Here is a 137644-nt window from a genome sequence, read left to right as displayed (position 1 = left end):
GCGGGACGCTCAGTGGGCAACGCACATTCACCTCTGCCCCTCGAGTGCTGGGATTACGATGTGAACCGTCAACTGCCGTAGCCCACACACCTTAGGTACCTTTAGGACTTTCTGTTGCTATTAGTAACAGCGTTGTTTGGAGCATCTTCAGGGAGATGTCCCTACACAGATTGGGGAGTGACACTGTCTTTTTGTTTTGAGGCAGTTCCTTATTTAGTCCAGGCTGGTCTCAAAGTCACTATGAAGTTGAGAATAACCTTGAACTCCTGATTCTCCTGCCTCTAGGGAGGGCTGGAGAGATGGCTCAGTGGTTAAGAGCACTGAGGACCTGGGTTCAATACCCAGCAAAACGCAACTGTTTGCAACTCCGTTTGCAAGGGATCTGACAACCTTACACAGACATGCATGGAGGCAGGACACAAATGCACGTAATTAACTACTTGATTTATTAATTAGTTGAGCAGCGTACTTGGCAGTCAAGGTGTTAGCACTACCCAGCACCCTAGGGATAGGTGTGAGTAGAAGCAAGGACACAGAGAGCAGGGTCCCTCACCCAGCTGCACCATCACATCATGACATCATTCAGAAACTAGAAAGGACACAGTCATGCCTGCTGAGTCAGCACGGCCACTAAAGGAGGTGCGATTGGACCCAGAGCAACCAAGTAGCTAGGCAGGGCTGGAATGGGGGTAGCTGGATCTTCCCCCTCGGGATCTCCCCGCTGGGTGGCAGCACACACATCTGCCCTGCAGGTCCCATGGCTTCAGGAAGTCTCGAGCTGCCCACCCCCACCCCCACCCCGGGCTCAGAGAGAGGGTAGAAGCCAAGAAAAGCAGACAAGTGCCTCCCTGCTCCGTTCTGCACCCCAATAAGGTTTCTCTGTGTAGCCCTGGCTGTCCTGGATTGGACCTCACTCTGTAGCCCAGGCTGGGCTCAAACTCTAGAGATCTGCCTGTCTCTGCCTCCCGTGTACTGGGATTAAAGGTGTGTGCCACCGGGCCTGGCTTGTGGAGTCACAGTCCCTGCGTGCCAGCTGTCGGTCAGCCTGCAGTACTGAGCGAGCCAGCCTGCTTTCACCTTGAGTGGCTTGGGAGGGCCTGGGTGGATCGTATACTGGCTCCAGTGACTCACCACGGGCCAGGGTTGGTCAAATGAGAGACTGGGGGAGGGGCCTGTGGTCTGAGACCTGAGCGTCAAGTCTGTTTGCTATGTGCTGAGGCTGGTGGAACCAGAGGAGGGCCCATCAGGCATGGCGTGCATGCAGGGTTGTCGGAAACTGTTAATAGCTTTGGGGACCAAAATAACATTTAGGGGCTTCTGGGCAGATTTGACTGTAAAGTATGTTTCTTTTCTTTCTTAGCCGTCTTATAAAATAAATCACAAAAGCCTCCCAGATACAAGCTGTACATAAGTACCATAAATTATCAGAAGGCAAATATTCCGGCAACCGCTCCCCGAAGCCGGAAGCACGGCCCGCAGCAGGCCTGGGAATTTCGGTATTAGATGCGGTGTGGTTCTCCAACGCTAAACCCGGCTTCCGGAAAGGAAAGTTCTGAATCGCAGAGGCAGATTTATGCCTTCTTCTTCTTCTTCTTCTTCTTCTTCTTCTTTTTTTTTTTTTTTTATGCTTTCTGAGCCAAGGTCTTACTGTGTAGTCCAGACAGATCTAGGACTTAAGTGATCTTCCTTCCTCAGCCTCCGCACGCACGCACGCGCGCGTGCACACACACACACACGCATGCACACACACGCATGCGCACACGCACTTGCACGCGCGCGCGCGCACACACACACACACACACACACACACACACACACACACACACACACACACACACACACACACGAGGGCATTAGCTGTGCCCACTGTACCGCTCCCCGGCTTACTCTTTTGGGACTGAAGTTCAGTGAAGAGTTCAGTGAAGAGTTCTCACTGAACCTCTAGGCATTTGCAGCCATGCCTGCCTTTTTAGGTGGGTTCTTGGGATTTGAATCCAAGTCCTCAGGCTTGCCTTCCAACTGCTCTTACCCACAGAGTTATCTTCGAAGCCTCAGAGCTCTGTGTTTTTAAATAGGAGGCAGTGAACATACAGTGTGTCTGCCTGTGAGCGTAGGAAACGAGGTTGTCCTCCATCTCCTAAAACAAATGAAGAAATGTGAGTGATTCCCTAGGGAGCAGACCTCATGGCTCTGGCAGCAAGGGATCAACACTGCCTGAGAGACTGCAACTCTCTGTATGTTCTCTAACCGTGGGCCACGCTATAGCCCAAAGGTCAGTCAGCTCCTGGAGACTCCCCGCTCTGGGCAGATGCCTGGTGGCCCCTGCCAAAGTATGCATCTGTCTCAGAGCAACGCCTGATGTGTAGGAAGTTGGGAAGACTGCATCCTACAAAGACTCCTCTTCCTGGCCTGGCCACCATCCTTGCTGATGCAAACTCTGTCTGAGGCTGCCTCAGGCACCCTTACCCACCAATCAAGATTTCTAGGCTCAGGTCAGACTCCAGAGAGCATGGGTTTCTTTCCTTTCTATGCCGTGGCCTTTGTGCCCATAGTGCAACTGACCCACTTCTTCGTAGAGAAATGGAAAATCACCCTGTCGGATGAGAGGAGATGAAGCAAATGCTTGAACGTTCAGACATAGCTCTCCTGAGGGAGGGCGGTGAGAAACACTGGCCTCGTCTCTTCCCAGCATTTGGGGGGAGAGGGGACTTCCAAAATACCAGAGGATGAGGGGTAAGTGCAAAGCAGTCTGTCTTCTAGAGAGGGATGAGTCATGCAGAACACGTGAATCTCTGCAAATGTATTCTTATTGAGTGTCATTTTACATGTGCACCTTAGATCTCTCCCTGCCCCCCACCTTCTTCTCCCTCCCTGTGAAATCAAAAACACCAGCTGAAAACCCACTGCTTCCCTCCCGTCTGCTCCCCTCCCTGTCAAACCTGCTGTGGCAGGAGGCGGTGGCAGCGGATAGCCAGGCCCGGTGCTCTGACTCAGGCCTCCTTCACGGTTGCCTGCTTTCTGCAAAACAAACTCAGAAGCTGATGAATGGGTTTTCGGGGCATGTATGCATCCAAGGAGGCGAGACATATGTGCACAGGTGCACATTAGGCTTGTGGACTGGAAGACCCCACTATGTAAGTCTCCGGGCTCTGGCTACAGTGATGTACTTTCAAAAGGGCACTAGGCTGGTGTGGAAGCAAAGACAGTCACTAAAAAGCATCATGTAGGAGCCACACCACACTTCCTGGGCCCAGATAAGGAGACTAAGAAGGACCAGTTGCCCAGGGCCCTGACTGTCCTTTCTCTGTCGCTGCATTGAACAGGATGATTTTGTGATGCTGTAATTGTCAGCTTTTAAGGCTGGGCAGACAGGATCGATTTTCTTTCTTTTAGCAGGGAGAAGGGTTTTTTGGAAGCTACCCAAAAGGCAACCATAGTTACCGTAGGAGCGTGGCAAGCATGAGACGGAGGTAGTTATTATCCAAGCCTGACAAAGAGGGAAACTACGTGGGTTGACTTTTGCATCAAGCCACAAATATCAATCCCAAGGGCTCCCAGAGGAGTGTGGATGCAGGGCAAGATGCACCTGATACAGCTCAGGGTATGCCTGTCAGACTGCCAGGCATCTCACAGGAACCAGAGACCTGGCATCAGCCCTCAAGCAAAGACAGGTCAGGAGCCGGCGTCCCGGCAGGACATCCATTTACTGGATTGTCTTGGGATTCATGCAGGAGAACAGTCTCAGATTTCCTGCCATTCCTGCAGCCCCTCTGAGCCAGATGGGCCCAGGGGTGAAAGGACCAGTTTCATTTCACCCAATCCCTTGGTTGATGACCATCTTCCTCCTGGGTAGAAATTATTTTCTCCTGGTGTTTTCTCTCGTTGGTTGTGGTGCTAAGGATCAAACCCAGTGTTAAGCGCACACTTTACCAACAGAGCCATATACCGATCCCCCCACCCTTCCCTCAGAGAGCTAGCTTTGAGCACGTGTCAGCTCCTCAATTTGTTTGGTTGCCAAAAGAAGTGAAAGACATGGAAGAGAGGTTAGGGTGTGGAAGGCAGCTGCTCAAACAGGACAGGAGCTATACGGAATGCTCTGCCTTAAGGATCCCAAGAGATGGGCGGCAGATCCAACTGTTGGCTGACTCAGAAATATCCTGGTAACAGTCCCAGGCATGAACATCAAAACTAAGCAGGCATAAATCTACACAAAGGAGCTGCAGGCACCCATTCACATTTGCCTTGTCTGATGACCAAGGCTGAGCCACATGGGTCCCTATGCAATGGAAAAACACCAACAAAGGGCCAGCAGAAAGATAGCAGAGCTGTCCTCAAGCCCCGGAAGTCACACATCTCCCTGAATGAACTAGATGCTGGGTTCAGATAACCCCGTTGTGACAGCTGCGTGATGCTGGACCGGAACTCAGTGGACTTAGAACAAAGAACTAACGGTTTGAGATAAGATACAGAGAGCAGAAGTGGATACAAAGTAACGAGAACCAGAGGAGGCAAAGCCACTCTCCATGCCAAGACAGCAAAGAGCAGAATTGACTGAATGCAGAATCACCTGTCTGTAATCCCAGCATTTGGGAGACTGAGGCAGGAGGATTAGGGGCTCAAACCCCTTCCTTCTTGGCTACATAAGGAATTCAAGGCTAATCTGGGCTACAGGTGACCCCCGTCTCCTAAAAGGATGAAAAAAGGAAAAAAAAAAATGAAGGTGGAGGGGATTGTTCTCTGGAAGTAAAGTGCTTGCCATGAAAACAGGAAGTCCTGAATTCAGATCCCCAGAACCCACATAAAAAGCCTTGGGAGCAGGAAGTTAGGGGGCCCGGGAGACAGGTGGATGGCTGATGCTCATTGGCTAAGAGATGAGTTCTAGGATCACGGAAATAACTTCTCAAAAAGGGGTGTGGTAGAGAGAAATTGACACCTAATGTCAAATTCTGGAAGGACACACACACACACACACACACACACACACACACACCAAGAAAAAAAAAGAAAAGAAAGGGGCTGGAAATGATCACAAAATAGGAAGAGGACAGACATTTTTTGTTTACAATATATTTTTATATTCCTAAAAGTTATTAAAAGTTCCAAAAGCTCTTGTGTAGGTAAACACAGATATTTTATAATTTACGTTTTATTATTTTATGTGTGTGGTGGCTTGCTTGCATGTGTGGATACCATATGTATACATTGCCCAAAGGCTCCAGAAGAGGTTATCAGATCCCCTGGAATTAGAGTTACAGCCCATTCAGAGTCACCCTGAGGGCTGAGATTTAAACCTGGATCCTGCACATCCAGTCCCACAAGATACAGAGGAAGCCCAACTCCCAGGTGCTCTAATACACCCAAGATCACAGTCGCGGAGGCCACAACAACTGCCCCAACACCTGGAGTATCTGGGACCCCTGGGATCCAAGGACGAAGGAACCCCCACCAAGCCAGGGGCACAGATTCCTTCCGGTTTGAACCTGCACCGGAAGCGGACCTGGGGTGCTGGCTCTGCATCCACTCTTACAATAACCAGAGGGAGCATGACTCTCAGTTGTGATCACAGGATCACAGGATCACGGGATCACGGGATCACAGGATCACAGGATCACAGGATCACAGAGGAAGTTCGGTTTCCAGGAGATCAGACACACCCAGGAGCACCGGAGCTCTGACACACTCAAGATCACAACATCTTTCCCAACAACCAGAGTAAGTAGGACTCCCACAGTAACTAGGGAAACACAAACCACCTCCAAGCCAGAGGCACAGGTTCCTTCCAGCTTGCACCCGTGCCTGGAGCAAACACAGGACTCTGACTCCCTGTTGGCTCCTGCAACACTCAGAGAAAACTTGACTCCCAGGAGCTCTGACATAACAGAATCTCACGAGCTTGGTCACACCAGGATTTCAGGAGCCCAGAGGTGGCTTGACACCCAGCTCTGACAGCCCCAGGATCTCAGGATCATAGGGTCCCAGAATCACAGGATCACAGACAGCTGGACTCCGAGGAGTTCTGACACAACCAGGATCACATGAGGGACAGGCTCCAGTCAGAGACAGCAAAGGCAGGTAGCACAAGAGATAACGAGATGGTGAGAGGCAAGCACAAGAACGTAAGCAACAGAAACCAAGGCTACTTGGCATCATCAGAACCCAGTTCTCCCACCACAGCAAGATTCACATTGAAAAAAAAGCAAGGGCTGGAGAGATGGCTCAGTGGTTAAAGCACCCGACTGCTCTTCCAGAGGTCATGAGTTCAATTCCCAGCAACCACATGGTGGCTCACAACCATCTGTAAAGAGATCCGATGCCCTCTTCTGGTGTATCTGAAGAAAGCTACAGTGTACTTATATATAATAAATAAAAAAATCTTTAAAAAAAAAAAGAAAAAAAGCAAGATTCAGATATAAAATCACATTTCATGATGATGATAGAGGACTTTAGGAAAGACGTAAATAACTCCATTAAAGAAATACAGGACAGGGAGGGAGAGCTGGACCTTCGGAGAGGCAGACACGCCTGGGAGACCAGAGGAGACTGCACTCTGTGCACATCCAGACGCCAGAGGAGAACACCAAACGCCATCTGGAACCCTGGTGCACGGAGGCTCCCGGAAAGAGCGGCGCAGATCTTCCCGGTTGCTACCGCCGCGGAGAGGACTTGGGCAGTACCCCGAGAACAAACTTGAGCCTTGGAACCACAGGTAGGACCAACTTTTCCCCTGCGAGAAACCTGCCTGGTGAACTCAAGACACAGGCCCATAGAAACAGCTGAAGACCTGTAGAGAGGAAAAACTACACGCCCGAAAGCAGAACACTCTGTCCCCATAACTGGCTGAAAGAAAACAGGAAAACAGGTCTACAGCACTCCTGACACACAGGCTTATAGGACAGTCTAGCCACTGTCAGAAATAGCAGAACAAAGTAACACTAGAGATAATCTGATGGCGAGAGGCAAGCGCAGGAACCCAAGCAACAGAAACCAAGACTACATGGCATCATCGGAGCCCAATTCTCCCACCAAAATAAACATGGAATATCCAAACACACCAGAAAAGCAAGATCTAGTTTCAAAATCGTATTTGATCATGATGCTGGAGGACTTCAAGAAAGACGTGGAGAACTCCCTTAGAGAACAAGTAGAAGCCTACAGAGAGGAATCGCAAAAATGCCTGAAAGAATTCCAGGAAAACATAAATAAACAAGTAGAAACCCATAGAGAGGAGACACAAAAATCCCTGAAAGAATTCCAGGAAAACACAATCAAACAGTTGAAGGAATTAAAAATGGAAATAGAAGCAATCAAGAAAGAACACATGGAAACAACCCTGGACATAGAAAATCAAAAGAAAAGACAAGGAGCTGTAGATACAAGCTTCACCAACAGAATACAAGAGATGGAAGAGAGAATCTCGGGAGCAGAAGATTCCATAGAAATCATTGACTCAACTGTCAAAGATAATGTAAAGCGGAAAAAGCTACTGGTCCAAAACATACAGGAAATCCAGGACTCAATGAGAAGATCAAACCTAAGGATAATAGGTATAGAAGAGAGTGAAGACTCCCAGCTCAAAGGACCAGTAAATATCTTCAACAAAATCATAGAAGAAAACTTCCCTAACCTAAAAAAAGAGATACCCATAGGCATACAAGAAGCCTACAGAACTCCAAATAGATTGGACCAGAAAAGAAACTCCTCCCGTCACATAATTGTCAAAACACCAAACACACAAAATAAAGAAAGAATATTAAAAGCAGTAAGGGAAAAAGGTCAAGTAACATATAAAGGCAGACCTATCAGAATCACACCAGACTTTTCGCCAGAAACTATGAAGGCCAGAAGATCCTGGACAGATGTCATACAGACCCTAAGAGAACACAAATGCCAGCCCAGGTTACTGTATCCTGCAAAACTCTCAATTAACATAGATGGAGAAACCAAGATATTCCATGACAAAACCAAATTTACACAATATCTTTCTACAAATCCAGCACTACAAAGGATAATAAAGGGTAAAGCCCAACATAAGGAGGCAAGCTATACCCTAGAAGAAGCAAGAAACTAATCGTCTTGGCAACAAAACAAAGAGAAGAAAAGCACACAAACATAACCTCACATCCAAATATGAATATAACAGGAAGCAATAATCACTATTCCTTAATATCTCTCAACATCAATGGCCTCAACTCCCCAATAAAAAGACATAGATTAACAAATTGGATACGCAATGAGGACCCTGCATTCTGCTGCCTACAGGAAACACACCTCAGAGACAAAGACAGACACTACCTCAGAGTGAAAGGCTGGAAAACAACTTTCCAAGCAAATGGTCAGAAGAAGCAAGCTGGAGTAGCCATTCTAATATCAAATAAAATCAATTTTCAATTAAAAGTCATCAAAAAAGATAAGGAAGGACACTTCATATTCATCAAAGGAAAAATCCACCAAGATGAACTCTCAATCCTCATCTTCGGTTGGTTTATATACAAGTGCGCAATTTCTAGGCTTGAAAGTAAAATGATGCTATCTGGTGCTGGATAGAGGAGCCTTATTTTTTATTATGGCAGCTTGCTATTTTTGTAACATGGTGATTTGGTTGAACACAATAAAGTACAGTAGTAACTGATCTCCCCTTCTTCCTGGATGAGTGAGCAGATGATTAAATGTTGATGTCAGCATCCTTGAGCATATTCAGATGAGCTCCTGCTTCTGTTGAAAATGATGCTGTGTTTGATTGTGGTCCGAAGCTTTGAAGCACTACTTGGCATCTCCTTCCTTGGAGGTCTCACTGTTTAAACATAACAGATTTGATAGCTTGTTGGTAAGGTGAGGTCCAGCTTGTCTCCACTAGGTCATCTTCATGTGAATCCGGTGGTTATACGGTTTTGTTCTAGGGATATTTCATTTTTTTAATAACGGTTTTAGCTGACATTCATGGAGAGAATGAATCCTTAGAAGTGTGCCACTAGTGAAAGGAAATCCTGTCTAGAGTATGTTTCTTTACAAAGCTATGTCACACCATCCTTTGGGCCCTCTGCTGGAAAAGTAGAATCAAATCTCAAATAATGCCTTTTAAATTGTATCCTCTAGTATTATAGATGTAGGACAGTACTGTATCATACCTCTGTGGATATAAAATAGCTTGTACCTGCTTTATGATATGTAGTAGTGACCGTGCTTTATCAGAGCTGTTTTTAATGATGTTGCTCAGAATGTTTTCTTCCCAGATGATGATTGAGAAGCTAATTTAAAAAAAAAAATGGTGCCAGGTACCACAAGAGTAACAGAACTGTGCTGTTTTCTTGGGTTTTGTTTTTTTACTTTTTTTTTTTTTTTAATGGAGTGTGCTGGATGTCTCTACAGTTTTGTTCAGATGACTGCAGAACCTGGAAAAGCTGTTGCTACTGTTGATGCATAACACACTGCTATTATTGGTCTTTTTATATAAATATAAATATATATATACAGATATATAATTTGAATCTTTGGAAACTTTAGCTGTGCTGTCAACTATGGAAAAAAGTATCCCCGTTTACTGTGTTGAGTTGGCACTGTACAGAAATTAACAGCCATATTGGTCTAGAAATGTTGAACTTAAGTTTTTTCCATTTGTACAGGGGTAACACTGTATTAAATATGTAAGGTCTTATCTACGTGGGTTTGATTACAAAAACTAATAAAGTATTCTCTAAATTAAAAAAAAAAAGAAATACAGGACAACACAGGTAAACAAGTAGAACCCCTTAAAGAGGAAACACAAAAATCCCTTAAAGAGTTACAAGAAGGGGTTGGGGACTTAGCTCAGTGGTAGAGCACTTGCCTAGCAAGCGCAAGGCCCTGGGTTCGGTCCCCAGCTCCGAAAAAAAGAAAAGAAAAGAAAAAAAAAAGAGTTACAAGAAAACAAAGCCAAACAGGTGAAAGAATTGAACAAAACCATGCAGGATCTAAAAATGGAAATAGAAACAATAAAGAAATCACAAAGGGAGACAACACTGGAGATAGATAACCTAGGAAAGAGATCAGGAGTCATAGATGCACGCATCACCGACAGAATACAAGAGATAGAAGAGAGAATGTCAGGTGCAGAAGATTCCATAGAAAACTTTGACACAACAGTCAAAGAAAATGCAAAATGCAAAAAGCTCCTAACCCAAAACATTCAGGAAATCCAGGACACAATGAGAAGACCAAACATAAAGATAATAGGTATAGAAGAGAGTGCAAATTCCCAACTTAAATATCTTGAACAAAATTATAGATGAAAACGTCCCTAACCTAAAGAAAGAGAAGTCTATGAACATATAAGAAGCCTACAGAACTCCAAATAGATTGGACCAGAAAAGAAACTCCTTCCATCACATAATAATCAAAACACCAAATGCACAAAACAAAGAAAGAATATTAAAAGTAGTAAGGGAAAAAGGTCAAGTAACATATAAAGGCAGACCTAACAAAATTACACCAGACTTCTCACCAGAGACTATGAAAGCTGGAAGAACCTGGACAGATGTCATACAGACCCTAAGAGAACACAAATGCCAGCCCAGGCTACTGTATCCAGCAAAACTCTCAATTAACATAGATGGAGAAACCAAGATATTCCATGACAAAACCAAATTTACACAATACCTTTCCACAAATCTAGTCCTACAAAGGATAATAGATGGAAAACTCCAACACAAGGAGGGAAATTACACTCTAGAAAAAGCAAGAAAGTAATCTTCTTTTAACAAACCCAAAAAAGATAGTCACAAAAACATAATTCTACCTCTAACAACAAAAATAATAGGAAGCAACAAACACTTTTCCTTAATATCTCTTAACGTCAATGGACTCAATTCCCTAATTAAAAGACATAGACTAACAAACTGGGTAGGTAAACAGTACCCAGCATTTTGCTGCATACAGGAAACACATCTCAGTGACAAAGATAGATACTGCCTCAGAGTAAAAGGCTGGAAAAAAACTTTCCAAGCAAATGGTCCCAAGAAATAAGCTGGTGTAGCCATTTTAATATCAAATAAAATCAACTTTCAACCAAAAGTTACTAAAAAAAAGTTAAGGAAGGACACTTCATGCACGCCAAGGGGAAAAAAAATCTACCAAGATGAACTCTCAATTCTGCATATCAATGCTCCAAATGCAAGAGCACCTACATTCATAAAAGAAACCTTACTAAAGCTCAAAGCGCACATTGCACCTCACAAAATAATAGTGGAGACTTCAACACCACACTGTCATCAATGGACAGATCATGGAAATAGAAACTAAACAGAGACACAGTGAAACTAACAGAAGTTCTGAACCAAATGGATTTAACAGATATCTATAGAATATTTCATCCTAAACCAAAAGAATATACCTTCTTCTCAGCACCTCATGGTACCTTCTCCAAAATTGACCATATAATTGGTCACACAACCAGCCTCAAAAGATAAAAGAAGATTGAAATAATCTCCTGCATCTTATTAGATCACCACGGACTAAGGCCGGTCTTCAATAACAACAAAAACAACAGAAAGCCCACATACACATGGAAGCTGAATAATGCTCTACTCAGTGATAATTTGGTCAAGGAAGAAATAAAGAAGGAAATTAAAGACTTTTTAGAATTTGATGAAAATGAAGGTACAACATACCCAAACTTATGGGACACAATGAAAGCTGTGCTAAGAGGAAAACTCATAGCTCTAAGTGCCTCCAAAAAGGAACTGGAGAGAGCATATACTAGCAGCTTGACAGCACACCTAAAAGCTCTAGAACAAAAAGAAGCAAATACACCCAGGAGGAGTAGAAGGCAGGAAATAATCAAACTCAGGGGTGATATCAATCAAGTAGAAACAAAGAGAACTATATAATCAACAAAATCAGGAGCTGGTACTTTGAAAAACTCAACAAGATAGATAAATCCTTAGCAAGACAAACCAGAGGGCACAGAGACAGTATACAAATTAACAAAATCAGAAATGAAAAGGGAGACATAACAACAGAAACAGAGGAAATTAAAAAAATTATCAGATCCTGCTACAAAAGCCTATACTCAACAAAACTGGAAAATTTGGAGGAAATGGACAATTTTCTAGACAGATATCAGAAGTTAAATCAGGATCAGATAGACCATCTAAATAGCCCCATAACCCCTAAAGAAATAGAAGCAGTCATTAAAAGTCTCCCAAGCAAAAAAAATCCCAAGACCAGATGGGTTTAGTGCAGAATTTTATTAGACTTTTTTTTTTTTTTTTTTTTTTTTTTTTTGGAGCTGGGGACCGAACCCAGGGCCTTGTGCTTGCTAGGCAAGTGCTCTACCACTGAGATAAATCCCCAACCCCTATTAGACTTTCAAAGAAGACCTAATACCAATACTCTTCAAACTATAAACAAAATAGAAACAGAAGGAACACTACCCAATTTGTTTTATGAAGCCACAATTACGCTTATTCCTAAATCACACAAAGACCCAACAAAGAAGGAGAACTTCAGACCCATTTTCCTTATGAATACTGATGCAAAAATGCTCAATAAAATTCTTGAAAACTGAATCCAAGAACACATTAAAACAATCATCCATCATGATCAAGTAGGCTTCATCCCAGGGATGCAGGGATGATTCAATATACAGAAATCCACCAACATAATCCACTATATAAACAAACTCAAAGAAAAAAACCATATGATCATCTCATTAGCTGCTGAAAAAGCATTTAACAAAATTCAAACATCCCTTCACAGTAAGAGTCTTGGAAAGATCAGGAGGAATTCAACCCATACCTAAACATAATAAAAGCAATATACAGCAAACCAGTAGCCAACATCAAACTAAATGGAGAGAAACTTGAAGCAATCCCACTAAAATCAGGGACTAGACAAGGCTGCCCACTCTCTCCCTGATTATTCAATATAGTACTCAAAGTCTTAGCCAGAGCAATTTGACAACAAAAGGAGGTTAAAGGGATACAAATTGGAAAGGAAGAAGTCAAAATATCACTATTTGCAGATGATATGATAGTATATTTAAGCAAACCCAAAAATTCCACCAGAGAACTCCTTTCAGCTGATAAACACCTTCAGCAAAGTGGCTGGATATAAAATTAACTCAAACAAATCAGTAGCCTTCCACTACACAACAGGCGGAGAAAGAAATTAGGGAAATGACACCCTTCACAGTAGTCACAAATAGCATTAAATACCTCGGTACAAGTCTGACTAAGCAAGTAAAAGATCTGTATGACAAGAACTTCAAGTCTCTGAAGAAAGAAATAGAAGAAGATCTCAGAAGATGGAAAGACTCCCATGCTCACAGATTGGCAGGATTAATATTATAATATCTTGCAGAAAGCAATCTACAAATTCAATGCAATCCCATCAAAATTCCAACTCAATTCTTCATAGAGTTAGGAAGAACAATTTTCAAATTCATTTGGAATAACAAAAAAAAATCAAAAACCCCAAAAACAAAACAAACAAACAAAAACGAAACAAAACAAAACAAAAAACAGGATAGCGAAAACTATTCTCAACAATAAGAGAACTTCTGGGGGAATCGTCATCCCTGACCTCAAGCCACATTACAGAGCAATAGTGATAAAAACTGTGTGGTATCCAGCAGAGGAATGGATACAGAAAAGATGGTACATTTACACAATGGAATACTACTCAGCTATCAAAAACAATGACTTCATGAAATTCTTAGGCAAATGGATGGAACTAGAAAATATCCTGAGTGAGCTAACCCAGACACAAAAAAAAAAAAAAAAAAAAAAAAAACCACACATGGTATGCACTTACTGATAAGTGGATATTATCCTCAAAGCTCAGAATACCCAAGATACAATTCACAAACCACATGAAGCTCAAGAAGAAGAAAGACCAAAATATAGATGTTTCAGTCCTTCTTAGAAGGGGAAACAAAATACTCACAGGCGGAAATACGGAGACAAAGTGCGGAGTAGAGAGACTGAAGGGAAGGTCATCTATAGACTGCCTCACCTGGGGATCCATCCCATATACAGCCACCAAACCCAGACACTATTAGGGATGCCAAAAAGTGCATGCTGACAGGAGCCTGATATGCTGTCTCCTAAGAGGCTCTGCCAGAGCCTGACAAATACAGAGCCAGATGCTCATAGCCAACCATTGGACTGAGCACAGGACCCCAGTGGAGGAGTTAGAGAAAGGGCTGAAGGAGTTGAAGGGGTTTGCAACCTCATGAGTAGAACAACAATCTCAACCAAGCAGACCCACCAGAGCTCCCAGGAACTAAACCACCAATCAAAAAGTACACATGGAGAGACCCAGGACTCCTGCCGCATATGTAGCAGAGGATGGCCTTGTAGGACATTGATGGGAGGAGAGGCCCTTGGTCCTGTGAAGGCTCGATGCCCCAGATGCCCCAGTGTAGGGGAATATTAGGAAGGGGAGGCAGGAGGGAGTGGGTGGGTGGGTGAGCACCCTCATTGAAGTAGTGGGCGGGGGATGGGATAGGGGGTTTCCGGAGGGGAAACCAGGAATGGGGATGACATTTGAACTGTAAATAAAAAATTATGCAATAAAAGAGAAGAAAAAATGTTTAATAGAATTTAAAAAACAAAACAAAACCTAGATCCTATGGAAGAGCAGCCCGTACTCTTAACTGGTGGGATAACTCTCCAGTCCTAAAGGTCTTTACAATTCTGTTCTTTTTTTTTTTTTCCTGGAGCTGAGGACCGAACCCAGGGCCTTGCGCTTGCTAGGTAAGCACTCTACACTGAGCTAAATCCCCAACCCCCCCTTTTTAAAAAAAAAAAAGATTTATTTATTATGTATAAGTACACTGTAACTCTCTTCGGGTACACCAGAAGAGGGCATCAGATCCCATTACAGATGGTTACGAGCTACCATGTGGTTGCTGGGATTTGAACTCAGGACCTCTGGAAGAGCAGTCAGTGCTCTTATCCACTGAGCCATCTCTCCAGCCCCAAATGAAAAGACTTTTACTTTGCAAATATTTTTAATGGAATGGAGCTGGATTCTCATAACTGCTTGTGAATTCAAGGTGTTGTGTATGTGTTTTTAAAAATGTATCTTATTTGTGTGCATGAATCTTTCTCTGTCTCTCTCTGTCTCGTGTGTGTGTGTGTGTGTGTGTGTGTGTGTGTGTGTTGGAAAGAGAGAGAGAGAGAGAGAGTGTGTGTGTGTGTGTAGTTGCAGGTGGTTGTGAACCATCAATAGGTATAGGGAACCCACCCTGGGTCATCTGCGGGAGGACTAAGTGTTCTTGGCTGTTGATCTGACCTCCATCTCTCCGGCTCCATGTGTTATTTTCATGATGTACATGTTGAAAATCTGAGCTCAGCCTGGTATGTTATGGGAAAGGTAAGAGGATTGGTGTGTGTGTGTGTGCGTGCGTTTCAATTTCTTTTTTGTTGTCCTTTTCAACAGGGTTTCATTAAGTAGATCAGGCAGCCCTTGGAATCATAGACATTTACTTGCCTCCGCCTTCTGAGTGCCACTAAGCCTGGCTAGTAAGAGGATTTTAATAATTTCCCGAAATCTTGTGCCTAGTTCTTTGGTAGTAAGTCAAACTCACAATTACTAGTAGCCTTTTCTTTTCTTTTTTAAACATTTTTTTGGATTATTTGGAAAAAATTCCCATAATGCACCCTGACCACACTACTTCCCAGTCCTCCCAGGATCTCTCTCTCTCTCTGTCTCTCTCTCCCTCCCTTCCTCCCTTCTTCCCTCCCTCCTCCAAAACAAAGAAGAAAAGAAAAAAAAAATGCCAAGTGCAATTCCTGTCCCCCATATACTCACCAGAGCAGGTCAAACTCCCAGTGGTCTGCCCCTTTAAGAAAGCTGAGTCCTTCTCTACCCCACTCCTTCCAGAAGCCCTCAGCAGGGAAGAGGTACACTCCAGCATCTCTACCACAGCCTGGTTTTTGTGGGGTTTTTTAGATTCATTTATTTTATGTGCATATGTGTCTTGCTTTATGTATGTCTGTGTGGGGATTCCAGGTATCCTAGAACTGGAGTTACTGGAATTGAACCCAGATCCTCCGGAATTACAGCCAATGCTCTTAACCACTGAGCCATCTCTCCCTGACTCACCGAATAGCATCACTTTTTTTTTTCTTTCCTGAGACAGGTCTCAGTGTAGCCCTGGCTGTCCTAGAACTCGATCTGTAGATCAGGCTGGTGGTGAACTCAGAGACTTGCCTGCCTCTGCCTCCCCAGTGCTGGGATTAAAGGCGCAGGCCAACACTTCTCGGCTCTTTATCGACACTTTTAAGATTTCACTGGCTTTCAACTTTCAACGGCTTCCTGTTCAGACTGTTTCTTTTGGGGTGGCCCGTGGGGGTAGGAGAGAGAAGTGGTCACAGAAGCCGTCTTTCTAAGTCTCTCATTCTCAAATGTGAGTCTGCACTCATCGATACCACTGCAGAAGAAGCTTCCTTGCCCTTCACAGTCAGCAGCAGCAAGGATCATGGACACCCACGTGGTTTCTGGCTACGGCATGGGCCACGGACATAAGCGTGGCTCTAGGTGGCAGCACAGAGCACGGACAGTTCCATGACCTTCCGTGGTAACAAGGACCATGGACATTAACATGCCTTCACCCCACCTCCCACCCCAGTGGCAGCACAGCCCATGGACACCAACATGGCTCCAGGCAGCAGCTCAGACCTCAGACATCCACTTGGCCTTTGGTGGCGACTCTGGCAAGTGACAATTTCTTTTTTTTTTTCCCGGAGCTGGGGACTGAACCCAGGGCCTTGCGCTTCCTAGGCAAGCGCTCTACCACTGAGCTAAATCCCCAACCCCCTCTATCCCCACTTTTTTTTTTTTCCTTTTTCTTTTTTTCGGAGCAGGGGACCAAACCCAGGGCCTTGTGTTTGCTAGGCAAGCGCTCCACCAGTGAGCTAAATCCCTAACCCCTATCCCCACTTTTTTAAAAAGGTAACCCAAGGTGACCTCAAATGACCCTGACCTTCTGAACCCCCAGCCTCTGCCTCCAGAATGCTGAGATTACAGCAAGGCATGGGCAGAGACGCCATCCTGCGGGACAAATTCCCGTTTCTTTCTACCACTCGGTTGACACGCCCCTCCACCGTCCCTGTCCCTGTCCGATATCCCGGAAGCCTTACACTGATATGCAAAGTGACAGCAGGTCTCGGACCAAGGATGAGATCACAGGCCCAAAGGTCAGGAGAATGGTCATTAACTGCATTGTTCATCCACCACAAGGAAAAACTACTGGGCAACCGGTCAAACACGTTTTTCCAAACTCACCTTATGTGTTTGAACGCCTGAGTTTTACCAACACAGCACATGCTGGCGGCTGTCTTCCTTGATTATCAGACTCACTTTGCTCATTTATTAAAAAAAAAAAAAAAAATTGAACTGTTTTCTTTTAGAGACAAGTCTCGCTTGCTCTTATGCAGTGAGACCTCGCACTGGGTGGCCTTAACCCAATGGAACCCACCTGCCTCTGCCTCCCAAGGGTTGGGATTAAAGGTGGGCGCACATAAAAATATTATAAACCATCCAGTGGTCTGTTTGGTTCTGGGGAAAGAACCCAGTTCCGCATGCACACAGCTGAGTTCTACCTCCAAGCTAAGCCCCAAAGCGATACAGTCGACTTGCACTGAGCCCCCCTCCCCCCTTTCAGTAGTTCCCGTAACTTTGACTTAGCGCTGAAGGGAAGAAAGCCCTTTAGAAACCACCTAGCCCATCACATCCAGAGTTTGGGACAAAGCATTTATTGTTCCTGGAGAAAAGGCAGCTTAGCTGTAACTACGGAAGGGCTTAGCACCCCCTGCAGCGAGACCTGGCTTCCTCAGGGACCACCGCCCTGTCTTGAAAACAAAACCACACCCACTGAATATCCAAGTTCATTTAAAGAATCTGAAGAGGTTCCTCGGTCCTCAAAAGCGGATGTCCAGGAAGGTATTTCTCCAGGGTCCGCACACAGGCTGGGTGGGAGTGGGGGTGGAGGGATACGGAGCTTGTCAGTGCCGTCCATTGGTTGTTGGTTTGCAAGATATGAAAGGTGCAGATTGGAGAGGTGGTGGAGAGCAGCTGAGGCCTGACGCTGTGGCAAGGTGGGCTACCTGCATTTCAGGGATCTGGCTCAGGCCTACCCACATGTGGCTAGGGTGGGCCCTCAGCCTGTACGAGGCCCTAGGTTTGACCTCCAGCATGGCCAGGAGGGAAAGCAGATGCAGCAGGCACGGGGTAGATGACTGTCTCATTTCACAACCAGAAAGCCCCAAGGCCTGCGGTAGAAACACCTGTAGTTCAGGCTGATTGCACAAGACCTTCCCCAGCAAACGGCAAACTGTCCTGCAGATCCCTTAAACAGGGCTTCAGAGCCCAGGCTTTCCCCTCAGAAGTGAGTGGCCTCATTTTGGGGATGGGTGTCCACCATTCAGGGGAGCAGTGGCAAATTCACTGGAGGTCTGACTTACAGGAGAGGACCCCAGAGTCCATGGAAGTTCAGAAAGACAGTCCCCTGAATATACTGTGTCCCCATCTTGGGCAAGTTCCTCCGAGCTGGTATCAGGTCTCTCCACAGAACTGCTTTGACAAGCGGTCACAGGCTTTTTACAACATGGAACATGTTGTATATTCTGGTGGCCCAAATCCAGTGAGCTGCGGGCCTCTGCAGACATCACTGACTTAAGATAATGCCTAAGTAAGGAAGGAAGCGCAGCCAAATGGAGAAGGGCGGTTAAAAAGAGGATGGGGTGATTTGTGGATAGATTGACAAAGTTATCTGCCACATGCTTCGGCCTACGGTGACTTAAGCGACCCGTCTTTCCTCAGTGCCCAGAACAAACAAGAACTGAGGAAGTGATCTGGTTCCGCGGATCACATTACGGAACCTCCGAGGGCAGGGTTACTGTACTTGTCCAGGACAGCCTTCACACCCTATCTCACCTCACCCGACCCGTCTTCCACAAGGAGGGGACATGTTTTCTTTGGGCAGCCACTCCTGCGGCCTGTCCACGTGTGACGTCCAGGGCAGGAACAGAGGGAACGGATCAGTGTGAAGAGCAACCCCGGAAGAAGTGGTCCTGTTCTGAGGTGTGCAGAACTGAAAAGCGTCTCGTGACTAATCAATTAGGACCCCTTGTGTCTTTTTGTGCAGGTCCCCACCTATGAGAAGGCACCCGATAGTCTGTGCAAATCTGTTGCCTTCCTGGAGAGACAGCTTTTGGACACACTAGCTCAGGCTCCTGGAATTCACTATTTAGCACAAGCCGACACTGAAGTCAAAGCAATCCCCCTGTCTCAGACTTTTTTTTTTTTTTTTTTTTTTTTTGGTTCTTTTTTTCGGAGCTGGGGACCGAACCCAGGGCCTTGCGCTTCCTAGGTAAGCGCTCTACCACTGAGCTAAATCCCCAGCCCCCTGTCTCAGACTTTTAAATGCTAGGATTGTAAATACATGTCAGCAATCTTGCTTAAGGTGGGTTTTGTTGTCTGGTTGGTTGGTTTGGTTTTTTTTTTTTTGCTTTTCTGAGACAAGGTTTCTCTGCAGAAGACGTTTGGAACTCGGAGATCCTCCTGGCCGTGGGATTAAAGGCGTGAGCCACTACTGTCTGGACTTAAGGTGGTTAGGTTTTTTGCTGTTGCCCTTCTGTTTTGTTTTAGATTTTTATTTTTTGGGTATGAGTGTTCTGCCTGTATGTACGCATGTGTACTTGATATGTGCCTGGCGCCCACGGATGGCCTGGAACTGTGGATTATGAGTTGCCATGTGGATGCTGAGACCTGCAGGCAAGTCCCTGGGTGGTGAGTTAAGTGCTCTTAACTGCCGAGTGGCTCTGCAGTCACTGTCTCAAGGCTCAGAATTCCCAAGTCACTTTAAAAGGGCATGTTTTATATAACTGAATAAATTCAACAGATGTAGGGGGTGGACAGAAATGACAATGGGTTAAAAAAAGGAGGCTCAGTGCTTAAGTGTCCATGCCTGTCTGCCGGACTGGGATTCAATTCCCAGCACCCATGCTGGGTGGCTCCCAACCACTTAGAATTCCAGCTCCGGGCGATCTGATAACTCTCTTCTGGTTTCCATGGACACGTGCATATATTTGCACCAACATATAAAAAAAAAAACAAAACCAACCCCCCCCCCAAAACCTCCAAACATAAATAAAAATAAAACTTACTAAATAAATGAATAAATTAATGAAATGAATAAGGTGGTAGGATTTCATCTCCCTTAGAAAGGGGGAAAGGACCAAGTAGCTGGATTTGGGTTCTGTAACATTTATACCAGAGGAAACGGAGAAAGGCAGCCATCTGACAGATTTTCCAGGAGCTTGATCGAGCGACATCACTCTATACAGGCCTCCTTAGTGTGACTGGAGCACGGACCCTTCACTTTTTGGAGGGAGTAGAATGTCACAGCCAGAGCCAGTCTGGTTCCTGGTCTTGAAGTCCCTGTCCATTCCTGAGGCAGCAGGAACAAGTGGGGCACTTTCCACGTGGGGAGGGACCTGGAAGCTTGGGATAAGGCCCTTTACAGACACGGAGTTTGTCACTAGCCTGCACAGGCCCTCTGCCTCGTTGACTTTAGGATCAGCTCAATTCCCATTCTTAGCTTTGGTGTCATGACTGTAGAACACTGGGAAGGGCATAGTCAAGTGTGGTTCAGGATGCCCCCCATACCAGCTCTTGGAGGAACCTTAAAGATCCCTGTTTCCTAACTTTGAGCACCCATCTTGCATTTGATATCTACTAGTGGCTTAGAAACACCCTCCTTTCTGGAAAGTTAAAACTAATAAGATGGGGATGGTGGAATTCTGTAAACTTCATTTTAAAAAAGAATACCATGAAGTCCTATGAAGAAACCACTTTTCCTCTGTAACCCTCAAAATACCTATTTTTATTTTCTCCTGGGGAGGCCATTGTAGCTTTCTGGTACCCAAAAGAGCCATTGGGGAAGTGAGGCAGGAGCTGCCCCAGGACCATGGGCTGGTGCAGTCTTCCGCTGTGTTCTGGGAGCAGCCTCCCATCCCCATCTCCATCTGGGCTTCTGCTGGGCCCAGTGGAAAACAGCTCAAAGGAAGTACAGCCTCTCTCCCCCAGGAGAGCTTGAGGGAAGACTGGCTAGGAGGGAACTGTGTTCTCCCTGTGTAAGGAGGGGCCATTTTGTCCCTCCCCCACCAATATAACCACAGGTGGGAAGGGACTCAGAAAAAAAGACCCACATCTCATGTTCTTCTTTGAAGGTAACCCCATCCCGTCCTGTGTGTGAGGACAGACAAATGCCCCGAAGCCAATGGTCTGATAGGATGTGTTTATATTTACATGGTACATTTCAAAGCAATGGCTACATTGGTCATACATATTAGAAACCATAAAAAAAGTTAAGAACTAAAATGTACATCATACACTTGTATATATATATTTTTTTACAGAGGTAAAAAGGCTTATTATAAAAAAAAATCAATACAACAGGGGTTTTAGTGTACAGGTAAATGAATTTTGCTTCAGGCACTTTAATTTGTTAATGTGAGCGAATAGCTTGGGATAAGAGTCAGGGAAACTTCTCAACAGGAAACCTTTTGGTTAGGTTTTGTTACCACGGATATAAAAATAAAATCTGAATAATTTCTCTCAAATGATTGACGTCAGTATGGCAAAGCTGACTGGGAAAATACTACACACCGTTCAGCTGCAGTGTGGCAATTAAACGTATTTACATAAATGTCCCCATGGCTATCTTTGTGCCCTTAACCGCTGCCTTCACGAACCAAAAGACGATGATGCACGGAGTAAGATCCACTAGCATAACTCTTAGGAGGGTGGGAACCAGCAAGGGAAGAGGGAAGCACAAACGAGGACAGAGGCGACACTGCAAGGCGCGGGACACTGCGAGGTGCCGGATACGGCAGAGCGGCGCGCGACACCGCGGGGCGCCGGACAGGGATGCGCCCGACACCACAGGGCGACAGACAGGGATGCGCATTCTTATCGAAATAAATAGGGGCACTTGAACAGAGGTCTGAGGAAACAGATTAGTGTTGTGCTTTGTAGAGAGGTGAGAGGGCCCAAGGAGAGTCCCTCAGGCTGGGACAGTCTCTCCACAGCACTGGAGGCTGGCTGGAGGCAGTCTAGAGTCTCCTAGCATGGAGACCCCTCTCTCCACATGGCGGAGATGGCAGCCCCCTGCACCTTTCCTACGACAGCCCCAACCAGTCATCCCAACAAAGAAAAACACCTCCCAACGAACGCAGAAGCATGCTGATTCTATCTACACCGATGATCCGTCTGAAGAAACACGGCAGGCTGTCAGGCGAGCAGAAAACATTGCCAGGAAGGTATGCATGGCTAGCATTTTCCCAGAGTGATTGACAGACTGGAAAAATAAGGGGGAGAGGGCGGTTTAGGGATTAAAGGGGACTGAGTCGGCCCTCCACCGTTAATCACTATAGGAAGAACGGCCAGTGGTGACAAGCCTGTCCCCTACAGTCCCCATGAAATTTAGATTGTACCATGCTAGGTATAGGTAACCACTTTTGCTTGTCTTTTTTCAGTAAGAGTTGGCTATTCCTTTATATATATATATATATACCCCCCCCCCCGAATAAGAAGCCTTTTGTATGGCTCGGCGACAGGCATAATCAGTTGGTGACCTACCCTTATCTGTGCACCCCAAGTGGCAAATGTGGGTGTGGAGTGGTGGAAGAAAAGACACTTAGGCATTGAAAGGGTTTTTTTCTTTACATATGGCCTTGTTTGTTTGTTTTTCAAGTATAAATAAAGAATTGAGCCTCAAACTAAAAAACAAAAGCCTCCAAAACAAAAACATTCACCTAAAAAAAAAGAGCAAGCCACCGCTCTTTGAATCGATGGTATTTAAAAATGCCCCCCCCCTGAATAATGTAAAACAGTGTAGGGGGCTGGGAATGGCTACGGTTCTATCCACAACTGTAGTGTTTTCCAACTGGAACTTGTTCACAGGACACTGGTTTTTAATTGAGTAAACCGATTTGGTTTGTAAAATAACGAATAAAAGTTATCTCGCTGATGTGTTACTAGGATTTTAGAAGTGGCGATGGGATTCTAAAAAAGTCCTATTTTACGGGGTAAACTGGGCAGGCTCATAGAAACCCAAATCCCCTTGCAAGCCCTGGTCCAAGAGGATGCAAAGCAATTTGAGGGATTTGTTCTTGATTCTCACAAGTTAATCTGGAGTTAAGGCTCAAAAAAGTCATTTAAAAGGTGACTGTTTTGAATCAGTGAATGGGTTCGTGTGGGGGGAGGGGAGGGGAAGAGATGATGGCGGATTAAGGGCCCCCCACCCCCCCACCCCCCCCCGGGCATCACGGGAGATTTGGCTTTAGGACTTAAAGTATTATTGTTTTATGGTACAGACTTGTTATCTAGCTCATCTCCTCGAATAACAACATCCTGGGTGATGGCTTCATCATTCGGTCACATCTCTGAGGGACCTATGATAGTTAGCGACAGGCAAGCCCAATGGGGAGAAAAGAAAGAGAAAAAAAAAAGGTCACGGGGCAGGGGTGGGTGGGTGGGGGGAAATCAATAAACCCCTCCAAGACAGCAGAACCAGAAAGGTAGGGAGGAGGGGGTTGGAAACCAACACTCAGGAAAGACAGCATGATTATAGGCTGGAAAAATACACGAGTCTATGCCGAAGGCTCCTTTCCTCAGAACACTGCAACACGGGGGGGTGGGGGGTGGGGTGGGGTGGCAGCTACCCCGGGTTTGGAATGATGTCACCAAGGGACCAGAGCCTGGCCTCCTCTGATTGGCCTTGCCTTTTGGAGTTGGAAGGGAGCCAGGGAGAAGATGGGGGCGGGGTGGGTGGGTGGGTGGGGCTGTACGCAGGAGACGAGATGCCTGTGGCTGTGGTTGGAGAAGGGGAGAGGAAGGAAACCGAGTCACGCAGCGGCTTTGTGCTTCCCACCACAGCACCTGCACATCACTCCACAGTGGTGGCAGGCCCGGAGGGGCAGGTAACAGCACATACAAGGAGCCAAGAAAGACAAGGCAATTAGTGCCATCCACCGGAGGCAAAACTTCTCGTCGCTTGTGTCGCACGAACAAGGGTCAGTGTAGTCTCCCTCGGGGTCGGACATGCAGTGGTACAGCATGCTGTCCGCGCACCACATACAGCTCACCCGGCGAATGCACGTTCTCACGGCGTCGGGCGCGTCTTGGCAGTGGCCCCTTCTGTTCTCTTCGTGGTTGAACATGTCCCTGCAGTACACGCACCGCGACCGTTCGCCGTTCTCCTTCCGCCGACGGGACTTGGCCCTGGGCGGCTGTGTCTTGATCACATTGCCTTTGGGATCCTCGCCGAAGCCAAAGTCCGAAGAATCAACGTAGGGATACGTATATTCGTGTTTGGGGACTTCACCCTTGGCGAAGCGCACGTAGGAGTCTGCGTCTTCGGTGCTGTCCAAGTATTTGCCGCGGACTGGCGCGTGCCGGTAATCTTCGTAACCCGTCATCCAGATCTTCTCTCGGGGGTTGATGCGTACTATCTCTTCATCATCTTCCGGAAAGGTGACCTGGGGGTAGGACCGCGGCAAACGCTGTTCAGGGAAAAAAAAAAAAAACCAGACAGTGTTACAGCCCAGGGCGCCACTGACAGCCGCCGGCTGCCAAAGACAGCCGCAAAGAAAGATCCCTGGACTCTCCCGTCAGCGCGTTTTCGCAAGAGACCGAAACCAAAATCAACTTGCCAGATCTACTTGCTTGCCTAAGCTAGGAGCCTCCAGTCCGAGTGACCGCGTACATAGGATGGTCGGCCCGCCTTGCGAGCACTTTTGAGCCTGGCTGGTAATTCTTACCCAGCAGCATAGAGCCCTGGAGTCAATCAGTCCTCAGAAACCCCTAAATCCCACACGGAGACCACGGCCAGGACACGGGAGGTGGAGCGAGCAAGGTCATCTTCTGCTACACAGTGAGTTCTCTGCCAGCCTGGGAGACAGGAGAGCCCCGTCTCAAAGCGGAGTACAGTTTGGTAAGTCAACCCTTTCTACCCGAAGAGGAAAAACAGTCGTTACTTCGAATCCCCACCTCCTGTCTCTCAGGTCAGCTGCTCCCAGATGCTGTGCGGATCTCTAAAAGCGGCCGGCAGTTCTGTACTCGTTTTTATATTGTGTGTACTCACCGTGCAAATGACAGTTGCTTATTTATTTAGGCGCGGTCTCACTGTGTAACCCGGCTGTCTTAAACCCCAGAGATCACTCTCTTCTTAAGTGCTGGGATTATGGGGTTGGGGATTTAGCTCAGTGGTAGAGCGCTTGCCTAGCAAGAGCAAGGCCCCGGGTTCGGTCCCCAGCTCCGAAGCAATCTCTGGTGCTTAAAAACAAAATCAGAGCCACGTGTGGCTTTGATCCTAGCACTTGGGAGGTAGAAGCAGGCAGATCTCTGTGAGTTCTAGGACAGCTGGGGCTACATAGTGAGACCTCATCTCGGCTTATTTATTTTGTGGGTGTGCATTCCCCAGCACACATGTAGAGGTCAGAGAGCCACTCTACGGTCTCTTGTTCTACCCTTTATGCGGGTTCTGGGGAATCAAACTCAGGTCTCTAGGCTTATTACTCGGCAAGCGCCTTTGCCGTAAGGGATGCCTCCCGGCCCCTTTACAAAAGAAAAATATTTTTAAAGTGAACTTTTTTTTTTCCGGAGCTGAGGACCGAACCCAGGCAAGCACTCTACCACTGAGCTAAATCCCCAACCCTGAAAAATATTTTTAAAAGAAAACAGCATTCGGGGCTGGGGATTTAGCTCAGTGGTAGAGCACTTACCTAGGAAGCGCAAGGCCCTGGGTTCGGTCCCCAGCTCCGAAAAAAAGAACCAAAAAAAAAAAAAAAAAAAAAAAGAAAAAAAGAAAACAGCATTTGAGGTTCACTAGTTTGCACTGATATTGCAATCTGATTGGAAAACAAAACAAAACAAAAAAAAGCTGCACAAATGCAAAAAAAAGATAAAAAGTTTCCAGATACTGATCAGATTTGACTCCTCCAAGCTTCCTTGATGGTTGATCTCAAAGGTCAGTTTGGTGAGAATCACCAGAGAGATAGATAGCCCTATATGGGTTTATCTTGATTAGGGAGAGAGATACACCACACCCACTATGGGCAGTACAATTCCCTAGGCAGGAACTCGGGACTGTATAGAAAGGTGAAGGTGACCTGAGTACAACTATTCCTTAGACTGTAGATACAAAATGACCTGGCGCCTTAAGCCTGCTGGCTTTTTCCACCACAATTGGCTCCCTTTCTTTCTTGCTGTTTTTAAAAAAGGTATTTGTATCACACAGCAATATCCTCCAAGTGCTGGGATTGCAGGTCTGTGCTACCACACCTAGTTTTTTTTTTTTTTTTTTTTTTTTTGGTTCTTTTTTTCGGAGCTGGGGACCGAACCCAGGGCCTTGCGCTTCCTAGGTAAGTGCTCTACCACTGAGCTAAATCCCCAGCCCCCACACCTAGTTTTAAAATGAGTATTTTGTTGCTGAATTTTTTTTTTGTTTGTTTTTTGGTTCTTTTTTTTTTGGAGCTGGGGACCGAACCCAGGGCCTTGCGCTTCCTAGGCAAGCGCTCTACCACTGAGCTAAATCCCCAACCCCTGAATTTTTGTTTGTTAAGACAGAGCCTCTCACTTTTAGTTCAACCTGGCTTGGAGCTCATCATGTAGCCCAGGCTGGCCTACCTTAGCCTCCCAAAGTCAGGATTAAAGGAATATGCCACCATGACCAGCTAATAAAAGCACATTTTAATGTCAAAATACTAGAAAGCACATAGTAAAACCATCTGAAAACAACAACAACAACAGCACAAAACAAAATCTCCCTGCCCAGTGCTTGCTTCTTTTCATTTCAAATTAGCCTAGAGGTTATGTAACCCACACAGGCACCAATCCATACCCCTGATTTATTTGGGAATTTGTTCTGCAAAAACAGCCACTCAGTAAATATTTGTTGAATTATTGAATTCAGACCACAGCTACATCTCCCTGAGCAAGACTGGTTCTGGAGCACACATGCCAGGGGTGCAAGCAGGAGTGCAACATTCTTTAGCTTTGACTGGGGCCCTGTACTTTCGCAGCTAGGAGGCCCCTGGGAGGGAGGAACACAGAGGAAGCCTAGCAGAATTCTTGCCTAGGATCTCCTTTCCCCTGGGCACCCCACAGGTCAAGTTCTCACTGATAAACAACAGGCGCTTGCACCCTGCCTCATGGGGTGATTTGGATTAAGCCAGGCAGAGCGCACACAGGGTGAGGCAAGGTGTGTGAGGCTAAGCTGCTAGAACCAGTGCCATGGGGAAGGGGAAAGGAGGCGGGCAGAAGTGACTTGGGCTGGGGAGAAGGGAGAAGGCCAGGGCAGAGGCGTCCTTGTGTTTCCAGAGGAATGAAGGGTCCTGCTCACCTGGTCGGGGTGGTAAAGATCCATGGGGTACGGGTCAAGGGTATAAATCCTCCGGTGCTCGCACGATGTGGGGGAGGAGATTGTCCTTGTATTCGGCTCCCTCTTCTGCGAGGAATTAGAAGAACTGTCTGTGGCAGTCTGGAGAGAAGCAAATAAAGAAACGGTTTGTGAAAAAAACCAAAACCTAACAAGCCCTGCTGAGTAGATAAAATACCTGGAGCATGAGATACCACTTCTTAGAACCTACAGCCCGAGAAATGAGTACCAAATCTTGTCCTTTGACCTCATTTGCCATAGCACACACGAGCACACACGCAATGAAAACTCACACCCACCCCACACACGTTCTAACACGCTAGTACTAATCTGAACACTATTTCCTGGCTGAGACATCTTTCTGGACCTCACGAACCCTGTAATTTATGCATTTATTTTTGAGACAGGGTCTGGTTGCATAGCTCTGGCCGGCCCGGAACTCATTACATAGCCCAGACTTGCCTCTGCCTCGCCAGTGCTGGATTAAAGGTGTGTGCTCGGGGCTGGAGAACTACTAGCCCAGGGGTTGAGCACATTTGCTGTTTTTGCGGAAGACCCAGGGTCTCATCACCCATATCAACACAGCTTCTACTGCCTATTACTCCAATTCTGGGGGGATCTGATGTTCTCTTCTGGCCTCCATGGGCCTAGCTTATTTCATTTTTAATAATGTGCATGTGAGTGTAGGTGCCCACAGAGGCCAGCAGAGGGCACTGGGTCCCTTGGAGCTTATAGGTGGGCAGTTCTGAGGCAGCAGCCTTAGCTGGTGCTGGGGCGGGGGAGAAGGGGGGAGGAGGAGGAGGAGGAGGAGGAGGAGGAGGAGGAGGAAGAAGAGGAGGAGGAGGAGGAAGAGGATGAGCTTTTAACCTTTGAGCCATCTCTCTCTGCCTCTGTTCCCCTTCCCTCCCTCTCCCTATGCTGGCTTGGTTTTCTGACCTTACATCTCAAGTGCTGGGATTATAGACTATGAACCAACACTCCTGGTTTTCCAACCCTGAGTTCATCTTAGACATGAGAATGACCAGTCTGTCTCAACCTGAGGTAGTTAGCCCAATGGTTGGAGAGGCCCAGCAGCAAGGCCTTGGAAAGACAAGACGGTTTTTCTAAGATGTCAAATGGTACTGGGCCAGGGGAGAAGGCTAGATACTTGACCACTCTGGTGTGACCCAGCAGGGCCAATCCATTTGTGACCTTGGCTTCTAGACATCATGATGAAGAGATATATATTAAACGGAAATAAAAGCCCACTCCCAACTTCCTCCTGGAGACAGCAGGGTTTGTCTATGCAGCCCTGGCTGTCCTTGATCCTCAGGAATTGGCCTTTTCCTGGTGAGGACTAAAAATGTAATGGGTCATTCTTGTGGGATCTTGGAAGCTAAAAATTTTGAGAAACATGGACAACAGAGTCCTGGTCCTTGGGGGTTTCAGAGGGTAGCAAAGACACTATCTAGACTTGGGAGAGGGGGTATTACTCTCATCCTTTGGCTAAAAATACATGTGTGCCGATCATCTGGGGCTCAAGAATCAACAGTGATCAACAAGAGATCAACACCACTGAGGTGAACCTGTGCCTGCCTGGAACAATGGGATGCTGGTCAAGCTGAGAGTCCCTACAACTATTTCTTAGCTGGGTGCTGGTGGTGCACTCCTTTAATCCCAGCGCTCGGGAGGCAGAGGTAGACAGCAGATCTCCGTTGAGTTCAAGGCTAGCCTGGTCTTCAGAGCGAGTGCCCACAGAGCTGGTCCACGGGAGGCAGGCTGTATTCTGTACTTGGGAGCACGACTTGGCAAACCGTACGTGAGCACTGTCTAGGTAGTACCGGGCTCAAGGCGTGAGGCTGTCACGTAGAGTAACTGAGGCAAGCATCGGAGAGGCCGCTGGTGAAAGTGGGGCCTCAGGTGCTTTGGAGACCCCAGGATACTCAATTCCAGGAGAGAAGCAGGTATCAGTGGAGCCAACATAAGACAAGCCGGCTGGCTGCTGACCGCAGAGCTGGAGAAGTGGAGCCCGTTGGAGCCAGCAGACCACAGAGGACTAAGTTCCTGAAGCTGGATGCAGGATTTTCCACTTATACCGCCAGTTTTTATTTATTTTTAACCTAATCATTTTTAATGCCCTGGTTCTTCCCTTTTGGAATACGTCTGAAACTTATTCTTAGTTTTACAGGATCCCAAAGCTAAGAGAATCTAGATTTAAGGCTGTATTTTATTTTATATTGTGATCCTAAACGCAAGAAGATCTTGAGACAAGGTTACAGTTTAGACAGGTTTCTGTGTCAGGTTGACGCGGGTGGAGGGCACTGGTTAGCTTTAACTGTCAATGTTATAGGCCAGCCACCTGAAAAAGAAGTCCCCATTTGAGGGACTGCCCAGAACAGACTGGCCTGTGGTCATCAATGTTGGGGATTGTTAACTGGCAGAGGAGGGCTCAACCCACTGGGGGCAATCTAGTTCCCCGGGCCTGTGAGCGTGTAAGCAAGCCAGCAGACGGTATTTCGGTATTTCTCCGTGGTTTCTGCTTCCAATTCTTGCTTGCACTCCCCTGATTTCCCTCAGTGATGGGCTGTGATCTGGAAGCTCGAGCCAAGTAAAAATCTTTGCGTCCTCTCAACTGCTTTTTGCTCATGGTATTTACCACAGCAGTAGGAAGGAAGGAAACTAGGGCAGAGGCAAGGCAAGAGACGACGAAGGCACAAATTACTTCCGGTCTAGTCTATCAGACCACAGACCTTGCCAAGTGGCAATGTGACAAGGACATGCACCTCGGAACAGGGTCACCTAGCACACCCCATGGCTGTCAGAGTGAAGGGAAAGTACCCTAGAAAGCACGCATGGACACACATGAGTGGGAAGACCCTTACGAATTCCAAGTGACTTGTGCTACCGTCAACTTCAAGACCTGACTGTCCATCAAGGCTGTCCCTAATCCGCCTTGCTCTTGGGTAGGTTTCAGTGAACTAACAGAGGCTCTGTATCCAAGAAGCTAGAAGCGGAGTTCTAATTACTTGTGCCTGGGACCCGAGGCTCTTGAGAGAGGCAGCTTTATTAATAAGTTTCCCAGCCAACCAACAGAGACAGCGGGATTAGGGTCAATTCATTAATGTCCCTGGCTGGGGACTGGGCACAGCCCTAGTCACCTACACATGTAACTTCAGAAACAACCTTACCTCTGCACATCACTGACACAGTGTCAATACCCATTTGGTAATAAAGATGTCTAATTAAGACACGTAGAGCCTACAAAAGACATAAAACAACGGGAAGTGTATGCCTCACATGAGGCGCTGACCAGCAGAAACACAACACAGTGGAAGGATCTGTTAAGGGTAGTAGGGTCAGGGCTGGAGGGATGACTCAGTGGTTAGAGCACCGTCTGCTCTTCCAGAGGTCCTGAGTTCAATTCCCAGCAACCACATGGTGGCTCACAACCATCTGTAAAGAGATCTGATGCCCTCGTCTGGTGTATCTGAAGACAGTTACAGTGGACTTATATATAATAAATGAATAAATCTTAAAAAAAAAAAAGGGTAGTAGGGTTTTTTCTGCTCAGGTAGACTATGTTGGTGTGATGCTCTCTCTGCGAATTAGTAGGTGTGATGGTTGAATTAGTAGGTGTGATGGTTTTATATATGCTTGGGCCAAGGAGTGGCACTAGGAGGAGGTGTGGCCTTGTGGGAGTAGGTGTGTCACTGTGGGCATAGACTTTAAGACCCTCATCCTAGCTGCCTGGGAGCCAGTCTTCTCCTAGCAGCCTTCAGATGAAGATGTAGAACTCTCAGCTCCTCCTGCACCATGCCTGCCTGGATTCTGCCATGTTCCCTCCTTGATGATAATGGACTGAACCTCTGAACCTATAAGCCAGCCCCAATTAAATGTCCTTTATAAGACTTGCCCTGGTCATGGTGTCTGTTCACAGCAGTAAAACCCTCACTAAGACAGTAGGTATAAGATCTTAGTCAGGGTGGCCTGTTTACTCCCCACAGTTTTCACATCTGTAAAATGAGGCTAAAATCTTTGAGGTTACTTTTTAAGAAATGAAACAAGGTGTAAAATGTCTGGATTAGCTACTTCTTTACTGCTGTGACAGGACGTCAGGACCAGGTATCATAGAAAACGAACACTTGAGAGCTCACATCTCGAACTGGAAAGCAGGAAAACAGAGAAACTCTGAGCGGCTCTCAAGACCTCGAAGCCTGTTTCCAGGGACATGCTTCCTCACCAAAGCCACACCGCCTAAGACTTACAAACTTCTCAGCTGCTGGGGACCAAGTATTTAAAAGCCCAAGACTTATGGGGGAACGTCAATATCAAACCAGTCCACTCCACTGCCTCTCCCCCATAACTCATGGCCATATCATAATATAAAAATGCACTTAGTCCAACTCCCAAGGTTCCACAGCCTCCCTCAGCACTACTGTCTTCCAAGCTCTTACTGGGATGGCCCAAAAGCTCTGCTTCGAGCATCCAACCAACTTGTCCAGCCCACAGTCCCAAAGTCTTCCACATTCCTCCCAGACACTGCACGGTCAGGCCCGTGTGCTGACTCCTGTATCAGCTACCGTCCTACAGCTCTGGTAAAACACCATGACCAACGGAACGTACAAAACCTCTCAGATTTCCTCCCATCACCCAGCTCTTCTTCTCTGGCCCCAACCCCTTTGTCTCTGAGCCCTGATCTGCAGAGGTCCAAGGAGGAAGTCAGCTGGAGAGCAAACCCGGTAAGTGTGTTCCTGCAGCTCAAGTGTTGGTAGCCCAAGCTCACACAGGCTTCCTGGAGAATGGCCAGGCTGCCACAAAAGTGACTTTGGCAGAACCGGCTGAATACAAGTCTCCCAGCTGGGAAGTGGCATGGCTAAAGAAAGAAGTCAGGCCCTCAAGCAAGCCTGTGATTTCTCCACCAGGGAGCTGTTGTCTTCAATCCTTTATAGAGTTCATAAAGGTGCTCCATGCCATAGCTGCATCCTTGAAGAGAACTGAGTCCCATAAGTTACCTCTGATTCCTGCCATCTGCAAGTGCACATAGACACAGACAGACAGACAGACACACACTGTAAACACCCCCCCCCCCCCCCCCGCCTCAAGAATTAGCACAACAGACAGAGCAGCAGCTAGCCAAGCGTTTCTGGTGAGGCCTCTGGCAGGAAAGACTCGGACAAGCACAGGTTTGAACACAGGCTTGAAATAGAGGGGAGGCTGGGGGGTGGGGCAGACAACCACGTTGCCAAGGTCAACACTATGTACAAGCAGGTATCCTCCTGCAGGAAAGACAACCTGGTTTCTCATTCCGAGACTCGAATAAGACACGTTGGTTCCAAGGACAACCACGACAGTTGGGGAAAGTGTTCCGGCAAAGTCAAGCCAATGCTTTGTGAGCCCACGAGGTCATATGACCATTCCACGGGGCAGCTAGGTGTACGCTCCTTTGTCTAGATCTATTCTACGTAGGTTGACTGTTCTCTGTTACTAAAACAGAGCACAGGAGGCTGGCTGCTTCGTATAGCATTCTTTAACTCATGGTTCAAAAAATCATAGAGCCGCACTGGGTAGGCTCTGGTGAGGGCCCCACCTTCGAAGACTATGACGGTAGAGACCCAACATGGTCTCACAAGAGTAGCATCAATCTCTTCTGAGGGCAGCTTCCTACCAGGCCCTACTTCCACCAACTCAACGCCGCCACACTGGGGGCTGACTAAGCAGTAACATGTGAACCCTTGGATGGTTGGGGGGCATTCTAATGGTGTCTTCAGTATGCAAGTTAAGCAATGTATGCCGTTAAGTACCCACAGTGTCCATAGCATCCTGTGCTCCCCATGTCCCAAGGAATGCTGAGAACTAAGGAAACCTCTGGCCCCGGTGGCAGAGACAGAAAACGGGAATGCTTAAACTCTTCAGTTATAACTCTGAGGGTTTCCCAAACACACATGGTCGCCTCTGAAAAAAAAAAAATCGAGAATCAGAAGAAGGGGATGCTTAGCGGTATTTACACCCTTTCTGATAAGAATTCCACTTGTCTTCCAAAAAAAAGTCTCAGAGCGCTGCACCCACCCAGGGAGCGGCTGGCTACTGGGACTGTAAAACACTGCTTGTCTCCTTGGCTCACACTTCAGATGCCATTGCTGTCTTGGGACAGAATGTGTAGTTACAGGGGGCTCGGCAGCGAATGGGAAATCTGGTACGCCAGACCCTACCGCCCTCCCGTCTTTCCACAGTCCAAGGCCTCGGAATGGAGACGGACCTGTTATAAATAGGCCCGTGTTTGCAAAGAGGCAAGCGACCCCATAAACAGGGTCTGCACGGAATGCAATCTGTTAAGGGCGCCTTGCTCCAGAGTCAGTCTTTCCCCCAGAGCAGCGTGTGAATCCCCTGCAGCTTAAAGGACAAGCGGGATTCTGGCATCTGTCACCCTTCCCTCTCCAGCCTTGCCTCTGCCTATAAATCACTTTTGGCAGGTAGGTGGGAAGCAGCTGCAAATTACAGAGTTTGCTCTAGAGCACAGGAAACCACCTTTAACCTGCCTGCTGTCGTCCATCTCCCCAAACGTGACAAAAGAACAGATGTAAGCAACCTGCCAACTGCTGAGAGGATTTGCTCCAAGCTCTGGGGGAAGCCTGTGTAGAGCCATATCCACCAGTAGCACCAAGGAAGGACCACCACGTTCATTTCCTGTCAGCGCCACATGCAATGCTCACACTCCTGCCTCGGCCTCTGTACCCAGAGCTCCCTAGACCAGACCCCTTTCCAGAATCCTGTGTAGATGTCCGTGACGTCCTCTTCAGGCACGGGTCATAGTGAGGAGTTTTCTGAGGCCTTGTCTTATATGTAGACTGGACTACCTTCCTCGGTCTGCGCTCTGCCCATTCTTAGGCTTCTTGTGGGTCAAGCTCAATTCTGTACACCCTGCTGTTGGCTGTGACCACTGGTGCCTTCCCTTACACACCTGTACAGTCCCCAAAGCAGTGTCTTCCCCACTGATGGCCACAGAGCAATAAATACAGAGAATCGAATATAATCAACTACTCCCAGTATTTGAAAACGTGAAGTTAAAACAGACAAAAAAAAAAAAAAAAAAAAAAAAAAAAAACCCAGCTTACAAAAGGGGAGTCTTGGGGCAACTGGGTAATTATAGGAGACATCAGACGCCATCATGAAACCTCAGTGCTGTCATTGTGTGGTGTAGATGAGGCCTTATTACATTTAAACACCATCACTCAACTTTATTTTCTGTTTTATTTTAGGTTTATGAACAACACTGATACAGGCACCGAGATTCCCTATATATTCTCTGCTTCACCTATTAGCAGTGTCACCCACCAGACTGCGTTGTTAAAAATCAGCGAACTGTCCAGGTGTGCTGACGCCCTCAACTCACCCCAGCACCAGGAGGCAGAGCAGAGGCAGGTGGATCTCTACCAGTCCAAGGCCAGCCTAGACTACAAAGCAAGTTTCAGGTTGGCCAGGGGTACACAGTCAAACCCTTTCTCAAAGCAAACAAACGAATCAAAAGAACAAGACAAAATCCCAACTACAAAGTCAGTGAACTACGCCAGCATGTTATCCCCTGGATCTCGGTTTTCCTTACGGCCCAGTGTGGCTGTTACATATTTTGTGGGTTTGGAAAGCTGTATAATGACTACGACCAGAATAAATTGGTCACACTATTATCTACCTCTGTGGATGTTTTTTTTTTTTTGTTTGTTTGTTTTGGAGCTGGGGACCGAACCCAGGGCCTTGCGCTCTACCACTGAGCTAAATCCCCAACCCCGATGTTTTTTATTATTATTATTTTTTTCCCTTTTTTTTTCGGAGCTGGGGACCGAACCCAGGGCCTTGTGTTTGCTAGGCAAGTGCTCTACCACTGAGCTAAATCCCCAACCCCTATTATTATTTTTTAAAGGGGGATGTGTGATAAAGAAGGGCTGGAGGGATGGCTCAGTGGGCAAGTACGCTCTTCCTGAGGGTGGGAGTCTGGTTCCCAGCATCCACATCGGTGGCTGCCAACCATTGTAACTATAGCTCCAAGAGATAGGATTCCCCTCTTCTGGCATCCAAGGGCACCCAGACACATGCAGTGTCCGTGCGCATGCACACACATATACAGACAAACATACAAACGTAAAAACCAACCGAGCAGTAAGAGTATAGGAGAATTTACATTGAACTGGATCAGTAAAACATTTCTCTGTGTGTACATGGGCCCTTGTATAGGTGCGTGTTGGCACTCTTATGGTGACTACTCAATGCTGGTCTGTGAGACAGTCTGCCAACGGAGTGCTTGTCATGCAGGCCTAGAGACCGAGGTTCGATCCCTCAGTCCCCACCTAAAGGTGGTGGGAGAGAACAGACTACACACAGAACCCTGTGGTACCCAGGCCTACCTTCACAGCACGCACAGAGAGTAACACGATAACAAAAAAAATTAAGGAGTAATATACTGATATAATATACTGAGTGATACACGACACCGGTTAGAGACTGACTGTACCTAGGAGCATACAGCTCAGGCTAACCTCTGGCTGTGCTGTGAAGCATTATTTTCATTATATTAATGAGATGGGACGATCCATCTGACCTAATGGCAGCATCACTCCCAGGCTGGGGTCCTTGACTAAACAGAGCATGAAGTCAGCCAAGCCATGGCTCTCTGCCTGTTTCTCAATGGCGGATGCCACGTGACCCGTCTCAAGCCCCTGCCGCAGTGACTTTCCCTGCTATGATGGCCTGTAACTAACCATGACCTGTGAGCACTGGACGAAGAGCTGTGCACGCACAGGTACGACGCCACTCTTTACCACTCACTGCTCCAAGCCCAGTAGACGAGCAAACAACCGTCTTCGGAAGCAGAGGAGTTCCGTGGAGAAGGAAGTGGAGCGATCATTTTGTCCCAGTTTCATTCATTAACCAAAGCGCTATCTATACGCTAACCTGACACTGTGCCTTCCCCATCAGCATGCTGACTCTCTCGCTAGTGCTTCGCGTGCCTCCCCTGCCCTCTTTGGTTTTCCTTTCAGCAGCAGAACTGTCCTGGGCAAACCAGAGGAGATGCCCTGCCCTGTGAGGGCCAGGAGCCCTTAGACCGACACTGATGGGCTGCACGGTGGGCCGCGTCACTGCAAGTGTGAGCGAGGGTGTCAAGACCAGAACGTGAAAAGCTGGGACGACAGAGTTGTCTCTAATAACAGCCACGCAGCAAACGCCACACTGGAAGTGTGCTCGACGGGCAACTTCTCCAAGAGCCATCACCTAACGAGAACCAAAGGGCGAAGGATACTCACTGTAAAAACGTCATCGTCTCCGAGCTCAGCTTCGTTATGGATCGTGGAAGAGGAGGTTGTTGAACCTGAAAAGACGAGAACGCAGTGAAATCAGTCAAGCTGTGGAAACCTGACCTCAGTCGTTTAAAAAGCACTAAGTGTGGTGGTTGGTTTTCCTGTTCTGGAAGCTATGCATGTTAGGCAGGGTCTCTACCCCAGTCACACCCACAGCCTTTAAAAGATGGCGGTACCAGCGATTGACCCCAGAGCGTCATGTACTCCAGAGGCTCCCTACCACCGAACTGTCCCCAGACTTACTTTTCAGTCCATTCACCACGACATATAATCCATGGGAGCTCAATGCTCTAACTCATTCCTCTTGGCTCCAGCCAAGAATGAGTTACACTAACTTTGCCTGCTCCGGTTCCCGTTATCCTAGCGTTTACACAGAGGCTGAAGAAGCACAATGGAGGAACTGAGGAGAGCCTTCCCACTCTGCTGAAGCCAGGCGACCGGACGAAGGTCCCAGCAGCAGAGTAGGGGAAAGGCTACAGACCTCTCACTTAGACCTGCTAAGCCCAGGAGAAGCTGGGCCTTGCTTCCTTGATAAGGAAGTTTCTACTGATAAGGACATCCTGACCGACTAGCTCATGCCGGTTCTGAATTCAGGCACTGCACTGTCTCTGGCCACACTGTGGGAGCCGGGTTATGCTCCCAGCCACCCGGCTTTGCTTTTCCAGGTCAAAATTAAGGTTTCTGCTACAAAATGCAGCTAATCACACAGAGCCTGCACCTCCAGGCACAAACAGACCTTTCTACCTTTAGCAGATTGACCGCGTTGTCTCTGCATAGCTCCTAATGGTTAAAAACAGGCTGAATTATCATTTCATGATACAGTGTTCACTATTTTCTTAAAGCTTGTGTGTGTATGTGTGCATCTATGTTTGTGCACTAACTGTGTGTTTGGTGTCCCTGAGGCTGGAAGATGATCCCCCAAAACTGGAGTAAGAGATGGTCATGAACCAACGGTGCTGGGAATCAAACCCAGGTCCTCTGGAAGAACAGCGAGTGCTTTTAACCACTGAGCCATCTCTCCAGCCCTGTTTCCCTGATCATCGAATCACCATTAGAAATTCAGTAACAAGGTGCTTTCCCTCTTAAAAATCTTTCTCCTGTATGAAATAATGCATTACTGTTAGTAATGGCTGGAGGCTGTTGTTAAGTAAGTATATTTTAAAAGCACTTTCTGTTTTACTTTTCTTCTATTTTATTTATTGTTAGCATGATTGTGACGACAGGTGTGACTGACTGTGCCACAGTGCCTGCGTGTGGAGGTCAGAGGACAAGTTAGGGAGTCCCTGCTCTCCCTCCCTCCTCTGCAGACTCCAGGGATGATTCAGTTGTGAGACTCACACATCCTGCTTTGACCAGGAGAGTCGTCTCTTGGTTTCACGTTATGCTTTCCTATTCCGGTTTTGAGACAGGGTGTCTCTACGTAGTCCTGGCTCCTGGCTGCCCCAGAACCTTACTTTGTAACTCAGAGATCTTCCTGTCTCCGCCCACTGAGTGCTGGGATTACAGATGTGTGCCCTAGCACCCAGCGCTTTATCCAATTTTAAAATTTAAATATTAATTTGAAATAGTACAAGAATCCTACTGTTCTTATTATTTTTGGTTGTGAGCCTGGTCTTTAATGGCCGAACCATCTCTCCAGCCCGAATCCTATTGGTCTTAAAAATAAAGAAAAAAGAATCCTATCACTTATTGTTCGTGTACAAGTAATTCTTGCTATGTAAACCCACGTATTCAAACCACAGGCATGGCTTAAATTTCTTTTAAAAATTAAAAAAAAAGGCACATGTATGGGTGTTTTAGGTTGGGTACCATGTGTGCACTACCTGTGGAGGCCAGAAAAAGGGCATTGAATCCCTCGGAACTTGGGTTACTGGTGGTCATTAGCCAACTTTTGGGAACTGGGAGTGCTAGAAACCTAAGCCACGGCTCTTAGCCACTGAGCCATCCGTCCAGCTCCTGCTTACGATCTGTTAGTGGAGCCTTTCATGTTATAGATCAGCCACTTAAACCGAACAGGAAATATCTCAAAGGCAGCTAGAGCCCCGTGTTCCACTGAAGAGGTGAAATGGATGAAGGCCACCCACGGGGACACTCAGAGGTGCCTGCTTGCTTATGGTTCAGGACGCAGTTCGGCCAGCTAGGCCATTCAAGCTGAACACCCCATCCCACAACTGCTCACTCTGGGCGTCTGCAAAGTTTTTGTCATCCAATGGCCCCAACCCCTGCCACAAACAAGTCAAAAATATAAGATGTCAGACTGTTGAGTGAAAAGTAGTCTGGACCGTTTCCACAGCCCCACTAAGTGGTGGCAAACCCAGTACCTTCTATAAGGTCTTCGATGGCTTTTCTCACGCCCCTGTCAAAGGCTCGTGCATCCGCAGGGCTTTGGAAAGTAAGTCCAAACTTCCTATTATCAACCTTCCAATGGTGAAACGTCGGATTGGCTTTGGTGTAGACCAAGTCCTTTCTGACATAGCATTCCAATACAACCTAAAGGATTGAAACACAGGCTGGTTACTTATGCGACAGCCGTTAACGGTGCCTGCTGTAAACCCGATCGAGAACCATCGCTGATGGCAACTGACCCTGGCCTCCACGTGTGTACTTTTCCACCTGGAATGACCCGCTGACCCACTGACCCACTGACACCTGCTGCTCACTGTCTGACTGTCTCCCCACACCACTCCTCTTCTTCCTGCCCCCCCCGCAGTGTTGGGAGGCCTGTGCTAATGTCTGTCTTCCCTCCTGGTCCCAGTGGGTGTCTGCCCCTGTGTCAGTGAACACAAGTGGGGAATGAGTTCATCTCTCCTGACTTTCTCCTATTTGGCAACGCCAACCAGTCTGCACATTCTCGCTGGCTCAGAACTCTCGGCTATCCTCACCTCCTGTTTCTCCGTTCAGTAGTCACCATGCCCATTTCCTGTGTCCTCCAATGTGTGTAGTCCCTGCAGCTCTCCTCTGGTGGTGTTATTACCAACAGCGCAATTCCATGTTCCTAACAACTGAGTCTAAGGAATGGCTTCTGATCTTTGTATTAAACCCAATACTGTTTACCTAGGGTGGGAACTACAGCAATGTCAGCAACGAGAAGAGGGACGTGGTGTAAAAACACTAAGGAAGAAAAAAATCAATAGCTCACACTCCCTCCCCGGGACATACCCTACCCAGTTCTTCTCCCCACACTGACAATCACTCAGCGCTCGGTTTAATATTCTCTAATAGTGTCTTGTGGTTTAATCTTGATCGCGTAATTAGATGGCAAGATATGCCCATCTAATTCAGAGCTCTTGCTTGACAGGCACCAGAGCTGATGTCATTTCATAGAAGAGAAGCCTTGCAGTCGGGCAAATATCAACTTCATGTTCTCATTAGAAACGGTCTCAAACCGTATTCATTCCCATAGCTCTATTACAAACACCAAAGCGATTTTGCTGGGTTTTAAGCCTTGGGATCTTGTTTTGTGAAGCTCTGTCATTAACACACGTGGAACTTGTTAATCTATGCCAGGTGAAGGGCAAGAGTAAAGGCTTATGTAAATTAGGATAAATCTAGATTAAAGAACAGTGCAAATTTCACTCTGTACTAATAACGCTACTCAAACTGGCTTATCAACAGCAGCAATGAGTTTAATTTTATAACGCAGTATTGAAAGGGGACAGCCCCTCAAAATTCTTATTTTAACTGCTGATCACGGTCATTTTCCCCTAAGAATATCGCAGGGACTAAATGCCAGCCCAGCCTCATTCCACACTGGGCAAGTCCAAGTAATCCAGGGTTTAATTAACAAATGCCATCCATTTTAGGAACTAAACGAATGCTTCCATTCAAAGTCTCAATCTATTATCATTACTATTTTACCTTATGGTTTTGCCAATAGAGAGACTCAGTTTTTTTTCCCATATTTTCAGAGTGAAAAAAAAAAATTAGTTGTTTGGTTATCACTGTCTCTGTCTCTCTCGTCCAGACTAGCTTTGAACCCTCCATGTAGTTGAACATGGCTTTCCAAATCCCCCTGCGTGCTGGGATTCCAGCTTGTGTCACACTGTGCCTGGTTCATGCCACGCACATGCTGGAACCCACAGCTCCCGGCTGAGCCCCTGCCCCAGCCTTAGAATTGGATAATGTCTATGGATGCCAGAGACCTCAGCCTTCTGTTTCTCCCATCCCTTACCCAGCATCTCCTCAAACCTGTCACCTACCTCGCCAGTCTCTTGTGCCTGCTTTAGTCACATACACACAGAAGTTTGTATTTTAGTTTAGCCATTCCTATAAAGTGCTTCCTTCTGCAACTTGTCTTCTGTCTTTCCTAAAAGTGTGCCTTATCCAGCTCCCCGCATCCACGTGGTGGCTCATAACTCCAATTTCTAATGGACTTGACACCCTCTTCTAACCTCCTTGGTTACCAGGGCACACACGCAAATGGCAGAACACTCATAAACAGAAAATACTTTTTAAAAGGTCATGTCTCAGGGTGTGTGTGTGTGTGTGTGTGTGTGTGTGTGTATGTGTTTGTATCTATGCAGCTCAATGCAAAAGCGTACACTTAATATGCCTAAGGCCCTATATTTGAGTTCTAGCACCAAAAAATGAGAGGAAAAACCAAACAAAGAACCTAGACATTTTAGAGATAGGGGGTTCAATGATGGTATGGAGTCGGGCGCAAGACGTTCACTCCAGCGAAGGATTAAATAGCAGGCTTTCAAGGAAGGGAGCATAAAAAAGGTGTGGGCTGAGGGCATAGCTTAGCTGAAGGATGCCTTGCTACCGTCCCACAAGCCCCGGGTCCTCAGCATCAAATAAAGTGGGCATGGCAGTGCAAGCTCGTACTCTTGGGGGATGGAAACAGAAAAATCAAACATTCAAGGTCACTCTCACCTAAGAGGTCAGGCCGCCGGGCCTACCTGAGCCCCTGTCTTTTTTTAGTGCAGTGTCTCCTTAATCCCAGTACTTGGAAGGTAGAGGGAAGTGGGTCAACCAAGTGTTTGAGGTCAGCCTGGCTAGGCAGGGCTGCAAATTTTTAGTTTACATATAATTTCTCTGGGCAACCTGATTTTCTCTACTACCACAAATCCTATGACTAATTAACTTGTTAGCATATCTATGTAGAAGCCACATCAGTTAAACGGGCTCGCAGGCTCCGATGCATAACTAAAACACGCACAGTACCTCGGAGCCCCTCCACATACACTGAAGAAAAAAGAAGAGCACTTCATGCACACCCCAGCTGGGTGAAACTAAGTTTCCATCCAGAGCTTAGCCACAGTCCCTTCACCTCGCTCTCCCCGCCTCTTAAAGGGGCTTCCTTCAACAACCCACTCCCCTTCAGAGCTGCCGCAGAGGCTCACTGCCTTATAGAAGCTGGGAGACCAAGGAGAGGCCACTGTCTCTGCAAATGGTGTGGGGCAGGAATCAGGGCGAAACACAAAGTGGGGGGTTAGGAAGAAGAAGGACAAGCAGGGGGTGGGGCGGGGGGGTACAGGCGTTCGACTCAGGTACACAGGGCACGGAAGCAGAGTCACACACTTACAAGGGAACAGGGAGAGGGGCTGGAGAGATGGAGAAATCTGAAGGTGGGTCAAAAGGTGGGAAGAAGGCATTCCTCAGAAACAGAGGCTGATCCACAGTTCCATTGGAGGTGACAGAGTGTGGCCCATGTGGCTGCCACTTAGGAAGCAGTGCACTACATAAGGTGGAGACAATCTCACAATCTCTCTTCCTCCCTCCCCTTTCTCTCTCTCTCTCTCTCTCTCTCTCTCTCTCTCTCTCTCTCTCTCTCTCTCTCTCTCAGCTGTACGAATATAGCCCCTTGGATAAAAAGGTGGATTTATACTTACTATGTCTAAGTCATTGGGAAGACACGAGTTCACAAATGCAGTTTTAAAAGGAAGGGGCTTGGTTAGACAGTCTCAACAGCTGTTTTGAAACTGGGTGTGTTGTGTAGTGGTTAAGGATTAGTCAATCCTTCAAATGCAAGAAATGAACAAATAAATTTTTGGCTCAAAAAAAAATTAAAAAAAAATTAAAAAAAAAAAAAGAAAGAAACTGGGTATGGTGGCACCTGTCTGTAACCCCAGAATCTGGGAGGCACAGACAGGAGGATTAGAAATCCAAGGTCATCCTTAGCTGCCAAGCCAGTTTGGGCTACAGGAGAGGCTACCTCAAAAAGCCAGAAATGAGAACTATTCTAAGATGACATTTTCTACAGCAAGCCAGAGGAATATCAGGAAAAACGGCTCTAAGGATACAGGACCCTTCACGAAAAGACAGCCTGCTAACTCAGACTACAAAGGAGGAGGCAAGAGAAACAATTCCTACTGAAATTCTGTAGGAGAGGAATACCAGCAAAAGTGCAAAAGCCAAGACACAAATTATTAAAATGTATCAACGGTTAGTATGTTGGTAAAAATGAATACCTTTATAATACCACACATACCAAGAGTGAAGTGCTAATAGATAAATATGCAAGAGACACTGACAGATAATTCAGTCATAATGAAAAGAACCAAACCACTTATTGATGTGTGTGCACTTGTGTATGTGTACATGCATGCGTCTGTGTGTGTGTGTTTCACGCATGTGTCATTAAACACATGTGGAGGTTGGAGGACAATCTACAAGAATCTATTCTCCTCTACGGTGTGGGTGCCGGGGACTGAACTCAGGCCATGAGGCTTGGTGGCCTGTTACAATTTTTTTTTAACAAGCAGGAAACCATATAAGGCCACAAGTAATCAAACGAGGTCACTGTCATTCTACCAAACTGATAGAGATTTAACATATATTACCTCAGAATGTTAAAGGAAAATCTCACACACTAGTAGCATCCCATATACCAAAGGTTGTGAAAAGCAGGCTCAATGATTTCTTAAAAGACACGGAATGTTCTTAAAAAAAAAAAAAAACACGTGGTTAGATGTGTCTGCGTAGTACCACGGGGCCACTAAGGAGAAGAGCAGAACGCCACTCGAGTGTGAGCGACATGGGAAGGTTCTTAACGTAAATGACTGTGAGGGAAACCTGGAGCGCTTGACAAACCGATAAACAGTGTGGGGATGAAACAACGCACAGGAGTGCAGTGTGCCTCTCTCTGTCTTGGTTTTGGCACCTGCAATGCTGTAACAACATGGTCCCCAAGAACAAGAAACCTTTCCGTGAGTGTCACCTAACTAAAGGGACAGCACTGTACTCACGGGTACGTGTCAGGCACACGGCTGTTACTCCACTTTAAAAAAATAAATCGATTGACTGATGAGGGTGGTGGTGGTTTGTTGGGACAGGGTCTTACTCTATAGTCCTGACGGGTCTAGAGTTTGCCGTGTAAATCAGGCTGGGATGGCCTTGAACTTAGGGCTCTGCCTGCTTCAGCCTCCCACGCACTGGTATTAAAGGTGTGCACCACCGTACCTGGCCACTTCTTTATAGTGCGGTCGCGCTGCCTATACTGAGAGCATTCTTAGAAACAAACCAAGTGAGAAGTGTCATTTCAGCTACTGGATTCGTGATATTCACAAACCCCTCTGTCTTATCTGTTTGGTAATCTTCTTTAATCCTAAGAAGTGGCTGGGAAAAAAAAAAAGAGACCGATCTATACACACTTCACACATTCCAGGGTCTCAAATGTGACAGCAACAGAGAGTGGAGCCATCTGCATTTCCTCTGGAAGAGCCTCTATCACCGATCACATTTTCAGACACTGTACATTTCTCAACATACACTTCCAGAGTCAGGGGGAAGTAATTATGTTTAGAGTAATCAATCTCAAGGAGGCTTAGGACCGGGGACACGCAGTGCTCTACAGAGAAAGTGCTTGCCCACCACGTGAAGGCTCTGGGTTCAATCCTGAGCAAGCGAGTAAAGCAAGAAGGGGAGCTAGGCTAACTCGCACTGGGGGAGCAGTTAGGGTTAAAGTGCACGTTCAGCATGCGTGAAATCCTAGGTTTGAGCTCTGGTAATTCCCCTACTCCCACCCCCCAAAGAAGAATAAACTGGACTTGGATGGTTTTCCTTTCTCCTTATCATAAACCTACACAACATAATCCAAGACTCTCTGGTACTCGCCCTTGCTGTCTGTAAGAATCGCTTCCCCCCTGCACTTGTCTACAAGCACGCACAATTACTTATGGAAGTGTCCTGCTACTGACTCTTATAATCCTTTACCAGAGACACTTCACTAATTGCTTCTGACATGACAGTTGTACCTGTCTGTGTCACGTACGTGTGCTTTGTGAGTGGAGGCCAGAGGGAGACATCAGATACCCTGCTTTGTCACCCTTCACCTTATTCACTGGACCTGGAGCTAAGACTGGGTTCGTTAAGCCCTGCTGATCCTGTCTCCCAGAGTGCTGGTGTTAAAAGGCCGTGGGTACTGGGATCCGACTCAGTTCGTCAGGTTTGCACGTCAAACACTCTCACAGCACTGGGCCATCTCCCCAGCCCTAGCTCTGGTATCTTTCATACAAACATTTATTTAGAAAGAGCCAATGTAAGGTGATACTCTCGCACACGTTATCTTCTACCCTGACTCTACAGTTTGTCATTACATGACTTGTAATAATACCGAACATACTTTTGCTTTAAATAAATACCCGTTATAACCTTGATTAATCAAAGATGCAGGCAAATGGTCAAATGGTCAAATACCCTTGTCCACAGGCACTCTGTATGGTACGTGGTTAACAGACTGGACTGGGAAGGGAAGGAAGGCCATATTAAAAATATCAAGGGGAAATGGGCTGAAACCTATGTACAGAAATCGGCCGTCGCTATTTTAACTGCCACGATGTGTGTCTGTCATTACCAGTTTGTCTTTCTGTCGTTCGCCATGGATGAGAAAGCCGCTCCGTCCGTTGCCTTCAGGGTGCATGACCTTACACACCCCGACGCGACTGATCCCGCCTCCTTCCTGTGGGAACCATCCCCCGCTGGAGTCATCTCTGGTCATAACCACAGCCTTGACACGCACAATATAGCTGTCACTAAAACGACAACAAGAGAGGGCATGACAACGGTCTAGTAGCTGTAGAATGTGCATCCTTCCCAGGGCAAGACAGCCACCAGCTAACACTTCTCTTGACTTGTCTGCAGAAATATGCCTCACAATAACCCAGGATGGGGGCCCCACCTTGACATTTAGGAAAACCATGTAACACAGTATCAAAGTCCATCTTTTTCCCTTTTTTTTTTTTTTTCTGGAGCTGGGGACCGAACCCAGGGCCTTGCGCTTCCTAGGCAAGCGCTCTACCACTGAGCTAAATCCCCAACCCAAAGTCCATATTTTAAAAGATGCCCACTAATTAACACATTTTTTACTTGTGAATCTTTGAAGATGCACACAGGGATAATATTATTCTCCAGTTTCTGAGTGTTAAGCAGTAACTGATGAATAAGTTAATCTCTAGAATTTGACCCCGGATTTGGAAAGCCAAGCCTATTACCTAAAAGGATGTTACCACTTAAATCGTTTTAAACTTAGTTTACAGTAGGTGGACCGACTTTAGCATTTTAGGAAGCTAAGAATCTTAGCAAACAAAATCCACTTGTGAATCGCCAAGTCCCCATGCACCACTTCCACGGGTGGGAAAGGCTTCAACTCAACTCTACCCACCTGTGGCCTTTGCTTCTGCTCCCCCTTTCCCGTCTCTATGGATGATTTGCCCCAAGCTCTAATCTACCATTGCCAAAAAAAATCCTCTCCCCTCCCCAAGACCGACCTTCTTTTCATTCTTGGTTGGTTTAAGACAAGAGTAATTACATACTCAATTGATGTTTTCCTTCCTTTTTTTGGAGCTGGGGACTGAACCCAGGGCCTTGCGCTTCCTAGGCAAGCGCTCTACCACTGAGCTAAATCCCCAGCCCCGTTTTCCTTCTTTTTAAAAAAAAAGATTTTATTTATTTTATGTATGTGAGCACACTGTAGCTGTCTTCAGACACACCAGAAGAGGGCATCAGATCCCATTACAGTGGTTGTGAGCCACCATGTGGGTGCTGGATATTGACCTCTGGTTGGCTGGGAGAGCAGTCAGTGCTCTTAACTGTTGGGCCATCTCTCCAGCCCAAGGTTTTCCTTCTTTGCATGTAATTCTTTTTTTCCCCATAAGAAACATTCCCATCTTCTGTATGTCAGGCGCTGTATGCGAGAGTTGAAAAAGCAAGAATGGGGAGCGCCCTTTAATGTTTCCCACCTCAGCTCTCAGGGACAGGCTTCACAATGAGAAGCCCTGCATGTCTGTTTCAACTCACCCATCCCAAAGGTAGCGTCACCCAGACTTTTTGTGATCTGCTACTGTGACGTCACTGCTTTCCCACACCCAGGCAACATCTGCTCCCTCACGCAAGTTCTGTTTGCTTTCTTCCTCTAGACTCAGTGGAAGGTGCCCTTGTGGCCGCTCTCTCGGGTAAACACATTGCTGCCCTGATCTGAGACGTGGGCATGAACCACTGGAGCGGACACCTGCTTTCTTCAGTTCCTTCTTTTATTCTGGAGTCGAGGCCTTGCCCTGTAGCCTAGCCTGGCTTTGAACTTGAGATCCTTCTGCCTCAGTCTCAGAGTGGTGGTGATATTACAGGCACGTTACTAAACTTTACCAGTCAGGCGAAACGGTGCCAACATTCTGCATGCATCCTATTAACATTTCAATGCCCCTGAGGATTTTGCTGACACCTCAGCACGGAGGGTTCTGGGACTTTTCCAATGTCTTTGCACCCACCATAGCTGTCCATGCCCAGGGTACCAAGTCAACCCCTGGGCTTACCACCAATATGGACACTACCCACAAACCTCATTATTCCCTTTCTTTTAGTCTCATGAAACTAAAGTTGGTCTCAAACTTACTTCATAAATGAGGCTCGTTCTCTTGACCCCATGCCCCCTCCCCTCAGTTCTGGTATCTGATCCAGGTCCTACTCTCTGGCCAGCACTTCCTGGTCTCACAGTTCCGTCCTCCAGGCTCTAGCACTCTCCTTTCCTCTAGGACCAGGAGTCTACTGCTCCCTATGTCCTCCCCACCTGTTTTCACTCCTCTCTACCCCACTCTCCCCCTCTACTGCTCTACACAGTCACAGGACTTATGCTAAGCCCCCATGGGCACTGCTACATTTACCCTCTCTCCAAGAAGACTTCAGCTAGTCTCCTGCCTCTAAGGTGATGCATGCGCGATAGTTTTGTTGAGAAAAGCCAACAGTTGGTTGAGACCTGCCCCCGCCCATCACGCCCATCCCCGCCCACCATCACGCCTTCCTGTCACACAGGCTGACCCATTCTCCATTCCTCCGCCTCAGTCAACAACACCCACCCTCACATTTCTAGCTGGCCTACCTACCAAGATCTAGACCAGTGACAACAGTGGATGAGGACATATCTCTCTCCGCTTAGAGGTCTAAGTCATCGCTAGCAACACGTGTCAGGTGAAACTCTTCCTTCCCAGGGTCTTCCCACCCTTGGGGGTCTCCCTTCATGGTCTCTATGCTGACCCCACCTTGCCCTGAGGCTACTATACTGGTACCACAACTGGCATCTTCTGTTCATAGCTGTCTAGTTTCCCCGAGAACGGAGGAGAGGATAATCTGATTGCTTCCTGTGCCCTAGCAGCCCAAATCTTACCTCCCGAACGCCACTCCCATCCCGATGGTTTCCTGGCTGGCCCTGCACCTTTCTCTGCACACAGCAATCAGGCACACTGTATTGTACAACGTCTTCCATTAGAGTTCTTTCCTGACATCTTCTGTAAGTGGCACCCTGGCCCCAGTCTCAAACTGCTGGCTCTGTTCCCTGTTTGCCTGTGAGGATAAGACTCAGTAGGGCCCCTCATTGGCCACTTCCGTTCAGCACGACAGAGCCTACGATGGTATCTAGCCTATCGATAGGTCGTAGGATCAATGGACTGAAACCGTCACATGAATAGGCTTTTAAACATTGAAGCTAACAAAGTCTCTGTATCAATACCCACAGCAGCTTAACTGAGACACGAGAATAGGCTTTTATCCAGGGTGGCGTTGGGAATTGAACGCAAAGCTCTTGTGCATGCCAGGCAACTGCATGAGCTGGAGCCCATTTTTCTAAAATTCTACGTAAATTTTGTGTTTAATTACATTTATTTATGTGTATGCCCCTGTGCACGTGTAACAGTCAGAGGACAATTTGTGGGAATTGGTTCTCTCCTTCCACCAGGTGAGTCCCAGGGATTAAACTCAGGTCAGGATTGGTGGCAAGCCCCTCTATCCTCTGAGTCACCTCCGTGACCCAGCCAGTCCTTTGTATTGTTTTTAAGACAGGGTCTTACTAGGCTGCCAAGGCTGGGCTTGAACTTGTGATTCTCCAGCCTAAAGGCGATGATGAGGTATCACATCACAGAAACAGGAACCTTCCCAGGTAATTGGCCTGCACAGAGTAACAATAGCTAGGATCCTCAAGGCTGGCTGGGGTCACGGGCATGCATTTCCAGTTCTGAAAGGTTGGGACTTCGTTTCCGTTAATTGGTAACCTGAATGAAGTGTCACAGGTTACACATGAAGATGTGCATGCAGATGGCACAAATCACGCCTGTACTTTTATTCTTAGAGTCTGCTCACCTCCAGAGGATGGAGAACACTGGGTATGAGATGGCTCAGCAAGCAGAGACACTTGTCCCCAAGCCAGACATCCTGAGCACCGTCTCCGGGATTCATGTGATGGAGGAGAGAGCAGATGCCCTTAAGTTGTCCTGGTCTCCATACATGTACCATGACACATGCCCCCCAAATGTAGTAGTAGTGATGACAATAAACCTACTGGGTGCTATGTACAACAATGATAATAAACCTACTAGGTGCCGTGTGTTTAGATTTTATGTGTGTGTGTGTGTGTGTGTGTGTGTGTGTGTAAGCAATTTTGGAGAATCCCCACATTTTCTCCCCATATGACATCAATTCCTGAAACAATAAGAATTCCTAGGATTTGTAATTTCCTGTACACACTGTAACTTCGTCAGATTATTCCATGAGGGCATTACGAGCTCAACACCACAGGTAATTGCTGAGGTAGGAACTGAAGCTCTCTACACTATGGTTAAAGGCACACGTTTTACTTCCCGAAGCTCCAGCTGTGCCTCCTTCATCTGAGGGGATAAAGGAGTCATGAAAAGGGTAGAGAGATACATCAAGAGCGTTAGTGCCACATTAAGTATACATTTATTAGAGATTTAAAAAAAAAAAAAGTACCCAGCTCCTTGTTCCCAGGCTGCAGACTGTGTGCTCTGCACTCTCAGGCCTATAGCCTTCCAACTTGATTACTCCTACCAAGTGCCTTCCTTCACGGGAGGGCAGGGAGGTAGGGGCTTAAAAGCAGACATGAGCATGCATGACGTCTGGGTATTCATCTGTAATGTCAGGAGCCAACTACTTCCTATCTGTGGCCCACCAAGGTTCCTTGGCCACCCCACACACTGAGCAGGCTTCTACAGTCAACCAGCTGCTCAAAATCCAACAGTACAGAGGGAACTCCCTGACCTTTCTCCTTCCCTTCTTTGTAAAACTAATTCAACAGTGAGTGGTGAGGGGTTTATTATTCAGGGCTGTGCAATAGGAAGGTAAAGGACAGGTCCACTTAAAAATTCTCTCTCTCTCTCTCTCTCTCTCTCTCTCCCTCCCTCTCTCTCTCCTATTTAAAAAAAATCAAACAAAACAAAACAAAACCTCCCCAAACTAGCAAACTTTGGATGTGGCCCCGACATCAACTGAATGAAGCCCAGGTCAGAATGTGAACTAACCTGAAGAGCCAATGTCATTACCAATAAATGACATTAGGTGACAACCACTTGAGCCAAACTGGCTGGACTGGGGACCTTTTCATTTAAATGTGCTTTCTTCAAGGAAAAGCACTTTTTGGTCCCTAACATGGCTGACTAATTTGTCCTATAACCACTCAAAATCAAAAGGAGGCAGGTAAGATCCTACGGCAGGGTCAGAATGCTGGGACTTCCTTTTCCTTAATGCGTAACCTGAATGAAGGGTCACAGGTTACACATGCAGGTTACACATGAAGATGTATTTGCACGTGCATACAGGTAGACGTAATCGCACGGAAAGTAATTCCAAAACTGCGGTGACATTTTCATTCAACTCGAAGCAGGCCGCATCCCAGAAGTAAACCGAGGAACTGAGGGAAGCTGTGGAGAGCCTCCATGTTCCCCATCTTATGGAGGATGTGTGCTCCTGACTGCCCTGCTCAGCCCTGGCCCACCTCCTCGGCTGCCGAGAACATTTCATTGTGATTTTCATTTTCTTTACAAAAGGAAGGCAGAGTCTACCCTGAAGTAAGGCACGATGAAGGCCACTTGTCAGAGACTCTGTGGCTTGTTTTTGCTGGCAGGCTGACTTTAATACCAAAGGTGTGTCCCTAAACCACAGCACTCCTGCACCCTGAAGAGTAAGTCTGCAGAGGGAAGGCTCTGCCGGCTGCCAGGCACCTGAGGGGACAGCGTAGTGGGTGCAGCCTCAGCAGCAGACAAGGTCATAAAACCCGGGATGGATGGCGCTGCAGGCTCACCTGCAGAGGAAAGGGTTCTGTCTGCCATCTGTGACTCTCTGCCTCCCTCCCCCACCTCCTTCAGGGAGGGAGCCAATTTCATAGCACCATAAATCCTTCCCAGCACACCCCACGGCTGGCGGGCGGCTCTTATCGGATCACATGGCTTCTTTATCTCTCCATCATGCCTAACGTCGGGTTTGCTTCCTTCCAGGCTCTCCACCACTCCACCAGACCTAGAGAGGGATTAGCTAGGTCCCAGGTCCTCTTGCTTGAATTCCTGCTTCCTGAGCTTCTCCTGGAGCTCAGCACACACTCGCTTCATTTTACTCACGCACCCGTGCCCCAGGCCTCTTGGTGCCTACAGGTTTATAAAGGTGCTTAGATTTCACCAAATTGCCCATATATGTGTGTGCTGTGTTCTGCGCCTAGCGAGCTCTGTAAAATCAACCATCGACATGCCATGGCAAGGTCAAACATGTTGAGAAGCCGAAGGTGCTGGTCACAGTCCACTCCTGTCGCTTTTTCAAGCGCTCCTCTTGAGCCACAATTACTTAAAACGTCATAAACGATGACTGCCTTGGTTTAAAAATAAATCATGTATTCTGAACTCGATGGGCTAGAACAGTTACCCGTGTGGTTTTCTGAATGGTAGTTATGGGGTATTCTGCGGCATCCAAGGGAGAGAACATTTGCTCTGCATGCTTAAATGCATAGGAAATAAGGCTTTCGGAGTCATTCCTTTAAGTGGGTACTACATGTCTGGTTGGTAGCTCATTATGGAAAACAGCTTTAACGAAAACCTCCTGTTGGATAGAAGATTTAGTTGCAAAGACACCATTTCTGGCAGGGGGCCCCCGTCTGGGAGGGCAGTTGTCACTCTTCTCTCAGAAGCTGCTGTGAAGCATTCGGGTCCCTTTCTCAACACTAACCCTTTGGCTTCACAAGAAAAATGGTGTTCCGAATGCCGGCAGATCACTTCAGAAAAAGGCTTGCCCGGAGATATTTCTGATCAGTGAGGCCGACCACAAAAAGGAACTCAAGAGTCATCTATGAAATTGCCCTTCCCCGGTGTCTGGGAATAAAAGGTCTGTGCACTTGAGCGGCCCAGTCTTTCAGCTGGGACTCAGTGCCGAGGCACAGAGCCATTCTGAGAAAAAGCAGGCCTCTTGCCCACTTCACTGCGTCCATCCCTCGGTTTCCAACCCCACTCCTGGTAACGGGTGCCTTGCAGAGCTTCTGACTCACCACCGTACGGTTCTACCACAAGGCTGACAGCTTTTATCCTCAGTGTCTTTCTTATTTAATCATACAGGGTAAGTTTTCAGAAATAGAGCCCCCAAATATAAAATGGCATCTAAAATATGGTAACAAATATAAAGCGGAATCTAAAATACCAAGAACTCTGACTTTCACCCAAGCAATTAGGCCAAGAGGTCCTGCTTACACTGTAGGAACCCCACCCCCCTCTGGGGTGCAGAGTTCCATCCTTTTGCTCTGAACTGGCCAAGAGTCTATGACTCTAAACCATTTAATGAAAACATTTAATAAAATCCCATTGTAGCCTTGAACCCATGACCCGGAAGCACTGTTCACATTTTACCCTTGGAAGGTGAGGGCAGTCCGTGTACCTTGATGCAGACACGAAGCTGCCACACACTTCCTGTGACAAGGAGGCAGCGTGAGCAGCCTCTCACACTCACAAAATATTCTAGCGCCCATGGGGCTCCCGCTCTACCCGGTATCAAAGACAGCATACAGTTTGGTAATCGAACCGAATTATGAGTCATTCTTCAGAATGAATCCTAGCAAGTCAAAGTTTGTGAGCGCAGTAGGCCGTTGGGGCTTTAATTTTCCTCCCGAAGTTTCGATACAAAGCCATTGTTAAAAACAGCTACGAACTCCTCTGTTACGGACTAGTAATTCTGAGGAGAAACTTCGTTCGCCCACCCCTTAACACGCAGGGCTACTGAGCATGCTCACACTTTTACCCTTCGCATCATAATAACAAAAGATATATTGCTGTAAGTGTGTTTTCCAATCTGACCTTACATCTCCAGGGCATGGAGAAGCCACAGCTCCAGGGAGGCTGTGTATGCACACATTCTCTTGTGTGGGGCCTACTGCCCTGGTCCTACAGACTTCTGGGGCTGTCCCAAAGTTGGGGTACCAGCCAGTGTGCCACTAACCAGTCTGGTCTGTGGCCCCTAACATCCAGAAGGGACAAAAAGAAGCTGTATGTGAACCCAGGGAGCTTCAGAGATGGAGGCCCTGGGGGGGGGGGGGTGGTGGTGGTGGTGGTGGTGGTGGTGAGTAGACAACCACGGATCCCTGTAAACACCAACTCGGGCTCCTAGTAAGCCTAGACGATCTATGGCACCCGGACAGTTTGAGTTTCCGTGGCTCCCGATAGCCCTTAGTCAGAGTGCCCGTTCCAGGGGTGAACTCGCAAGCACTGAGCATGGAAAATGTAGCTGCAGTGTGAACTCACACTGGGCATTCCTTCACAATGCTAGTCTGGGCTACTTTGTGGCTGCTAACAGAGTCGTGTTCTTACTGTTCAGTGCTGCCTATGACCTGAACATTCTACTCTGTCTTACCCAGTATTCTGTTCTGCCATGTTCCCTCGGACCACAGCGCACCCTGGCCAGCAGAAAAAAAACAACAGTGAAGAACCTGGTCTGGAGGGGAAAGGATTATCAAAAATTCAAAACTACATCTTTCATTGTGTGGTGGTGGCGGCCCATGTGCCTTTAATCCCAGCACTGGAAGCAGAAGCAGGCGGATACTCCGTGGTCAGCCTGGTCTACAGAGAGTTCCAAGACAGACAGACAGGGCTACACAGGAAAAAAAGAATCCTGTTTGGGGAGCGATGGGGGAGGTACCTCTTAAAAAGGCAACTTTAGACGTGTTGTCTAAGGCAGGTGACCTAAAATAAAATACTCTTGGGTCACCCTCAGTGTCAGTGTTACCTGAGCGCTCCCAGAGTAACCAGGGAGTAAAAAGTCCTGTGCAAGTGATTTTTCATGGTTTCTTTCGGTTTCTACTGCTTTCTTTTGGAATGCCGGTATATGCCGCATGCAGTACGCCGGGAAGGGACCCTTCTCTGGAAAATCTGAAGACTGCTTTAATCTATACAGCTGAAGAGCTCATCTCTCCACCCCGGGGCCGCAGGGAGCAGAGACCATGAGTACAGTGACCACGGGCACAGCGCCTCCTCCCCCTCCTGAAACAGCCACGTATTTCCCTCAGCTGCAGGCTGCAGGCTGCAGGCTGCAGGCTGCACCTGTAATTACCGCGGAGTTTGAAACACTGGCTCCAGGAAGTTGAGCTTGTGATCTCTGGCAACAAGAACAGACCCATCCGCTTCACATGCACACGCCAACCATACGTTTAAAAAAAAAAAAAAAAAGTCAAGATTCAATGGAATTCAAGAATTCTTTTAAAAGAGAAATCAAGAATTATTTCTTTTTTTAAAGAAAAGGTTAAAAAGAAAATGAAAAAAAAATTCTCTTTAGTACCAAGCACCAAATAATTCTCCACCCCACCCTAGGTGGGAATGACAGGTACAATGACAAGGTCACATCAGGCTTCTTCCCAGCCAGCACGGTGCTCCCTCCAGGATGCTGCAGTGCTCCCTCCTCCTCACCACCCCTCCCTAACTGTGATTTCCAGGCTACTGGCTGCAGTTACTTCAGGACCACAAAACTCCATGCCTTTGCTGTGCCTGCCATGCTGTTAAATCCACAGTACTATTCACAACCTTCTAAAAATGCTAACCTAGGCATTTCTGGGATACCACATAAACATTTTATTCTAATAGTTTGCTAACATTCAAAACACCAGTTGGAGGTAGCCCAGACGGTTTTGTCCAAAAACCACTAAAACATAATAAGTTTGACATTTATTTAGTTTTTTTTTTTTCAAGAATTTGTCTTATTCTTACAGACTAAGTATGTGACCTAAAGGGGTGAGTTTCGGGGTGACTAATTTGAAAAGAAGTGGGAACTAGAGAGCCCTGGGAGGTCAAAGGGTCAAAACTGAACCAAGGTTTAGGACTCAGCCTTTATTGTCTGTTCTGCACAGCCTGGGGTCAGCGTTCATAATTAACCAAGATCTAAGGATTTCCATCAGAAGACACACTGACCCGCCCTGAGAAAACTCTTCTCTCCTTTTACCTGAAAGCAATCACGCTCTTGGGTTTTTCCCTTCACTCTTGCGCAAACCATTATTCCTGGTCCTGCTTAGACCTCGAGGCCAGTTAACAGAGACACTGACTCGCTGAACAGAAGGGCTCCCACCCCCGTGAAAGTACACCGGCAACAAGACAAAAATCAGTTCTTCAAAACACAAACGGCCAGGGGAGCTGCTCAGAGTTAATCTCCAACCCAGGGCTCTGACCTGCAGCCAGGAGCTTTCTCTGTCTCCTCCTCTTGACTGTTTCTGCCCTCATCATTGGAGAAAGCAAAGGAAGTGGAGTGTCAGCAAGAAACTAGCTGACAGGGGCCAGGGAGTGTGAATTCGAGGTACACACTTCATCAATACTGCCCCTGAACAGCTTGACTACTTCCGCCCAAGACACAGATGTATTCCCTCCCCCTCCCACTCCTCCCACGGTCAAAAGGTCAGGAAATTACTTTACCAAATTCAAAAACCTACAAACTCTTTTACAGGCCAGTCCTTAAGATCTCTCCCAAACAAAAGGTGATAATTTAACCCACAGGAAGGAAGGAGAGCCAAGGGCCCACAAGCCACAGGCAGGGTTTTTTTACGAGCCTCACTTTATATCCTAGACAGATCCACCCATAGGGTGTCCTTTCAGGTGGCGAGAGTTAGTGATTCATTTAGTGCTCTTTCACCCCATTCCGGGTCCCGCCACCTCCTTTACTGCGGAGGGAGAGACAAGCAACAAAGAAATGTGTTCAAGGTATCTGGTCTGCACTGGGGGCCTGAGTCTCCACTCCCCAGCGGACACTGGCTAGAGGCAGGTGGTGGTTATCCAATCATGTGGTGAAGAGGCACCCTTTTTAAAGTTTAGTTAGGCACCCTTTTCAAAGCTAGAAAGAACATGAGGGACTGAGTAGGATTCCTCATTCGGGGAGAAAAGGGACTGTTCAAGGTTACTGACCTGGGGCCAGAGGAAGGGTGGTCCCCCCCATCTGCCCACACTGTTTACAAACAAGGGCTCTGTGCTGTGGGAAAAGTCCCTGGATTGGTGCTGTTGGGATTTTAAGATTTACTGGCTTAGTCAACAACTGTGAAGGAATTTTAAGTGAGGAGGAATTACTAACAGCCCAACTCCGGGTCAAAGCAACAGCTGGAGGGAGGGAGGAGGGTGCGGGGGCCATCTTGGCTGTTCCTCCTGGACAGAGGTCATTCCATTTGGCATTTATTAGTTTAACTAGACCGATCCTGTAACACATCCCCTCCTCACAACTGGGTGTGACACTGATTCCACTACCGAAAACGTATGCAAGACAGGGGGCAGGAGCCAAAGGGCTTTTGAGGTCTCTTTACAATGTCTGGATTTTTTTTTTTTTTTAAATTGGCTTTACAGTCCCTTAGTGTTGCCAAGGGCTTTAGCAAACACATGCTACTGAACATCCTGCAGAAGCAGAAAACTTGTAGTGGTAAAATCCAACAGAATACATTTAATAGAGGAAGACCAGAAGCCACCAAGACCCAGGACCACAACATAGGCTCAGCTCCTTCACTCAGCATGGACTGGCTACCCAATCATAAAATTCCCAGAGCAAGGGAGTCCTACCGGAGTCTTTGAAAAGGAAGAAAATGGGCCTTCAAATGTAGCTTGGTGGCAGGGTGCATGCCTAGAATGTGCACAAACACACACACACACACACACACACACACACACACACACACACACACGCATGCACGCACGTGCAAGCACACAGCACAAAAACATTTTAAAAATGAACTTAATAAACTGCGTGTGGATGAAAGGCTGTAACTAGCATAGGAGTTTTTAACGTGTTTTGCGTGCATGTGTTTGTATGAAGATAATGGAGTTATATACAGTTGTGAGCTGCCATATGGGAGCTGGGAATTGAACCTAGGCTCTCTGGAAGCACTAAGCCATCTATACAGCCAGCCCCACCCTTTTTTAAGATTAATTTTTTTATTCTCTGTACATGAGCTGTCTTCAACCACCACAGAGGAGGGCATCAGATCCTATCACAGATGGTTGTGAGTGGGAATTGAACTCAGGACCTCTGGAAGAGCAGTCAGCGCTCTTAACCATGGCACCATCTCTCTGGCCCTTTTTAAAAAAGGCAGTCTCACTGTATATTCTGGGTTGGCCTAAGACTCCCATAAGTACATCAGGCTAACCTTGAACTCACAGAGGTTGACCTCAAGTCAACGTAATAAAGCCATCACAGTGAGCAATGCTTTGGCATCAAAGGAAAGAATAAAAGGTCTCTAACAGGAGGCCTGCCAACACCCAGCTCCATATGCAAAGGTGTGACAGCAAGGCTAAGGCAGAGCTCCTAGTGTGCCTCCTCCTCTCTCTCTTCTCCCTTTTAAAGATTTGTCTATTCAAATCTACCTGATGGTGTGGCTTGAGGATGTTCAGAGCTCAGGGCTGCCTATGGTTAGCTCTTCCCTTCTACCTGGAGTGCTACAAGGGCAAACTCAGGCCGTGGGCAAGTGACTTAGGAAGAGCCTTCATCTTGGCTCTCTGGGACTGTCACAATTCCCAAGGCACCACAAACAAACCACCTTGCCTCTGGCCATTTCTCCAGTGAGGAGGTCTAGAAAGGAGTTCTGTAAACCTAACAGATTAACTCTAACTGGATGCTCGGTGGGCGCCCCCCCCCCAACTCCTTGTATTTGCATACCATCAATCAACTTTAGCCTTTATTAAAAGGCAATTCCACCTCAAAAGACTTATTTCAAACACATTCTCACTCCAGTATTCGCAATAAACCAAGAGTGGCAATAATCTAAAATTCACTCACCCAGATAAATCCATTCCATTCCGAGATGACTGGTTAGACAATGTAGCAAGGATCACCGTTCAGCTTTAACAAAGAATGGAGCCCACAATGGGATTGATTTTTGAGAAAGCTAAGCGAAAGAATCCAGTCAAAAAAAAGAAAACAAGCTGGGTGGATGCGGTGGCCACGCCCTTAGTCCCAGAACTCAGGAGGCAGAAGCAAGTGGACTCTGTGGAGGCCAGCCTCATCTACAGAGTGAGTTCCAGGGCTACACAGGGAAACCCTGTCTCTTAAAAATAAAATAAAAGGGGTTGGGGATTTAGCTCAGTGGTAGAGCGCTTGTCTAGCAAGCGCAAGGCCCTGGGTTCGATCCTCAGCTCCGGAAAAATAAAATAAATAAAATAATAAAAAGGCCACTGTACCATCTATTGTTTATATTGTTATCTAAAAGCCACAGAAAAAGAAACAGAAAGTAGTATGGTGGTTGTCATGGCTGGGGAAGGGGGGTGGAGGTGGGGGGAGTCAACCACCATGCGTGGAGTTTCGGTTTTGCAGAGTGAGGTCTAGAGATCTTAGAGTGCATAATCGCTGTCCCCATGCTGTACACCAAACAGTCGCTGAACTGGTAAACTCTGGGTGGGAAAAAAAAACTATTTGTGTGTGTGTGTGGGGGGGGGGGGCATGTCACAATGCAGATGTGGAGGTCAAAGGGTAACCACCATGAGTTTGTCCTCAGGCTTGGTGACAAAGCACGGAGCCACACCACTGGCCCTGCAACCTGGTTCCTGCCACAGTGAGGAGGTACCTTGAGAAGCGAGGAGTCAGGTGAACTGGGCTCAGAACGTGTGGGAACGTCTGGGCTGCATGAGGGAACATTCCCAAAGCCGTGAAGGAGTGAACATCACCAACGCCAACTGCTTCCACTGCCAACATCAACCCCACTCTGCTCTTTTTCGTGCAAGGCAGGCCAGACACAACTCAAACCTTTTAAGCATTGGCTTTATTGACAGAAAGTGCCCCACTGTTCTATTCTAAACTCTGAGGCAACATTCAAAAAAAAAAGAAAAAAGACTCATCATGGGTTATGTGTGAGTGGCTGCATGTATGTGTGCATATCACATGCATGTCCCCAAGGGTGTTGGATCCTCAGGAACTGGAGTTACACAAGGTCGTGAGTCGCCACGCGGGTGCTGGGAATCGAACCTGGGTCATCAGCAAAAGCAGGCAGTGCTCTCAGACGCTGAGCCTTCTCCCCAGCCTTGACAACAGTGTTCCCAGTGAACACTGAGCAGCCTACAATGCAATCCACAGATCTCAGGGGTATTTTTATGATTAGACCCTTTTTATTCCTTGATTTCAGTTTTAAAGATGACTAAAAACAATTACAAGAGTTTTCTAACATTTCCATTTCTTTCTCCACGGGAGTTAGCCATGTTTTTAATAGTCCTCAAGGCAGGAAAAGAAAAAGGGACTGGCTTGATCCCCCCTCCCCCTTGGAACATGTTCCTGCCAGGTTTTGCACACGCAGCTCTTTGTGGAGGTGATGAGAACACAGGCCCACCCACGGACACTAACTCTGCTCATCACCCTCCCTGAGCAGCCTCGGTGACACATGCTGTTGTGGGGAATGGAATTCAAGAGCCCCAGTCAGGGGACAGGGCCCTCGGAGCCAGAGCAATGGCAGGCAGGCAACGGAGGAAGCCAGTGTTTATAAATAAGGAAGGGAAGAAAGGAAGGGAGGGAGGGAAGGGAGGGAAGAAGAGAAGAGGGAGGGGAGGAGAGAGAGAGAGAGAGAGATCCCATTCTTTACAATTGCATGATTTAGCACTGAAAACAGTTACCTCTTGATTAGAATCTAAAGATAGCATCTTGCTGAAATTTTCTTCCACAATGACCTCTGAAGACAGCAAGTATAGCTGAGTCCCAGCACCACTTCCAAAAGGAAGGTTGCGCTTATAATCTAAGCCAAAAGCTTTTTCAAAGAGAGCTGAGGTGCCAGCCTCCTTCTAAAGTATTGGTTTTCTCTATGGTTCTCAGGAGCCACAAGGAAATGGTACTTACAGCTCAGCTCCTGTACATGGCTCCTGTAACTGCCCCTACTTTCAACCCCAAGGCAATCTAGATGTTCATGCACCAAACTGCCAGCAAGCTTACACCCAGGAAAAGGACCAGTCCACAGTGCCTAGATAAGAGTGTACTCATTTATACTTCAGTGTGAGGCCTTGTGTCTTCAGAAATCCACACCATGCTTGTCTTTGGCTTCTCTGAGCTACACAGAGAAACCTACAACTTTCAAATAACGACACAAACTTGGAGTGTGTGTTGCAGACGTAGGACAAGTGTGGTGGCCTGACACAGGCGATACACAGGTAAAGCCTCTGGTGGGAACCGGGCGTGTTCTCAGCACACACTCATACATGTGAACAGCAGGAGCAGGCTGCAGACTCCAGAAACAGGGCTCTCGAAAGCACGTGAGTATTTTTAAATGTTGGCAGCTGGTCTATAGTGGTTTTAAATTAGCTTGTTTTTATGAAATAGTTACTGAATTCATATAGCTGTAAGTGTGAATATAATTTTAATAGATCCTAAAAAGAGGAGAGTCTTCCAACCGGCAAAAACCGGGAAGCTGTCTGTTCCACTAAGATACCATGGGCACTATGATCTCTTAGAATAAATGTGCTCCCTGACTACCACCTCCCAAGAAACAGAGTGGGAAGGAACATCTTTTGTCCACAGCCATGTCTGTTGGCTTGGTTCAGAAAACATGGATACCAAAACCACCGTGAAGTAGATTTTGGAGTAAAGCAACCAAAGTTAAAAGGGTTTGAGCCTGGGTCCAAGTGCCTAGCCCATGCCGCTCAAGGGCAGCAAGTTCAATCAATATCCACTGACTACTTCTAAGCTGAAGAAGCAGCAGTGTCTTTGCACTCTTAGAAGAGAAAGAACTCTAAAGACATCAGTCACCCTGGGCCAAGGGCTCACAGTGCTCGACATCAATGGTATCTCCGGTAGCAGCAGCCGAAGTTCATGTGCGAAGCTCAACAGAGATCTGTAAGAACTGGTCCTCACCTGGGCTAGTTCCAATAAGACAAAGAATGGCAAAACAGAATATTTTCATAGAAAACACCAACCAATCAAGAGATCTACTCTTTGAAATACAAGTCTCCTTAGGTAGCCTCGGGTGGCCTGGAACTTGCTATGTAGCCCAGGCTGACCGTGAACTTGAAGACAGACAAGATCATATACTGTAGCCCAGGCTGGCCTGGAATTTACAATAATCTGTCTAACCTCAGTCTCCCGTGTGCTAAAATTATAGGCAAGAGCCACTATGCTTGATGACGTTTGGCAAAGTGAACCCCAAATTGAGTATGGCTTTTACCAAAATTCTGGGGGACCATGTTCACATTTATATAAAAAAGCTACCAAAAACATGTGTTCTAAACAAGTTAACATGCTCGAAGCAACCTTCCTGACCTTGGAACAAAATCTTAATGAGAAAGAAAAGGGCCCTCATTTTGAATCCGAAATATTTTTAATATCAGCAAGTGTTGTTGTTGAATGTGTACTATATATACATATATGCACATATGCACACAAAAATAAACACTACAGATGTGGGCAGGGAATTCTTAGCCAGACCCCCACATACTCCAAACACCATTCTTCCTCATTATCGTCCTTGACCAAAATTAGCAAGTTACGGCCTAACAGGTGGCTCTCATTTATAGAATGTAAAATTAATGAAATTTAAAGGAGGTCTGTCTTGAAAAACAAGCTGGCCGTTCTTTTTTTTTTTTTTTAAGGGGGGGGGAAGCACACTTTAATCTATAATCTACAATCTACAAACTCCTTCCAAAATTTCTGAATGTGCTAAAAGCAATAAATGAAATAAATCTATTTATCAGGAGTTTAAAATTCATACACCTGAAGAAAATTAGGGTATTACTATAGGTTCTATGATAAAACAGGAACAAAGCCTGCCTTGCTCTCTAGTTTGGTAATTCCAGATCTGTTCAATGCCGCCTCTCAACAGCAGGATTTATACCCCAGAGAGGACTGTGTAGTCAACGCCTCATCTTAGGCAATGTATGGGCAACGGTATTATAGGTCCTGACCCAAGTGTGGAGAGACCGTCCAGCAAGGCAGACATAGCACAGATATAAACTAACTACAGCATCTGTCCTGGACAAGAGGGACTTAAAAAGTGTCCTTTAAAAATATGAGGAGACACTGAACAGTCTGTCAGCACACATAGGAATGTTTAATATACTCAAATAAACAAGGCATGTGCCCCCACTAGCTAGGCATTGTTTAAATTTAGTGAGTGAAGAAAAGAGAGAAGGTCAGACAGGCAGTCACAGCCTCCCAATTATGTGGAATGATCCTTCAGGTCATGTGGAAGCTATAATTAAATGTTGCTACCAAATCCTCACTCCCCTTTCTTCTACCTTGGAAAAGTTAATGCACTGATTCAGTACAAGCAAGTCGTGATCAGCAAACATATCCACCCAGGAGAGGAAGAAGGCTTTCTTGCATTAAGCCACATATTAGGGGGTGGGGCAAAAGGTACCGATACCAAAAGACATTCATAATTAGCCTGTTAACACCAGATAATATCCTTCAGCTACCCCCTCTGCTTATTCATTGTTTCAACATTCTAAGCTACCTACAGAGAAGGTCTGTTGTCTTTCTGTTTCAAGTAGCATCTTTAAAACTTATTAATATAAAATGATGGGTTAAAGCCATTTTGATGTGAATCTCTAAGGAGAGGGATGAGTGAAGAAAAACTATCCAACAGAAGATCGGTGGTTACCTGTCTCTGCGTGTGGGTAAACACTCACATGTACACACACACACACACACACACACACACACACACACAAACACACACACACACTCACCCCACCCCCAACACACATACAAAGGTTCCTGAGGATAAATTTTTCTCCCTTAAGAATGTTTCAAGTAAACACTGGGAAGGTTCAACACAAGAGGAATACAAGAAGAAACTGCAATCCCAGTAAATAGTCGGCACGTACCTGCCCGGAGATGCCATTTCCTCTACATTGTGGAGTCCAAGGGCTGCCCATTAGCATCATCGCTACTATAAAGCTTCCGATAAAAATGGATCCTCTCTGGCTGACCTGAGAACCAGCTGGCTGCTGAGAAGTAGTTTCCCCCATATATGATTCAGTCTCCTTGACAAATATACTGCATTGTACCGGATGAGTCATCGGCGGGTTAGAGTCCGCATTTTACAGGCCCGTTGTCATTACTCACCAACAACACCCTGATCCTCAAAAGTAGAAACCGGGAGGCTGACAGCTGACAGATGCCTTGGGTTTTTTTTTTTTTTTAATTAAAATATTGTTTTAAAAAATTCCTGTAAGTTACAACGATCAGTCATTGACAGACATTCAAAATGCACAGGAAGCCAAGCTCATACACGGCTACCTGAGATTCCAGTCTGTAGACTCACAAGTGTGAGCTGTCACCCTGCCAAACCACGTAACTTTGTTCAGATTCATCTCTCTGAAGCATGAGGTTGGGGCTTTGTTGATTCCTGTGTTGCTTTTGTGACCACTGTCACCATTTAATCCAGCCTGGCCTCAAACTCACCATCCTCCTGCATTAGTTTCCCTAATGCTGATATTACAGGTGCATGTGACCATGTCTTGCTTGATTCTCGGGCTATAGGATTACCAATTACAAATTATAAAGACCTATACATAAAAATAATTTTTGGAGGTGGGCATAGTAAAACAGTCCTGTGGTCCTGTAGCCCTTAGGAACTGATACAGGAGGACTAAGAGCTTGAGGCCTGGCTTACACAGTGAGACCTTTTCTCCAAAGGAAATAGATAAACGATCATACAGGGAGCTGAGAATGTGCCTCCATGGGTAAAGTGCAGAAAACCTGGGTTCAGTTCCCCACACTACATAAACCTAGGTGTGGTAGCACATTCTTCAGCACTAGGAAGGTACAGACCGAAGTATCAGGAGTTCAAGGTCAACCATAGCCACAGAGAGCTTGAGGTCAGCTTCGGATGAGACCTTGACTAAAAAAGTACAATTACTGAGATATGTCAGGAGTGATATGAAATGATGTATGAGCTCTGTTATAAATATTTTACTCCTACACACACACACACACACACACACACACACACACACAGAGTAAGTAATATAAGGGCGGGAGGTAAAGAAACAGCCAAACCCGAATAAACTGCTGTATCTGAGACTCTCTCAAGTTATCTTGGACAGTTTGCATGGAATATTTACATGCATGTTTTGTTCAGTCCCCAGGATGTGAACCAGAACAAGGTCCATTTTTTTCTTGGGCATGAAGCTTCCATGCATGGAGAGGAGGGACAGCCTGACAGCCTGACAGCCTGACAGCCTGTGGGTGTGGGAGCTGAGGTGAAGCTCAGGAAGTTTTCCAGCTGGTATGAACCACATGCCCTTAGGTCACTGTGAAGGAAGGCTCCATCAATCCCCGGAATGAATGGCTGTTACTCCTCTCTGGCTGATGAGAGCTTCCTTGTGCTCTGAACCCATGTTCATGAGCTCAGTGGTAACACAACGAGGGAGAGGCGCCATTCCCAGCTTCCCTGTATGGCTTTGGCAATGTTCCCTGAGAACGTATATAAGTCACATCCCTAGTCACTTATGCCAACAAAGCTCTAAGGTGGCAATGTTGGCTCAACTTACTTCATGCTCCAATCATCTGGAGAAGAGAGCTTTTGATCTCATAGCTGAGAAAAAAAAAATCCAGCGGTTTTGTTTGCATGCTAAGCAAAACTAGATGAAACCAACCGTCACTTCAAACACTCTCTGTGTTGATGAACTGTGGAGGCAGGGCAAGCCACTCTAGGAAACAGATGCCCTACTAAGTCCCAGATCCCTCCCTCAAATCCTGAAACTGACAGCCACCTCAGCCAATCACCAACTCCAAGTATCAAAGGGTGTTGCTTAATGGACTGCAAACTGGCCATAAAAGGTTGGACAGTGCCATGCCACACCAAACCTCACTAATCCACAATGATTAGGATGACGTATGGGACCTAAGGACAGCAAGCTTAGCAAAACACTTCCCCACAATTCCTGACTTATATACACTGGCCCTATGCAACAGGCGGTCACATGGAGGTCGACACCTCTCTAGTATAAGGAGTCTATTACAAATTCTAAAGAAATAAACCGATATAGCTCTTTAGGGAGTTTTATAAATTAGGGGCTAGGACTGCAAGCTTAGCTAGAAGAGTGCTTGCTTGGCATACATAAAACACGTATTCCATCCCCAGGAATGTAACACTATTATAATAATATAACATAACACACTTATAATCTCAACACTGGAGAAGGAGGTGAGAAGACCAGAGGTTCAAGATCATCCTCGGTTACATACTGAGGATAGCCTGAGCTATATGAGACACTAGTCTTAGAGGGTAGGGGGTGCAGGCTACTGCCCATTTGAGGATCATAGTTAAACACCTGGAACCCATGTTTAAAAGCCAGGTGCTGCAGTGTGTGCTGCTAACCCCAGGGTAGGGGACCAGGGAAGCAAGCACAGGAACTGCAATACTACAGAGGCTGCCAACTGGCCAGCCGCCCTAGCCCATAGGTGAGCCCCAGGTGAAAGGCCCCATCTCGAAATAATTAAAAATAAGCTGGACAGAGCCAAGGGACACATGGGAGGTTTCTTCTAGCCCCAACATACACACACACTGGCACCTACATGCCCACATGCGCGCACACAGACACCGCGAAAAACTCAAAGAAAAATAAACAAACCCAGCAGTAAATGTGTGTGTCCACAGCAAGAAAAGAACCACAAGGTAAATCAGAACTGTAGACACTGGGACAGGGAAAGGGAGTGTTCATGCCACTGTGGTCACTTTTCTACAAGTATGAAACACTTCAAGATAAAATTAAATACACAAAAGAAAATATATAACTTACTAGAAAAACCATGGGTTTAATAATCACAATAGGGGCCGGAGAGAGGGCTCAGTGGTTAGGAACATTTGCTGCTCTCCCAGAAGACCTGAGTTTCGTTCCCAGCACCCATTTCAGGTAGCACACAACATCCTATAACTTCAGCTACACAGAATACTATGCCCTCTCCTGATCTCCACGGGTAATAATCACACACACACACACACTCAGGGGAGGAGGGGACGAACTAGATTCCTGTTATCTGCGACAATATTATTTGAGCTTGTGTAGCCTTGAATCCCTGGGGTTTACGTGGCCAGAGAACAAATGCATCCCCCTAAGGGTATCCGACACAGAACCTGGACCTTTGGCAACTCCATTCCACACCCTCATCATCCAACTCTGACCTAGCAGCTGTCCATGCTTACCTGTCCATCTAGAGTGGCCCCTGCCACCATCTCAAACAGCCGAGGGCCCTAAACCTGTGAGGAGGACAATGGGTTGGCAGTTGCTGTAGTTTGTATGAGAAATGCTCTCCACTGGTTTGGTTATTTGAGCATTTGGTCCTGGTTGACGGTGCTGTTTGGGGAGGTTATACGAATAGAAATGTGAAGCCAGCTTCTATCCGGATGGATGCCCGTTGCCATGCCTACTTTGAAATCACCCTTGAAACCAGAGCATCATCAACTCTCCTGTAAATTGTCTTTGGTCATGGAATTTTATCACAGCAACCAAAAGTAACTAATACAGAAGTCCGGGTTGGTCAGTGCTGACATTCTGACAAGTGGACTGGCTCTGCAGTGGCCATTTTGAGGTGCAGGAACACGGGTCTATGGAGATCGGCTGGGGTATTTTGGGCCTCTGGGCTCCCATACCTTCATGTTCACTTTCTAGCATGGAAGCCAAACCAGCCAGGAGAAACACAGCAAACTGGCCCTAGTTTCTCTCCTTTCTTTTAAAAATCTATTTTTTATTTCATGTACATTGGTGTTGTGACTGCATATATGTCTGGGTGAGCGTGTCAGATCCCCTGGAACTAGAGTTACAGAGAGCTGGGCACTGCCTTGGAGAAGCTGGGAACTGAACCCAGATCCTCTGGAAGAGCAGCCAGGGCTTTTAACTGCTGAGCCATCTCTCCAGCCCCTGGCCCCTGGTTTCTTCTATTTTTCTAATAGACTTCTTTTTGTTTGTTGTTGTTCTTTTTTTTTTTTTTTTTTTTGAGACAGGGTTTTTCTGTGTGGCTTTGGCTGTCCTAGATCTCAATCTGTAGACCAAGCTGGCCTTGACTTACAGAGATCCTCCTGCCTCTGCCTGCTGAGTGTTTGTGTACTCTGTGTGTGCAGTGCCAGTGGGGCCATAAGAGGGCACCACACCCCTTGGAACTGGAGTTACACTGTGAGCCACTGTGTTGGTGCTGGGGACTTAACCTGAGTTCTTGGCAAGGTGCTTTTAGCCACTGTCACCCCTCTAGCCTCATACAGCCTTAGTTTAAGGCTCTTGCCATGTTTGAATTTGTTGTTTTTGTTTTATCCTTCTTCTTCTTCTAGGCCGTTATATTGTATTCTGTCTTTTAAAAACATATACAAGCCAATGTCAAGATCTGAAAGTCATCATGGGTAGCGAGACACTGTAAGTGATAAATACAAAATGCGCTTGGAACCCAGGTGTCTTGGCTTAAAATCCAGGCTTATTTTGTCTTCTCGGGAGCCTTTTTCCTTACTGTAAAATGTGTTTATATTATGGATAACCTCATGAAGCCATCCCTTTTCAGGTAAAATGTTATGTTTACTTAAAACTTAATTCCTAGCTGAGTGTGGTAGCATGTGCTGTAATCCCAGCACTCTGGAGGCTGGGGCAGGAGGATCAGGAGTTTAAGGTCAGCCTTGGCCAGCCTGGTTACCTCAAAGAGAGGGGGGAACGCAAGGAGGGGGGAGAGAAGGGTGGGAGAACAAAGTAACCAAAAACTAAATAAAATAAAACCTTATTTTCATCTTGGGTATGAAAAACACAAACTCCACAAAATGGTCATTTTATCCTGTAGCTCACAAGTATATGAAACAAAATTTTGCTCAAATGTTTATATATTTAAGGAAAGAACTACATTGGAGAAAATATACATTGGAGGGGGAGGGCTTGGGCATAGTTGGCAATGATCCATTCTTATAGTTACCGCCCCATTAAAACCACAGTGCTTAACAGACGACCTGTATAAAAGGGTTGTGGAAGCAAGCCAGGTGCATTTACCTGAGTTAGGGGACAAACTCAGAATAGGATCAGAAAACAAAAATAGGTTTCTCCTGTCAAAATATGTAGAAGCAGCTGAAGAACTCCGACTTCCTCAGGCAATGCTGTTTTGAATGGGATAAGTGTGCTCGCTTAGCACAGGGTCTGGCTCTTCAGCTCACACTCACAGAGGTGGGCCAGCTGGAGCCACCATATTACCCTGATTATATATTGTGTTCCAGAGGTGGCAAGTTAGAGCTAAGCAGCTATGACAGAAGTAAGTGACCCTCTCACTAAGATCCAGTCTGATGACTTCTGGTGAGTGGCGGCAGCAGCGGGGGTGTGTGTCTGTGTCTGTCAGCAAGACATACAAATAAAAGTTAAAAAAGAAAAAATGCCAGGCAGTGGTATTGCACACCTTTAATCCTTTAGTCAGAGGCAGGAGGATTTCTGAGTTTGAGAACAGCCTGGCCTGCAGAGCAAGCTCCAGGTCAGCCAGGGCTACAGGGAGCAACCCTGTCTCATACCGCCTCCCCCTCCCAAGTGTCTGTCGTTCATTGGTCCCTTATTGCTTAACACTGCAATCTAGGATCAGATACTCAAATGTTATCTATGGTCCTCTGTAACTCATGAGCTATACCGCTCAATGAGAACACCCCACTCTGCCTTCCCGCAGGGTGGAAACTAAAGCCCATTGTCTTGTTTGCTCAGAGAAAGTCCCCTCCCCACTTCAGAGTTTAGTCCGCCAGCTGTAGTGTGCAAGGCCACAGCCATGCCTCCCTCCCCCAAGCACATCTGTGCAGTTTGCAGAAACCACACATGTCCCCGGAGTGTGAAACAAGAGGTGGAAGATGATTGGAAAGGCACCCTCAGGAAACTGAGCAAACAGGAGTGGAGGATGCTTTCTCGGAGGCTGGACAGCCATGTGAAGTATTGATAAAACTGCCAAGGGCCTTAGGAAACTAGGGCTGTACAACACTGTGGCCATAACAGAAAGGGCCCCACAAGGAGGCAGGTGCCAGCCCAGGGAGATGAAAACCATGCCTCCAAAGACGGCCCCAAGACATCCCTAAGACAGCCCTGCATCCACTCACGATACACATTTTCTTTGGCAGGAAAACTTGTTTATTTGGGGAAAAATGAATCCACGGAATTAATGGATACTGCAGGTGAAGGGACCCCTGGGATGAGTCTCTGGGAGGGGAAACTGGAACAAAAGAAGCCATTCTCTTAGGTTCTCTTGAAAACAAAGCCTTGGCCAGCTGCTAGGACACGATGAACTCTGGCGTGTATGAGAATAGCTGTCTTTCTGGTGCTCACGAGCTGCTTTTCCAGCAGGCATGGCAGCTGAAGGAGGTATAGATTTATATGGCTACCTCCCTGAGAGAAGAGTCAGATACGTTAGCACTGTGACGAACAACCCAGGCAAATTCAGTACTCTGTGGTACTGACCTATGACTAACTGGCTCTCTGTGGCTCATCTCAAGAAGAGTTTGGATTAGCCACCATCAGAGGCCTCTGCTGATCAGATGCATAATGGGCTATTACCCTGAACGGTTGTGACTGTTTTCCTTTCATGAGATCCTATGATGTGAAGACCCGAGACAGGACTGTGGGCTCAGCCCAGATATCCCTAAGAAAAGGTGAAAGGAACCCACATGTACCCCATATCCACTCTATGGGGTCACAGCATTTTGCTTACAAATTCGGTTCCTGGGTGGCATGGAGCAGACATAGGCTGCATCGGTACACTGATGCCCTCTACAGAGTCTGTGGCACAGAGCATTACACAGAAGGGCTTTGACAAGTCACTCTGGAAAACCGCAGGAGAAGCCAAGGGCTGGATTAGCAAGGAAAAAGGGAAAAGCCTGAATTCAAAGTGCTGATTCTAGGCTCAGCTTGGGGATCAAATGTCTGAGAGACTCAATTCCCCCTTCAAGCCAAAAGCAGGCATGCAGAGGGCCATTCAGGGCCAAGCCTAAATCCTCCCAGGATCTGGACTCTATATCTAGGGCTGAGATAACAAGTTAAAGGGGTGGGGCAGGCTTAAAGCCTAAAAAGGCATATAGAGGCATCAAGGGGATGAGTATTCCATGTATTTGTTACCTTACAGTGATCTCAAACCACAGGGATCACAAACTGGTGCTGTACTAAATGCCATTCTGATCAGACCAGCCCACCCTGTGCCTTTACTACCTCCAAGCTGTACCTGAAGCTGCTCATGAGTATACAAGTCCAGGAACAGGGCTGGTGAAATGGTTCACTGAGTAAAGGTGCTTGTTGCCAAGTCTTATGACCTGAGTTTGATCCCCAGGATTCACATAGTAGAAGGAGAGAAATGGGGGCTGGGGATTTAGCTCAGTGGTAGAGCGCTTACCTAGGAAGCACAAGGCCCTGGGTTCGGTCCCCAGCTCTGAAAAAAAGAACCAAAAAAAAAAGAAGGAGAGAAATGACTCCTCAAAGCTGTCCTCTGACTCCTACACAAGTTCCCTCCTCTAAAAGGAGGCGGGGGAGTTATGGTGGTGTACACCTTAATTCCAGCACAGAGGAGGCAGATGCAAGCAGCTCTCTGAATTTGAGGCCAGCCTGGTCTACATAGCAAGTTCCAGGCCAGCCAGGGTTACAAGGTATCTCAGAAGAAATGTTTTTTATTTTTGTTTTTTATAAACCCCCTCTTCTGGAGAGAAGTCTACTGCTCTATTTGAGATCAATCACCATAAAATTTTATCCAAGACTTGGGTGGCTTCCTAACAGAATGAACCTTCCATGAGGAAGCCATCTTTGTCAAATGGTTAGACAGATATTTGGCCAGTCTCTTCTGGGAATTCTCAGCAATGCCCCTTATAATTTATCTGTATAAACAACATACAATTCATAGGATTAAAAGGCCTAAAGTTCATTCTATGAGTGGCAGTCAGTATGGTTGAGCTCTGTCACTAGTTAAATTTAACATGAGTAAGATAGAGATAGATAGATAGATAGATAGATAGATAGATAGATAGATAGAATTGGGGGGCATGATATATGTGAGAGTTGTATTCCAACTTTACAAAAACCAATAATCAACAACAATCCTAAATTAAGTGGTGCATACCTGCAAGCCCCAGACCTAGGAGGAATGCCTCCAATTTGAAGGCAGCCCGGACAATACAGTGAGTTTTCTGCCATCCTGGACTAGACAGCCTATTTTTAAAAACCACAACTAGGCTAGTATGATGTGGTAGTCCATGCCTTTAATGCCAGTACTCAAGAGGCAGAAATGAGTGCACAGATCCCTGAGTTCAAACCCCACCCCCACATAAGAATCAAACAGTAGCTGACAAGGTAGCTCAGCAGGTAAAGGCCCTTGCTATCAGGCCTGACCACCTGACTTTGATCCGCAGGACCGACATAGTGGAAGAAGAAAAATAACTCCTTGCAAGAGATCTTCTGACCCTCCACATGTGCCCACTCTCACTCCCTACCTTTAAATAAGTAATAAACAAAGAACCTTGTTGGGGCTGGAGATGATGCTCAGTAGTAGATGGCTGGGATATCACATGTGAGGTTCTATGGCCTTCCAGCAAAAGAATGAAGAGAAGGGGAGGCAGGGGAGAGATGGAGCTCAGTGTGGCAGTCAAGATGGACCTCACTTACAATTAGTTAACTTGCAGATTCAACATACTCAGAAGCGATCAAGAGATATTCAACGGTGGGTGTCTTCCACACCTGCTAATGTGACCTTGGCTTTGTGCAGGAAGGCACAGTGCAAGCTCATCTTCCAGCACAGCTCCTAAATGTCAGTGTGTCGCTGTATCTGTACTCAATGACTGGCATGTCCCAGCACCATGTTAGTATAAGTCCGACTTGTTCAGATTGTGTTCAGTTGCTGCTGCCAGGCTCTAGGAGCCACCAGCAAGGGTGAGTTCTACCCTGTGTACAACTCTGTACAAAAGAGGCTGATGTTGCTGGGAGAATAAGTCTCTCAGTGACACTTATTTAAGGACTGAAGGTGGGCAGGCAGTTAGTTCACCCACTCCCTTCACTTGGCTGCCATTTACAAAGAAATCAGGTTTCATTAACATAAATACCAGGTACTAAGCAAGAAAAGAAGGGAGAATGGATGGCTAATGTGGACTCCACCCACTCAGGCTAAGATCAGGATGCTGGAGCAGGAAGGAAGACATTTCAAGACTTGTAGCAGGGCTTCATGTACTTGAATTTGTCTTCCAGAAAAACATCAGACCAAGGCTTACTCTTTGACTAAGGTTCTTGTTTCTGATGCCCTAAGATCCTTTCTCCCTTTCTTTCTCAGCTCAGGAGGGAGGAAAGCTTCCCTGGATTTCAGGTTTGCTTCCTGTGAGCCCTGCCATTTTGGAATGAAACCAGTGTGAAGGACAAGTTTCAACATTTGAACATTCCAAACTACCAGGCTGGGTCCCATTTTGCTGCCACTCAGAAGCTGGAAACAAACACAAACACACTATCAATTTGGTGGACCGGATGCCAACAGACAGCAGCTAAACAGTCCCCAGGCAAAGGCCACGGCCCTCCGAAAACCTCAGCTAACCACACTCGGCTCAGCTCTGTGCCTTCCTTGTCCCCTACAGTTAGTCTCCAGATGCTGTTGGCTCCTCTTGTGTTTCAGGGTGAGGAAGGGAAAAGTCTGAGGGCTTCATAACAGAACTGAGTATGTATCATCTGTGGCCAGATGAGGCATTATGGGAAGAACAGGAGTCACATTCCATTGGCCAATCATAGCCTCGCTGGGGTCACAGCAGGGCAGATTCTGAGGTGTTTTAGCATGCAATGGTCAGAACCTATAACATAGATTAACTGGGACATAATAAAACCACCAATTTATCTGACAACATAAATACAAATAATTTTAGCTGATTGCTCTCTGATTCATAAATCAAAGTTTAAGAAGGTGCGTTCTATCACAGTCTATAATCTTACCCCTTCTCTCACCCACCAAGACTACAGGAGCCATCTTACAACTTTTTGGTAGGCTGGGATATAGCTTAGTTCGTAGAGCGTCTGGGCAGCAAGCAAGAAGCTATGGGAAGAATCTTCCCCAGCGTGACACAAACCCAGGTATAGTGGCACGAACCTGTGGTCCTAGAACTGAAGTGGAAGGGGAGGGCTTATGAAAATCTACCCCCTTCCCAACATACTTTTCATAGTCTTTCGGACCTTGACTTTTTTTTTTTTTTTTTTTTTTGGTTCTTTTTTTTCGGAGCTGGGGACCGAACCCAGGGCCCTGCACTTCCTAGGCAAGCGCTCTACCACTGAGCTAAATCCCCAACCCCGGGACCTTGACTTTAAGAAGTTGATTTTATTGTTTGTATTGGCCTATCTGTGCACCATGTGAGGGGGTCAGAAGAGGTTGTTGGATCTCCCATAACTGTAGTCACATCGCAGTTGTGACCTACCACCTGTGTGCTGGGAATTGAACCTGGGTCCTCTGGAAAAAATCAATGCTCTTAACCTCTGAGCCATCTATCTAGTTCCTGAACCTTGTTTTTTATCCCTTTGATCTTTCTAAACTAGAACACAAACCACCCACTCGATTTTTTTCACAGCTGCACGCTATTTACTATAAGGATACACCATGACTTTGTTGAGCAATTGTTCATCTTTGTGGAACTGGGGGGCATGAGACCCAGGGTCTTTGTAGGTTCAAGTGAACTGTGAGTGAGCTACAACCCCAGTCCTGCATTATGGAAGAACATTTGCATCTTCCTAACCTTTTTTGCAAGATCAGTCATGAGATGAATAACATTAGAGATGTCTTTAAATATCAAGATGTGTGCTTTCTGCTGCTAACCACCTGACTGGATACGGAAAGAGAAGGAAGAACAACCACCCCCACCTCTCCAGCTGCAAATCCATTCCAACCCAAGACCGAGAGCCCTTGGGGAAGGTCTGATTTGCTGGGTTAGAACGTGTGTCAAAGACGCTCAATAGAACTTTGAGGAAGAAATGAGGGTTCAACCACCGAGTGCCTGTTCTCCATCCCCATCTGTACCCTCTTCCTGCTGACCACCCTCCCCACCTCTCCATCCCATTTGCAGGTATCTTGGCATCCGTCACTTTAAAAAGTTCTCTCTGGAGGTAGTGGAGACATAGTATCTCAGTACCTGGTAGGGAACTTCCGGAGTCTAGGCTTCATAGTAAGACCCTGTCCCACAGCAATGAACAACAGAACAAGTAAACTTTACAAAGAAAAACATTGTAACAAGTCTGGTGCCATTGGCGGTCATAGTTTACCTGGGAACCTGGAGACCCAGCTGGAGGTCAATTCCACAGGATTCACTCCAGGGGAGCAAGGCTGGATTTCCCCTCCACAGGAGCACAGTTTCTGGGGGGAACTTTCAAAGCAAGACTCCTTGACAGAGCCCAGGAGACCATCCCTTCTTAGCTATAGCTTCCCGCAAAGCTGTAAACTGTCTGCAGAATGGACCCCACTGTCGTTCTTTATCTTTTCTCGTGTAGTTTATGCTGGCCTTGAGTCTCTTCCTCCCAAATGTGGGACTACAGGGGTACACTATTATGCCTGGTTTGTGGAGTGCTGGGGGAAATCAAAGGAACCTAGGGATCCCTTCACGTTAGGCAGACACTCTGTTTTTGAGCTACACATCCCCAGTCAAAACCCAGACGTCCTCTGGCATCCTTACAGTATTGGGAACTTACAAAAGGAGCCTGCCTCTAGGCCTAAGCACTGCGGGGACACTACAGTTGGAGGCTCGATGAATCTTCTCCCCAGAATCATGGTTCTCAAGAGCCCTCTGGGTGTCAAATGACCCTTTTACAGGGGTCACATATCAGGTATCCCGCTATCAGATGTTTACATTACAATTCATAACAGTAGCAAACTTACAGTTATGAAGTAGCAACAAAAATAATTTTATGGTGGGGAGTCATCACAACACAAGGAACTGCATTAAAGGGTCACAGCATTAGGAAGGCTGAGAACCACTGAACTAGAAGCTGGCTGGCAAGGGCCCTCCAGAGGGGCTCAAGAAGGCAGGAAAACATCCTGGAAATGTCACTTGGGCCAGATGCCACAGACGACACCCCTTTCCAGAAATGCACGCCCATTATCACCTTGCGTGTACATCATTACAATGTCCTGACCACGGGGTCAAAGTCAAATTATTGAAACAATTTATATTTTGGGGGCCCTAATTAGAAAAAAAAATATTGTGAAGGTGTCTTTAGTCCAAGTGGAGGGAATTGAGCAGATTTTACTTTAGGTCTTCGGAATACGCATGGCCGCATTTACATATGAAATCTGCACTTCCCTTTAGAGTGGTTATCCACTCCCAAGACCACATACTCATTACATAGGTCCAATGGAGTGACACTTCCCTCAATGAGTAGAATTTTTCTCCCACCAACAATACTAGTTCTTAATCTTGGTTACACATGGTGGTAACACGTGATGTTTCTGTTGTTCTTTTCGGTGGTATATTGTTTGGGTACAGCCTGGCTCCTGCCTTTTCAAACTTCCTGGGTACTGCTGATGTACTGCAGTGGTTAGGAATCAGTGCTGTGAGAACCTGTTGGGGCTCAGTAAGAAGCAGAGGTACCTTGAAAGGGCATTGGCGGCTGGACACTGACTGGCCTTCCTGAGATCTGGGTCAGCTCCTCTGAATTACTGAGGCTGGCCAGGAAGGATAAACACTGGAGCTTAGTACAAACTAGGGAGCTGGGGAACTGATTAAAGCCAGAAGTCAGGCCTACTCTACGTCAACATTCCACTGGCCCCACGCCCCTCTTGCTTACACGCGCATTAAGTAGCAATGTGCGTCTGGTCGGGATCAGCCCATGCCCGGACAGATAAGGTCCTGTTTTAACTAGCGGAAGGGCTATAAACATCCAATTCGCTACAGCAGCCTAATAAGAGCCAGCCTCATTCAGGTAGAGAGGCGCCAGCAACTCCCTCGGATCAGCAAGCTTCACATCACAAGGGACCGCGAGTTGCTGCGGGTACTGTATTTTGATGGACAGCTGTGAGCCTCTGCCCACTTTCTTGTGGTTACGTCTAGTGTCGTCCTCAAATGAATGTTTCCCTTTCACAGAGAGGAGTGAGGCCCAGGCGACCCTGGTTAGCTACTATGAGTAGATCGAAAAGTTGTAGAAGCAGATCTAACCAAATTCCAAAGCCACCTGCTCCTTCACAGCCCTATCCTTAGACCCAAATTTCAGGACAGCCTGAACACGGGACGCAGGAAAAACCCAAAGGTTGCTTGGTAACTCCACCCACGCAAGCGAGCCTGAAGGTACAAGCCCTTTTCTAACTTGCTCTCCTGAGTCTCCGTGGAGACAAGCCTTGGTCCTGCGCCCCTGATGAGCCTATCTGTGCTGTTCAGGAACGGTCTAGTCCCAGCATACCAGAGGCTACTTACTGCCTGTCCCACTCCAACTCTAATCTTTATTTCTGAGGTTCTGGGGATCAAACCCAGAGCCTTGTGCATGCCAGGTTCTGAGCCACAACTACGGCCCCTCCAAAGCCTCAGTCTTTGCTCTGCGATGGTTTTTTTTTTAAGACGGAGTCTCCTTATGTTGCCCAGGCTCTCACGCTCATGGGCTAAAGAGATCCTCTCCTTGGGGGGTCGGAGACTGCTCTTGCAGAGGACCATTGTTCAGTTCCCAACATCCATGTCAGGAGATTTACAGCCACCTATAACTCCAGTTCCAGGGGGATCTCCAGCGCCCTCCTCTGGCCTCCACGGATAACCGCACTCATGCGTGTATGCCCTACTTCCCAGACAACATACACATACACATGATTAAAAATAAATCTGTTGGGGGTTGGAGAGATGGTTTAGTGGTTAAGAGCACTGGCTGCTCTTCGGAAGGAGCCAGGGTCAGTCCCCAGCACCCACATGACAGCTCATAACTGTCTATAACTTCAGTTCCAGGGGATCTGACACCAATGCATATGAAATAAAATTAAATAAAGTTATTTTAAAAAAGTGTTCTTTAAGAAAAATAAAATAGGGGAGTTGGGGATTTAGCTCAGTGGTAGAGCGCTTGCCTAGGAAGCACAAGGCCCTGGGTTCGGGCCCTAGCTCCAGAAAAAAAAAAAACCCAAACAAAAAAAGAAAAATAAAATAAAGATGTGAGGCCATGGTGGCACACGGCCTTTAATGTCAGTACTTGGGAAGTAAAGACACGTGAATCTCTGTGAGTTTAAGGCCAGCCTGGTCTACACAGAGTTCCAAGGCAGCCAGGGTTACACAGAGAGTCTGTCTCAAAATAAAAGAACAACAACAACAACAAAACAACAACAAACAACAAAACCCCCTGAAAAAAAACTTTTTAAAATTATTTTAAAAATTCTTCTATAAAGAAATTCCCCAGGATAATGCACTGCCCAGACTCACCCAACTTTGAGACCTAGGTAAAACTGCAAAGCCCTAAAAGTTCTAAAAGGACTCTTGGAGGTGTTTCCAGCCAATGGCTTTAAGATCATGGTGAGAAAGAAACCTTCCCAGGTGAGACCCCCCCCATCATCTCACCCCCACACTGAAAGATAACTTAAACGCACAGGCCCAGGTCCAGGTGCACAGGCACAGGCTCTGATCATGTTTCCTTTAAACAGAAACATGTTCAAACCAAAATGCAACATGTTATCACTGTAATCCATCACAAGGCAAAGAGCATCATTACGAAGGTCAGCTGACAGTTACCTGATGCGCCAAATATAACCTGTCTGCCTTAAACTCCCACAGGTTCCTTAGTCTCCCTGTTTTGAGGGATGGAGAAACTGGGCTATGGAGAGAATGACAGCAACAGACTGAGCCAAGGAGGGCACAAACCACAGCAGTCTGGCTCCAGAGCACATGGCTCATGCTCTAAGCCTCACTGGGTGAGCTGTCTATGCAGCCTCTGCAGCAGCCACGGGGAACCCCAAAAGTCACACCACCCCTCTTCACACAGCCCCAAGCCCTCCATGGGAACCATATGTTACTCCTGTAGCTCATATCTCCAAGTCATGACAACCCAGGTATGGTGGCTCATACTTATAATCCCAGCACTTGGGAGGCAGAGGCGGAGGGATGGCTATGAGTTTGAGGCCAGCCTAAACTTCAGACTGAAACTTTGTCTCAAAAATAAAAAAAAACAAAAACAAAAACAAAAAACAAAGTCAAAGTAGCATGGGAGAGACAGCTCCGCAGTTAGGAGTGTCAGCTGCTCTTCCAAAGGTCCTGAGTTCAATTCCCAGCAACCCACAGTCATCTATGAGTTCTGACGCTCGCTATCTTCTGGCACGCATGTACATGCAGATAGAGTGCTCGGATACATCAAATAAACAAATCTCTTAAGAAAATAAGCTAAATAAACTAGCAAATTGTTCTAAAGGAATAGAAAAATGTATCCTCCACCCTTAGTTCAGATGGCCAAGGAGCCCTGAAGATAATCTTCCTGTGGTAGCCTACTCCAGCCTGTACCAACAGACACTGTGACACAAAACAATTAAAGGTGCCAACGAAATGAGGCTGACCCAAGCTGGACTGGGAGACTCACACTGTCAACTCAACAGCCAAATACAGGACTTGAGTCAGAACTAAACGGCGCCCACCCTTGGGTTCATCATGGGCCAACTCATTTGCGGGTCTACAAATAAGGCAATAACAGTGGCTACTTGGGCATCTGTGAGTTTGTTCTTTGTGCAGTGCTTGTGTACACCAAGCGTTCAACACATGCCTGCTCCCATGTAGCCGAGATTAAAAAATGGTTGAATACAAAGCACACCATGAAGTGGGCAAAAACGCAGTCAGTACTGGGCTACTGTGCCGGCCAGCAAAGCAGGTGTCCCCTCCAGCCCTGCAAACAGCAAGTGTCCAGGTAAACATGTTCTCCTGGTCAACATGGAATTCTTCATTGCAGCGGGGAATTATCTGGGGCTTTAGCCAGCGGCAGAACTTCCTCTTGTTCCTGAAACACCGGCAGACGAGGAGGGTGAGCCCAGTGAGTGGACTTCTGTACTTCCCAAAGCAGGAGTTTCCCAGGCCTCACAACCACCTTGTGTTTCCCCAGCGCATGCTCATCCTTGAGAATACACTTCAAAGGCCACACGTGTGTGCGCACACACCCAAGACACAACAGAAAGTCTAGGGACACACACACACACACACACACACACACACACACACACACGGAGGAAGGGAGGGAGAGAGTACACAACAGAAAGTCTAGGGTCCCACCACACACACACATACAGAGGACACAACAGAAAGTCTAGAGACCCAACACACACACACACACACACACACACACACACACACACACACAGAGGGAGGGAGAGAGTACACAACAGAAAGTCTAGAGACCCAACACACACACACATACACACATACATACACATACAGAGGAAACAACAACAGAAAGTCTAAGGACCCATCACACACACACACACACACACACACACACACACACACACCGCCCCCCCCCAACAGGACACAAAAGAAAGTCTAGAGATCTACCACACACACACAGGACACACATACACACGCACACAGAGGAAACAACAACAGAAAATCTAAGGACCCATCACACACACACACACACACACACACACACACACACACACAAAACACAAACCCTCCCCTCTTCCCACACACAGGACACAACAGAAAGTCTAGAGACCTACCACACATACACACACAGAGGACACGGGGACACACACACACACACACACACACACACAAACACAAACACAAACACAGATGGGGGTGGGGTGGAGCGGGATGGAGACCCACCACACACAAGCTGTTCTGCAACACTGGCATCAGGGTTCAACTGAGCACCGGGTTTCTAGACGACCTGCCTACAGTGAACGGATGGACTGAAGGCAACCAGCCATAAAGTCTGACCCGGGGCAGGAGCACAGGAAGACTGTAGGATCTGAAAAAAGGCTTCCGGGAAGGAGGCTGCCAGCAAGGCTGACTAAGGAAAAAACAAAGTGTGTGTGTGTGTGTGTGTGTGTGTAACTATCAGCCTACAGGAATCGCTGTCCTAGGAAAGTCTTGGGTTAGGGCTCGGTCACCACCCAGCTAGGCTGACAGGGAGACAGCCCAGAGACTATGTACCTGTGGCTGTGCCACAGCAGGTTAACAACACAGAAGTGGAACAAGCCATACGCACAATCTGAAGTTTTTCCGTAGAGTTGCCGTAACTCAATATATCTAAAAGGTATATTTGTTCCCACAGGTAATCCAAATAAAATAATTACTAGTGGGATGCCTAGGCTGATTATAATAAAGCTTCAAAATACTCTATACTCTGCACTGAGACTACCTCTCAGGCCACACTGGCTTGTTTTAAGGGCTCAGAACCCAAATGACTAGTGGCTAGAGAACTGGACAGTGGTCTGGGGACAGTTATTACCAATGGTGTCACCTGGGTCTCTGGCAGGAGGGGTGGTGCCATGGGGTGGTAGCATTTAGAAAATGTGGCTGCCCCAGACCCACTTAAGAAAGGCCACTGGCCTCCCTCCAAGTTCTACAGTGGTACCTGCTGCCATCCACACAGCCAGGTCGCCTCAGCCTCTGTCTGTCTGTAAGACTCAGTCAAGGAAACGTACTTTAAAGTACTCAATGGAATGCCAGCCTGGGATTTCTATGTATAAAAAGCCAAGGAGACTGTCAGGGGCAGGAGGCCCAGGGCCAATGAGCTAAAATGTTAGCGCCTACTGGGCTATTTGTCCCCAGTTCTAGACTTGGCCAAACTTGTGGGTTTCTTTCTGCGCACAACCCTTCTAACTTCCTCTCTGTGAGGGTAGTGGCCCTGCTTACAGCTCAGAGACAGGAGCAGTCCAATAAGGGACACAGCACTCTTGAGAAGAACAAAGCTGTCTCAGCCGGTATTCCCCTGTGGTATTCACTGGGCGCTTGAGCATTCCTCACACTGGGTCCTTTCAAGTTCCTCCTTCCCTATCTCTAGGACTCTAAGAATCTCCCTAAGAAGCCACCTTTAACCTGGGTGGTGGACAGAAACACTTAAGTGGGCTAGAAAGATGGTCCGTCGGGCAAGGGGACTTGCCACCAAGCTCGATGACCTGAGTTCAATCCTCAGGACCCATATGGTATAGAGAACCAACTCTTCACTTTTCCTCTGCATACGTGTCACACACACACACACACACACACACACACACACACACACACACACACACACACCTGTAAACAGACAAACCACAAGCACTGAAGGTCACTCTCCACCTGCCTGGGTCTCCTCTGGCTTGGCTTAAGCCTTCGTCTCTGGGATTCCCAACTAAAAATCTTTCATAGGCTGACATACCAGGATGGGAAAAAAAAATCTCTTATCATTTGGAGAAAATAATTTCGGGCTGGGTGGATAAACACGTACAGGAAATACTTCTATAGAGGTCTTGATCCTCTGAAGATTAATACCCATGAACAGGAGACCAGCCTCAAACTCAGAGGAAATAGGCAAGTTATAAAAACAGGAAGAGCAGGAAGTTTATTTTTGGATGAATATTTGTTCTGGTGACGCTCTCAACACTGACAAGAACCTTGATCTGCAGGTCATCCGCTGCAGCTGAGCGGCTGTGCTCCATGTCTCCACGAGCCGCCCCTCCCGAGAGTTCCGAGTCTTTCTGGAAAGGGCCTTGCCTCACGACTCCTTTCTCCAGCAGCCCCGGAGTCCTGTGGGATCTCTAGCTCAGACAGAACCTTGACCACCCCAGCCCTAGCAAGCCCCTGTCCCTTCCACCCCTATCCCCCTAGCAGACGATCTCCATGAGGCCTGTCGATGAATTGCTACGGTTGGTACCTTCCCAGCGTTGCAGTGTGATGTCCCCAGCTACCCTCAGCAGACTGGCTATTCCCCATTCTCACTACACCATAGAACCTTCCCCGCTTTCCCGCTGCCTATGGAATAAAAACCAGTCTCAATCGTGACAGATATGTCTCTGCACAACCCCACCAGAGTTTGAGCCTCAACACACACACACACACACACACACACACACACACACACACACGGGCCCTCACCCATGGTTCCCTCTTGGTGGGGTCGGGAGCCCTGGTTTACAGCTGCCTTATTAGTTACCTCTCATGCCTCTCACCTCATTAGACTGAGCGCCACAGGGCTCCACTGCTTAGCCATCGCTGTGCCCTCCCTCTCTCCTCCGACTCCCCAAAACCCGCCAGGCACACAGTAAGCTTGTTGTGACTTCTACTGAATGGTCAGGAGGAATTCTGCTCTCCACTTCTCCTACATACACAGTCTCCTCGCCATGACCTTGGCAGATAAACCCATGATGGGGAAAGGAAGAACCTATGTGACATTTTCCTTTGACCTAGGAGGAAAGGCCCCGTCTGCCAGCTGCCAGACACTAGCTGTGACTCTCATGGGTGCACAGGGCAGCACAGCACAGTGGGGGGCGGAGTCTGTGTTTCTCTCTGCCCTTCCCTCACAGTAGCATGCTGACCCCGGAGGAAGAGCTTGAGTTAATGATGGATTATTTCCTTGCCTCAGCCATCAAAAGCAGGAGAGAAGCCTGCAAACGCCAGTGAACTCTCTCGTCTTCTTGGCCATAGGTGAGCTTTGCTGGGAAAATGGTTGTTTTGAGCAGAGGCAGTGAGGGAGGAGGGTTGGGGACAGAGGAGCACCACCTGGCTAAACAGCCAATGACGGCCCACTAGCAGCACCAGTTGCAAGTGTAGCCTGAACCCAATATGAAGCACTGGCCGGCCTCAAACTTGCAATGGTCTTTCTGCTTTCTGAGTGTAGGGATTGCAGATGTGGTCCCCATACAAAGCTTGCTTCATTATTTGTTTAAGAGAAAGAAAAACACTGGAGGTTCCAAATAGCTTCCTAACTGTGTAGGCAAAGTTGATTTTTCCAGTCATTCAGTGAGTATGGACTGTCCCCGTATCAGATGGCACGAGATGGTATTCTATGTCTGAAAGCTGCAAGCCTCTAGGATCAGGTCTTCATCATACTGAAGGAAGGACCCTTCGGGACCTCGACAGGCACGCCGTCCCAGTAAAGGCAGCTGACATCCAAGACGTTGGACAGACACCGGGTCAGGACAGGTGACTTATTCTGTCTTCTCTGAAGGCACTTGGGATCGCTTCTCGGCCTTTTGGCTAAGATCAAGTGTGAAGGCACTTGGGAACTCCACACTTCCCTTGTCCATCTGTTTCCACCCGTCCTTCAGAGTCCCCCTTTAAAGGACAAGGTGGCTTACGTCTGAGATGGAGAGCCACGCTACAGCCTGAGGAGGCTGGCACTTGTCAGATGTCTATCAACCCATTTTACAGACGAGAATGCATGGGCCTCGCCTGGCCTGTCTACCTGAGGGAGGCGGAGGCAGATTTCAGCTCCAGACCATGGCTTCTGCTGTTGCTTTCTCCTTGACGGGGATGGCCATTGCTCTGCAGCATGGATACCTGTCAGAAGCGGCTCACGTTCCACAGCTAATGACTAGAAGGCCTGACTGAGTCGCTGGTTTTTGCACAGAGAAAGGGTGAGGCCCCCCCCCCCCCAGTTCCCGGTTCGTAGATGAGAGCTCGACAGGTAAACACACTCAGTCTTAGGGCCTACAAATGAAAACTAACATCAAAAACGTTCAGCGTGTCATAAATGCTTCTAAGCTATTTCGGAGCCTGACAGAACCTCACGGAGCGCTCACACACTGGTGCTCACATCGAATGGAGGGAGACACTACCGTACTTGGTCAAAACAAATTCAGAAACGTCTAAATACGAACACAAACGTGTCTCTCGTCTAGATCTAGCTTGTCAAACTGAAAGTGACTATGTAGGCATGTGCTTCGCTAAATGCTAAGCTAAGGACGGCAAGTCTCTAACCACCATTAACTATGATTCACCCAGGAGGCTCGTGCCTCACAGGCTAGCACATTACAGCTAAGCTCCAGCCAAGTACTCCAATCACCTACCTTAATACAAAAGCTTACGAAACTCAATCTGAGCCCTCGAGGTAGAGATGGCATGTCTCCCGTTAGAGGCAGGGCCAAAAACATTATCGGTGTCCAACAAATGATGTTGGGGTGGCAACACCACCCTGTGGGCTGGGCTTCTTCACCCAGCCTGGTGCCCCGTAAAATGGCAATGTCTGGTGACCTCTTACCAGCGGGATGTCTCTTGATCTTCTCCAACAACTATACCAGAACAGAGAAGGGAGCGAGTTTTCTCTAGCGTGCGCGCACACACACACACACACACACACACACACACACACACACACACACACACACACTCTCACACATGTCAACATATTCCCAGTGGACTTGTGAACATCTCCTGGGTACCTAATGCAAGGAATCGACTCCTGAGTATACAGTCCCTTACTAGACAGTTCGATTCTGAAACCCGGCTGTGTTTCTCAATCTACCCCATGATTTCCAGCGCTCCTTGGCTTAGAGGTAAACTGCCCTCCTGGCCAGTCACTCAAGCCTCCAGTTTAGCCAATGTCTACAGGCAAAGCAAAACACCTGCCACCATTCAACAAGCTTAGCAGATTGGCTGAGGGGGCTCATTCTGCATGGCTGGCCTGGTGCATGGCCCAGGAGCCATTTTATCTCTAGGTCTACTGGCTTACCCAGCCTGTCCACATGACTTCTGACGTCCCAGTCCTCTGCTCCCAAAGGGGGGAAGCCCTTAACTCTACTCTAAGAGTATTTACCTGGTCAGACCTGAGAACAATCCTGCTGTTCTCAACGCAAGAGCTATTTCATTCTCTTTCTCAGACACAAATAAAAAGATGTACTGTATGCATCATCCCTCCCTCCCTCTCCCTCCCTCCCTTTTCCTCCTTCCCTCCCTCTGAAACACCCGACTTAAATCTAAAAGCATCCTATATCTGCCCTACCTCTTGTACATTCGCACAAACATTTGCTTTTGCTTTTTGGTTTTTTTCCATGTGAAGAATTTACTTTTAACAGTTTCTTCTTTCCCCTTACCATCCCCTTTAAATTGTAAACTGGCTGGAGAGAGGGTTCAGCACCTGTCTGAGAAAAACTTAGATTTTTGTGGACTTTAGCAGAAGGTCCCGACTTCGGCTTTGATTTAAATGGAACGGCAGCCACAAGAAAGTGTCTACAAGCCAATCTTGTCAAGGACGGATTTCTAAGGCTCTCTCATACCTAAGAAAAAAATGGAGGAGCTGGAAGATGACTTCATGCTGCCTCCAAGCCTGTCAGCCTGTACCTGATCTCCTGGGCCCACATGATAGGAGAAAACAGCTTCCCACAAGCAGTCCCTGTCATCCACACACACACTGTGACATGCACGTACCTGTATTCTGCCTTGCCCCAACCCCCATATATTTAAAAATGTTAAAAAATTGATTCTAGGTGTCCACCTCCCCACTGAGGAATGCAGTGCCCTCCCATTGTTTCTTTAACATGAAGGAAAAAAAAAAAAAAAAGAAAGAAAAAGAAACCCAGGCAATTACCTGGGCTCTGGCACTGTCCCCAGCAAGGTACAAGTCCAGACAGTCGCTGATGGTATTTCTTTTTGATACAAAAATGGAACTGCTCTAACTTGAATCCTAGGAAGATCTTTGCCACACACGGATTTTGAAGAAACTAGCAAATCTACAATGAGAGTAAAACTGTAGTAAATACACTTTCCAATCCTGTTAAACAGAGCAAGTTTACTAAAGAAACCATGTGTTAAGCTAGAGGCCATGAGGGTGAGCCTCAATGATACAATATTTGCCTGGCACTCGTAAAGGCCTGGATCAGAGAGCCAGGACTACTAAAGTCAAAGTCAAGGAAAAAATGAAACTAACAACAACAACAAAACCCCAACAGCCAACCAACCAACCAAATAGGCAAGCAAACACAGTAAGCATAGGTGTGCTAATAACAAGACTCAAGGGTCTAGGCCCAGCATGCATGAGGTTCTGGGTTTGACCCCCGCCCCTGCCGCCCCAAAAAAGAAACTAAAAACTCATTATACTCCAAAATCAGAAAGCTTCGAAGCACTGATGGCATACCACAAAGTAGGAAGTTCTGAAAAACAAAATTACTATTGTTGCTTTTTGAGAACAGGTATGGGCTGGCCTCAAACTTCTATGGGGCAAGGGTGAGCTTGGCCCTCCAATCCTCCTGCTTCCAACTGCAGTGTCAGGATCACAGATGTGAGCCATCGGCCCTGCTTACTGCAGGAAAGTATTTTAAATGTTACATAAATTAGCCTTTAGGCTATGGGTATAAGGTGTGCATGAAACAATGTAACTCTGGGTTTAGGTGTGAGAGCCATTCCTGCCAAGGACCAGCCTTGTCTTGGAGAAGGCTTCTGAGCAAAGGGTGTCTGGGAGCAGCGGAAAGAAGGATTCGAAGTCAAATCCTGGGTCTAAGCTGACGACCTGAGCTCTGTTTAATACAGCTTTTCCCCCCAGTCTACATCTATGTTGTTTTTTTATTTTTCCCGGAGATTTTTCTGTCTATATTTGTTATTTTAAGAGATGTCTCTGTGGGGGTTGGGGATTTAGCTCAGTGGTAGAGCGCTTGCCTAGGAAGCGCAAGGCCCTGGGTTCGGTCCCCAGCTCCGAAAAAAAGGAAAAAAAAAAAAAAAAAAAAAAGAGAGAGATGTCTCTGTGCATGCATGTCCCGTTGGTTATTCTAATCTCTCCGTGTCCTGTTGGTTATTCTGAGATCTTTTTAGGTGTCCTGTTTGCTTGTGTCTGGTCTCTGAGCATTTTCTTTTTTTACTCTAGTTTTTTTTTTAATTATCTTATAAACCAGTATCTCATGACCACAAATACATATTTTCAAACATTATAAAAATTTTAAAGATCTACAGACAATAAACTAGTGAGAGCCTATTCTAAAAGTATCATTTTCATCACGCCTAAGTCTTATTTGAGTCTTAGGCTGACCCTAAACTTAAAAATTCATCTCTTTATAAACATAAACAAAAACTTAACTAGATAAGATCTCCTATGATCACCATCCCTAAATCTCTATCCCCTTCCTTAATAATTTTCTAACAAGTTGACTTACAGAATGACTATTTTCATTCTTTTAGATTTATAAAGCCCCTCATATAATGTCTTTATTTTTTATATAATTAAAAAATTATATATTTTCAAACTCAGTGTTTAAGAGTTCTTTTCTACAGCCTTAAGGGCTGTCATAAGGGTTAGGGTTAGGGTTAGAGTTAGGTTTAGGGATTAGGGATTAGGGATTAGGGTTAGGGTTAGGTAAGACATAGTCATACCCTCAACTCCTAGACTTACTCTTTCTAATGATCACAAAGTCATTAATGTTAACAAAAGATATCCCTCAAAATATTTTATTATATATTATATGTTATTGTTTTATTATTACTATACAACAAGCCTGTACCTTCTTCCTCCTCTTCTTCCTCCTCCTCTTCTTCTTCTTCTTCTTCTTATTTATTACACCACAAACAAGCGTATGCCCACAACAGCCAGCAACACTCATACTCACACTGGGCCCTGTCCCAGAGACAAAACCATGTTACTCTGTCCCCACCAAGGCCACTGCGATCACATTATATAAGGTATAGAATTTCCCACAGACAGTAAGCATTTCCATTCACAACCTTTGGAGCAATCATGTATTTATTGGGGGCGGACACCCAGACTCCTGTCACCGCCTCCCTTCCCATGCTTGGATTTCCCCCTGAGTCTTCAGTCCTCTCACGTGAGATTGCAAACTTACAGAAATGCCTGGTGGGTGTGACAGAAGGTCTTCACTTGAGCAAGAACCAGTCTCGGCAAAATAAAGGAACGTGTGAGGGCTTCCAGAGATAGCAAGGCTCCACCTAGACCCCACCACAAGCCTGTCTTACAAAACTAAAAGGGCTCTGCATACCCAGAGACCAGCAACCTACCCAGGTTCCTTTTTGTCAAGGTCAAAAAGGAGTCACACAGGAGTGATTCAGATACAGGGTCAGGTCAGATATGATACTGCTGTTCACAAAACAAATACCAAATGCTGGGGTTCTGCAAAGATGTAGTAGTGCTCAGCAGCCTGGAGACTAGATCCAGACGGCCCGAGTTCGAATCCACCCTCTGCCGTGAGCTGTGTGATCCTGAACTGCCCAGTCTCTTCATGACTCTGCGAGTGAGATGTGTCACAGGTCTAGTTCCACGGCCATGATCTAATCACACCAAAGGCAGGGTGGGCCTTATATGAGCACCACTTAAACTTTCGCATAGGTCCCCTCTATTCTTTCTAAAAGAAAGCATTAGTTTTATCATCACAAAAGTTAATATACCATCCCAACTAGACCTGGTTACTCTGGCCCTTCTTGCTAAGTGCCACAACCTCATTTCAATGTGCATACTTGCGTAATGCTATATGGGGGTGATAAATTTTCTAGAATAGCATTTTAAATTACTTACACACAAGCATGTAAGCATACTCACACAGGTGTACAACACACACTCACACAGATGTACACACATACACACACACACACACACACACACACACACACACACACTCCATACAGATGACAATGACCAGTGCTAACACGATATTCCAGATAAGTTTTGGGGATACACATTTTAGGTGAAATGTGAATCCCGTCACACAGGCAGAGTTCTGTATCTTCTTTTCAGCCCACTACTGTATTTCTGGATTACCAACAATTCACTGCAGAGCTGGGGAGATGACTCAGCTGTTAAGGGCACAAACCACTCTCGGAAAGGACCCAAGTTTGGTTCCCAGCACCTACATTCAGTGGCTTACAACCGCTGTTAACTCCAGGTCGGGGAAATCCAAAGCCCTCTCCTGACCCCTATACAGAATACTCAGGTCCACAAACTCACACAGAGACGCACAAGTAATTAAAACAAAATCCTTAAAACAAAACAAACACCCCAGCAGGGCTTGGTGGCACATACCTTCAATCCCAGCACTCAGGAGACAGCCTGTGGATCTCTGTGAGTTCAGGGCCAGCCTGGGCTACAGAGTGAGACCTTGAACACACACAACACAACATCACAGCTCACAACACCAGTTCCTTGGCAGCCCCCTTTTGCCATGGCGACACAACACGTGGGTGTTCCATCTACCTGAACTATTTTATCTCTACATTTCTAGAAGAATGTTTCATGGTAGGGGAGGAAAAGACGGAATATAAACAAAACTTTTCCCCAGAAAAAGGACACTCAACTATACTTCCAACAAGTGTGCATGAAAAATATTTCTTACCCAAGCCATAACCTTAAAATATTTTTCCATTTGACAGAAAGTTGGAGGGAGGGGCTGTAATGTTTCATTACAATAAATAGTTTTGAGGAAGAAGAGGAGGAAGAAGACAAGGAGGAGGAAGAGGAGGAGGAGGAGGAGGAGGAGGAGGGGAAGTCGGCCTGGAAGATGGCTTAGCAGGTAAAGACAGTAACTATAAAAGCCAGACACCCCAACTTCTACTCTGGAACTCACTTTCTAAACCCTGCTGCAGTAGTAAACAGTAACAACCCTAGTGCGGCCAGTGAGGTGCGAGGCCAGACGGAACTGCCTGGAGCTTGGGAGTTCAGAGCCAGCCTGAAGGACTCAGCCCAGCACAGAATGGTATCGGAAACCACAGGAGAGATCTTGCCTGGACAAGGTGGAAGGCATGAGCTAACTGTTCAGAGCTGCCCTGACTTCCACATGCACACTGTAGACGCCTCGTGCCTGCACACGCATGTACACAATCAAAAAAAAAAAAAAAAAAAAAAAAAGGAACCGTTTGTTTTGTTATTAGTTGTCTATTGTTTCTTTTGAAAGTCCCCAAATTCATAATTTTCTATTAACTCTTCGTGCATCGTACCCGAAATGCACCATTTCCTTGCTTCTTTTAGGTTTCTCTGTGATGCTGTAAGCAGTCAAGTAGGAAAACTCAGTAATTCCTCTGTGAGGTTTTTTTTTCTGGTACTTTTAGGTGTGGACAATTCTGCTTCCCCCCTCCATGATGAGGTAAAATATCCACCCCCTCGTGTGTTCGGTACTCTGGAGAAGAGGGGAGGGGAGGTTCTCCATCAGAAGGAAATCCCGAGAGCATGCTCCATTGTGGTGTGTTGAAGCGAGGAAACTGTCATAGTCAAAGCCCTAGGACACAAACTGTCTGTCTGTGTGAGATCCACTCATTACACAGCTCTGCTCAGTCACCACGATCAGCCTCAAGTTCTCCTCCTCCTGAGTGCTATGTAGTGCATTGCTGGGCATGGAGTGGAAGGGAGGAGCCACTTGTGACACCCATCCTCCATGTGTGACTCTACCTACAGTAGGCAAGATGCCACAAGTTCAAATGGGATCCTTCCCCAACTCCCTTTCAGAAGGCAAAGGTCACCGAACTAGTAGTTTTTCTTGTAGAAAGCCATTGTGACAGAGACAGAAACAAAGTAGCAGAGATAGAAACAAAGTAGCACACTGTAAAAACCACCCTCCTTAGAACCTCTAACTACCGCGTTTTTTAAGCGTATGGTTATTTGTTTGTGGAGATGGAGGTCTGGGACCACTTGCAGGGATCTTTCTCTCCTTCCTCCTTTCTCTGAGGTCCCCCCTCAGTGTCATCAGGACATTAAGCTGTTTGCTGAGCCTCTCACCAGCCCTCAAGCACTTTTAGAACCCTCAACATAGATAAACGGGAAACTCCAGGCGGGAAACACAACCGTCTGTCCAGCTCACCCTTCTACCTGCATCTTAACTGCTTTTCCCCAAATACCGAGCTGAAAGGCGTAATTTTACCCGATATCTATTTGTTGAATAATCACATAACCTTTACCTTAATAGTTATGAAGAGACTTAGCGGGAATAAAGACGCTTTACTGGTGTTGCCTTTTGCAAGCATATTTGAAAATATCCCAAAAGATCTCTCGGACTAGGGAGGATAGGAAGCAGAATCCTTTGTCAGCAACGGAGACAATCGCTAAAAGTGTCCTGGGAGGAGGCTCTCTTCTCGGAAGGATGTTATAAAGCACGTGTCTTAGTTAGGCTTTTATTGCTGTGAACAGACACCATGACCAATGCAAGTTTTATAAAGGACAACATTTAATTGGGGCTGGCTTACAGGGTCAGAGGTTCAATCCATTATCATCAAGGAGGGAACATGGCAGCACCCAGGCAGGCCTGGTGCAGGAGGAGCTGAGAGTTCTACATCTTCACCGGAAGGAAGCCAGGAACAGACTGAGCATCCTCAGGCAGCTAGGAGGAGGGTCTCCAAGCCCACCCCCACAGTGACACATCCACCAACAAGGCCACACCTTCTAATAGTGCCGCTCCCTGGGACAAGCATATGCAGACCATCACAACATGTCTTTGCGGTCCGCAGCATACCGTGTTAAAGCCTCTGTGTGACTGGTGCTTGAGTTGGTGTTGTTACACTAACATCACCCCAAATAGGGTGCCATTTCTGGGTGACGGACATTTTTTTCAACTGCATTATAATGTTAGCGGCCACTGCTGCATATGGGCACGCCAATAGAAATACGGTGTACAGCATAGAACTCTCTTCTCTAAAGCCTTCTTGCATCCATTCATGCCTCCTGTCCGCTCCTGGCCCACTCCAGACAAGAAACAGGAAGGCAGTCTGTGAGCCTGTGCTCCTCATCACTATGGGTATAAAATTATGTGTAAAAAAAGTATGGGTATAAAATTATGTGTAAAAAAAGTGAGAAATGTCCGGGGACAAGTAAAACAGGTGAAGGTTTTAAGTGAGAAAACTGATCTTTAAAAAAAAAATCAATAAGGAGCTGGAGAGATGGCTCGATGGTCAAGAGCACTGGCTGCTCTTACAGAGGACCCAGGTTCTATTCCCAGCACCCACACGGCAACCATCCAGTTCCAGACAATTCAATGCTCTCTTTGGGCCTCCGTGGGCACTGCTCGCGCACACGGTGCACAAGCAGATATAGTATGCCAAGAGCCATACGACACAATTTAAAAATAACTCCCAATTTCTTAATTAAAAAAACAAACAAACAAACAGTAAATAAGGCTACATTTGGGAAAAGTCTTTCCCCGTGTCTTATGCACTGAAAGACGAAATGTCTCCCTCACAGAAACATGTTTTGGTTTTGCTTTCTAACCTGCACCAAACGCTAGCCATGGCGGGTTAATCCCAGTGCTTGGGGGCGGGGGGGGGGGGGCAGAAGCAGGTTTGAGGCTAGCCTGGACTACACAGTAAGGCTCTGTCTCAAAATACCAAAAAGTGCAGCAAAAATAAATAAATATTCATAAGTTAAGTGTAGCTCTCATTTCTTCTCAGCCTCTGCGAAAAAATAACTGACCAACAAGAGCCACCCACCCAGCTCTGTGTCTGAGCAATTGCCTGGGGGGAGGGTGTTGGTGCTGCAGCTTGCCTCTGCCCTCAGGCCGGGGGCACAGCTTTTAGGGGCTTGCTGGTGTCCTGCAAGGGGCCACTGTGTGACTGAAGGCTGGAGGGTTGTGAATGGCCAGCAACCAGGCTTAATGGACCACTCCTCTCACGGTGGCCTCGACTGAATGCTAGAGCTAAGGAGCGCCTCTGTACTAAGCACATATTTTCTTGTCATTCAATCAACCTTCACCTAACTCCTGGGGAAGAGACTCCGCCCCCCCGCCCCCCCCCCCCCCCCCCGCAGCAGCCAGCCCTGGCCCTACTGAGCGCCCTGAAGACCTCCTCCCTGTTCTGTGTGGCTTTCACCCTGAGAGCCCTAGGAGCCATAACAGTTCTGCTTCTCAGAACGATAGAGTCAAAGAGGCCATGATGCAACAAGCGGGGTGAATTCAGGCTCCAACTAAACCCCCCCCCGGGGGGGGGGGACTTAAAAGCTGTGCTGTGTTTTCACATCACTCGACTCCTGTCTTTCTTAGGAGACCCTGTGGCAATGACAGAATGACAGGGATGGGCTTTGATGTCGGTTCTCAGGCAGGTTGGGATGGCAGGCTTCAAACTCGCTCACCACAGAGCTAGAGATCACATTGAACTCGTGTCTGCCTCCGCTTCCCAAGGACTGGGATTCCACTCATGTGGTGCTGGAAGCCAAACTCGGTGCTTTATGGACACTAGGTGAGAATTAAGCCACATCCTGAGCCACACCAAAACCATGGTGACTTTGACGTGTTTTCCGAATGGGGAAAATGGAAGACTGTCTCAGGCTAAGGCTGGCTGGCCCTAGTGACAAAGTTAAGTGCGCGGGGATGTCAGGGACCCAGTAATTTCTCTCCGTCATTTAGCTCCTTCAGGATCTCAGGTCACGCACCGCCTATCCAGCTGTCCCTCTGCTACTGCCTCGGAATGTTCTCCAAATGTCCACTATTGGACATTTAACTCCCAAAGTCATAAGCCAGTGTATCTGAAGGTAGTGTAGATGTGGTTTCAGGAAAGGGGCCGCGGGCTGCACTAGAGATTTTTAAAGCAGGAGAGATCTAAGCTAGCACTCCGTCTTGACATGTAGGACCCTGCACTGACTTGCAGCAATAAGATCCTTCCCGGACCCGGCCACCAGGTCTTTAACTTTTCTGCCTTTAGAACTATCAATAAACAAACATTTATTCTTTGATCGTTGCTAGAAACAAACCAGGCCCAAAGACCCACCCAGTCCTCTAGCGCCCTATCCACCTTGAACTATAACCCCCAGACATCACATCTATTTCCTCTCTAAAGCTGAATTCTGTGCAGATCTCTCTGACCACTGCCCTTAGCTCAAAGTCATCAGTCCGACCTTTGGGCAAAACATTCAAGTCTAATTCTTCACTTGTGTTGAGAAGGTACCAAGGAGGGGACTTGTCCCTTCTTCCTCTTTAATCAATACTAGCATCTTACAGAGAGGATCTTTTATCAACACTGGCATCCTGCAGGGTGGAGATTGGAAGCCTCTGCCATCTGACTCATCCAGCCTCCACCATCAGACTCTCCCAGCCTCTTCAGTTACACCCCAGCCTCTCACTTATCCCACTCCCTGCCCCCCCCAGCCTTCAGTATTTGCTCAGGGAATCTCTCCAGTGACCTTTTTGCTTTTGACCTCAGGTTCACCTCATATAGCAATACTCAGTTTGCTTCGGGCCAGTCCTCTAGCCTCTCTAAACTTGCACTGACTTCCATTAACAGGTACAGTGGGTATCCACAACACCTACCTCACAAGGAGAGTGCCAGGCTCAGGGACAGTGTCTGGCACATAGTGATGAACTCAGATGTTTTTACAGGTATGGCTGAAAGACCTGCTGTAGTCATGCCACACCCCATTAAAACACTCTCCATGGCTTCCTGAAGCTTCTAGACTAGTTATTAGCTCAGGACTCCGATGGGGTCTTTCCCCATCCATCCCAAACCACATTTTCACCCTAAGCTTTACCTCTTTGGATTAGTCCTTCCCCCTTCAAGTATCCATTTGCTCTGGTGGGGAAAAAGACCACTCAGGCTTAGAGGCTAAAACCCTGTAGTGTGAAGTCAGATTGCCCTGGGTTCAAAATGTTCAAGAACTTATTTGTCCCTGCCCTCCCACAGGAAAAAAAGTTACTAAGAGGATTTAGTGGGATGACGTGGGTGGGCCCTCAGGCAAGCAACTGGCATACACAAAATATAGTGTGAATACTCCTCTATTTCTCTTCCTGGTCCTGTGCTTTCCACCATGTGGATCTATATGCTACACTTAAGAGTGTCCCTCTCTGCACACCTAAACCTGTTGTCCTTTAAGAAGATGAGGGAGGTGAGGTGCCCCTTTCTCCACCAGGAGTTCCCAGAATTCTACCCACCTAACCTCCCTGCCAAGAAATGCCTAGAGACACTCTAGCTCCCTGACCCACTTGCCCACCTCATATCTTAGTGTTCCTGTTCAAAATAGAGAGATAAGTGACATCTTTTTCTTCTTTCCCTTTCCTGAGGTCTCTGACTAGATCCTCATTTGGAGGACGACGTTGGCGCAGGGTCTGTATACCTGGCTGCAGCCAGCTGTCTATGGACATTCCCGGATCGGATTCATCTTTGAGCTTTGCATGGGTCCGTAAATGGCAGAATCCCCATAAACGTTAGCTGAGCGAAAACACAACTTTCTGGAGCAAAGAGGCGAGAGGCCGTTCCAAGTTTTAATCACCGGAGAACCAGCACTACTGCGGGTGAGCCTCTCCAGACAGAGATGGATCTGTGCGGGGCCACACTAGAGAAGGAAAGAATTCTGTATTCCAAAGGCACGCCGGAGCCAAACTACACAGCACTGAAATGAAGTCAGCCTTCTCCTGTCTGCTCCAAGCGAGGCATGGCTGTCTTCCTAGGGCCAAGGGTGGTGGCTTTTAAACAAAGGAGTCCCAGGCCTCTGGTATAAAGAACCGTGGATACATGGGCCTGAGGAGAGACTCTTACATACCACGGACTTGAAAAATTAGATCTCTGAGCCCAGGAGGCTATTCTAAAGTCCCATCCAAGCGTGTCTGCTAAGCAGCCTTGGTAGCGAGCACAGCTGAATTCCTAATCGCTTACACCCCACAGCCCACTAAAGATAGCTAGGAGAGGTCTGCTGTGTGCCAGAGTCTTCTTTTAAATAAGAATGCAAGAACTGTTCAGGCAAGAACATTTTAGTCACAGCCCTCAGAAAACGGAAAGAGGGGAAAAAAAAAAAAAAAGACGTGACCTGTCTCTCCTAGTTTTGAACGGAAACACCTTGGTTTTTAACATCAGGCTGAGACGGTGCTGGGGCTCACAGCCCCTACCCCTCAAGCATTTACCCACGAACACCCTGAAAATGATCCAAGCCTATCAGAAACTGGCCAAGACAAGGACGACAAGTAATGACTCCGGCCCTCATAATGTAGGCAATGCTGACTTTTCTTACTGGCGGCTTGGGCAGGTTGTGACTTGGAACATATCTCCTTTTGACTAAGCTTTACTAATTACCTATGGTGAGAGTCAGTTCTCTGCTCTAACAGAAGTTTTTCTTCAGCTGCCTAAACCGAGACGAACCAGCCTCTCTCTGCACCAAATTCCTATGGCGCGTTTTTGGACAGCAATCGGGGAGAGGCTGTATCATTTACAACAGGTAACCCACTCTTTTAACTCGCCGAGCTGCTTTTCTAAGTATGTTGCCAACTTCCAAAAGAAGTAACATCTCGCCTAGACCCCTGTAGAAACATCACCTTCCCAAAGTGTGATGGAGCCCAGGTCTCCTACTGCAGGGAGAGCTCAAGCTTACCCAGCTTGCCCAAGACCCTAAGTGTGATTCCCAGCATAAACCAAGGAATTAGAATAGTTAAGTAGACTGTTGACCATATAAATATGCACAGCTCATCTTGGGAGAGTGGTTTTGCCTTCATCCTTCTTTATTTTTAATTTAAAATCGTGCTGGGAGCTGGACGGTGGTGCCACACCCTTCTAAGCCCAGCGCTGGGGAGGCAGAGGCAGATGGATCTCTGTGAGCTCAAGGCCAGCCCAGTCTACAGAGTGAGTCCCAGGACAGCCAGGCTTCCACAAGAGAAACACTGTCTGGAATAAAAAAAGAATAGTGCTGGGCCTGGTGGTACACGCCTGTGCTGTAGAACCTTTTACTCCCAATCTGGGGATTTTAACCTACCTAGATCATTCAGTTCCCGGATAAATGACACACAACTTTTATTATTTACAATAAGCCTTAATCAGCACTACAGCTGGGCAGATATCTACCCTCTATGTTATTAAAATCTATTTTTTTTAATGAATAACTACAAGTTATTACTATGTTTATCTGGTCTGCTCTTATTGGCTAGCCCTTGGGGCCACGTCCTTTTGACTCCTAACCCATGGCAACATATTTTCTTTTACCTTTTTCTCCCTGGTAGTTCTCCTTTGACCTCCCCCCACCCCCAAGCTCAGGAACCCTAAAATCCACCTATGATTCTCCTGCCCAGCTATTGGCTGTTGGCATCTTTATTTAACAAACAGAAATAATTTGGGAGCAAGGTCACATACTGTCCTTTGGGTCTAAGTGCAGACTCTCCTGTCTCTGGGGCAACTAGGTCCTGGGAGCCACAATTAGCATTACAATATACAGCAAAAGAGCAAACTTCAGCACCCCTGTAATCCCGGTACTTGGGAAGCACATGCTGGAGAATCAGGAGTTCAAGGACAGCCTCAGAACACCATCCCAAGCACCCTCTTCCAAAAACAAAACAAAAACCACCACCACCACCACCGACGACAACAACAAACCCAGTTGACTCAAATTATACCTCAATGAGTTATTTGCCTAACCCATGAGAGGCCCTGGGTTAGATCCTCAGTGTGGGAAAACAAAACAAAACAATTCCTTGGTTATTTTTGCTGCTTCCTATGGTGAATTATTGTTTAACCCACAAACGGGACCAGAGCTGGCTGGAACATCCTGTGATTTGGGTCAAGAGCGTCCTTTGCTGTTCATGCTAATACTTCTAGGAGTACTGGTTCTCTATCCTGAGTCTAGACTGCTGGTCTCAGAGCTCCCATGTGTGGCTGTGGAGTTGGGGGGCAGGGAGGGCTCTTTCTTCCCTCTGTATGGGATACTATTCTGGAAAATTCTCTTTCTTCTTTGGTCCATTGGTTTTGGTCGTTATACACTCAACCACAGCCTTTGGGAATCCAGCATTTAGGCGCTGACACTCCGTCTTGAAGAATCTGTTATCTTGTTTCTGGGGGGTGAGAGGGAGTTGATAGTGTTTTTATTCTTTTCTGCTGTTTTGCTAGAGTTCTGGGCCAAAGCAGAGATGCACACATCTGCCCAGTTTCCTACATTTAACTAGAAGCCAGAGTCAATGTTTACATAGAACCACAGCCCAGTGCTGTGTCCCTTAGCCCCTGGGCCGACCCCAGTACCAAGTAGCAGAGACTTACAGTGAGCACTCGGGAGGAGCAGTTTTGTGAGTTACATGTTAAACAGTTAGACCGGCCCAATACAACTGGCAGGGCAATCAGCCCAGTGTTTCTTCTTGGGTGACTGAAGGGGCAGAGGCTTTGATAGGAACCTGACATCTCAAAAAAAGGACCAGGGACTTTATGCAGGGACTTTCTCTGGAAATTGTTTCTTTATGATGCAAAAGGACTGTTTCCAAGTCCTTACAGAATCGAAGCAGTAGTAAGACAATCAAAGCCATCAAGATTTCACGACAAAAGCCTCAGTATCTTGACATTAACTAGAGTTAAGTTCCGTGTCCACGTTATCTCCCAAGTCGGGCAAATGGAAATTCCGTAAAACATCTGTATCCAAAGAAATCATCTGACGATTCAGAAATGAGTAAAGCCCAGGAGGACTTCAATTCTGAAACACCACACAGATCCTGATTGGCCGTGTTGCCACAGGAGTTGGTGGCATGGTGGCACAACTTGAAGCCGATGCAGGAGAATCACCAGTTCAAGGCAGTTTAGTGAGATCTGCAGAACAAAAGCCTGACACATGGTGACCCACAGCAACAATCTGAGGACTCGAGGTGGAGACAGCAGAAAGAGTCCAAGTCTGAGTCTAGCCTGGGCTCAGTATCCAAAAACAAAAAATGAGTAGGCAGGAGGGAAAAGCAGCTCAGGGGGGCCCCATTGAGGTGCCGAAGGAGACTTGAGTTAGACAGTAAGGAGCACTTTTGAGTAAACTGAGAAGTAGAAATGAATCCTCCCATTCTGAGCATCTCTCATCCGCCTAAGAACTTCAGTGCGATCCCTTTGTGTGATCCCATCTGACCGGCATCCCAAAGCTAACATGCACCCCCAGACCCAAATACAGACAGCTCCAGGCTGCCCTGCGTCCAAGCTCTATCCAGGAGGTCCTGCAGAAAAGCATGGAGGTGCAGTAGTGACTATGGGCAAAAGGAACGACCCTACTCAGGAAACACCTATTCCCAGAAAGGATTATGCTCAGGAAGATTAAGTACACTAGAGTTCTTCAGAGCACAGAGAAAAACCTCAAAACACTGAAGACAAACTCTGGGGTGCAATCCTGAAACAAGGTCTCAGGTGAGAGCAGAGACCAAGAGGCCATTAGGGGCAGAATCTTGGCCCGCCCGCCACCCAGCTGTGCAGAAGAGGAACCAGTCACACAGCAAGACACCCCCCCTCCCCCCCGCCCCAGACATAGAAGCATAGCTGAGGAAGGCCTAGACCTCAGATCACCTGCTGCCACTGGTGGGTACAACTGTGCTGAGAAGACAGGTCACCATGCGTCACTCTACTCCTGAAGCTGTTGCTTCTGGTTGGTCTGCTAGTGGAAGATCACAGGACCCTGCCTGGGATGGCTTCTCTCCCTCTCTCCCTCTCTCCCTCTCTCTCTCTCTCTCTCTCTCTCTCTCTCTCTCTCACACACACACACACACACACACACACCTGGGATGGCCTCTCTCTCTCTCTCTCTCACACACACACCTGGGATGGTGTATGTTTCTCTCTCTCTCTCTCTCTCTCTCTCTCTCTCTCTCACACACACACACAGTCTCTCTCTCACACACACAAACACACACACACACACATACACACACACACACACCTGGGATGGCTTCTCTCTGTCTCTGTCACACACACACACACACACACACACTGAAAGAGCCAATATCCATGGAATGTTCATGCTAACAATGTCCCCTTTGATTTAATTTGTCTTATTTTTGACCTGGGGATCCAACCAGGACTTTTTTTTTAAAGCACAAGTGAAGCACAACTTTTTTAATTGTTTTAAGAAGTGTGATGGCAAGCCAGCCATGTTGAGTCAAAATCTGTAATCAAATACAGTCACAAAGCTAAATATACAAAGTTGTTATTGGGGCTGGAGAGATGGCTCAGCACGTAAGAGCAAGGACTGCTTCGGCAGAGGACCTGAGCTTGGTTCTCAGCCACTCACAACTACCCCCCAAGTCGCGCTCCAGATCTGGCGCCCTCTTCTGGACTCCGCTGGCACCTGCACTCTTATGCACATACCCCACACAAACATATACACAATTAAAATTAAGTAAAAATGAAACGCATGGTAACTAGATATACACAAGTCTATACTATTTATCTATGACTAAACTGAGCTGTTTTGTTTTGGTTTGGTTTTTTTTTTTCTTCTTTTTTTCGGAGCTGGGGACCGAACCCAGGGCCTTGTGGTTGCTAAGCAAGCGCTCTACCACTGAACTAAATCCCCAACCCCAAAACTGAGCTGTTTTTTAAGATTTCCTGACTCTCTGTAATAAGTTTCCTTTGAGAACGATTCAACGTCGATCAATGTTTGTTCACACTGAGCCTCCTCTATCCACCTATCCATTTCTTGGGAATTTCTTGGGACTCAAGCGCACAAAACAGGATCAGATGCTTGGCCCTGCTCGGGGTCTCTGGTAGCTGGGGTCCACCGATGCTGAAGTTAGGGACACAAGGTCAGGAAGAAGGTCGGAACACACAAACAAGAGTCTGTGGGTATGGAGTCTAAGAATGAGGAGGCAGGAGGATCTCAGGTTTTGAGACCTGTGGGCAGTGGATGCATACGATGGGTTCATCTCAAAATAACAAGCACATGCCCAGTTCTTATCAATGGCGGCGCAGCTCTGACCTGCCAGGCGCCACTTGAGCCAGTATAGACTGATCTGCCTTTCTCTCTCCAGCAGGCCACAGCGGCTCACTGGAGGACCAGCCTCCCTTAGCTCCAGGCCCCTGCTTCCCGCCACACCACGCTTTCCTCATGTTCTGCCTTATCACCACACCTGGTACGTTTGTCCGCTGTCACATGTCTTTGTGAATGTGGTTATGCTAAAAGGCAGCTTGCGGATCCGCCCTCGTGTGCCTAGGGTATTAACCAACCACACAGTCACATACACTTCGGTCCTTTTTTTCAGAAGAGAAAACCAAAGCTCATAGTCTACGTAACCGCCCCTGGGTCACGTGGCTAACAAATGGTGGAATGAGAACCGCCCCAGACTGCCCCCTCTCCAGCTTGATGAGGAGAAACGTAGTCGACAGGATGCACACAATACACCCTAATGGAGGAGATTTGGGTCCGGGTAGCTACATCGATGTCCTTCAAAGAACAAACAATGGGGGGGGTCAGTGGGGGAGGTACCCCTTGCTTCTCCTCTGGGAACTCTTACTCTGACCCAAGTACTACTATTAGCTAAAACGCTCCACCCCGCTTCCTTTTCCTTTTTCAGACACTTGCTACAAATGCAAAGTCACCGTGAACGAGGGTCCAAACTCTGCCAATGGAGTCCAGCTCACACACACCTGAACTTAATGGGATTCAACACCCCCAGAAGATTAATCAGCACCGTGGGGCTCCGGGAACACAAAGGCTATTGGGGGGGGGGAGTGCTGCAGCCACGCAACCTCCTTTTCTGTGATTACACCTCATTGTATAACAATGTTCAGACATTTGGTCCGAGCAGGCATAGTAATTACATTTCTCACTTGGAACTAATTTAAGCAGCCACATCTGAGTTCCTCCACAAGTCCTCCGGCTGATCCACCCTCCCGCCTCCCACCAGGAGCGCTCACGCCCGAGAAAACCGGGACTTCTGTGAAATGACTGGCCCTTTTGCGTCAGGCGCCCTTGGTACTCGGAGGCTCCCTTCAGAGCCCACCTCGCTTTATGTCAGGAGTAATGAAGTGAACCGTTAAAGAAAAGAGAAGAAACCAGGGCACCTGAGATGGCTCAGAGGTTAAGAGGACTCCGCCGCTCCTGCAGGGAACCCAGGTTCAGTTCCCGGCACCCGAGTGATGGCTTGCAGCCATTTTTATCTCCAGTTTCAGGAATCCAGTGCCCTCCTCTGGCTCCTGAGGCACCAGGCCACACATATAAACAGGCTATACAGACATACGTGCAAGCAAAACAAGCATGCACATAGAACCACATAAATCTTAGAAAAGCCGGGGAGCAGGAAAGCGGGCAACTAGCAGCATCTGCCCCTGCCACCTGACTTTGCTAGCTGTGACCACACTTACCCCATGCCCCCTGATGCATGAAAGTTTTATCTCTGAGACTGCAAAAAGCTCTTAGAAAGGCAGGGACAGTATCCCATTGTACTGCTGTGGTCACCTGACATTTTATATCTAGGGAAGGGGAGGGGGGGAGGGGAAGGGGGAGGGGAGGAGGGGGAGGGGAGGGGGTGATGACAGATAACACACAGGTCACTTTCCTTCTGGTTGGTAGATCACTTTGCAACCCTGGGGGACAGGTCACGGCTAATACCAAGCTTTTCTCCTATTGGTGGGAGCTAGCCTGCTCCACCTGACTGCTCTGATAAAGGGAATACCTTTTCTTTAGAGGCAGGAGGATACCCCGTCCTGAAAGCTTGGGAGTTGGCCAGGGCCACCGCAGCTTCTGGTCCCAGTGCTTGAAGCAATGGAAGAGTCTAACCGCTTTCTCAAATGGGACATTGGGCTCCTTCACACCTGCCATTTTGTGGTGGCTGCTGTTGTTGTTTTGGGGCTGAGTCTCACGTAGCTCAGGCTAGCCTCCAATCTGTTATACAGGAGGCCGACCTTGAACTCCAACAGCCTGGGTGTAGTAGCTTGTGCCATCACAACCTGGCTCCTAGTAACGTCTTCACCAGGGACTTGAAGGGGTTATATATGGGTTCTGCTGCATCGTGGGGTGTGCCTAAAAGCGATGGCTGTAGTCAATGACCAGACAAATAACAAAAGCTCAGCACGACGCATTTCGAAGCCATCGACATTGTCCTTATCCACTAGATGTGTGGTTAAGGCTCTAACCCATTGCTACATGGCCAGATTTGAGAGGTGGGGGGGGGGTGCACATAGCCTCCCCTTCTCTGTGCAGCCTGGGCGGGAGGCAACTGCATAGCTGAACCCGGCCTTGGCTGGGTCAGAGCACAGCAAGCATCACACGTCCACCTGTCCACTTGCTTTGCAAACCTGAAGTTCGATCTCTGGCTGCTTCCATCAAAAGACCAATCAGAACCAAGTGTGGGGCTCACACCTGTTCTTGCAAACTGAGGCAGGAGGACAGCCTCAATGTCAAGGCCAGCTTTGAGCTACACAGAAGATCCCTGCCCTAAAAAGGAAAGGGGTTGGGGCTGGGGATTTAGCTCAGTGGTAGAGCGCTTACCTAGGAAGCGCAAGGCCCTGGGTTCGGTCCCCAGCTCCGAAAAAAAAAAAAGAACCAAAAAACAACAAAAAAAAAAAAAAAAAAAAGGAAAGGGGTTGTCACAAAGCCCCACCCCTTGTTGAGGATCTACAGCCAGTTAACGGTTGCCAGGGAAGGGAGAGACGTGTTCCTGAATGCTGTAGCTCTGAGAAGTTACTTACGCTTCTGTAAGTTACCGTAAATTAAGGGTATTGGCTTAGGCCAGGGGTTAGTGGTGCACCCCTTTATACCAGCGCTGAAGAGGCAGGAGCAGATCTCTGAGTTCCAGGCCAGCTAGGACTACATAATGAGACCTTGTCTCACACAAATCAGTTGGATGGGTAACACGTGAAGAAGCTACCTGTCCCTGCCTCACCTTGTGTGAAAAGAACACAGGAAAGCAAGCAAACAGCCTCCCCAGAGCTTGGCTTTGAGGACAATGCTCCCTTGGGGCTCTGGAGAGCCCCCACCATGAGAGACGAGGACATTCTGGGTTCTTCCACTTTCCAGGACAAACAGCAATGTGGGGCGAACTATGAGGAACGGAGGACTGGGGTGGGGGTGGGAGCAGGAAAAGGCCACGGGTACACCTGTGAGGAGCAGCGTGGCAGGAAGGTCGCTGGGCTTGCTGGCCACAAGCTCCACGTTCAATGAGACACTGCCCCGCACGTGAGAGATGAAGGAGGACACCCACGGAGGACACCCACGAAGGACACCCACTGGATGTCTTATCGCTCCACACTTTCCTGTTGTCCCCTTCGCACCCCGGACAGTCACAAAGCCGTAGCAGACAGGCCAGCGTGGTGGCTCACGCCTGAATTCCCAACACTCTGGAGGTTGAGGCAAGAGGAGGTCGAAGCTAGACCGCCCCAGCACTTGAAGGTCATCCTTGGCCAAGTTCAGAGACAGAGGCCAGCCTGGGCTACCTCAGGTCCCGTCAAGACAGAGCAACGGTCTGTCAAAATGGGAACCCACTCACTCTGGGTAAGGTTCTCTCTCCGTGTAAGAGGCACAGCTGCCCCCGGATGGCTGAGGGTCCCTAGCCAGACCTAAGGTTGTTTTGCCTTGTGTTACTGCACTGTGGGAACGAACAACCCACCTCTTAAGTCTCCTGGGTTAATTCTTACGTTTTTGCCATCAGCTGCTCCCCCTTCCCCCTTAATCGTTCATTTCCCACGGACCAGCACATTGCTTCATTGAATCCTACAGTAATCCTTTCAGGATTCAGAGAAGCTTCCGACTTAGGGAAAGTGCCCATCGTGGCCGCACAGTTCCATCCATCACATTCTCTTAAGCGGCGTTCCCACGTGACGGCACGGCAAGTGGCACTTCCGCCCATGCGCTTTACCGGGCCGCACGTGCGTGCGAGGGTTATGAGGAGGCACCGCCGAGCTGCAGCGGAGGACAGAGTGAGGGGTGGAATGTCGGCTGAACAGCTCACTTCCTTGCCCTGACTGGCATCCGTCTTCCTGGTTAATTGGCTTGGAGTTAAGTACCTTGCAGGATGGACCTTTGGAGCGGCCAGCCGGTGACTTGGTGGGTAAATACGTATTTATGGACGTCATAAAACGCAGTCTGTGTAAACACACACTGGAGAACGGTTCAGAGCTCTGGGTGGCTGAATATGGCACAAGGGTGGCCTTTAAGGTTGCTGAGTGCTCCGTGGTTAGATATTTCAGAAAACGAACACGCGAGTATAGTTTCAGTGTAGGGGATCTAGCTATCTATAGTTTCAGGGTAGAGATCTCACACTGGCCTGCAGGGAGCGGAACCACCTGGGGAAATCACACCAGAAATGCAGATCAGGGCTGGGGACACAGCTTAGGTCATGGTGTTCCTCAGCAAGCATAAAGTCTGCGACTCCATCCAGCACCACACAAAACTGGGCATGGTGTGCATACTGGGGAGGTGAAGCCTGAAAGATCAGGAGTTCAAGGCTAGCCTTGGCTACGCAGCAAGTCTGGGGCTAGCCTGAGCTACATGAGTGAGCACATGCCCGCGCGCACACACACACATACCCCAAAGCATACTGCAGCGCACACACCCGTAATCCCAGTACTCAAAAGCAGAAGTAAAAGGACTGAGTTTAAAGCCCATCCTGGACCACACAGTAAGCATACGGTTAGCCTGGGCTACACACAGAAACTCTTGTCTCAAAAAGCAAGAGAGGATGCCCGGAGGTGGTGTGCACACCTTAAGTCCCAGCACTCAGAGGCAGAAACAGGAGGATCTGATGTTCACAGCCAGTCTGGTCTACAGAGTGAGTTCCAGAACAGCCAGGGTTGCACAATGAAGTCCTGTTTGGGAGTGGGGGTTGGACAGAGTTTTAACAGGAGAGGGAGAAGGGAAGAGAGAAAAGGAGAGAGGGGAAGAGAAAAGAGAGAAACAAAGGCAGAAGAGCACTGCTGTAAGGCTGTCAGGACTGCTCCCTCGGAGGCCCAAGCCCCATCAAGATGACCTTGTCAAGACGCTGTAGGATAGAAACTTAAACTTTGGCAAACATCCGGGGCCCCAATAACAAGGCAAGGATGAAATGAGAGCTAGAAACCTGTGAACCTGCAGTGTTAAAAATGGGAGCCCACGGGGTTGGGGATTTAGCTCAGTGGTAGGGTGCTTGCCTAGCAAGCGCAAGGCACTGGGTTCGGTCCCCAGCTCCGGAAAAAAAAAAAAAAAAAATGGGAGCCCAACCTTGGGAGAGCACATGTGAACTCAGGATTGCATCTTCCACCCTCTCTCTCTCTCAAGCATGTTCATCCAGAACAGCTGGCCTCAAGCCTGTTCTATAGCCAAGCCTGGCCTTGAACTCTTAATTCTCCTTCAGAGAAGGCCGGGTCTTTCACTGGGATTAGAGGTATAAGTCAACCATGATTGTTCCACTTCTTGAAAGAAAAAAAAAAAAAAAAAGGTTTCTGGAGTTCCAAGCTGTTGGTTGACACTGTCCTATTTAAATGTCTCTCTCCGTAAGTCAAAGCGCTTGCCACACAAGCTGAAAGCCCAAGTTCTCTCCCTGGAAGCCAGGCACATGGCTGGATACAACAGCTCACATGTGTAAACCCAGCAAGCACTCCTACAAGACAAGAGACAGAGACAGGAGAATCACACGGAAACCTACGGCAGCAAGGGGATTGGGGGGAATCCAGGATTGCTGGCTGGCTGGCAAGGCACCATGGCACGGTCTGTAACCCTAGCACCCAGGAAGCTCAAGCAGGAGAAATGCCATTGACTTTTAGGTCAGCCTGGGATACACAAGGAAAGCCTGTTTAAAAAACAGTAAGGGAAAACATTCTCCCACCACCAACAGAGCAACACGCCCTTCTTCCTCTTTGCCGGAATGGCATCACGAACTGTCATAGCAATGTGCCCAAACTACCACCCATCCCAGCCTGGCATCCACTGCCCTTCACCGTGGAGACCAGCATATCAAATACTCCCCCCTACTGTCTATGACCACACGGCCTTGGCAGGAAATACCAAAAGCTCGCACTGGTATAGACGTGTGGGTTGGAGAGCAAGAAAAAAAAAACCCGTAGGTAGCCACAGAAGTGCTCCTCCTGGAGCCCAGAGGCAAAATCCTGGGAACTTTATTTCAACTGTTCGAGGGCTCATCTCTCCCGCAGGATGGCCATCTGGACCCCCTAACTTCCTGTACCCCCTGCCAAGCCACAGGCGACACACACAGGAAGAGCATTTGGAGGCTCATCTATCTCACCCTTGCACAGCATGTGACCGAGGCTAGCAATCTGTCGAGTTGATGCTTCAAGATCTACGTGGGCCACATGGATCTGAACGGATGTCGTCTCCATCCTCTTCCTTTCTCTTGGGGCTGACAGCTCGGAGCCAATGAAGGTCACAAGTGTTTAATATAAAACCCAAAACATGATGGGACCAAGACCAGATGCTACCTGCCTCTCCGACATAGCTCAAACCACACGCCATGGCTGTATGACCTAAAACTGCCTTGCCAGACTACCACGTATGTGCTGAAGAGGCAACCTAAACTCGCGGCTTCCCAACGTCTCCCCCAGCTCTGCAATGCTGGGGTGAGTAGCATTTGCTTTACCCTACTGAGAAAGAGTGAGAGGAGAGGCAGCGATAAGAGGCTAACACACCAGAAAGCCTCCCACAGTACTAAGGAGGATGTCCGACTTTCAAAGTCAAAGCAAGCCACTTTACTGTTCTGAATGTCACACCTTCCAACCAGTGACCTCTCAAAAAGACAGACTCCTCTATCCTAAAGCCAAACAGCAAAGTCCCATCCTACCCGTCAGACACGGTGACTAGTGACCCCACCGCCAACCTAGCCCGCACCCTCTAACTAGTTTGTGGTACCAACTTACTGCTTCTCCATCTATCTGCATGCTCCCAAGTCCTCAGACAAAAGTCCCAACACAACACCACTTTCTTGGTTTCAGCAATCTCCAAAGTTCACCTCGGTGGACCTGACTGGTTTTCTCCAGCCTCGCCTAGAATTAACTTCCAGATGGGGTGTCCTGTTTGTAGAGGAAGCCTATGAACGAGAGCTAGCCCATCTCCATGTCTGGTCTGCCTCTCCCTGCACCCTCCCGCCAGTCTGCAAAAACTCAAGACTTTGCTTCGGCTAGTATAGTCACCGATTAATCGATTGATCGATTGATTGATAGATAGGCAGGTAGACAGATCCGTTTCTTTCTTTTTCTATTTAAGAGGGAAACATAGAAAAATCAAAGTTCGTTGTATTTTTAAATTTCTTTTCCAACTTTTGAAACAGGTTTCCATTACGTAGCTTTTTGGCTGCTCTAGAACTCACTACATGCACAGCAACCTCTCTTCTCTGCTATTTGGAATCCATCTAAGCTTTTAGAGTTGGGGCAGCCTCTCCTCCATTATAAAGAGGAAAAAGGCACCGCAGAGAAAGGCTGCCTTGTTCAATGGCTGAGGGGTGGAGAGATGGACGGAGCTGGAAGAGGCAAATTCACTCCAACACCTCCTCCTTTAATCAGAAAACCAAGTCCTGACTCATGGTCAACACTGCGGCCACCTGAACTGGTCCTTTCCTCTCCTGCAGAGCTTGTCCGTCTCGAGTCTGACAGCTGGCTGCCTAACCACAAAGACTGTGAGGAGGAAACTCAAGGAGCCCCCATCCCCGGCACCCACTTGAGTGACTATTATACTTGTATCTCTCCTAATGATTGCTAAGTTGGAAAAACCATGAAACAAATACCCACTGTCATTTCAGCAATACCTAATGAGGCTCTATTTCATTATGGTAAGAACACTACTGTGTGCTCTGAAAAAGACACACACTATGTGTGTGATCCTGCTGATGCAGTTCACCCACACTTAGATTACATAGAGGATCCTAACTACTTGTTGTGAGCCATCGGGCAGCTAGTCAATTCAATACTTGCAGATTAGGGCTGGTGGGGCAGCTCCCTGGGTGAATTCTCATGGCCTGAGTTTGACTGATGGGACCTACATGGTCAAACGAGAGATCAACTCCCAAAAGCTGTCCTCTGACCTCTACACCCACACTGTGGGGCACGCATGCCCACACGGGCACACAGGCAACCAAAAACAAGTAGCAAGATCCGCAGGAGCTGGAGAGGGGTTAATAGGAAGAACTGCTCTTACAGAGGACCCAAGACCATTACCTGGCACCCAAGCCAGGTTGCTCACCACTCCAGCTCAAAGGGATCCGACGCCCTCCTCTTCTGGACTCCCCATGAACCCACACTCACAGACACATAGCCACACACACATGTACAGTTTAAAAAACTATAAATCTTTAAAAAAAATAGTCTTAAAAAGAGACTTCCTGGGAATGGATCTTAGGTTCTACTCATGATCCTCCGAAAGGAAAGTATGACAGGCTACTAAACCACAGGGTCCCACCTCCCCCTAGGAGAACTGCAGGCTTGGGTATTTTTAGTGCTTCTTTTGGGGGGGAAACAAAGAATCTCTCACTTATTTTAGCCTTGCCGTCTATTCTTAGATCTCCAGCAGCCAGGCCCAAGTACAGCCCTCCTTCTTCCAATTCATAATCCAGTCTCTTCTCATTCCTCACCAAGGAATTACCTCAGAAGAGTTAGGGCCGACAAGTGACAGATCATTTACATTTTAACCCTATTCAGACTTAGGTAAATGGCTTAATACGCACGCTAATATTCCATCATTATTCCAATTAAGGGAACTATTATGCTAAAATGTTTAATCAGGAGAATTAGGGAGAGCTGCAGACACCTAAAATTAACCTCTAATAGTCTTGACAGTCACCCCATTTAAACACTTGGCTATAAGCAACATTTACTTAAGGTTTCTGCTTAGGCACAGAGGGATTCCTGATAAGACCTAAAAGCAATTCATTTCCTAACAAGATTGCTGTCTAAAAGAATAAACTAAAAGGGCCACGATTTAAATACAATCAAAGCCCCACGCCCGTAACATGCCAGGAGATTTAAACATCGTCATCTTGATCCCTGTTAACAACAATGCTATCCGCATCAGAAACAACACAAGAACTTCCTCTTTCTCTGACCTTCTCTGTTTAATTATTTCCTGTGATTTCTTCTAGGGCCGAGCTTGCGTGCTGCCCGGGGCCACCAGGCTTTCCGTACATGACTGATTTCTCTAGAGAAGCAAAATGCCAGCAGCCTGTTGAGACATTATGCAGTTGGGGCCCTTCACACATCTAAGTGACAGATTTCTTGGCATGCACAAACAACTTTTTTGGTTTTTCTGGGGTATTCTGGGTTTTTTGTTGGGGGGGGGCATGTTCTTTTCTTTTCTTTTTTTTTTTTCTTTTTTCTTTTTTCTTTTTTTTGGAGACAAGGTCTTTCTGTGTAGCCTTGGCTGTCCTGGAACTTCGCTATGTAGACTAGGCTGGTCTCAAACTGAGGGATCCTCCTGTCTCAGTGTCCTAAGCGCTGGAATAAAGAGTGTATACTATACCACCATGCCTGGCTTGAACTTTTATTTTTAACCCCCAGAAGAAAACACAATGTTTTCCTCAACTCATTCCCATCTAAAGTCAAACAGGAAATTCTGCCAGGGACAAGAAAAGATAGTTTTGGGGCTGGGGATTTAGCTCAGTGGTAGAGCGCTTACCTAGGAAGCGCAAGGCCCTGGGTTCGGTCCCCAGCTCCGAAAAAAAGAACAAAAAAAAAAAAAAAAGAAAAAAAGAAAAGAAAAGAAAAGAAAAGATAGTTTTGGCACTACCTCACCTCCCGCCTTGCCCAACGGGCCTCAACAGATGAATTACTGATAACACCAGGTGTGTTCATCATGTCTTAGGTCTGGACTCATATACACAACATAAAAAAATTGTAATTCCTTCCGAAAACACGCACCATCTCAGGCCTCACCTAGTCAGGATCCCGTTCCTAGACCAGCCCAGTACCACAGCCCTTTTGAAAACTACTGTTTCTTGTCAGCTGGCCCAGGTAAAGTATGCCCTTTCTTCATACACTTTCCATCGGGATACGGAGGGCAACCCGTTCTCTCTCTGAGTAAGAACTTACACTGTTAATACTGCAGGCAGAGGACAGCTCATTCACAGAGCTCGTGTCCTGCCTAAATGAGGTCCTAGGTTCAATCCACAATGAAGGACTGGCAAAGAGATGTCACTTAGCATTAAAATGCTTACAAGATTCTGAGTTCAGCTGGGCAGTGGTGTGCACACCTTTAATCCCAACACCGAGAAAGGAGACACAGGCACATGTAAGAGATCTGAGGATTGGCCAGCCTGATCTACAGACTGAGTTCTAGGATAGCCAGGGTTACACAGAGAAACCCTATCTAAAAAAAAAAAAAGAAAGAAAGAAAGAGAGAAAGAAAGAAAGAAAAGATTCTGAGTTCAAATCCATTTTCTTTCTTTTTTTTTTTTTTTTTTTTTTTTGGTTCTTTTTTTCGGAGCTGGGGACGGAACCCAGGACCCAGGGCCTTGCCCTTCCTAGGCAAGCGCTCTACCACTGAGCTAAATCCCCAACCCCTCAAATCCATTTTCTTAATAATAGCAATTCAATGTTTTTTTTTTCAATACCTTATTCAAGAATGTATGGTCCTGGGGGCTGGGGATTTAGCTCAGTGGTAGAGCGCTTACCTAGGAAGCGCAAGGTCCTGGGTTCGGTCCCCAGCTCCGGAAAAAAAAGAACCAAAAAAAAAAAAAAAAAAAAATGTATGGTCCTGTGAAGTTGAGAGACACAATGGTCTTCCATAGAGAAAAAAAAAAAATCAAAAGTCTAGACCGTGGTTAAAGTAACAAATCCTGGGTGTGTTGAAATGGTTCAGCACTTGGTGCTCTTGCAGAGGACCTGAGTTCAGTTATCAGCACCCAGATGGTGGCTCATAACCATCTCTCTGTAACTCCAGTTCCAGATCTGAGGCTCTCCTCTGCCTTCCTCAAGCACCAGGCACCCATGTGACGCACATAAATACACATAGGCAAAACACTTATACACATAAAATAAAACTTCTATAACTAGAAAAATAAGCTGGGTGGTAGGATTGCAGTTCATTCAGTACTCAGGAGGCAGTGGCGGGTAGATCTGAGTTCAAGGACACCCTGGTCTACAAAGTGAGTTCTAGGACAGCCAAGGTTACACAGAGAAACCCTGTCTCAAACAACAATAATAACTTTATAAATTATTGTGATTACTAATAGTAATAATAGTAACAGTAACAGTAGTAATAACAACCAAAGTCCTGCTAGGCCAGCTGGGCCACACCCATACATAATCCTAGCACGGAGGATACCAGGGTAGAATGCGCGCCAGGACACTGAGGCTAACCTAGGCCACAAAATGAGACCTTATTTAAAACAGAACAAAACAACAAAACCGCAAAAAGCATAAATCCTGCTGTGATCAAGCAAGATAAAAACTTTTCACTGTTTATTAGCATTGTTATTTTGTGCGCGCGGTGCTAGAGATGAAAAGGATATTAACGCTACAAAATCTTTTCCACCTACAGCACAAGGCTGCTGGAGGGTCCGCTGTACTCCCCACAGGCAACCATGGACGCACGCTTAGGTACAACACAACCCCGGCGTTCTTTACAAGCCACTCAAGGGGCTTGCCCGCCAGGGGCGCATGACGTCATCAGGCAGCTCCTAACAACTCTCAGATCCTAACAACTCTCGAGGTTTCGGGCGAGGAGATCCGGGAGGCTGGTTGGCAGGTGAGAATAGGAGCAAGTGTAGCAATCAGTGAAACCGAGAAGACAATGCTGTCCTCATACCCGTAAGGCACGAGAAAAGTGTCTTAACATCCTAGAACGTAAGTTCCCCAAGGGCAGGGACTGCCTGAGTCACGCTCTGACAAGTGGGTGGATTAGAGGTAGGTGTTAGGCGCTCCGTCTTCAGTGACAGGCAGTAGCAGCTCAGCCGGTCACTCTGTTCCGCAGCTGCACCCTGCACTCTTTGTTTCTAGCTATGCAATAATTCGTATGTGGTTTTGCAATTTAGGGCCCTAGGCACAGCCACCAGAATCTAGTGTACCACCCACAATATCAACACCTGCTCTCTACTGCTCCTAACTTCCCCTGGAACAACAACCAGAAAACCTAAGTAAGGACAGCAAGGCCCACAAAACCAGTAAGCAACAGAAGATTCTTATCCTGAAACCTGGTACACATTGCCCAGGGCAGAAACAGGCTTGACTCAGTCTTAAGCAATGAGTAACTATATTAAGGCTGTTTACCCGTATAGCTTCAAAAGGTCTGCCATATGAACCAAATTGTTGAAATATCTACTAAATTAAACTGGCCCAGCTCCACAGTTGTTTCCTTGGTAGGAAATATAAAATGAAATACCAACGAGACATGTGAGTAGAAAAAAACACATCCTAAGCCAACGTCATCAGGGGAGCCCCGAGCCTCACCTCCACCTCCCAACCCTACCGATCTTCACTTTAGAACCAATATGGAAGCGGTCAGTAGTAAGATTTTTAGACCATACATACGGGAAGGGCAGAGACTGCCAAGGACGTTGACGACTGGGAGGGTAGGTAAGCTATGAAAGTCAGAATCCCCCCAAGCCCCTTGGCTCCTCCCTCTAACCCAGCACGGAAAGGCTGATGCAAGGAGGATTTTAGCACAAACGTGAGTGGCCTCAAGACCAGGCCCATCGAGAACATAACAAGATCCTGTCTCAAAGCAAAACAGAATGACAGCTGGTCATCACCAACGATTCAGAAATAAAGGAAAGGAATGTTTTATTCCAGAGGATTCTACCAAGACATGAGAGAGGCAAAGGAACCAGCAGAAAATGACATTCGCCAGCCAGTTCTCCTTTCAGAAGACCCAAGGAAGGCCTCACAAGGGGCTCCACTTTAAAGTGTGAACAGGCCATGGATACTTGACACAGAATTCAGAAGACAAGAAGACATCTTGGCATACAAGGAGCCACTCGCTGTGAAGGGATCCAGTGAATTCCCAGCGTGAGATGTCTACTGACAGCACACCGGGCTTTCGCACTTCCTACTCAGTAAGAGCCGGGTCTAGACCAGTCCAAAACAATGAGCTTCTGCACGTGATCCAGAGCTCCTGAGTCAGAAAGGGGACAGAGGTAGAGTCTGTCCAAAGCCATGTTTATTCTGCTTCCTTCATGGTGGCCTCCCTCTTGGGTTTTGGTGGTCCCATGCTAGAGGTGTCAGTGAATGTCTTTAATTCTGGCACGTGGGAAACAGAGACAAAAGGATATAACTTTGAAGCTTATCTGGGTTACAGTGAGTTCTAGGCCAGCCTGGGATATATAAAGTAAAAAAAAAAAAGTGTCTTAAAAAACAAATGGGGGGTGGGGGTGGGGATTTAGCTCAGTGGTAAAGCCCTTGCCTAGGGAGCGCAAGGCCCTGGGTTCGGTGCCCAGCTCCGAAAAAAAAAAAAAAAAAAAATGGGGGCCAGAAGGGGTCAAGTGACCCACACCTTTAGTCCCACCACTTGAGCGGCAGAGGCAGCTGAGTTCAAGGTCAACCTGGTCTACATGGTAAGTTCTAGTCCAGCCAGGTTTACATAGTGTGACTCTGTCTCAACAAAACAAGACAAAGTAACAAACATGGGGTTGGGGATATTGCTTGGGTGGTAGAGTGCTTGCCTAGCATGCACAGGGCCTTGGGTTTAAGTGTCAGAACTGGGTATGTAGTAATTCAATGTCATCCTAGGCTACATGGTGAATTCTAGGCCAAACTGAGCTACATGAGAACCTGTGCGATAAAGGAAAAAAAAAAAAAAAAGAAAGAAAGAAAAACAGAAATACTTTTTTTGTATGCAAGAACAAAGTGAAGCGAATTATCATTAAATGTTTATGTAGGTGAAATGATTTTTTAATGAAGAAAACATTAACTTCCATCAGCAGGTCTACAGGAAGCCCTACTGGCGTGCACTGTCAGGCCATGGATGTAAAAGTCAATAAAGTCTCCAGACATCATGGGAAAAGTCTCCCTGTGCACCTGCAGTCCCTACGGAACACCAGGGTAAGCCCTGCCAGGATTATCTGAGCTAGCAGGGCTAGAGGAGAGAAGGATCCAGGGCTATGCAGCAACGGAAAGAAGTAACAGAATAAACCACGAAGGCAGAAAGGAAAGGATCTTCTCGTCAGATGAGTCGGGGAAAGACAATCGACATTTAGCCCGGCACACTTCTATGCATTTATGAATGGATCTGCCGACAATCTAACTATGAACAATATAACCAGATCTGAAAAGAATTACTATTGCAGAAACAGAAGGAATGAGCCACAGACATACGTTTCGGAAGCTGCCTATGTCTGTTCTAGTATCTTCCATCAAAAGCACTCCATACAATCATGCGTGTCAGCGCACATTAACCCCAGCACTCAGGAGTCAGAGGCAGTTAGATCTCTGAATTCAAGGCCAGCCTGGTCTACAGAGTGAGTTCCAGGCCATCCAGAGCTAAAACAGAGAAACCCCTGTCTCAAAAGACAAACAGATGTCTTACATAAAGCAAAAGAAAAAAAGAAAAGGTAACCAAGTGGTCATAAACAGTTGCCTTTTAAGTGGGTGGGCTCTTACGCCTGTCAGTATCAAGTAATTCATTAACCCTAGCAGGTTTTCTTTCCATGACCTGGGATACCTGTCAAGCCATTGAAGTACACGCCGACTCCGGGGCAGACATGTAAAAAATACTCCTCTTCTCCACCCACACACGCGCAAACCACAGTGAAACGCAGCAGGCCAGACATACACCCAAAGCACATGGGTTCCTCAGAGACAGTTTAGAAATACCCTGAACTAGCCAAGTGCCACAGTTAATATCACTGCGTTAGTCCACAGGAAAAGAACAGCAACTGGGGAGGGGAGGGTCCAACGGGAAACAAAAGGACAAGAGGATGATGGATGGGGGATGTCTAATGAACAGAGCATATTCTATGTGTGGGCACGAGATTGTGAAAGAATAAATCGAAAACGCATAACACTCTGCCACGCAGGGCACTGTGTGTGCATCCGTGGAAAATGTGCTCAGGAGCTCCAGAAAGAGCCCCCACGTCGCTAAGGTCTTACCTTTAAGGTCTAATTTCCTTCTGAGCCGATGAGCCAAAACAAACAACCGCACATATTAAAACTTCCTGCTCTGCCTCCATCAGCTCTGAGGATCTGCTGTTTGTGTGTGTTTGTGTTGAGCCAGTGATATCGGACCTCTGCCAGTACTGGGGTTCATCAGCACAGCTCTCTCCAGCATCAAGTGAGAAGACTTCACCGGAACCCCTGCAGCTACCGCAAATTATTAATATTGTGATTTCTGCAGGGGTAGAAACACAGACCCATCTTCCTATGCCAGAGATGTACTTCTAAGCTGGAAAATGTGCTCATACAGTGACACAATGTCACAGTCCAAGCTCTGGGATAGAGAGGCAGGAAGAATGAAAGCTTGAGTTTAAGAGTTCAAGGCTAGCCTCGGCAACACAGTGAGGCTTCCCTAACCCCCGTCTCTAAAAACCAACCAATCGAACAACAGTAACAACTGCTTTCCCATTCTAACCTCGACGACTGCAGTCAGAATGGTGCTGAGTCACCCATGACGGATTACCACTTTCTGACAGTGCCATATTGCAAGTCCATGACACGGAGCCCTGTGTGCACCCTCCAAGCAGGTAAGTTGCTCAGAGGGCGGCTAACTACAGCCTAGGCTGACACAACTATAATTATTACAGTCTTCCCAAGCACATTTTGTCTCAGTGCATGTATATGCATGTGTGTGTGTGTGTGTGTGTGTGTGTACGTACGTGTGTGCACAACACCTCCATGATGTGTGTGGTCATACATGGACCATGGTGTTTATGTACAGGTCAAGAGACAACCTCAAGTATTGATCACTACCAACGGGGTGTTGATCTCTCTTTACTTTTTCTTTTATCTATACCACCTGGATGGATGGATGGGTGGGTGGATGGATGGATGGATGGATGGGTGGATGGATGGGTGGGTGGATGGATGGGTGGGTGGGTGAGTGGATGGATGGTAGGGCAGACGGGTGGGCGGGCGGGCGGATGGATGGATGGATGGATGGATGGATGGACGGACGGACGGACAGATGGACAGATGGATGGGTGGGTGGGTGGCTGGATGGGTGGATGGATGGATGGATGGGTGGGTGGACAGGTGGGTGAATGGATGGGTGGATGGATGGATGGATGGATGGATGGATGGATGGATGGACAGATACCACGTGAGTGCCTGGTGCTCACAGAGGCCAGAAGAGCATACCCAAGTTACAGTTAGTTGTGAACTGCCATGTGCGAACTGAGCCTGGGTCTTCTTTAAGAACAGCAAGTGCGGGGCTGGAGAGATGGCTCAGCGGTTAAGAGCACCGACTGCTCTTCCAGAGGTCCTGAGTTCAAATCCCAGCAACCATATGGTGGTTCACAGCCATCTGTAATGAGATCTGATGCCCTCTCCTGGTGCCTGAAGACAGCTACAGTGTACCCATATACAATAAATAAAATCTTTAAAAAAAAAAAAAAAGAACAGCAAGTGCTCTCCACACCTGAGCCACCTCTTCAGTCCCTGGGGTCTTTTCTTTTGCTGCTCTGAATGCCAGGCTGCTTGACCCACAAACTTCTGGAGCTTCCTGTGTAGACCTGTCAACAGAAGCACCGAGATTCCCAATGCACTACTGTGTCCAGCTCTAGACGGGCTCTGGAGATTCTAACTTAGGTCCTTGCAAGCTTTTACCTACTGAGCCATCTGCCTCCCCAGCCCCAAAGCAGCAATTCGAAACAATCATATCTATGACTTTCCTCAGCACACATTTATTAAGCAAATACAATGTCCTCAACGGTATGGGGCCAGCAGCAGAAAACTAAGCAGTGGACTTACTAAGCAATAACCCTGAGTCCAGAAAGTTCACAGTCAGAGGCAGAATCTAGCCAGTGAGAAACCCAGCTACGTGGTAAGAACAGAAGGTTAAAAGACCACACTCACTGGAGGTGGAGGGGGGAAGTCGTGGACAGCCTCCCAAAAGGAAGGCTCAGAGAGGCTGGAAGGGTACGTAGCATTCGTCTATGAATGGGAAATAAAACGGAATCCCCCAATGAAGAGAAAGAGTCACAGTAATCTAACAGTCGTAAGTTCAAAGCCATCCTCAGCTACACGGGAACTTCATGGTTAGCCACAAAAAACAAACACGCAAAAGCAGCAACCTTATGTAAGCTGTTGGGGCAAAATAGCCGTTGGTTTTCCTGCTCCTTTACGTACAGGTTTTACTGGTTAAGGCAGGAGGAAAGCGGATGAGACTTGCTACAGCCACAAAGAAGGCAGCATTTTCTAACCAACGGACCAAGGTTCCAACTCTGCATGGTCCACTCACACTTTCGTCATCAAGGGTTCTTCGCTACTTGTAAAGACTGCCTGGCACAGAGACTCAAACCTGTGAGTTGCAAGCCAGCCAGTGCTGCAGAGCAAAAGCTGTCTCAAAAAACATAAAAACAAAAGGCCCTGCTCACACAGAATGGAAACACTGACTTTTAAATATTTGCCTCTGCTCCCAGCCCCAGGGAGGCAGAGGCTGGAGGTTCACTGCAAGCTCAAGGGTAGCCCTAACTACATTAAGTGTCAGGTGAGCCAGGGGGACATTGTGAGACTCAAACAAACAAATGCATGCTAATTCAGTCAGCTGGGCTTAGTGGTACACATCTGTACACCGTCTCCAATACTCAGGAGGCAGAGACAGGAAGATTTAAAGTTCAACCTGCCTGGAGTACAGAGTGAGTTCAAGGCTAAACAGAACAACTTAGTAAGGCTGTTTGAAAATTTAAGAATTTTTTTAAAGATAATTAAAAAAAAAAAAAAAACAACAAAAAACCTGAGTCTGGATGGTGAAGAGCATTTGCTGCTCACCCAGAACTGGGGTTTGTGTCCAGCACTCACATGGGGGGGGGGGGGGCAGCTCACGCCTGCCAGCCACTCCAAATCTAGAAGACCCAATGCTCTCTTCTAGACTTCACCAGCACCTCGCTCACGAGTACAAATGCACACCCGAACTAACCGTAAATAACCCCAGCACTTAGAAGGTAGAAGTGGGAAGATCAGGGAGACGTTGGAAACCAGCCTTGGCTGCACATGGAGTCTGAGGCCAGCCTGAGCTCATGGCACCCTGTCTCAAGAAAACAAAAATCAGGGTTCTGTTGGGGGCCGGTGGACGGCTCAGTGGGTGAAGTGCTTGCCAAGCAAACCTGATGACCCATGTTTGGTTCCCAGAATCCACATAAAGGAGAAAGGAGAGTATCGATTCCACAAAGTTGTCCTCTGACCCCTACAGTAGTAACACGTCACATATGTGTACACACACACACACACACACACATACACACACACACAGACATTTTAAACCTTTAAAAAGACAGAATGCCATATGGCTCAGCACTGACTGTATGGGTTTAGTTTCCCCAACTTGTTTTACCTTCCTAAGTCCAACACTCCAGTAATACTATCTTTGAACCTCCTTCCATAATCTTGGGAAGGGGGGATACAGAATTCTCATCCCCAAGTTTGATTAACGTCACTTTATTTGACATGTTCCTCATACCCCATGAAAATGGAGAAAAACCATGGCAATGAGAGACTGTCACCCATTTAGAACAAGCAGGGACCAGGGAGTGACTCACAGAAATGAGGTGACTATGACCAGGAGGCAGGGAGGGCTACAGCCATAGTGAAAAGCATCCGCCTAGCTTCGTGAGACCAGGCTCATTAAGGCTAGCCACCACAGTTCAGATACTAGCTGGGAGCAAAGGGTTCTTCCTGAACCCGGCTGTTGGGTGAATTCTCTACTTCAGAGACTAAAGGGATGGTCTTGGACAAACTACTTAAGCTCTCCTCAGGTTTCCCAAAATGGAGATTATTCCATGGTGAGTCCTACAGGTTCCATTGCTACAGGAATCACATTAAGAAACTCCAGAGGCCAGTGTGGGGAAGCAAACCTGTAATTTTAGCACTCGGGAACCTGAAACAGGAGGATCCCTCTAAGTTAAGAGTCCAATCTGGTCTACACAAAAAGTCCCAAGCAGGGTTGGGGGTTTAGCTCAGTGGTAGAGCGCTTGCCTAGCAAGCGCAAGGCCCTGGGTTCAGTCCCCAGCTCCGAAAAAAAAAAAGAAAAGAAAAGAACAAAAAAGTCCCAAGCTAGCCAGGAGATTTCATGGAGAAGCCCTGTCTAGACAAGAACCAAAACGTGACACCCCCCCCCCCCCCCCCAGAAATCCAATTCAACGGTGAAGACACCAGGGCTCTCTAACCGTCTGAAACTACAGCCCATCTCTAAGGCCTACTACCTCAGCAGAATTCGCAGTCTCTTAGTCCAACCTGACCTCAAACTCATGACAATCCCCCTGCTTCAGTCTCCAGCTGCTGGAATAACAGGTGTGATCTACCAACTTCAGCTTCAACAAGCCTTCTGACGGTAGTTAACACTGACCTCTCTCCCCAAGACTGGAACGAGGAAGCATCCACTTAACACTGGTGTCCTCACCTGGATCCTTTCGTTCGGGCTAACGAAGGTGGGAAGACACAAGGCTGACCAGCTGCTGGAGAACAACATAAGGCAGACCCTACACTCCCAGTGGAAGGAGCCAGGAACCTACCGCACACTGGGCAAAGCTCTCCCAAGAAGCCCCACCATCGTAGGTGCTGTTCACTGCCCCTAAGGCTACTCCTAAGTGCAAGTACCAACGAGGACCCAGAAAAAGAACTGTTTATCAGCCAAGTTCCAAAAGGGGAAGACCTAGCAGATACTCCTTCCCTTCTATGCTTTTTTAAAACCCTCCCACTTTATGATTTCAATGACAAGTATAATGAGGCAAAATAAAATGTCTAAGACAGCATGAAGCTTGCAGTGGGAGTCGCACAGCAGGTGGGAACCTCTCCAGGGACAGGTGTCTTGACAGATTAGGGTTACTGCAGTCAAAGTTCCCTGGGGATGCACTGAAGGAAATTCCCTTTGCAGAACATCAGCTTCCTTCCACCCAGCCTGACAATGAAGGTTACAGGATAAAAGGCCATTTAAAAACAAGCGAGGGCTGGGCTGCAGCTCAGTAATAGAGCTCTTGCTTGCCTGGATGTGCCAGGCCCTGAGTGCGAACTCCAGCACCGAAAACAAAGGGAGAAAAAAGTGAGATTTCTTACAGTGGTACACAGGATTCTGCCACCTGCTACAAGAACTCTTGAAGCCGCCCGGTGGCCCAGTCCTGAGTCACTTCCCCTCTCTGCACTCTAGGGTATCAATGGCCATGGGGAATGGGGGAGCGGTGGACACATAGAAGCAAAAGACTCATGGTTTGGGAGCTAGTCTCCAGCCACTCCCGCTCCACCGCCCCAGGTCCCCCTCCCCTCTGCGTCCCCGAGACTGCTGACCCATTCTGGAGTCCAAGCAGGCGCCGCTGCTACCTTGACTAATGGCAGCACTGAATGAAAGGAGCCGAGGCAGGCTTCAGGATTTATGAATGTGCAGGGGAGGAGGGATATCATGTGACAATAAAGGAGAACGTCTTATTCACAAAAAAAGAAAAAAAGTGGTGAGCGAATACAGCCACTGAACAGCACAGGACCCCTGGCTAAGTACCGGCCAGGGCAGACCGGCAGCCCCGCCCCCAGCGCCCCGAGAGGGAAACGCCTCGAACCCGAGAGCAAGATCTAAACCTATGTGCGACTAAGGCGGGAAGCAGCTGCTACTTGGCCCAGAGACGCTGACAAGCCCCGGTCTCCCCGAGGGGCGAGCATAAGCACCTCTGACTAAGCACCGAGAGCTTTGTTCCCCTCGGGCCTGCGGGCCGGGCACACGCACGGGCACGCGCTCTCCCTCACATACAAGTCAGGAGCGCGCTTCCCCGCACGCTCTCCCGCCCTCGCTGCACACGCTTCGGATCCGCCCCCAGAGCTGCCCCGACACTGCGGGGCGCGTGTGCCGGCCCACACGCGCGTGCACACACTCACGCGCGCCGGGACTCGGCAGGCTGCTCCCGCGCTCTGGCCGCTACGCGGACCCAGGCGCACAGACCCTGAGCAGAGCCCGACTGGCCCTCCCCCAACTCCTCCGTGTTTTTATGAATGAAAATGTGGTATGCAAATGAGAGCGATTCAAGAAAACGAAATGGCGGAGCCCGGGCCCCAGAGGGCTCGGGAGAGAGCTGTGAGGAGGGCAGCGGTGCCAGGAGTCACAAAGTCACTATGCACACAGACCCATCGACCCCGGGATGCCCCGCACGGAGGGCGTCAGAGCTTCCGCTCTCGCAGCCCGAAGACCTCCCGGAGGTCATTTGCGCGCCCTTGGCCGGGGCTGCGACCTGGACTTGCAGACCCCAGGCGGTTTCTGCCGCCTCCCCCAGCCCAGCAAAGAGCCTCGCGCGCAGCCTCGACAGCTTAGCCAGCGACTGCACCCCACGCCAAGTTCCCCCGACGAGTCCCCTCCTGCGTCCTTGGCGGCGGCCCCCACGCCGCCCCTCCGGGCACCCGCATCCCACCCGCAGCGAACTTACTCGTCCGGGTGTGTTTCTTCGGTCATTTTCTTGTTCACCTAGACGCCTGTCCCGCGGCGTGCAGCCTGGCTCCCTTCATCTTCCTGTGCGCTCGCCCCCCTTCTTCACATCTCCGACATCTCCTGATTTGGTGGTGGAGGGGGGAGCTAGAGATGAAGGGGGCGCCGAGGCAGGCGGGGAAATGGAGAGCCCCGAGCGCAGGGCGAGGTCTGGGAAGGGGCGCACCCGGCAGCGGACGCCGTGGGCCCGCCGGGCGCGGCCCCGGGGCTCCGAGCGGGTGCAGGGGCGAGATTTGGGAAGGGGACCGGGAGGGGAAGAGCAGCAGAAAAACAAGCACGCTCGGGGCGGCGGGCAGCCGGCTGTGCTGGGGCCGGGCCGGGGTCGCCCCCGGGGACCGGGCCAATCAGGGTTCCGGGTAGCACTCGGCAGCCGGGGGAGGTGCGCCTGGGAGGCGGTGCAGGGCGCCCCGTCCGAGCCCCATCTCGCCACTCCACCGATTTACTCCATATTGGATTCTCAGCGCCGCCAACAGGAGGAGGAAGTAGGGCGGAAGCGATGACGTCTTCCCAGCGGCCAGAGGTGGTGGAGTGCAAAAAGCTTCCTACTTGCGACCAAAATAAAAAAAAGAGAGAGAGAGAGAGAAAGACACAGAGGGAAAAAACACACTCACAAAACACTTTGTCCCTCCTACTGAGCGTGCCCCTCTTCTACTCCCCCTCCCGCTAGCTTCCACTCCGGGAGGAGCCTCGGAACGGCATGGTTGGCACTGCGTTGGTCGGGCTCCGAATCCTTGTCTCCGGGGCTCCGGGTTTTAGGAAGCCCAAGAGGGAGGAGGCGGGAGCCGAAGACAAGAACACATCTGGCTCCCGTTTTGTCCCCTCCCTCCGTCCAAACCTTTGGATTAAAAATCAAGGGGGGAGGTGGCGGAGGGCGGAGATGGGGAGGAGTTTAGGTGCAAGCCAGAGAGTTTGGTTTTGGAGAAGCAGAGTGTGGGAGGGGGTTGGGGGGGCAGTGCAGGTGGCCTCTGTTGGCCTCCCCATCCCAACTCTGATAGAAACCTTGCAAGGAGAGGGATTTGGACTTTGCCAGTGTCCTGTATAACAGGGGAGGTTCAGTTTCATGAGAATCTTGCAATCTTTTTTTTGTCCACAAAGAGTATTTTTCTAGCCTGCATCTCAGGGTGGCTTCAAACTTGCTGTGTAGCCGAGGCTGCCCTTGAACTCTTGGCCCTCTTGCCTCAGCCATCCAAATGATGGGATAACTGTTAAGCAACATCATGCCCACCAAGAGCGGACATTTAAAAATAATAATAATGTGTACACAGAAAATAAAAGGCACGCAGCCAAGAAACTTGCATTGCAGGCAGAAATGAAGTTTAAAGGTAACACCAAAGTGAATTAAATTATCCAGTTGGTGAATAATGTTTCTTGTTTTCAGCCCTTAGAAGTCCATAGTTTACTGAGCCACAGATTACTGCCTTTGATGGGCTTTGGCCAAAGAGAAACCCGGGAACTCCTCATTACTCCATCCCTGGCCGGCTTCTCTTTTTTTAAGAATGTGCAGGGGCTGGAGGAGAATGGGTGCTTGCTTGTCAGCAGAGTGGGTGGAGGGAAGAGGATGTTGGGTCCCCTGGAACTGGTTGCTCCCTCCATGTGGGTGCTAGGAATTGAACCACAGTCCTTTGGAGGATCTTAACTGCTGAGCCATCTCATCTCACCTCTCTTTAAAGTATTTTTCCTACCATGGCCTAGGACCTGCCTGAAGTTTTCTGAGAGGACTCATGCACCATGTAGACAATGAACAGGGCTATGCCCAGGGCTCAACTTGTGGATCTGCCTGGAATCTGAATTTTTGGAATTAAAACCCAATACAATTTTTGAAGGGGACACCATGTTTTCACTTGACACTGGATGCCACTGATTACAGAGTCATTGGGTATTTTCTGAGGTCTTGCCAGGGAACAAGGGACATAATCCCTGTCCTTTTTCTGCTCCTCAAGACTAATAGACATTTGTACCCCCCTGAATATGCCACTAGAGACATTCCACTTAGATTTTAAATAGCTATGAAACAGACGAGGGGAAGAAATATTTGCTTCAAAATTAGAAAACTGCCGGACTGGATAATCCATTCTACCGAGGTTGAGGCAAGAGGATCGATAGCAGTTCAAGTCCAGCCAGAGAATCCTAGGCTAGACAGAGCTAGTAAGCAAGATCCAGTCTCAAACGAAACCACAGAAAATGAAAAACAGCCAGGCATGATGGATCATGTCCGTAATTCTAGCATTCTAGAAGCAAAAAGGTAGGTGGATCTCTGTGAGTTTGAGGCCAGTCTGGCTTACACGATGAGTTTCAGGCCAATCAGGCTACAAGGTAAGACCGTGAATCAAAGTAGTGGTGGTAGTGGTGGTGGTGATGGTAGTAGTAGTAGTAGTAGTAGTAGTAGTAGTAGTAGTAGCAGCAGCAGCAGCAGCAGCAATGATGATGATGATGATGATGATGATGATGGCCATCAACAAACAAAACCTATACACAAAACAGACAGACCTCTTAGAGGTCTATGCATATTGAGAGTTCCACAGGGGCTTGAAAAACAAGTTTCACCTTTGAGTCAGGTAGAAACCGGTGGTTTCATGCTTTTCACAACCACAATCATTGTGGACACAGATTGAGGTTTGAACGGCACTAGATTTCGAGTGCTTTGTGACAAGTAGTGGTGAGGGTACCAGACCTCGTGACCTGCATTTTGGTATTCTCTTAGAAGACCTGAGATCCTGATGTAAACAAAGCAAACCTTGTCTTTCTTTGTCTGTTTGATTTTTGGGGTTTTGTGTGTGTGTGTGTGTGTGTGTGTGTGTGTGTGTGTGTGTGTGTGTGTGTTTCAGGGGATGTTTTGTGTTTTTTGTGGAGGGGGTGGTTGTTGTTTGCTTGCTTACTTTAAGGCCATGAAGAATATGAGACATGCTGGGTGTGGTGGTAGACATCATTAATCTTCCCAGCCTGGAGGTAGAGGCAGGTGGATCTCTTGAATTCAAAGCGGTCCTAGTCTACAGAGTTCCAGGACAGCTAGGGCCCAATAGTGAGACCTTGGCTCAAAAAGAGTCTGGGGGTTGGGGAATGGCTGTAGACTTGCTTAGTGGCTAAAAACCCTGGTTCTTTCAAAGGACCCAGGTATGATTTGTCGCACCCATATGTCTGCTCGAAACCTTCTATGACTCTAGTTCCAAAAGTCTGACATCCCCATCTGGCCTCCAAGGGCACGAGGCACCAAGGTAGTTCATACATGTTTATACATACAGGCAAAATACCCATACACATAAAAGAAAAGGAAAAAAAATAGATGATAGGTTAATATGGTTCTTGCTTGCCATTCGAGAACCTACGCTCATCCTTAGCACCCACATTTGACGGCCTGTAATTATAGTTCCAATGCTGGAGAAATGGAGACAGGCAAATCCCACAGGGCTTACTAGTCACTCCTGACGAGTTTCAGATTTGAAAAGCAAGGTGGGGCTGGAGAGATGGCTCAGCGGTTAAGAGCACCCGACTACTCTTCCAGAGGTCCTGAGTTCAATTCCCAGCAACCACATGGTGGCTCACAACCATCTGTAAAGAGACCCGATCCCCTCTTCTGGTGTGTCTGAAGTCAGCTACAGTGTACTTATATATAATAAATGAATAAAATCTTAAAAAAAAAAAAAAAAAAAAGAAAAGCAAGGTGGAGGACTCCCAAAGAACAATAAAGAAAGTTAATTCTCCATCATCCTTGTCTTAGGAACTACTTGGCTCACGCTGATCTATTTCTAGAGTTTGTTGTAACATCTCAGAATCTATCTGTTTTGATTTGACCCATCGATGTCTTACTTTTCTTATTCTGTTACTCCCACAAACTATAATAAAATCATGTTCTTTCTTAGAAAGAGGGAGAGGAAAAGGGAGAGGGGAAGAGAGAGAGAGAGATTCAAAAATAAGTGTTAGTTTGTCCTCATTTTAGATTTCAATATAGAAGCTGCATTATCATTAATCTGAAAATACTGGGCACGGTAGCATCACCCGTAGTCCCATTAGTTGAGAGACTGAGGCAAAATAATCACAGTCAGTTGGAATACACAGTTCCAGGCTACTGTGGGCTAGAGTGAGACCCTGCCTAAAAAAACAAAACACAAACAAAACCAAAACAAAACAGACAACAACAAAAACCAGAGTTTTTTGTTTTGTTTTTTGATACAAGTGTGTGTAATGGTACAATCTTTTATCTCAGGAGGCAGGAGGGTCAGGAGTTCAAGGTCATTGAGCTCCAGGCCAGCCTGAACTACTTGAGTGAGACTCGGTCTTTCAAAATAAAGCTTTGACTCAGTAAGATCTTAAAACTTCAAAAGTGCTATCGATCTGCTCACAACTTCACGGAAACCCAGCACAGCTGCCTGCCTCTTAACGCCGCAGGATGGGCAGGGGAGGCCCCGTAGCTCTTTCTTTCCGGGGGGCTGCGGGAAAGCCCGGAGCGCCCCTCGGCGGCCGGATCAGCAGCGGAGCAGGTCCTACTTTTCGAGCAGGCGGCTCGGCAGGGCGCAGTGCGGAACCGGCACTTAGGCCTCCTCTGCAGCCCGCTCTCCTTGCCCAGGCCGGGCTGCCGGCTACGCGTGGGATCCTAGGCCAGGAGCCGCGGCCCCGGGGCTGTCCTCGCCTCACCCCACTCTGCCCCTTCGGTATTTCTCAATGACCGGCGCTCGAGGACACTTCCGACGCGGGGGAGGGGTGCCACTCGCGCGGGTTTATCAGTTCCTTCCGGCCGCGCCCCGGCCGCTGCAGCGCCTGCATCACTACGCTCGGGCGAGCAGCCGCGGGTACCCGCTGTGCCAAGGGAGCCCTGGACAGTGCAGACGTAGTGAGAGGCGCCGCGGCCCTGCTGGGTGAATGGCTCGGGCCCATTGCACAATCTCCGGTATAATTAGCCAAGGGCGGCGGTGCAGGGCTCATCCCCCAGGCGGCACACTCCAGGATCATTTTCCCTTTCGGTTGCATAGCCGGGATTTTTATTAAACAGACGAAAAGCCTCCGCCCCGCCTCCCTCCACGCGGGTGCAAGTATTATGAATGAAACGCCAACCCCGCTGCGGCTGAGGTCGCCACTTCAGGTAGGAGGGTGGCTCGACCGCGCTCAGCAGCTCACCAAAGGCTCGGGTATGCATTTGCTCGGGAGAGTCAGAATGCAGGAAGTAATCGACTGAGCGAAGGAGGAAGCATTCTTTGTGTAAAAAATTGTAACCGCCAGGGTTTGCCCCAAGTTTCAGTTTACAACTGTACAAGCCTCAGCTAATTTAAGAATGGGTTATGCAAAGGGTCTTTCGTCAGTGGCTGCTCACCTTCTAGTTGGCCGCCGCTGGGTGGGAAGGGCTGTTTGTGGCAAGTTACTACCCACGGACTCTAGCAAAGATGGGAAAGGGTGACCTTGGGGTACACTCTGAACTCTTAACAGGAGGCAAGAGGATTGCAAATTGGATCTTGTCAGAGTGTCAGAAACAGAGGAGAGGAGACAGAGAGAAATCCTCCCCTAACAATTGCAGAGGATCAGAATTTCTGAGTCAGGCTGGGTATGTGGCCCAATTAGTAGAGTGCATTGTAGCATTTATTGTGATAGTGTGCATGAAGCCCTAGCTAGCTTCGACTCCCCAGCTCCTCATTAATCCCGCCTGTAACCTCAAGGTTATTCTCACCTACACCGTTTTGAGAGACACGGGAGTCCTTAATGTTTTCACAAAACAAATGAAAACAAATGAAGACAAATTAATTCAGAAACCGCAGTAACTGAAGCTAGGAGCCATGTCCACAGTTGAATGAATTTTAAATCTTGCTCTTTAAATCTTGCTTTTTTGTGTATTTAACAAGCATGTGAAGGAAACCCTGCCACTGCCTCCCCACCCCAGCCCCCCTTCCCTGTTTTGGCAGCGTCTCTATGTAGCCTTGGTTGGCCTGCAGCTCGGCCTGCTTCTGCCTCTTGAGTGCTGGGATCAAAGGCATGCATTACCACATAGGCAGAGAAAAACTTCATTCTAAAATTTAAAACCTAATTTTTTCCTCCTCCTCTTCCTCTTCCTCCTCCTCCTCCTCCTCCTCTTCCTCCTCCTCCTTCTTCTTCTTCTCTCTCTCTCTCTCTCTCTCTGTCTCTCTCTGTTGTTGTTGTTGTTGTTTGGGTTTGTTTTTTTTTTTTTATTTGTGTTTGTTTTCCAGACAAGATTCCTCTGTGTAGCCCTGGCTATCCTCAAACTCATTTGGTAGACCAGACTGGCCTTGAACTCAGAGCTCTGCCTACCTCTGCCTCGTGAATACTGGAATTGCAAGTATACAGGACCACTTCTGGGCTCAGCTAGATTTCTTTTTTGCAGATATGAACTGGTATGTTTGTGAAGACGAAACGGAGAGAAGTCTAGGGTGCTGGTTCAGCATTCTACCACAAGCAATGTCTCTCATTTCTCCTCCACACATCATAACATAAATAAAAGAAACAAGCCCAGGAGCTTGTTTTGTCCAGCAGTCTAGTCTGAAACCCACCACTCTTTTCTCTCAGCCTCCAGAGTAGCTGGGACTATCGCTGTTTACCGTCATTCCCCAGTGCAATTTCATTTCCTAAAGCACTAGGTTTTCACGAATGGGTTTTTAATGGGCAATCATTTTTCATATCCACTTAAGGTTCGAGGTATTCTATGAAACCACGGGGATACCAAGGCACATGAACCCAGGTCCCTGCCCTCGAGGGTTGTGTGTGCCAGGCATCTAAAGAACAGGTTAGGATTTGTGGCCCATGGCTGGTGTTTGTGTGAGTGGGGTAAACCCCAGAGTAAGCTGAGGTCAGAGGAAGGCTCCCCAGAGGCTGGGAGGTTTGAGTCAAATCTTGGGGTATGTGATGGGGGGGGGGGTGTGGATGGATAACTGGAACAAAAGATAAAGGAAGGGAGTCAGGCAAACACAAAGGTCCTGAGGTGCAGACCCTCTACGGGGGTTAGAGGCAGGGAAGAATCAGGGCCAGGGTGGCCACAAGGTCCAAGCTAAAGGTTCAGTTTTTATTTTGAAGTCATGAACCTTCTTTAGCCAAGTCACAACTAATCTTTGTTCAGTCCCAACTCCTTGCCAGGTCCATCTGAGTTATGTAAATGCAGGGCAAGTAGCACCCATTGTTCTGGGATTAGTGAATAAAACCAAAGTCACAAACTGACAGCTCTTGGGCAGGATAAGAAGACTCTTAGACAAGTTTGGTTTTTGACTGCCTTTCAATTTTTTTTTTTTTAATTAAAGTAAAACTGAGCCTAAAACTAGAATATTTTATATAAAACTTGAGATCATTGGTTCCTCCCGGAGGAGAAAAAAAAGAATTAGGGAGAAAGGCTTTAGCAACTGAGTGCCAAGCTCTAGTAGGTAAAACTTGGTGAGTAGAAGCTGCTCTTTCTTGCTGGCCCCAGGAGGCATTTGAGCTGGTGACCCTTGGAATAAAAGAACATTTTGTGACTAGATCCAAACTCCTATTCCTCATTCCAGGTAGCTAGAGATTGTTACCGAGTGAAGCAGTTTGCATGGAAGGAAAGACACTGATCCCCCACCCCCTTCCCAGAAGGCTGCATTATGGGTGGGCAGGCCGTGCACAGTGCATTCAAGCAGGCTTGGTCACAGCTCAGTGACAAAGAACAGTGAGGCTCCTAAAATAACAGCTAGTGCCTAGCCCGGTTCAGGCCCTGTTTCTAAGATAACCTGGCTGTCTGCCACTCCGTAGGGGGTTTAAGTGACCAGCTGAAAAAGTCACCAATTGGATCCTGCTTGTACCTAACATTTTCAGAGCAGGGAACACAGGTCTCGAATTTACAGTTCTGAGGGATTTGATTACTCCTGGCACAGTCGATGGTTTGAGGTGAAAGAAGTCAATTCCTTCCAAGACATTTTCTTCCAAGACCAGAAATTCCAATGCATGACAAAGCACAGTGTCGGGGACCCTGGAGACAGATAATGAATTACCCAGACACAAGTACCTCAGCCATGGCTTGTCTCTGTGATCTGTGAGCTGCGGGGACTAAGGAGGTCTGGGATAATTCCCGATTCCTAACTTGAGCCTCTCCGTCCTAACAAGATCAGGATAATCATTAAGGACGAAGGAGGCTTAGACTACTTAAGGCAGAGCGACGTAATTGCTACTACCAAGCTGGGACACACAGTAGGCCAGGACAGAGGGGAAAGGGAAGCAGAAGTCAGAGAGGCAGGGAGATGGGGCAGGTACAGCACGTGGGTCAGTCCTGCCCGGTGCCTAGAACAAGCCTGAATGTCAGGATGTGAAAGCTAAGGCCTCAGTCTTTTGACCTGAGCTAGGTTGAGTTGAAGCTTTGTCACTAATAGCCAAGAAAGTTTGTGAAAGTAAAAATTCATTCTTTGAATTTCGAAGAAGAGCGAAGGAAAGTAAGGCATGGAATATTATTGTTATTATTATTATTATTATTATTATTATTATTATTAGTAGTAGTAGTAGTAGTAGTAGTAGTACATTTTGGCTTCTCACCACTTATTGTAAAAAATATCCTACATTCACAATTTTCTTTTTTTTTTTTTTTTTTTTTTTGGTTCTTTTTTTCGGAGCTGGGGACCGAACCCAGGGCCTTGCGCTTCCTAGGTAAGCGCTCTACCACTGAGCTAAATCCCCAGCCCCATTTTCTTTTTTTTAAATATTTATTTTCTATTTATCTATCTGTGTGTTTATTTCTGAGAGAAGCTCTGACTACATATCTTTGGCTCACCTGAAATTCATGATAGAGACCAAACAGCCTCTCCAGCTCACAGAGATCTGCCTACCTCTGCTAGGATTAAAGGCATGGGCCCTCAGGCCTCGACATTTTATTTATCTTTAGTTATTTATTGCTAACTAATCAAATCTGGCTCGTGGGTCAGAGAAGACCCTCAGAGAAGATTCTGATTATTTTAAATAAAGCTGTTTGTTTGTTTGTTTTCCGTTTATTTGAGACAGGGTTTCTCTGTTTAGTCTTGGCTGTTCTGGTGCTTACGCTATAGACCAGGCTGGCCTCAAACTCAGAAATCCACCTGACTAACAGGCAAAGGGCCACCACCACTAGGCTTAAAATTAAAGTTTTCTTTTAGCGTACTTTACATAAAACTCAAGATAGGGCTGGAGAGATGGCTCAGTGGTTAAGAGCTCTGACTGCTCTTCCAGAGGTCCTGAGTTCAAATCCCAGCACCCACATGGGGGCTCACAATCATCTGTAATGGGATCTGGTGCCCTCTTCTGGTGTGTCTGAAGACATATACAGTAAATAAATACATCTTTAAAAAAAACTGGTTCAAACTCAAGACTTTATAACAATGGATTCCTACTTTGTGTGTGTGTGTGTGTGTGTGAGAGAGAGAGAGAGAGAGAGAGAGAGAGAGAAGAAGAGAGAGAGAGAGAATGAATAGAGGGGGGCAGAGGGAGAGGGGAGAGGGAAAGGGAGAGGTGTATGTGTGAGTTTGGGAACATATGCACACATGTGGAGGTCAGATAGCATCCAAGAGTCAGTTTTCTCTGGTCAAAAGCCCTTTGAGATGAAGAGCTGACAGCCAGGATGGATCCTCCGACTCTCCCATCCTGTGAAGGGCCCCATAGATATCGCAGACTTTAAACTGGCCATTAGATCCGCCTGCAACCTTGTGAGCCTTGGCCACATTCATCTGGTGGGAGCACTATTTCAGTTGCTCATAGAGCACTTCCTAGTGCATGCCCCACGTCCCTCAACCTCCTAGACAGAAGCTTCTTTGGCAGGGGTGGGTGTGGTGTGGTAGAAGTAGGGATGGGTAGGAGGGGTATTGAGACAGAGCGTCATTAAATAGCCCTGTCTGGTCAATTACTTACTGCATAGAGCAAACTGTCTTGGAATTCACAGTAATCCACCTACCTCAGCCTCCCGAGTGCTGGGATGACAGACCCGCACCACCACACAGGGAGATGGTAGGATGCGGCTTAGCATTTTCACCTGACCAGCACCAACAAGCCGTAGCCTTGGGTACAATGGAAATTAGTCATCACTGAGGTGCCCAGGCCTGTTAGTGTGGGGACCTACATCACCGTCTCACTCCAGCTTCCTCTCTGTCCATCATCCAGGAAGGCATCAGCAGAGGAAAGGAGCAACAGTGACGGAGAATCAGAATCTTACAACTGAAGGAGGAGAAAAGGTCCGTGTTTATGGCACCCGTGGTTTTAACAAAGGAAGCACTTTCTGAATTGTCATTGGTATTATTTGTGTGTCTGCACGTGTGTGTGTGTGTGTGTGTGTGTGTGTGTGTGTGTGAACGCTTGAGACAGGTCTCACTCAGTAGCCCTGGCTGACCTGGATGGAATTCACTAGAGAGACCAAGGTGGCTCTCCGGTGCTGGGACTAAAGGGGTGTGGCACCACACCCAGCCCTTGTTTTGAGACAAGTAGCCCAGGCTATCCTCCCGTAGCCCAGGCTATCCTCCAATCACAGTGATAGCTCCTTGTGTAGCTTTCCTTCTGCTGAGATTACAAGCATGCACACCTGTCTTTCACATATATGCTAGGGACAGAACGCCTGGCCTTTCACATATATGCTAGGGACAGAACGCCTGGCCTTTCCTAGGCTCGACATCGCTTTACCACTGTGTTTCATCCTCGCCCTAACTGGAACAGCACCTCCGCCCTCTTGTACTAAATAGGGATGAAATGAAAACAGTACAGTAAGGCCGGGTCCGGTGTGGGTTCGCCGATGCTCTACCAAGCCATCACAAATGCAATGGCTTAAACGGGAAGCATGGCTCTGTGATCTCTGCTTATTGGTTCTGCCTGTGAGCCGGCTCGCAGGGACCAGGCAGCCTAGGATCAGGAGATGGGCAGGCTGATTGGCCAGTGCTGGGTAAGTGCCACTGTGCTCTGTATGACCAGTTAGCCTCCCAGATCACATGATGGTGGCAGGGTTCCCAGACCAACAACAAGGCCAAACCCATTATAGATGCCTTTTTTTTTTTTTTAAAAGGCTGTGCTTAAATCACATTTGTTAATACTCCATTAGCTAAAGAGGTCATGCGGTCGACCCAGAGCTGGAGTCAGGTAAATTCTCCTTGAAGTAGGAAAGTCATATTAAAAAAACAAAACAAAACAAAACAAAAAAACCAAGAGATATATAGAAGAGGAGGAATGCGTAAGCGGTTTTTACAACCTGCTTTATAGCAACAGAGAGCATTTTTGCTAGGCCTGGCGCTACACATCTATAATCCTAGCTTGGGAGGGAGGGAGGAACAAGAGGGTCAGAAGTTAAAGGGTCATTCCTGGCTGTATCACAAAAGCCAGAGCAGCCTGTGAGGTACGAGTGACTTTGTCTCCTCTCAGGGTAGGGGGGGACACAAGGCTCTCCTTGGGAAGGGGAATAGAACAGATTTTATGGTGGACTAGGGTGGGATGGGGTAGGGAGAGGGAAAACACTCAAGACTTTATCTCCAAACAGACAAAATACATACATACATACATTCATACATACATACATACATACATGAAAAGAAGCGGGCTGGAGAGATGTCTCAGTGGTTAAGAGCACTGACTGCTCTTCCAGAGGTCCTGAGTTCAATTCCCAGCAACCACATGGTGGCTTCACAACCATCTGTAATGGGATCTGATGCCCTCTTCTGGTGTGTCTGAAGACAGCTACAGTGTATTCATATAAAAAAAAAAGTTTGAAAAGAGGCAATGACTTCTTGTGCTCATTTGCCTACATTTTTGTAAAAAGTTACATTATCTGTTATGTGAGTCCCCATATGTTCAAATGCTTCTGGAGGTCAGAGGACAGCTCACAGAGTCAGATCTCTCCTCTGACCACACTGGTCCCCGAGACGGAACTCAGGCTCGGCAGCAAAGACCGTCGGCCATTCCAACGTCTCCACAGCCCTGCTTCTTAAAAGAGATGTGTTTCCAAAGACATCATGACAGTTAGCATGGTTGTAAATAAAAGCACGTTTAAGAAAACATTAACAGAACCTAACTGTTTAAAGTTGCACTTGAGGCTGGCAAGATGACTTCGTGGTTCAGGACGCTCGTTGCTCTTTCAGGGCACCCAGGATTGGGTCCAGGTGCCCACAAGGTGGCTCACAGCTCTCTGTAATTCCAGTTCCAGGATATCTGATGCCATCTTCTGGCCTCAGCTGGGGCACTGATATAACAGGTAGGCAAAATATAAAATAAAAATAAATACTTTGGTTTTTTTTTTTTTTTCAAGACAGAGTTTTCTAGGCTGGAGAGATGGCTCAGTGGTTAAGAGCCATCTTAGAGAGGTCCTGAGTTCAAATCCCAGCAACCACATGGTGGCTCACAACCATCTGTAATGGGATCTGATGCCCTCTTCTGGTGTGTCTGAAGACAGATGCAGTGTACTTAAATATAATAAATGAATAAAAAAAATTGCAAATAGTTATAAAACATTATAAAGTTGTTTGCAACTAAATTCTTGGAAATGTAAACCCTTATCTCTTCTCTTGCTCGTTCTTTCACCTGATATTGAGAGGGGTGAGGAATGAAGGTTGGAACGGCGGCAGTATGGTGTGGGGTGTCTGCAGGCGAGGAGGGGCACCCTTCATCAGCCCTCAAGTGGGATCACCTTCTGGAAGACTCTGTCACTTCCTCTCTGTGAGGCTAGTGAGCCCATGTGTACCGTCCTTTTTCCTGTTTCACTTCTCCCATGTCTGTGGTTCTTTATCTGCCTTTTTTTTTTTTTTTCATTAATAAGAAAAACCAGAGGACTCCAAGCTGGGGAGGCGGGGATGAAACTGGATGAACTTATGGGGTGGAGTTGAGGCAAATATGATCAAAACGCATTGCGTGAAATTCTCAAAGACTTACAGAGTTTTCATTTTTATCTGTGTATTTGTGTGGACATGTGTGCACCACCATGTGCATGTGCAGGGGACGGCTTGCATGAGTTGGCTCTCCCACCAAGTGGATCCCGGAAGAAATCAACCTCAGGTCTTCGGGCTGAGTCACCAAGCCATCTCTCTCTGCCCCTATCTGCTCATCCGCATTGCCTTCCCGCTCTAGTACGGAACTCGGTATATAGGTGTGAGAGGCGGTAGGGACCCCGCCCCTCACTCCCTTTAGTCTTAAGGCCCTCTCAACACCCACAGTGGGTACCAGAAAATGAAACAACCGCCATACTTGCCGTTCATCTCTTTGGGTGTATTAAGACCAAACAAACAAAAAGGTTGGGTGTGGTGTTCTATGTTTGTTATCCCATCCCTAGGGAGGCAGAGCGGAGGAGGAGGAGGAGGAGGGGGGGGGGAGGGGCCTCACAATTTCAAGGCCGGCCATGAGAGCGAGAACTCTTTACTTCTCGGGGCTTGGGCTACTGCTCAGTTGGTAGGTAGAACACTGACCTAAGATCCAGGAAGCCAGGACTTTTCATCCCCAACATCACATAAAATGGCTCAGCTGGTATACGCCTGAGATCCCAGTGCTCAGGAAAGAGAGACAAGGGGATCAAAATTCCAAGGTAATTTCCAGAACAATGGCTCACCTAGAAAAGGCTCTGCGGAGCTTAATGGCTTGATTTTGATTTCAGGAACCCACAACAACGGGGAGGGGGGGGGGAATGTAGCTCCCTCAAGCTGTCTTCTGACTGTCACAGGTCAGGTTTGTGGCATGTTTCCCCCCCCTCCATCAAATAATATTATAGTAATAAGAATTTCGAGGTAAGCCTTGGCTCGTAGAAGTCCAAGGTAGGGGCTGGGGATTTAGCTCAGTGGTAGAGCGCTTACCTAGGAAGCGCAAGGCCCTGGGTTCGGTCCCCAGCTCCGAAAAAAAGAACCAAAAAAAAAAAAAAAAAAAAAAAAAAAGAAGTCCAAGGTAAAGGAGGAAGCCAGATAAGTCTGAGTGACTCACTTTAGACCACACAGATAGTAAGGGTCGAATCAGAACTGTCAAATCGGGAACTCAAAGTACAAGTTCTCTGACCAAGGTGCCTTTGTTGCAATAGGGCAGTGTGCACCAGGCTTCCGGCTCTGCGGGCGGAAGGTACCTGTTGTACTGCTTATCAAAGTTGTAACTCATTCCTAAAAGAGTAAACAAAGACTTCCTCTTTTCTCTGCAAAGGCTGACTCAGAGCAGGTGTAGCGCCTCCCTCCCGTAATCTCAACCTCTAGAGTCTGAGCTAGGAGGATTTTGCTGAGTTACAGGACAATCCAAACGAAATTAGACGATGGTGTCTCAAAAAAGAGAAACAAGTGATGGACCATATAGTTAATCTCCATACTCAAGAGCAGAGGCAGGAGAATCTCTGGGTTCAAGGCCAGTCTGGTCTAGTTCCAGGACAACCAGAGATACACAGAGAAACCCTGTCACAAAACAAAACAAAACAAAACAAAACAAAACAAAACACCAAAAAAAACCCCCAAAAAACAAAAAACCAAAACCCACAAAAAACAAAAAAACAAAAACAACAACCAAAAAAAAACCAAAACAAAACAAAACAAAACAGAAATGAACAGCATTGACAAAGAGGGATGGTATTTAGAGGCATACACATATGGCCTATGTTTGTGGTTTACATGTAATTCAGGTAGCCACTGCCAGTCTGGGGAAATAACTACTTTGTTCTTTCGGTGTGGCTGGCTGGCACTTTATTTATTTATTTGTTTGTTTGTTTATTTATTTATTTTTGTAGTAGGGTCTTATATATTCCACGTTAGCCTCGAACTCTGTAGCCAAGGATGATCTTGAACTACTGATCCTCCCGCCCCTACCTGTCAACTGCTGAAATCACGAGTTTCATGAGGTGAAGGAGTGAAAGGCGGAGCTTCTCGGATGTTGGACAAGCCCTCTAGCAAATGGGCTACATCCCTATTTAGAGACAGAGTTTTACCTTGTAGTTCAGACTGACCTAGAAATCACTGTGTTCTCAAAATCCCAATCTTGTCTCTGAGTCAAGTGCTGGGATTACAGGTACTGGTCATGATGTCATCTGTAAGCTAGTTTCAGTCCAGGCTTTGTTCTTTTCAGCTAAACTAAGCGATGGAGACTATTTAAATTCTTTGTGTGCACAACACAGCAGTCCTTCCCTGCAGTAACTAGTAACTATGTTCCAAGGGCAAGTGTATGAGCTCCATTTACCACTTGCAGAAGAAATCTAGCAAGCAGTTATCTCTCTGTTTAGGTATACCTCTTTTTAAAAGATTTTATTTTATTTTTTGCTATTTATAGGCATGCACATGTGTGTGTGTGTGTGTGTGTGTGTGTGTGTGCTCTCACACACGTGTGTGTTCATGTATATAGGTGCCCAAGGAAGCCAGAAGGTCCTGTCGTAGTCACTATTTTATCTCTGTGAAGAGACACCA

General features: G+C 47.3%; 1 protein-coding gene and 1 long non-coding RNA gene across 3 annotated transcripts; one reads left to right on the top strand and one right to left on the bottom strand.

Annotated features, from left to right (window-relative positions):
- Positions 1-21266: 21266 nt before the first annotated feature.
- Spred2 (sprouty-related, EVH1 domain containing 2) lies at positions 21267-122802 on the bottom strand. The gene is given in 6 exon segments (NM_001047094.3): positions 21267-24551; positions 27392-27529; positions 36700-36764; positions 39075-39243; positions 45551-45728; positions 122293-122802. Coding segments are annotated over 6 exon segments (1233 nt in total). The 5' UTR covers positions 122319-122802; the 3' UTR covers positions 21267-23894.
- A 4311-nt stretch (positions 122803-127113) lies between these two features.
- Positions 127114-128821, top strand: LOC120096681 (uncharacterized). Of its 2 annotated transcripts, XR_015637168.1 has the most exons (3): positions 127114-127425; positions 127767-127881; positions 128674-128821. It is a non-coding gene; the product is annotated as an uncharacterized LOC120096681 (long non-coding RNA). The 2 variants fall into 2 exon arrangements; XR_015637167.1 differs by lacking the exon at positions 127767-127881.
- Positions 128822-137644: the final 8823 nt, after the last annotated feature.

This window comes from Rattus norvegicus, chromosome 14, assembly GCF_021556685.1.
Source record: "Rattus norvegicus strain SHRSP/BbbUtx chromosome 14, alternate assembly SHRSP_T2T, whole genome shotgun sequence".
NCBI lineage: Eukaryota > Metazoa > Chordata > Mammalia > Rodentia > Muridae > Rattus > Rattus norvegicus.
This window is presented reverse-complemented; position numbering and strand designations above follow the sequence as displayed.